At 36.4% G+C, this 124,207-nt stretch overlaps 4 protein-coding genes and 5 pseudogenes across 5 annotated transcripts; 6 read left to right on the top strand and 3 right to left on the bottom strand.

The window, feature by feature from the left end:
- The first annotated feature begins 2,546 nt into the window (after positions 1-2,546).
- On the top strand, positions 2,547-7,967 carry LOC120132338 (annotated as a pseudogene).
- Positions 7,968-10,836: 2,869 nt separating this feature from the next.
- On the top strand, positions 10,837-16,492 carry LOC120132739 (probable sucrose-phosphate synthase 1). 2 transcript variants are annotated; one of them, XM_039149433.1, is made up of 13 exons: positions 10,837-11,094; positions 11,261-11,350; positions 11,989-12,230; positions 12,414-12,477; positions 12,593-13,291; positions 13,433-13,546; positions 13,715-13,846; positions 13,946-14,122; positions 14,435-14,488; positions 14,575-14,637; positions 14,753-15,676; positions 15,807-15,934; positions 16,062-16,492. In XM_039149433.1, the coding sequence occupies exons 1-13, from the start codon at positions 10,912-10,914 to the stop codon at positions 16,333-16,335; spliced, it is 3,144 nt and encodes a 1,047-aa protein (XP_039005364.1). In that variant the 5' UTR covers positions 10,837-10,911; the 3' UTR covers positions 16,336-16,492. The 2 variants fall into 2 exon arrangements, with proteins under 2 accessions (XP_039005364.1, XP_039005372.1); XM_039149441.1 differs by having other exon boundaries at positions 15,807-15,896; positions 15,992-16,314.
- A 433-nt stretch (positions 16,493-16,925) lies between these two features.
- LOC120132729 lies at positions 16,926-24,063 on the bottom strand. The gene is made up of 10 exons (XM_039149427.1): positions 22,604-24,063; positions 21,568-22,041; positions 21,183-21,484; positions 20,049-20,774; positions 19,675-19,953; positions 19,311-19,472; positions 18,286-19,221; positions 17,973-18,188; positions 17,608-17,868; positions 16,926-17,456 (listed from the first exon to the last, which is right to left on the bottom strand). The coding sequence occupies exons 1-10, from the start codon at positions 23,991-23,993 to the stop codon at positions 17,103-17,105; spliced, it is 5,100 nt and encodes a 1,699-aa protein (XP_039005358.1). The 5' UTR covers positions 23,994-24,063; the 3' UTR covers positions 16,926-17,102.
- A 787-nt stretch (positions 24,064-24,850) lies between these two features.
- LOC120132630 (vesicle-associated membrane protein 711-like) lies at positions 24,851-27,208 on the bottom strand. Its single transcript, XM_039149359.1, has 4 exons — positions 26,665-27,208; positions 25,927-26,117; positions 25,404-25,567; positions 24,851-25,226 (listed from the first exon to the last, which is right to left on the bottom strand). Exons 1-4 carry the CDS (start codon positions 26,879-26,881, stop codon positions 25,136-25,138), a joined length of 663 nt encoding a protein of 220 aa, XP_039005290.1. The 5' UTR covers positions 26,882-27,208; the 3' UTR covers positions 24,851-25,135.
- Positions 27,209-37,642: 10,434 nt separating this feature from the next.
- LOC120132328 lies at positions 37,643-57,946 on the top strand (annotated as a pseudogene).
- A 10,371-nt stretch (positions 57,947-68,317) lies between these two features.
- On the top strand, positions 68,318-69,440 carry LOC120132317 (auxin-responsive protein IAA29-like). Its single transcript, XM_039149106.1, has 4 exons — positions 68,318-68,574; positions 68,650-68,897; positions 69,193-69,289; positions 69,377-69,440. Exons 1-4 carry the CDS (start codon positions 68,318-68,320, stop codon positions 69,438-69,440), a joined length of 666 nt encoding a protein of 221 aa, XP_039005037.1.
- A 19,141-nt stretch (positions 69,441-88,581) lies between these two features.
- On the top strand, positions 88,582-90,448 carry LOC120132619 (annotated as a pseudogene).
- A 25,344-nt stretch (positions 90,449-115,792) lies between these two features.
- LOC120132302 lies at positions 115,793-123,532 on the bottom strand (annotated as a pseudogene).
- An 81-nt stretch (positions 123,533-123,613) lies between these two features.
- The window catches only part of LOC120132291, a 3,441-nt pseudogene continuing 2,847 nt past the window's right edge, over positions 123,614-124,207 (top strand).

The following is a 124,207-nucleotide window of genomic DNA, read 5'->3' as shown; positions in this document are numbered from 1 at the left end:
TTACTTTTCAAAAATTGATTTGAGGTCAGGCTATTGGCAGATCAGAATTAAACCAGAAGACATCTACAAGACTGCTTTTCAAACACATCAAGGCCACTATGAATTTAAGGTAATGTCTTTTGGCCTTACTAATGCTCCTTCTACATTTCAGGCTCTTATGAATGAATTATTCAATTATTTCCTTTGAAAGTTTGTTTTAGTTTTCTTTGATGATATATTGGTCTACAGCAGTAGTATAAAAGACCATGTTGAACATTTACAGTTAGTTTTGGAAGTTTTGCAAATGAACCAATTATTTGCAAAACTCTCCAAGTGTTTTTTTGGTCAGACTAAGGTGGAGTACCTAGGCCATATTATATATGTTGCAGGGGTTTCTACAGACCCTAGTAAGGTGGAAGCTATGCATACTTGGCCCAAGCCTAAATCTCTTAAATCTCTTAGAGGATTTCTTGGGTTGACTGGATATTACAGAAGGTTTATAAGAAATTATGGCATTATTAGCAGACCATTGACACAGATGTTAAAGAATGATGGTTTTCAATGGACTTCTGATGCTTGTACTGCTTTTAAAGCTCTTAAAACAACTATGTGTTCTGCTCCAGTATTAGCTTTACCAGATTTTTCTAAGCCCTTTTATTTAGAAACAGATGATAGTTCTAGGGGTGTGGGGGCTGTTCTTTCACAAGATGGCAGGCCTATTACTTATTTGAGTAAAGCTTTGAGTCCTAGACATTCAGCATTATATATTTATGAAAGAGAATATCTTGCTATTCTCTTGGCTGTTTCTAAATGGAGATACTACTTGGAGAGTAAACCATTTGTGATTAAAACTGATCATGAGCCCTTAAAGTTTTTTCTGGAACAGAAACTAACTACTACTATTCAGAAGAAAGGGTTGACAAAACTATTGGGATTAGACTATACTATTTAGTATAGAAAGGAAAGTCAAATGTGGTTGTTGATGCTTTATCTAGGAGATGAGAGGATCAATCTCAGTATTTGGCAATGGGGGTGACAGTTTTGGTGCCTACTTGGGTTCAAAAAATTGAAGAAAGCTATCAAGGTGATTCTTTAGCTCATAATTGATTTCTATTCTGACTATTAATCCTTCTGCTGACAGTAAATGGAAATATTCTAAGGTTGTTCTTTGATATGATAGGAGAGTTTATATTGGGGCTACTGGAAGCCTTAGGGTAAAGATTATTCAAACACTACATGATTCTGCTCAGGGGGGACATTCTAGGACACAGGCTACATATTACAGAATCAGGTCAAACTTTTATTGGCCAAACCTAAAATCTATGGTTGCTACTTATGTGAGATGTTGTGAAGTTTGCCAGCAAACTAAGGTTGAACATGTAGCAAAACCCGGTTTGCTACAACCCCTGCCTGTTTTTAATCAAGCTTGGTAGATTATAACTATGGATTTCATTGAAGGGTTGCCTATTTCCTTTAAGAAAAACTGTATTTTGGTCATTGTGGATAAGTTTACAAAATACAATCATTTTCTGCCCCTATCACATCCTTATTCTGCAGTAGAGGTAGCTAAGCTCTACTTAGACAATGTCTATAAATTACATGGTCAACCTCAAATGGCTATCTCTGATAGAGACAAGACCTTTACTAGTTTGTTTTGGAAGGAATTGATGAAGCAATTGGGTACTAAGACCCTTTTCAACACTGCTTATCATCCTGAGACGGATGGACAAACAGAGAGGGTAAATCAATGCTTGGAGCAGTATTTAAGGGGTATTTGTTTATATCAACCTAGACAGTGGGCTAAATGGTTACCGCAGGCAGAGTGGTGGTACAACACCACTAACCATACTGCTTTAAAATTGACTCCATTTCAGGCTTTATATGGGTACAAACCACCTATTATGGTTTGGCCTATAGATACTACTCTATAGTCAGTCAGTGAAATCATGCATAGCAGAGAACATATGAGGCAATTGGTTAAATATCAGTTGGAATTAGCTAGCAACAGAATGAAGCAGCAAGCAGATAAAAGCATATCAGAAAGAGTTTTTACTGTTGGAGATTTGGTTTACCTCAAATTGCAGCCATATAGGAAGTCTTCAATTGCCCTGCGAAAATTTTTGAAATTGGCGGCTAAATACTTTGGCCCCTACAAGGTACTGGAAAAGATAGGGGAAGTCACTTATAGATTGGACTTACCAGCCTCATCGAGACTCCACCCAGTATTTCATGTCAGTCTCTTGAAGAAATTCATCGGAGACTCCTCACGTGCTGCAACAGATCCTCCTGCAATAGAAGATGATGGTCAGTTCCGAATCAAACCCTTAAAAGTTATTGGAAGACGAATCGTAAACAGAAATGGAAAACCAATCACTCAGCTTTTGGTTCGATGGAAAAATCTGGATGAAGCAAATGATAATTGGGAAGACTATTCGGTGTTACGAGGTCAGTTTCCTACATTTGATCCTTAAGGACAAGGCTCATCTCGTGGGGTGGGTATTGTTGTAGTTAGAGAAGAAAGGGAAGATCGAGGAAAGGAGAAGGATTCGAATGGACAGTAATTGGGTATGGAGGAGGAACGAGGGTTAGGAATTATGGAATGTGATTTGGGAATTGGAATGAAAGATGGAATTGAAGCACGAGGAGAAATGGGATTGTGGTTACATGGGGCGTTGAAGCAGGCCGAAGATGACCAAAGCAAAGTAGAGAAGCCCAATCCGAGTGTCCCAGTACCTGCAACAGCAAACAAATGTATAGATCAGTCTGTTATGCAGTTTGTTAGCATTGAATGCCAACTAGCATTCTTAGATTCTCTGTACCAGCTGTAACTAAATAAAACTGTTGTGTAATCAACAATTTTCCTTATACAATGAATAAATGACTGATTTCTTCTCTCAATTCTCTCATTCTTTTCTTAAACCTGGTTCTATTTCTTCTATTCCATAAGACATACCTACATAGATTTAGTACACCTCATTTGGCATCGAGAAGCAATAAGTCTCTTTGCTATGTAATCTGACAAACCTCAACTCATATTATTATCCTATCCAACTATTCCGCACATGATAAGACATCCCTAACTTCTGAAATATTGATGTTACGTAATTTGGAATTAATAAGAATATAGTTATGAAGATGACCGCCAACGTTGTTTATTCATTGTTTTGTTGATATTTGCTATAATCTTAAAGCATCTTGAGTAAATCTAAATTTTTCCTGTTTTTCTTGGACCAGTAAAATATACCCCTCAATGGCTCTGGCTACGAGATAAAGACACCCTAGCTTATTATTCTCATGCATGTCCTTATTTACAGTAGCAACCAAGCTCACTTTATGGAGGGTGAAAGCATGTGAGCTATCTTTGAGCGCTGGTTTGTTCGTCATAGAGTGGATTTCATCTTTACTGGTCCCGTTCATGCCTATGAAAGATCGGTATGTACATTCTTACCTTTTTATGTTGCTTTTGTACAACGAGAAGGATTAGAGTTGGACCATGAAACTGTTAGCATCATTATTTTACAAGTTTCTAATACAAGTAATAATGCATCTCATAAACAAGGGGCAGCCCCAGTTCCTCTCGGAAAACCTTCCTCTGATCATATGCTCTTGGTTGAAGAAGGAAAACGGAAAAATAAAAGACAAGACGGTCAGAATATTCATCATAAGCAAACCCATGAAGTTCGTAAAATTAACCATCTGTTGTGGTCTATAGTTACTGAAGAATCAACTTCGACCATGTGTAATTATTCTCCTGTTTTTTAGCTCAACAATTTCATCCTAAAGGTTCAGTATTCAATCAACCCTGCTGAGAACTACTTCTTGTCTCTAGAAACAGAGGAAATTACCTCATTTCTCTTCCTAATATCTAATTTGACACCCCAAAGACACTGCTTAATGTTCCATGGTTGGAAGGAATAAAAGCTAGAGAACAGAATTCCTGAAAAGCTTAGGAACCAAGTTCCTGCAAGACATCTGAACATATTGTTCTGCTAAGGTCCCAACAGTTGTTTTGGCTTGTGTCTTTTCAATTGTGCATCTGCATAGAACATTTTCTTTGGGGTGAAACTATAGATTATCTATAAAAACTGATGTTATCGATTTGCAGTATCACATCTCAAATATTCACTATAATTTATCAAGTGGCAATCGCTATCATGTGCCTGACAAATCAGCTCAAGTGTACTTAACAGTCGGAGATGGAGGAAATCAGGAAGGTCTTGCTGGAAGGTGAACAAACATAAATCTACGAATGTTTTTATTTTATGAAAACATCATTTGAAAGTATCAAGTTGTAATCCCGTGTTGAAAACTCTATACTGCACAGCTTAACCAAGGGAAAATAAGGTGAAAATAAGGGAAAATAAGTTGGCAACTACACCAGCTAGCAACATTCTATTCTCAATATTCACCCCGCTTTTCAACTCCTCCAAGCAAAAACAAACTAGACCTTCTGCAGCTGAATACTTTGCATGGATACCACATTAAGCTTCTATCGAAATTCCTGAAACCGAGTTGTAATCAATGGCTTGGTTAACACATCTGCAATATGATAGTGTGTTGGAACATAGTTGACAGTCAACTGTTTATCCATCACTTTTTCACGAACAAAGTGTACATCTAAGTTCACATACTTAACTTTAGCATGTAAAACAGGATTTGCAGCCATGGCAACAGTACTAGTGTTATAACACCATAACCACGTCTTTGTGAGCATTTGAATTGAACTCGGCACTAGGAAAAGGAACAACCCACTCAGTTTGTTTGATACCCTTATCAACACTTATGTGCACAGAAGATGAAAAAGGAAACACATTCTCATTGAATGTAACATGTCGAGATATATAGATACAACTTGTACTATCAAGACATTGGTACCCTTGATGTTGTGGTGAGTAACCAAGAAAAACACATGGTTTGGACCTGAAGTCAAACTTATGATGATTGAAAGGTCGAAGGCATGAAAAGCACTGACACCCAAAAACCCGCAAAACTGATAATTAGGGCCCTTAACATAAAGTTTTTCAAACGGTGAGATTCCCTCAAGCAAGTCTACAGGTAATCTATTGATTAAGTAAACAGCAGTAAGAACAACATATGACCAATATTTAAAGGAACTGGCGATTGTGCAAGAAGAGTTAAAGTTGTATCAATTATATGACGATGTTTACGCTCAACTACACCATTCTGCTGCGACGTGTGTGGACATGTAACTCTGTGTTTTATTCTTGCAGCTGCAAGACATTGTTCTAATCCTCGATACTCACCTCCACCATCAGTATGCAAGGCTACAATATTGGTTTTAAACTGATTCTTAACAAGAACATGAAACAAATTAAACGCTTGAGTAATATAGGATTTATTACGCAACAAATACACCCAAACGTTCCTGCTATACATGTCTACAAATGAAACATTGTATTGCCAGCCACCAGATTTAATCAGTGCTGGTCTCCACACATCAGTCTCAACAAGCTCAAACAACTGAGTGTAAACAGTAGCAGATTGCACAAACGGAAGTCTATGATTTTTTTCTAGTTAACATGCAATACATATCTCATTATTATTATCAATAATATTCTTTATATGAGATAACGTAGACAAAGTTTTTGCTGCCCCAAGCGTCTATGCCATAGCCAGTAGTCATTATTGAACTTAGTATTCTTTATCTCAGTAGAGGAAACAATAACATGATGGAGCATGACATTAGATCAAACAGTTCTATCAAAGCAATATAGATCATCCTCCAGTTTACCTTCCAATTGAATCATACCAATTCCTTCATCATTCACAAAACACTTATCTGAGTGAAATTCTAGATAGACATTGTTGTCTTGTGTAAACTTAGAAACAAATAATAAATTCCTAGTAATCTTTGGTACAGACAATACATTTTTAAGCTTTAAATCACATGTTTTAGCAGTCAAGGGCACATCACCTACATGTGAGATTGGTAAGGTAGAACCATCACCAAGATAAACCTTACCTTTACCAGAATATGACCCACTAGAGGATGCTCCAACTTTCTCATACGTCACATGATGCATAGCTCCTGAGTCAGGATACCATCTATCAGCAACAGAAAGTACACCTTTAACAATGAGCGAATTGGTTTGCACCGTATCAGCAGTGGCATCTTCATTAACAACTTCACCACCTGCAGATATACTCACAAATGGATTATAGCAAGATTCATTGGAATTAGAATCATATTTACACACATTAGCCTGCACTTCGTTGTTATTCCTAGATTGCCTAGATGTTATCCCCTTGTAGTTCTCATCAAAATGATGCCAACACCTATCCTCCAGATGGCCAATCTTTCCACATAATTAACACTGATATCGAGGTATGCCCTTATACTTATATTTATTCTGATTTTTCTCTCGATTGCCACTTGACCTATTGCTAGCATAATACTGATCACGACTGCCACCAATATTTCCTTCATTATGAAGATCATGCCTGGTTAGATTGATATTAACCGACGTCTTCATGAGATCACCAATCTGTGATTCAGCATCAATAAGAACAGAAGTGACAGTATCAAATGTGCATGGCTCACGACTTACAGTTATGGCAGCAACAAAAGGTTCAAAATCAACAGGAAGTCCATTAAGCAGTCTAACAATCTGATCAATCTCTAAAACCGGACTCCCACTCGTCGCAAGCAAGTCACAAATCTCCTTGATTTGTGTAGAAAACTCATGAACCGACAAATCTTCTTTTTTAAGAGACTGAAGCCTTCCATGCAAGCTCATAATCTTTTTAGTGGAGAGCTTTGAATACATGCTGAGGACTGTGTTCCAGATCCGAGTAGAGGTATGTGCTCCAACAAGTTGAGGTAGAATCGAAGAACTAATTGTTGAAAGAAGCCAAGACACTAAAGAACTATCATGCTTTTTGTTAATACGGTAAGTCGGATTCACCATTAACTCACTGGAATCATCTACCATAGTCTGAGGCGGAATCGGAAAAGACTTATCCAACAAATGCTCCAACTCATGTCCTTGAATCATAAGAAGTACTTGCTGCTTCCAAAGGAGAAAATTGTTGTCATCAAGCCAAACATTGACATATTTATTCATAAACGGCTTCTCCATCATTCGATTGTTGACCAAAACGACACTACTCTCTTCAGATGTAACCTCAACAGCAACAAACGAATCAGGCATAACGAGCAGAACAATGAAAACCGGAGAAAACCACCATGAAGTCCACTGGCAAACGAATCGTTAGACATCTGATACCATGTTGAAAACTCTATACTGAACAGCTTAACCAAGGGAAAATAAGGTGAAAAGAAAAGGAAGTGTAGGCTGTTAGATAATCTCAGCCCTTGACCAGAAAGGTCTTTTTATATAGCCAATAGCTTTTCTTTACGGGTTGACACTATAAGTTTAACTCAATAGAAAACTGGCTTAACCGAAAAACTAACCCTTAACAGAAACGGTTAGCAATTAACTACTCCAGCTGGCAACTACACCCGCTGGTAACACTATTCTCAATACCTCGTACTAAAGTGCTTATGCTAATCCATGTATTTATATTTCACCATTAGGTTTCAGGACCCACAACCAGAATATTCTGCATTCCGTGAAGCCATTTATGGTTATTCCGTGAACCCATGTCTTCTTAAACTGGCATCGAATGAGGACGCCGAAAAGGCTCATGCGGATTCCGTGATATTCCTCAATCAACATTGGTAAGTACTAGCTTTCTGTTTTGCTTTTCTTGTGGAAATAATAGTGTCCATAAGTATGTGTCCTTAATTCTTGCTCCAGTTATAACCAAATGGAGTCTTGTTATAGGGGAACCAATCTGAGGAGGAGGAGACTTAAGAATAATGAACATCAGGCCAGAGGAGAAATCAATTTCTGAAATCATTTCATTAAGCTTTGTTCATCTTCCATATCCATCTCATGGTATCGACATCGTCTACATATCCCTTTTCGGTCTCGACCCATGCAGTCGACATATACTTCAAGCAACGAGATGCAGTCTGAATGCCATCTGAGAGAACTTTTGTAATTTACAGAGTATTGTCTTAGTACATGGTTTGTACAAGGTTCGCCCCAAAAGATGTAGAGATCATATGTTAATTTTTTAAATGAGGCTCTTAAAAATATTTTATAATGAGACGAAATTGTAAAATATCAAAATTTATCATATTACGATTGTATCTTATAAAATTTTAAAAAAAAAACAAACATATGAAACTAAGACCATGTAACAAATCAACTCTATAATTGTGATATTTTATTTAAAAAATATCATCATTCGAATGCTCTTAAAATCAAAACCATGATATTTTTTAAAACGTAAGCCCCTAAATTTTGGGTCATTGCACTTCCAATGGACAGGCCTGGTTTGTATCATCATCTTTCTCAAATACGTTGTTACTCAGAAACGGTGTGTTGTATGTCATTTATTCAATATCCATAAAATAAAATTAATATGTAATTTCTACAACATTTGTTACAACAACAAAAACAAATTAATATGTAATTTCTACAACATTTGTTACAACAACAAAAACATTCTTTGTAGTTACACGAAATTGATTTATAATGAAATATTTCTTTTTTTAACTTAAATCCCATTAATGTTTGTTTTTTATTCTTTTTAGGTTTTCATTTTTTTAACTTAAATCCAATTAATTTTTTTTTATTCTTTTTAGGTTTTCATTTCAAAATTGAAAATGACAATCAAAATATTGGAAATGATAACAAAAATAGATATATATAATTTTAAAAATTCAAACTCAAATCCATAAATTTGTTTTAAAATTTATATTTTCATTAATTGTAATAAATTTAAAAATCTTATTTGAATTCATTTTTTTTATTAAACTAAGGTGATTACAAAGTAGTATTTAATTTAAATGCTCTCAAACATTTGACAATGAAAACTCAATTACCCAGTTGCAACCACTGAGGCTCGAACTTGTGATTTTTAAAAACATTAATGATTCTTTTAATTACTGAGGTAAGTTGATTCGTGCTTAAATTCAAATTATTTATTTAACTTGTATAGTGAATATTTGAATCTTTATTATCTCATTTCATAATTCACAAAGACAATACATACTCATATTTATTATCAACAAAAAATAATTTGAATAGTAAAAATGCTAGAATTAGCATCTACAACTACGAATAACCTCCCTCTAAAAACCGAATCTATGGATATTATTTTATTTACGGTCAATAAATTCTTATTATTTTTCACTGAAGGGACCATCATAAATCACTGACTAATATCACACATTTTAATGTCAAGTCTATGCAAACGAAAAAAATCCCCATCCCCACGTCCATAGGACACGACTTTTAAATCTGGTTTTCGGTTAAATGGTCCAATGTCTAATACATAATAGAGTTGAAAAAAGAAGCCTTCCCTTCATTGGCAAAGGCATCAAATCAAATCCTGTTCATTATGCATGCCCAATAACCCTACCTCGAAACTAACATTAACTCTCTCAATTCAATTTTTTCATTTATAATATTAAATTTTAAAAATTTAATATATTACAATTAACTAATAATCAAATAAACTTATACATATCATTACGTCTAATTATTTAATTCAATGGCCTAATTTGTTTTTACTCGCATGACCTATTAGACCAATTTTACCAGTATCAAACACCAGTGGGGAATGATGCCCATAAATGAAGCCACAATCCTATTTATAGCGTAATAGCTACGAAAAGAATATGAATTATAAAATTATATTAAATCATTGGCTAATTTGATCTCAAATTTCGAACCTATCTATTTAGGGCACTACATTCGCTTTCAATAATTCATAACGTACACTTGGCCTCACTTCTCTAGTGCTTGCTCCGCATCTTTCACTTTTATCTCGAATAAATACCTAACACTCGAAGGTGTCCAATATTATATATTAAAGTTGATCATAATAGATATATTTTTTATATCTTAAAGACGTCAAACAACCTTGAACTTAATATTTATTATCATTTTTTAAAAAAAATAGTTAAATTAGTAATTAATTAGCATGTAATAATAATATAATTACTAATCTTGAAGTATAGATGCTATATATTTCATTTGCATGTGAATTTTGGACAAGAAGTGATAGGTCGGTCCACTGAAGTTTGTAAACTAAAATCAAGATAATGATAAAGACATGCATATCCCATGTTTCTTTTATTGTCTTTTAGCATTACACATTTTTAATAATGTTAGGTATATGTTGATTTCTTTGCCGTGGGATTTTGGTACCTTCAATCTATTCCTTAAAGAAAAAAATCTCGAATTTTAGACATTTCAGGTTAGATTGAGTTTATTATTCCTACCATGCTCATATTTGAATGGGTTAATTACACTAAAGATTTTTAAAGTGCGAATTAATTTTTAAATTAATCTTAAAATTTCAATTCAATTCTTAATTTAAAATATTTTCCTAATCAAATCATTTCATCAATATGAAAATTAGCTTGAATATTATGTGGTTATTTCTTTAAACATGTACAAACTAATAAATATTTTTAAACACCTCAAATCTAAAACAAAAACGTTTAGATTCTGAATGATATAAGAGATGAAAATGAGGGATTACAAAAATTTATTAACCAAATAATCCCTTAACTATAACGGAGTAGAAGTTAAGGTCCTTTGTTGGCCAAAGAGATCAATATATGTCAAAGGGATTAAAACCAAATTCAGCAATAATATAGGGACTAAAACCATAACTAGACCAGATTAAATGCTATATCATCAGTAGGTGACACGTGTTGGTCTACCTTAACCAATAGATGGGCACACCCGTCCTCTTCATCGCTGTATATAAATTCAAAAGGCTTCACTCGAAAGTAACAAAAAAATAAAATCATAACCGTCTCAACAGGTTTAATAGATTTCACTCTTTTCTCATCCTTTTTCATAGCACGCAGAAGCAAAAAACAAGATGGCGGGAAACGATTGGATAAGCAGTTACCTGGAAGCGATCCTGGACGTTGGTCCGGGAATCGACGAAGCCAAATCGTCGTTTTTGCTAAGGGAGAGAGGTCATTTCAGTCCAACTCGCTACTTCGTGGAAGAGGTCATCACTGGTTACGATGAGTCCGATCTCCACCGTTCTTGGATTCGAGTATGATTTTCATTTCACTTCCTCCTAGGTTGTTCTTGCGCTTTCTTTCCTTTATAAACACAATACTACTCTTTTATCCTTCCCATCTCTCTGTTTTTTGAGTTTATTTTGAATTATGGACTCTTTTAACTGTTTGATTTTAAATATTATTGGCTATTCCGGCTAGGCGGCTGCGACGAGGGGTCCTAAGGAGAGGAACACGAGACTGGAGAATATGTGCTGGAGGATTTGGAATTTGGCTCGAAAGAAGAAGCAGGTTTTTGTCTTTTGGTGCTATTTTAGTTCGAACCTCGCATCTAACATAATTCAAATAGATAGATCAACAGTTCCAAGCTTTTGCATCTAGAAATCAAGAGAAAAACACCTACTTTTACTCTGCTCGATTTGGTGTTAAGTGGTTTGTAAGATAGAAGTGAAAGTTCGTTTTTCAACTTTTTATTTATTGTTTGTGAAATTTTCAACATTTTTTTGGTTAACGTTGATGACCTTAACAATAGCAATACAATAGTTCATAGTTGATTGTCTATGAGGATGAAGCAGTTAATATATTTGTTTTTCATTTGGCTCGGTGATTTTTAAGTTAAATACCAAATTGCTTTCGTGGCCAGCATGTATTGCCATTTCTCTTCCTTAAACTGCGCTATGAATTAAATTTTATTATATGAACTACGTACATTGATTAACTCATGCCAACGTGTTATTTTAGAACACGGGAATTGTTGTATTGATTATAAATTTTAGCTGCTTTACCTTGATGATTTGATTTGTAATGAACTTTTTATAGTGTACCACTATGTTCATTCGAATGTTAATTTGTTACTTTCAATTTTTTCACTTCAGATATGTTAGTTTTTTTTTTCTTCTCTTTTATATTTGGTTACTTTAACTTAATAGCTTGAGGGGGAGGAAGCTCAACGCAATGCTAAGCGTCGCCTTGAATGTGAAAGGGGCCGCAAAGAGGCAACTGCTGACATGTCTGAAGACCTTTCAGAAGGAGAGAAAGGAGAGTTTCCTGGTGATGTTTCATCTCATGGTGATAGTGTCCAAGGAAGAATGCATAGAATTGTTTCTGTTAATTTGATGGAGAACTTGGCCAATCAGCTCAAAGAAAGGAAGCTCTATATTGTGTTGATAAGGCATGACCTGCACTGCACTTCTGTATTAGCTGACGTTGTTCACTGATTCATATTTTAGATGTGTTCTTTATCTGTTATAGTGAGTAGTGATACAATTTAGATCGTACTTCTAGATAATAGCTCATTGTTTCTTAGACATTGATGATGTAATATAGTTCTTTCTAACCGGTGGTCTCTCTGCAGTCTTCATGGTTTGATAAGGGGTGAAAACATGGAGCTTGGTCGTGATTCTGATACAGGTGGTCAGGTAATTTCACCCATTTTTAAGTTGAGCGTGTTATGTTCTCATCTGATTCAAAGTATGGCCAATCATTCTAGAGGCTAGAGCACATTGGGAAAATTTGAGGTTGTATTGTACACAGGTTAAGTATGTAGTAGAACTTGCTAGGGCCTTGGGCACTATGCCAGGAGTATATCGGGTTGACTTGCTGACAAGACAAGTATCAGATCCAGATGTGGATTGGAGTTATGCTGAACCAACAGAGATGCTTTCTCCAAGAACTACAGAGAACTCGATACAGGAGCTTGGTGAGAGCAGCGGTGCTTATATTATTCGTATACCCTTTGGTCCAAAAGATAAATATATACCCAAAGAACTTCTTTGGCCTCATATTCCTGAGTTTGTTGATTACGCACTTAGTCACATTCGACAGATGTCCAAAGTTCTGGGTGAGCAAATTGGCGGTGGGCAGCCAGTCTGGCCTGTTGCTATTCATGGACATTATGCAGATGCGGGAGATTCTGCGGCCCTTCTATCTGGAGCTCTAAACGTGCCAATGATTTTTACCGGCCACTCACTTGGTAGGGATAAGCTAGAACAGATCTTGAAACAAGGTCGACAGTCGAGAGAAGAAATAAATACGACTTACAAAATCATGCGGAGGATAGAGGCTGAGGAGTTATCTCTTGATGCATCTGAAATTGTTATAACTAGCACCAGACAGGAGATAGAAGAACAGTGGCGCCTTTATGATGGCTTTGATCCAGTATTGGAGCGCAAACTTAGAGCAAGGATCAGAAGAGGTGTTAAATGTCATGGGAGGTTTATGCCCCGTATGGTTGTACGTATCAAGAAATCATTTTTGATTGGTTATTATTGCTAATAATACCGCTTTACACATGAAATATTTTACTGTTACTTTCATTCTTCTCTCTTCTATGCTTTATTTCCGTGTATCTTATGCTGCTAAAATCATATCTAGGTAATTCCTCCTGGGATGGAGTTTCATCACATTGTTCCTCATGATGAGGACATGGATGGAGATATGGAAAGAAATGAAGAAAATCCTACTCCTGACCCTCCTATTTGGTCTGAGGTTATAAATATATTCATTTATTTAACTTCTCCTTGATAATAGCGGGTTTGCTGCACTTCACTGACCTTTCTCTGCTCGTTATACTCTAATAATATTTTACTAACATATCGTTCTCGGAGCAGTACCTGATAATAATAATAACAACAACAATAATAATAATGTATGCAGGTAATGCGTTTCTTTACAAACCCTCGTAAACCGATGATTCTTGCCCTTGCTCGGCCAGACCCTAAGAAGAATATTACAACTTTAGTCAAAGCTTTTGGAGAGTGCCGACCTTTAAGGGAGCTCGCTAATCTGGTATGTACCTGGTCCTGAATTTGAACTGATGATGGTTGCAGTCTAATTTTCTTATAGATTAGTTGTATCCCAATTATCTCACTTCTCTGGCTGGTGCAGACATTAATAATGGGAAACCGTGAAAATATTGATGAAATGTCTGGCACCAATGCAACTGTGCTTCTCTCGATTCTTAAACTGATTGACAAATATGATTTGTATGGCCAAGTAGCATACCCTAAGCACCACAAGCAGTACGAAGTTCCTGACATTTACGGTCTAGCAGCAAAAACTAAGGTACACTTGGTGAACTAGTTCTCAATTTAAGAAATTATAGTATTCTTTATTTTTTAATAGAAAGAGTGGGTTTTGTTTTTAATTAGATGCACTATTTGACTTCTCGGTGATCGAATGGACTGTGTCATATTATTCTACTCGTAATATTTTTAGGTTTTGATTAAGTCAGTAAGTGATCCTTACTTTGCTCTTGCTTGTTGACTTCTCTTCTTTAGTGTTGGTGCAGAAAGTATTGAGGAGGGATCTTCAGCTAGTGAAAGCTTTTGCGTAAAATTTCTCTAATGTATATTTTGTTTTTTCTTTCTTTCTCAGGGTGTTTTTATTAATCCAGCTTTTATTGAGCCATTTGGGCTTACTTTAATCGAGGTGCTTAACTTGTCTGCCATTCCTGTAGTTTTTTCTGTTTCAGATTTTTGACATTTTAGAAGCTTCAACGTAATTTCTGTGAACAGGCAGCAGCATATGGCTTGCCTGTTGTCGCCACGAAAAATGGGGGTCCTGTTGACATTCACAAGGTTCGTTCATCATTGCTATTTTGCAGCTTAGAGAGATTTTCCCGCCTTTATATAGATATGGAGCAAGTTTAGTGTTATATACAATACTTATCGGTACTGAATAAATTCATTGCAGGTTCTCGACAATGGTGTACTAGTTGATCCCCATGATCAGCAGTCTATTGCTGATGCTCTTCTAAAACTTGTTTCAGATAAGCAATTGTGGGCGAGATGCCGACAGAATGGATTGAAAAATATTCATCAATTCTCTTGGCCAGAGCATTGTAAAACATATTTGTCCCGGATAGCCATGTGCAAGCCAAGGCAACCACAGTGGCAGAGAAGTGATCTGGGATTCGAAAATCCAGAACCGAACTCACCTGGTGATTCTTTGAGAGACATACATGATTTATCTTTAAACTTGAAGTTATCACTGGATGGTGAAAAGAGTGAAGGAACTGGAACTCTTGATAGTTACTTGGATTCCATTGATAGAAAAAGCAACATGGAGAATGCATATTTAAAGTCGTCGAAGGGTACTATCGGGGGTGCCGAAAAGGCAAGTTTAGTGGAGAAGGCAGAGCAAATTGTCAGTGGCAATAAGTGTCTAGCGATGAGGATGAGGAAATACATTTATGTGATAGCCGTTGATTGTGATTCAACCTCCGATATTCCTAGAATAATGAAGGCAGTTATGGATGTGGCAGGAAAAGAGAGTCTTGTTGGGTTCATATTATCGACATCCTTGTCCATATCTGAGGTACACTCTCTTCTTATCTCAGGAAGCATAAGCCCACTGGATTTCGATGCTTTTATATGTAACAGTGGTGGCGAATTGTACTACCCTTTGACTAGTTCGGAGGACAATACCGGACTTCCCTTCATGGTGGACACAGATTATCAATCGCACATTGAATATCGTTGGGGTGGAGAAGGTTTAAGGAAAACTTTGGTTCGATGGGCTACTTCTGTCAATGATAAAAACGGAGAGATTGTTTCCGAAGATGAATCTCGATCTACTGTCCATTGCTATGCATTCAATGTGAAGGAGCCTGAATTGGTAATCTATTTTCAATTCTCATGTTTCCGCACAACAACGACTGGATCAGCCTCGTTCTCTCTATTCTTCAGTTCTTTTGCTGTTTTAATTAACCCCGCAATTCTCCCCAAATGCTTGTTTCCATTCACAGGTTCCCCCGATTAAGGAGCTTCAAAAGTTGATAAGAATTCAGGCCCTTAGATGCAATGTTATCTACTGTCAAAACGGCTCCACATTAAATGTAATCCCCATTTTAGCTTCTCGAGCTCAAGCTTTAAGGTATTCCTGCTGATGTTCTTCATGTTTCTTCAATGTTGTTCGTTTCTTCTCGGTCAGGATATTTCATCGATCACGTTTCAGATAAATCATCAGGTATTGGCATATAATACGACTAGCTCTCCTTTAGGTACCTGTACATTCGTTGGGGCATGGAGTTATCAAACTCGGTCATCTTTGCTGGAGAATGCGGAGACACGGATTACGAAGCCCTGCTTGGAGGAGTCCATAAAACAGTCTTGTTGAAAGGAATCGGCAACACTGCTCTTAAGCTTCACTCCAGCAGAATCTACCCTCTAGAACATGTCCTTCCATCTGACAGTCCCAACATCCTCCTAGCTGAAGAATGCAGCACCAAGGATATAAGGTCATCGCTGCGGAAACTTGGGGTTATCGAGGACTAGCCGATCACTGCTAAACTTGGGGTTATCAAGGACTACCTGATCACTGCTACTCCCGGCTAGACTATAAAGGCTACAACTTAATATTGATAGTCATACATACATCACTTCCTTGTCTCCTTCACCATATAGCAAAGAAAATCAAATCCATTTTTTATTTCAAGGTCCAACATTGTTCCTACGGAATACAAATAAAGGATTTGTGAGTTGCATATCTTCACGCATTCACTTCGTATTGACTTTGTACGGATGGTGGTATTATATTATATCTTTCTTGCTATAATTTGAATTAATTACCAAATAATATCGAGTGGACTGTGATCTTTTAAATATATATACGAGTTTTGAAAAATTTTAAATTATATTTATCCTTCTGAATCGGATTGTATAAAAGAAGCTCTTAAAACACAAACTACTACTTTTGGTTAAGTTGTCCTTAAAACTTTTTTCGTCAAATTTTAGATAAAATTTAGATAAATGCGGGCTCAAAAGTGAGAATCATGATTAACAAAACTTTGGATAAAAGCCTAATCAACCTTTATAAAATTTGAAGCAAAGAGGGTGAAAAAAGCATATTTCCAACTGTTAGTCCCATAATGGGCTCCAACAGTTCTACCAGTTAAAAAAATTGCCAAAAAAATATAATTCAAAAAAGGGATATCTCCTCAAACGGTGATGTTCATAACCTCTATTTGGTGTTTGGGGGGGGGGGGGTTGTAGGTAAAGCTACTAAATGCACCGGCACAATGTAAAAAGGTGGCCCTAGAAACTCAACCATGATTGAACCAAGGTCCGACAGTCCCGTTCACATGCCCATTTCCATTTCCGTGGATTCCTACACTGTTATGGAGGAGGGAAGGTGGTGGATGTCCGACAGCCATTGGTGGTGGTGCTGTAGTGTATAACCCATGATTGTGTGGGATAGTATGGGAACTTGCAAGAGGAGTACCAGCCGGACTGCCTTTCCGTTGCTGGAGAGCATGGATTTGCCTCAGCCCTTCCTCGTGAATCCTCGACAATGTTTCCAATTCCTTCATCGACAAAGCTTCCAAACCAGCACCATAGAGAGGAGCGTGTCGTGACATTTCTTCTTGGAGCGAGGCCTCAAGTGTGTGCATATATTGCTGCAGAAGAAAACGCATAAATGGGAGGGACCACACAGCATTTTTTTTTATTCAAATTAGAACCCGAATCTCTGCTCATTGTCTTATCCAATAAACAGCTGAAATCTCCTAGAAATTCAACATAAAATATGGTGATGGTGAGGGGAAAAACCTGGCAGGCCTGCAACTTTGATTCCATGCCATCAATATATGCTTCACACCTGGCAATCTGCTCTTCCTTTTCCTGCTTTTCACCTTCAGTTTGGCCAACTGTTCGTGTCAATCTACGAATTTCATTCTCAAGAGATTGACAAATTTCTTCTCGGGTCACGTTCTCTGTGGCATACCGTTTTGATTCTTCACCAAATCTTTTCCGTGCAGCTTCAGCACTCTTCAATCTTTCGGCAAGAGTTTTCTTCTCCTTTACCACCCTCTATCACATACATACCTTCTTGTCAGATAAAGCAGTAAAGATAGCAGTCAAATGAATCACAAAGCAAAAGCAAAGATGCAACACATATTTATCATCCCAAGTACCTTCAATTCTTCACGTTTCTGAGACTTCAACTGGGAGACCTGTATGTCTGCATCGTGAAGACGATCCTGAAGTGCTTTCTTCTCAGCTCTGAGTTTTTTAATTTCATCATCCCTCTCAGAGCGAAGCCACTCAAGTTGGCTCTCAACCTCCTGTATTTGTTCAGAAAGTTCCTTCTTTTCCCGAGCAAATCGATCCATCTCAGCCCTCATTTCAGACTGTCAATTTATAAGACATGGTAACTTTAAGAACTCCCTGAAAAGAATAGAGATGGGAGAGCAATCGCAGAACGTACCATTAGTTAAAGCGGCATACCTTCAGACGATTATTCGTGGACTCAGATTCGCTTAATTTTAGGGATATAGTAGCTTTTTCCCTAACCATGTTTGAAATTTCAGTCTCGCTCTCTTCACGCATGCGGATATTTGCATCCTCACTAGCACATAACTGGTGCCAAAGGGCTGTTCGATCAACATTTGCAAGTTCAGAAACTTCTCGCATCATGCTTAGAACAGGTCTAACAATTTCTGACTCTTCAGAAACCAAAAGAACCAAAACATCAAAATCTATGTTCACTTTACAACTACTTTCTGTAGTGCTGGTAGCACAATCAACAAGTCTTTTCAGCATCCTCACTCGGGAGCACTCGTCAGCATACCACTTGAATAATATTGTATAAAGCATTTTCACAAAGTCCCTGACACGAAGATCTCTACAGAGTGCTAATGTCTCAGCAAGACTCAGAAGTGAAGAGAACTCATCCCGTTGAACCCTAAGCTGCTCACTGGCTTCTCCCTCGACTACAGCATCCCCCTGCTTAAAGCTTTCAGCAACATATCTGGCATTGACATTCGATCTCTGAGCTAGACGCATTTCCAAGATCATGGCTACACACTGAACCGAAATGGCACCTCGAGCCACAGCTCTCTCAAATGTTTGAGAAGCTTCAACAGCAAGGCAAGGTATGGATAGCATCTCAATCAGAATATAAATGTCAGAAAAATGATGACCAGAGCAAAAAGCCTGCTCATCCACCACATGCAATCTTTCACAAGTGGGTCGATTTTCACCAAACAAGAACCCACAACCCATTGCCGGGAGATTTCCATTGAAATCCTCATCACAATCTATATCTCTTAATATGGTCTCAGCAACATCTCCCCAACTATTTACAAGTTTACTTAAAAAATCAAGAACACAAGGAGACACCTCCTGTCCCAATTCTTTTAGCCTAACACGAACAGATCTAACCTGCAGAAGAGAACCAAAATAGTTATATATACTTCAGAAATTATGGTAATTTGTAGAATACAACAATGAAATGATAAAGATAAACATACTGCTTCAGGAAGATGTTGGCATTGTGATGCAGCTTTAAAGATGAAATCTATGGTTGCAGCCAGAAGCTCATCATTTGGACCTGTTAATAGCTCAAAAGATTGAAATAAGATGCGTTCCCAGACTTCGCTGCCACAATCCAGTTGACTGAGTGCTCCAAATACCTGAAATAGAAGAATCATTATTAGCAGATCGAAGATAAAGAAATGAACTTTATAATGAAAAAAACATATTTCAAAACAATAGTCCGTTTGAAATCTCACCCAAATGTTCAGAAACTGATTTCTCTTAAAGCACATCCTAATGGAACAGCCCACAAATACCATAACATAAAAGAAATTAAGTCCATTACAAAAACTCTCTTACAGGTATTCGCAATGCAGGCTCTGCATCTGGCTTTTGAAGTCGTTCAAGAAGCGCATAAGCAACCAGTGGATGCTCTGAATGCTCTACCAATTTAGGCACCAATGCAGCTAAGTCCGGTTGCAGATGCTTAGGAGCTTTATCCAAAACAAGAGAGATCTTCTGTGCAGAATGGGGCCTCCGCCTTGGCTCTGGACAGCCTTGTGGAGCAGCTCCATCTAGAGATCTCAAAGAGTTAACAATCAACCCTAAAAGCTCCTCAGATTGCTCGGGCCACTTGGTCTGGAAATTCAAGTTGTTCAGGAGTTGATTAATAATCATTGAACAAAAAAATTACATGATGACTATTCGAGTTCAACATCATTCACAAAACATACCTTTGCGTGAAGGGAGGAATTCTCAGAAGAAACCCCAGCAGAGGTTTCCGGTGGAGTAATAGGCCGTCTGAGAATGGGTTTTCCAGAGATATTAATCCCATTAACGTCAGAGCTTTGTACAGCAGAGGCAGTGATACCATCATCCACAAAAGAATCCAATCGTTCATACAAAGGAAAATGAGTAGATTCTGCACCTCCATTTTCCCTATCACAAACCAGTGAGCTAGCAGTTTCACTACCATCAGAAGAAGGTTTAGTGTTACATTCTGAAGAATCACCACGTGCAACTCTTTCAGAAGGGTGGCAACATTCAACCATTATATCCAAGAGTAGATCAATAATTGCCTGCTGCAAAACTTTGACTCCCATAAGCAAATTCATCAAACTTGGTGAAGATCCATCATTCTTGGAAGCCTTCTTTCCATCGCCATTACCAGAGAGCTTTGTTGGAAGCAGCAAACGCTTTACTTTAGCAGGGTCATCGAGGTAAACACGAAGTCCAGTCAGAAAACCAGTAATTGCCCCAGCATCCATCAGAAGTTTCTCTCGTAAAGTGACCTGTGGCTGTGATGGATTGTCTCCATATGTAATGTGAAATCCAGCTTGGGAAAGAAGGTTTCTAAAGATATCATCTTCATCCCCACTTATACCTTCACTGTCTTCAGAATCAATAGGTTCATCAGGATCAGTTGTTAAAGCATCCAGATCATCCTCAGAAGCCAAAACCTGTCAAATGTGGAGAAGAGCAAATATCAAAATGCTGAGCTAATTCATTCGAAACATAAAGAAAAAGATATTATGAGTAAATTTATTATATCCTTCATTAGTTCCTTCCTAATACCGTGAAAGTAGTCAGCATGAGAACAAACAAGAAAATAGCACAGCAAAGGGTGGTTCAGAAGAACCAAGCCAAATAAGTGGGGAAGGATCAAGTTTACACATCCTTCAGGTAAAGACAAAAGGTTCCAAATCCCAGTAGCAGGTAGAAAAAGGAAATCTTTTCTGTCCCATAAGTTATGTAAACAGAAAGCCCAAATAGACAAGCTCCAAATCTGAAAACTGAATATAAACAAAACTTGCCTATCCAGAAGAAAAAACAATGCATAAAATAGAAGATATCCAAAAGATACTAACCTCAAGATCTGAGAACTCAAACCAAGGGCAGCAATCCAATATTTCACAAACAAAAACAACGGTGTCACGTACAAGAAACCCTGCATCTGCTTCTAACATATCTGATACCTTCATGAACTGCAAAACAGAATTATTCCATGTCTTTGTACAAATAGAAGATTCCTTCCAGACAGTCTTGGCTGGATTTTTTTGATTCACTACAGCCATTTTGTATCTAACCCAAAAGTTTTTATCAGGATCACTACCAACAGATTGATCACTCTCCAGATATATACAAATGGTGTCAAAGGACTCATACACACCTGCATCACAAACAGCCAGTTAATCAAGAGAAACAACTAGAACAAAATGTTCAGTGGAGAACCGATTGGAGACAATCACCCACCAATTCGAAGCTCACATCCACCGGCTTCAAAAAATTTGCTAAACATTTTGCGGGTTTCCATTATTTCCTTGAAAGATAAGAAGTTCTCCACCTTCCATGTGAATGCACTTCTCTTTCCAACCGTTTCTATCTGAAGAGCAGTATTTGCTGACTCAGTATCTTGACCAGTGAAATCCTGCATTATTGATGTCTCTTTCAGAATAAGGACCTCCGCAGAAAATACAACAGTATCCTGAACAAGAAACCCAAAATCTTGATCAAATAAGCTGGTAAGCGTCACAAATTCACGCCAACCCCAGTCCTTTGCAGCTTTAGAGTAGCGGTTCTGAGATTCTTTTGTAACCGACTTCTCCTCCATCTTTTGGTTCACAACAGACAGTCGATGACTCACAAAACAGCTCCAGTCACTTGAAGTATTTCGCGAATCTGTTACCTCAAGAAACACAGAAAGGTGGCACGGTGGCTGGGACTGCCCTGATAGAATCAAGCCCATGGGAAACTTCAATCAGTACATGTTCCAAACACAATTTAGCAACAATCATCCCATGTCACCTTGTCACGGATGCAAGGATCATAAGACTTGTGACAAACCAGATTACAAAGGTAAAATACAGCTCTTCCTCCATAAATTCCCTTTTAATTTATTTTGAATCCACGGACCACATTAAACATGTATATAAAGTGACAAATAGCTTCACTACCGGTAGTGAGTGCTAAAAAATCTGTCACCGCTTCCCTAAAAGTGCCAGTAAAGCAAAAACCATTTTCAAGTCAATCATATATGAATCTAGACACAAAATATGGAAGCTTAAGCTAACCAATTAACATTATATTAAAAAAAATTTGTAGGGGGCGACAACAACAAGCATGTAACCATCTTTGTCGCTATCTACTTTAATATTTTATTTTAACCAAGAAAAAGAAAAAATGTCAACAAATACATCACTTTCTTTAACTAGACGTATTGGTCAGTTTGTACATAGAAAAGTGACAACAAAATCCATTTCATTAAATGGTTACAATGACTCTTGCATACCTCGAGGATAAACAATGAGACGACAATCCCGGTTTCCAATCTGAAATCTCCTGCTCTTGATGCAAAGACCTGTTATCTTCCTCTTCTTCAGAAGATCCTTTAACCTTGTAAAATTCTCAATCCTCCAAGTGAATTTTCCCATATGTCCATCAGATTTCCTTGCTCCATTACCAGTCCTACCTGCAACCAACCCTCCATTCTTGGAGAAACTACTATACTCCTTGGTCACGTGAAACGAGGTGCTAAATACAGCAGTATCATCCACCAAAAACCCTGCCTCTAGCCCAACAAAATCCGTCATCTTCATGTAGTCATTCCAACCCAAACTAGTATTATCCCCGCTCTTATTATCGGCTGCAAATCTCCCATATGAATCTCTGTGCATATGGTTCGACCCTGGTTTCTGATTCAGGACTGACATTCTAAACAAACACCAACAACTCCGATCAGAAATGACCGTTTTATCTGTATCCTTGCTCTCCAAACACAGAGACAAATATTCCTGCCCATTAACTGAGCTTTGATACACACTAATCCTCAAATTACACTCCCCAGCAGGGAAAACTGGGCTCATTATCTTCTGCGTCTTAATCATTTCCTTAAACAAACTAAAATTATGCACTTTCCAAGTGAATTTGCCACTCAAAACATCAAAAACGGGACTGGCAACAGCGGAATTCGAAACCATGGAAGACAATGAAGATTGAGCATCGTTGTTATCACGGGTAAAATTAACGGATTCATTCAAGATTATGATATCGGCAGTGATTAAAACGGCATCGTTGCTCAGTAGATAACCTAATTTGGAATCGAAGACAGTAGAAGAAGGTGTGAAATCGCACCAACCGTGAGATTTCTTCTTGCTCGAGAAACGATGCCACGAATCACGATGAATGGTCTTGGAATCGTCAGCTAGATTGACGATGGCTAACCGGTAGCTAGCGAAGCAATCCCATTTTGACGACGACGTGCCCCTCGGGTCCATGATTTGGAGATATATCGATATGTAGCCAGGCAAAGCCTGAGAGTCCCCTTTCGGATAAACCAATAAACGGCAATCGTAACCACCTACCTCAAAGTACTTGCTCCAAAGTGCCCTAGCTTTGACTCTCGGGAAATTATGAACCGTCCATCTACATACCGCCGAGTATTCACCTCGTCGATCGACGGTCACCGTTTCCTGCGCCGCCGCGCTTTCGTCCCTCGAGCCTACCCCAGCTAAATCATCCGCCGCCGATATCGACGCCAAGGTTTTGTTATTTCTATTGCTATTATTGTTGAGGTGGTGGTTTTCGGTTACAGATGATGAAGCGGCGGGCTGTGATTGGTCGGGTAAGCTGGGCATAGAGGAAGACGATGAGGAGACTGCCTCAGGTGAGCTCTGCTTCATTGCGTTCCCTCTCCTTTTTCTCTTTGTTGGCGATTTCCTTATTTAAATTATAATTTTTTATCCTCCCTCTCAAGCTCGATGGTTTAAATACTGGCCCGGAAAGAGGGGTGATGTAGACCGTGTTAGGAGGGGCAATGAGGGGTGCACGATACTTAACCATGTACCTGCATTTTCACCTATTACTCCACTTAGCTTTGGTGTGCTGCGTTTTTGTAAAATATCAGTGCAGTACTTCTTTTCTTCTGCCGTCTGATTTGTTCGAAGAATAAATCTGATTGGTCAGGAATGTGTGTGCACGTGTGTTTCCACATCTATTCACATAGTCGAGATTGATTCATGATTATATCTCCTCTCCATCGAGAGGTTGTATGGTAAGGAATCTACGAGGAGATTATAAATTTATTAAAAATTTAAGTTTATATTAATATTTGGATTTATATCACAAATAAGTAGATAAAATATATATATTTTTATCTAAACACTTAAATATATTTTTTAAAGTATATTGTTTTTATAAAAATAGTATATAAAGTAAATAGGTACCTAAAATATATTATATTCTTTATTTAAATACATAAAATATTTTTTAATTAATATCACGGTTTAATTTTAAGATCTAAGTATCTATTTTAACAAAATAACTTTAAGTAGTTATTTTTATCAAAAAAAATCAGATGTATTTTATTTACTTATAATAGTTACAAGAAAACTTAAAAATATTACTCAAACATGAAATCTTTTATATTTTTATAATCTTTTTGGTAGGTACAATTAAAGTTAATTTTATTTTCATCAAATGTTTTTTTTAGCAAGAAATACAAGATTTTTGTTGGAATTCCAAACTATGTTCATAATTCCATTGTTTGCAAATAACTTGAACCGTGTCGTGCTATGTTCATAATCGATATATCCGATGAATAACTCGACAGGTATAATGTCTTCAAGAGACAAACACCAACCAGTCCTAAATTTCACAAGAAACTATGGTCACACAGACAGCAGCATGAAAACTCTAGTTCTTTCACATTGAATAAACAGGTAGTATACAACTCACTGCAGGGGAAGTCGAAACAAAAGCATCACCAAGCCAAGAAAACAGGATTCCATGGTGACGGAGTTCTTCGAATCTCAAATTGCTGACCTCATTTTAGGCACGAAGGTAGCGTGATCCCGTAACAGACGAAAGCCAGCACGACATAAATGATAATTAGGAGGAGGATTATCAGAGTAACCCTGCAATGTGCAAAGCAAGAAAATGAGGGATAAGTTCATCTTTCCTAGTATCTATTGTACCTTAACGCTAACTGGGTTATTGGGAAATTATGATCTTCATAGTAAATTTCACTTTCTAATTCAATGCAGTGAATGTAACATACAAATAAGTGAGGTTTTAAAGTTCAGAGATCATACGTAAGCTTGACGTTTCTCCACCATACTGTGTTTCTAAAACGGCGAGTTTGCTTTCTGAAGCGAAAGGTATTTCCTTGCATGCTAGCAGTTTTGTCGACCAACAATTCCAAGCGGTCGCCTCTCTCTAAAACTTTGTCGATATTCTCTATCATAACGTTTCTCACCTATTTGAGTACAAGAAACAACTTGAAAAGTTCAGACCATGCTTGAAAAGGAAACGTGAAGAAAGAAAATAATTGAAATGCCATATGTAAAAAGGCCATAGCTGCAGCCTGCAACTAAAAGTAGGGATCCCCTTAAATATAACATGTTAAATTGTTGGCAATATAAGATTGATATTAGAAATTTTTAATGTGATGCCTGACAGCAAACTATTTCATTTTTAAAGGTGTTTAAAGGTGTAAGATCATCCTTATGCATTCAAATAGACACCATGATTAAGATGGTTGAATACGCTGATACGAATCTCGAAGAATTAGAATAAAAGAATTGATAACCTGAGACAGAGCCATTCAAAGCCTACCTGGCTCATTTCACCTTTTAGACGATTTATCCTATCGGCATTAGGGTCACTAGAGTAATATTCCATCTGCTGGCTCAAAACCCTTGAAAATTCATCATTCATGCCGTAAGGAAGGGCTGAAAATACTGCTCTTCCATATGTCCTCACAAATCTCTGGTGTATGTCTTCAAGAAATGCAAATGGAATTCTCCCTGCCAAAGATACAATAAACACATCCACCATTACTATCGTTTGAACCAAGTTACCAAAGAGCTCATAACAAAGAAGAGCTACAAACTTCCAATCTGAAAAATGAAAAATCAACAGAATGTTCTGAAGAACAATAATATCCCCACCTCCAGCTCATAAGCATAAATTAAAAGGTGGGTAATCCTTCAACAGAAGAAGATAACTGATAATTTCTCAGAAAAAAGTATCAAACGCTACAATTGACGAAAGGAAATGATCAGCAAAAAAAACATCCCTTGTACCATTTTGAACTTATGATCAAACTCTAGATTGTCAACCAATCATAGAACTTACAAACTTTCTTCTCAACCGCCTACCTTTATATCTAATCTCTCATTAGATTGAAAAGAATTCGAGAATACTTGAAAGAGCAATTGAAATTGAATTGTAATCCTATCGCGTCAATTAAATATAAGTTAAATTTCAGGGGGAGGGGGAAAGAAGAAAAAAAGCATATGCTTTACAAAAACTACATCTGAATTAAATAAAGGGAGAGCTAATTTAGCTTACTTCCAGCACTTTCATCGGCCATACAAAGAACGGTGAGTCCATCGGTGCGTTTGACATGGAAAATGAACCGATCCTGCGAATACGAAACGTGCGTGTCGTTGTCTCCTGGAATTTTCTCCAGAATCTGCTTGGCGATCGAGCTCGCGTTTGTCGACGCCGCCGTGAACTCCGCCAGAACCACCGATCCACGCGCAACGAGCGCGTACAGGATCGCCATCTAAACTCGAAAACCTGTCTCTCTCTCTCTCTCTCAATAGATCGCTTCGATAGATCAATCTGAAAAGACAGCAGCGCTAGAGTTTATATAAAATTAATTGATTTTGAGTGAGCCGGATGGGATAATGACAACTGTTATTTGACATTTTAGATCAAACGGAAAAATGATATAATTTAGATAAGAACATTGGAGTGGGCTCTTTGGTGTTTTCTCTTTGTTCTGTTTTTCTTTTAGTATAAAGAAGAAATGATGTGAGTTTGTTATTGTCCATACAGCTTGGAGATTCCCATTGCTCGATTACCGAGGTTTCAACCTATGAACTTTGCTTATATTCTTCCTGATCCCAACTCCCAAGCTTCAATCGAGAGTCAAGACTGGCTCGGCTTTGTAGGCACATGAGCAAATGATGGTTTAACTTTGAAACCCTTTAGTATGATTTTTTTTAAAGTACACAAATCATCCTCTAACTATAGGATTTCATTTTATTAGATTCCTCGACTATTAAAAGTTATAAAACAATCTTTTGATTATAGAGTGTTACTTTGGTGAGTCACTCGACTATTAAAATTTACAAAATTATCACTATGTTTCAAACTCGTTATTTTTCGTTAAAAAATTAATGGTATTTTGAGTTGAACTTTAACTTGCTAACTGCGATATGATAAAATTTTATCATAGAATCTCAAACAATTATCATGTCTCAGTCATCATGTTAACATCCAACAATCGCTAGTTTTTAATGAAAAAAGATGATTTTGGAACATAATGAATAGTCAGGTGATCATTTTTGTAACTTTTAATAGTCGATGGACTTAATAAAATAGTACCATATAGTCGAGGGACCATTTGTGTACTTTGTGCTATTTTTATGTGAATAGAAATAATCAATTTTATTAAAAAAAATATTTAAAATTATAATAATTTTTATAATCATAAATGTTAATATTTTTTTGAAAAGTTAAATTATTACATTACAATAACATTCTAAAGTACCACAGACTTAATACATTCGGGTTCATCATAATCAAATTAGTACGGATTGAGTCTCATAAAGCCCAATGAGCCAGTAAATGAGCCACTCGATTCGCCTCATGGTTAACATAGAAAAACTTGAGCTCTCGATTCTTAGTTAGCAAACTGCAAGCTTTATTGATCAGCAATCTGATGGTTGAAATGTCCTTACTTTGATTGGAAAGTCTGTTCATTATGGAAAATCGCTTCACCTTCGATAATTGCATCTATCAAGTCGTTCTCAATGGTGAACTTAATTCCTTGAGTGAAGGCTATCATTTCCTCTGTGAATAGAAGATCAATTTGATGGCACATACCTCCAAGGACCATTCCATTATGATCTCGGATGACAATTTTAATTGCGGTAGATGCATTTAATGTGAACACTCCATTAACATTTATCTTGACTGAGTTTGACTTAGGGTGACTCCAACGATAATAATTCATCGACCTCTATTGGTGTGGGAGAAAACTTTTATAGGAGTTGGCTTCATTAAGTTTTGTATAAAGCCCTCATACGGCTACTGCCACATCTCTATCTTATTGTAGCTCTTCATTTTGCAACCATTGTTCCTTCGATTTCATAGGTTCCAAAAAAGCACAATGAGCTTGGAGAGTCCCTCTAATATAATTGAGAAGCAATTCATTCCAGTCAGTCCTTACATGAATTTCCTTGCCAATTAATAATAGAGGTTTTGAGCCCTGAGATTTGTAGAATTGAGCGAGTCTTAAAACTCTCCTTTAAGGTATGAATCGTTGTTTCTATGTCACTACCACACATGGGGAATATCCACTCAACCAACCAAGCCTTCCTCATTTTTCCCTTGTAGGGATTGCCTCGTGACACACTGTCCAGTCGAAGATCCTAATTTTGGCAAAGTAGGTAGTTTGGTGAGTGTTTTCCATATTTTACCTTGTTCAGTTGGGAGACCCTTCCGCAAGAGAAACCAATTATACCCTGACTTCGTTGAGTAGCATCCTTTGTTGTGATGACTCCAAATCAACATGTCTTTTGGTGTAGGGGCAATAAAAGTTCCCAAGACTTTGTTCGCATCCTCGTGGGTGAGTACTTGTTGAATCTTTGCTTCATCTTATCTTGAGGCATTTGGAATTATTAAGTCAATACATTTAAAAGGGGAATCCACACTATCTTGATAAGATCAGGTCCAATTGATCGGGAAGGCATCCCATCACTTATCTAGGAACATTCTAGTTTCTCCCTGAAAACTAATTCTCTAAAAAAGTCATCTTTCAAGGATTCTTTTGCTGTGAAGTGACTAGACCAGATGTAGAAGACTCTACCTCCTAGTTTGGCATCCATAAAAGAGATTTTAGGAAAATACTTTGCTTTGAAAACTTTAAAAGCAATGGAGTTTTGGGCTTGAATGAATCTCCAGACTTTGTTCCCAAGCAAAGCAATGTTAAACAACTAGAGGTCTCTGAATCCTAATCCTCACGGTCGTTTTGTTCTGTAAACTTTTTCCCACACAACCATGGCCAATCCCCTCGCATCTTACTTTTTCGACCACCAAAATGACTTAATTTGGACAGTAATGTCATCGATTATGCATTCTAGAAAAAAAAATAACATGACATCACGTATGTGGGGAGGGCTTGTGGAATTGATTTGAGGAAAATTTCTCTACCACCAAATGAAAGTAGTTTTTTAGTCCAGCCTTGAATTCTTTTAGCCATTTTGTCTTTAACAAAGCTAAAAGTGGAAATATTTCCTTTCCCCACAACAAGCGGAAGACAAAGATATGATCCTGGATCTTCTTTTTTCTCAACATCAAAAACTTGTCTAATGCTCCTCTGGTGATCAAGATAAGTGTTAGTGCTAAAGTAAATACTGGATTTGACATAGTTAACTTTCTGCCCAAAAGATTGCTCATAAACCTAGAGAATATCTTTCACCCTTTGTGCTCTCGTCAACAAGTTCTTGAAGAACAACAAACTGTCATCAGCATAAAGAAGATGAGTAGTTCGAGGGTCGCGCATGCTTGTTTTCATCCCTTTAATGAGCCCTTTCTGTTGTGCATTGAGAAGAAGTACAAAGAGGCCCTACACACAAAAAAGAAACAAATATGATGAAAGAGGATCTCCTTAACAGAGTCATATTTCCGGAATGATTCAATTTGACAGTTGACCATTGATTCTAATTTGATAACAGACCAAGGTGATACATCTCTTAATCAGTGCGAAAAAGTCTTCATTGAAGCCATTTGGTCCATAACCTTAAGAACAAAGTTTCATTTCATCCTATCATACGTTTTTTTTTATATCTAATTTAAGGGCATTCCCTTTGTTAGGGTCGTTTTTAGAGCTTTTAAGGTAGTGAAGTAATTCATGTACAACTAGAAAATTGTAGGAGATTCTCCTACCGGGAACGAAAGCATATTTGTAACACCCTAAACCCGATTGGGCCTAAAGTTCCACATTGGGCTACCAAGGCAACCCTTGATTTTCAAAACCTTTTCGTTCTTTTTTGAAAATGTACTCAATGGTATCATAATTAAACATAAATAACTATTATAAAAACATTTTACAAAACGAAGCTCTATGACACAAGTTTAAATCAAAATATTACAACTTTTTGAATACAATAATAAGGGTCCTATGAATACACATGCCCATTAAAGCTATAGTATAGTACTCTGAAGAGGGGTGCTGGAAGTCCTGCCATGACGGTGCTCCTCGAACTGCCTAATCTACAAACCTACCAATGGAAAACATCCGAAGTCTAAGCTTACAAAGCTCAGCAGTATAATAACTAATCTAGAGCAATATAAGAATTCATAAACATAAGCATGCTGAAGATTGAGTACTAAACAGTAGATACATGCATGATCTAGATCAAGTACTACCTACTCAAGGGTTTACAATTCTATCGCTGAAGTAGGGGTCTTATATTTTCCTTAATCATCTGCTAAGGGTCTAGCCATGAGAACACCTCTAAAAATCTTTAACCCCAATAACTGTAACTACTACGCATTATCTAAATGCGACATTAAGACTCATGTGAATTATCTGAATGCAAACCTAATTATACTGTGTATTATCTAAATGCAACACTAACTCTACTATGGTAGTATCTGGTATCACATAGCATCAGATACTAATCTACTGAAAGAGAGTATCAGTATCACATAGTATCGGTAAAGTCCTCTCTAATCTATTGGATGATCACTGGTATCACATAGTATCCGATAGAACATCGAGAAGGAATCCTGGTATCACATAACATCGGATATTCCCACTCAACAAAAGCATTGACTTGGTATCACACAACATCAAGCCAAACTTTTCTGATAACTGGGGTACTGGACTGATGCAACAAGGTGTGTATATCTAAGGCCCAAAAGCCACACAACACCAATACCATTAACCCACTCCTTACGAGTGTCAAGCCTTGTGACCTAGCTAGCTTTTGATGTACCTCGCGCACTGATAATGCCCCACTAGGGCAACTAAGGTAACCTAGCTACACCCTAGCTTAGCTAGACTCACTAAAGTGAGTCTGTCCTCTCACTAGTTGTTATCTCGTTCGTTCTCTCATCTAAAACGTTAGGCAAAGGCTTAATAGTCTACTACTGTTGTTATTTATTAAGCTACTTTATGTTGGTCGTTCATTACTCAAGGGTGTTTGAGTCATTCTCTACCTCTAGCCAAGTTTCTACTTGTATCTAGATTTTTACGACGATTTCTGTGGTTTGCGTTCACTAGCTGTACTATTCACTAGCCCGATAACTGACTCGAGTTCAACTATGAGTAGCGACGCTCTAGTCACTCTTCATATTTTTTTCCTTAAATTCACCCTCGAGTTAAAGAGACGATTGTATGTCCATCAATCGCTAATATTCTCGAAGTATATGATTCATATATTTCGTAGTCTTATTAATTCATCATACCGCTTGTCAGGATGTCCTCTATAATGATCTTTCGTTCTTAGTTACTTACTTTGAAGCCCATAAGGGTAATTTGGTAATTTTAGTCCCTAAGGGAATTTTAGTCATTCTCTCATACCCTAGATAGATGCCCGAACTAAAACGATATTAAACTTCTTACTCGTGAGTGTATTTGACATCTTGAAGTCACTTAACCAAAATATGAGGAAAGAGGATCTCCTTGACAGAATCATATTTCCAGAATGATGCAATTTGACAGTTGACCATTGATTCTAATTTGATAGACCAAGGTGATACATCTCTTAATCAGTGCGAAAAAGTCTTCATTGAAGCCGATTTGGTCCATAACCTTAAGAACAAAGTTTCATTTCATCATATCATACGTTTTTTCATATCTAATTTAAGGGCATTCCCTTTGTTAGGGTCGTTTTTAGAGCTTTTAAGGTAGTGAAACAATTCATGTACAACTAGAAAATTGTAGGAGATTCTCCTACCGAGAACGAAAGCATATTTTAACACCCTAAACCCGATTGAGCCTAAAGTTCCACATTGGGCTACCAAGGCAACCCCTGATTTTCAAAACATTTTTGTTCTTTTTTGAAAATGTACTCAATGGTATCATAATTAAACATAAATAACTATTATAAAAACATTTTACAAAATGAAGCTCTATGAGACAAGTTTAAATCAAAATATTACAACTTTTTGAATACAATAATAATGGTCCTATGAATACACATGCCCACTAAAGCTATAGTATAGTACTCTGAAGAGGGGTGCTGGAAGTCCTGCCATGACGGTGCTCCTCGAACTGCCTAATCTACAAACCTACCAATGGAAAACATCCGAAGGCTAAGCTTACAAAGCTCAGCAGTATAATAACTAATCTAGAGCAATATAAGAATTCATAAACATAAGCATGCTGAAGATTGAGTACTAAACAGTAGATACATGCATGATCTAGATCAAGTACTACCTACTCAAGGGTTTATAATTCTATCACTGAAGTAGGGGTCTCATATTTTCTTTAATCATCTACTAAGGGTCTAACCATGAGAAAACCTCTAAAAATATTTAACCCCAATAACTGTAACTACTACGCATTATCTAAATGCGATATTAAGACTCATGTGCATTATCTGAAATCAAACCTAATTGTATTGTGTATTATCTAAATGCAACACTAACTCTACTATGGTAGTATCTGGTATCACATAGCATCAAATACTAATCTACTGAAAGAGAGTATCAGTATCACATAGTATCGGTAAAGTCCTCTCTAATCTATTGGATGATCACCTGGTATCACATAGTATCAGATAGAACATCGAGAAGGAATCCTGGTATCACATAACATCGGATATTCCCACTCAACAAAAGCATTGACTTGGTATCACACAACATCAAGCCAAGCTTTTCTGATAACTGGGGTACTGGATTAATGCAACAAGGCGTGTATATCTAAGGCCCAAAAGCCACACAACACCAATACCGTTAACCCACTCCTTGCGAGTGTCAAGCCTTGTGACCTAGCTAGCTTTTGATGTACCTCGCGCACTGATAATGCCCCACTAGGGAAACTAAGGTAACCTAACTACACCCTAGCTTAGCTAGACTCACTAAAGTGAGTCTGTCCTCTCACTAACTGTTATCTTGTTCGTTCTCTCATCTAAAACGTTAGGCAAAGGCTTAATAGTCTACTACTGTTGTTATTTATTAAGCTACTTTATGTTGGTCGTTCATTACTCAAGGGCGTTTGAGTTATTCTCTACCTCTAGCTAAGTTTCTAATTGTATCGAGATTTTTACGATGATTTTGTGGTTTACGTTCACTAGCTGTACTATTCACTAGCCTGATAACTGACTCGAGTTCAACTCTGAGTAGCGACGCTCTAGTCGCTCTTCCTATTTTTTCCTTAAATTCACCCTCGAGTTAAAGAGATGATTGTATGTCCACCAATCGCTAATATTCTCAAAGTATATGATTCATATATTTAGTAGTCTTATTAATTCATCATACCGCTTGTCAGGATGTCCTCTATAATGATATTTCGTTCTTAGTTACTTACTTTGAAGCCCATAAGGGTAATTTGATAATTTTAGTCCCTAAGGGAATTTTAGTCATTCTTTCGTACCCGAGATAGATGCCCGAACTAAAACGATATTAAACTTCTCACTCGTGAGTGTATTTGACATCTTGAAGTCACATAACCACTTTGGGCATTGATACAAGCCTTTAGTATGGATACTCATTTTTTCGGTATGTAGACCAATTTTTCATTATAGAGACTAGTCCTTTGGTATGGAGACCGAGCAGTCTTGATACCAAGCATCCGATATCGATACTACAACCCTCAGTATTGATACCAAGGAGTTAATATCGATACTACTTCCCTTAGTATCGATACTCTCAGCCAAAAACCCTAATTGTTTGCCCTGATTCAACCAATATCGATATTGTTCATCTCAGTATCGATACTTGAACTCTGGAATGTGTATTTTGGGTTTGGGAAACACCCAAAAATCATCCTAAAGGTCATGGCTTGGTTTTTAATCTTGTTTTGAATGTTTAATAAGTTGTTTTGGGTCTAAGGTTTCATAAAAATGCATTAATAATACCTAAAATATGTTTTGATCATAACATCAACTATAAACCCTAAAATGCTTAAATACTCAAATCTTAGCAAATACTTGAAATTTATGAAATCTTAATACTCCAAAGGATTTGAAATACACTACCTTGATTCTAGAATCTCAAAATGAAACTCCTTGCTTAGCCAAGATTCTTCCTTGATATTTTGGATGAAACCCACATATTTTCTATAGCTATAAAGAATCTCAAGACCTTGATTCAATAAAACGAAGCTGCTGGTGGGATTTATAATGAAAATAAAGCTTGAAATGGGTTTAAAAAAACTTACCTTAACTTATCCTTGAAGAGGAAGAGAATAAGAAGAAAAATGAAAGAGAATGAAGAGGAAGGGGAAAAAACATTTCCAAAGCATATATAAAGACCCCCAAAATATCTTCCATTTCCAAAAATGGTTTAATTACTCTTTTGGTTCCTCAACATTTTTTCTTAATTCAAAACCCCCTTTTATGGTACATTAGGCCCAAAACTAACTCAATTAAACACAACAACTTAAATTGGAATTTTTATGGGGTTCACTTACCTCCTAGGTAACCCCAAAACTACTAGCTCAGAATTAACACAATTAGACATTACAGGATTTAGACAGTTAATAATATCTTTAGACACTACTTTATAGATAACAGAGCACATACTAATTGGTCTAAAGTTTTTCATAGAGTCATGGTTATTAATCTTAGGTATGAGAGTGATGATTATTCTATTAACATTTTCAAAGCAAGCTTGCCCATTAAGTAGACCAACATAAAAACTAATAAGATCATTACCAACCAAATCCCAAAATGATCTAAAGAAGTAATCAAAAAGGCCATCAATACATGGGCTTTAATGGGGTTGATTTGGGAGAAGGTTTGGAGGACCTCTTCGACAGTGAACTCTCGACAAAGCATAGAGTTATCTTCTGGAGATTCCATTATAGAAGAGTATAAGAGAGAAGAGAAGAACTATGTGGCCACCTCAAGGATCTCTTGTGGTTGGTCAACCCAATGGTCATCAATGTCTTTCAGCCCTACGATCTAGTTATTTTTTCCTCTTGCTAGCCCTAGCTTAGAAGAATGAGGACTTTCTGTCTCTTTCCTTGAGCTATACCACTCTAGATCTCTGACTCCAGTAGGCCTCGTCTTTGTCTATAATATGTTTAGGTTTTCCTCTAGTTTGAATGGGCTTCCCTATTGTGTTATCAGTGATTGGGTTCATTTTGAGTTGTTCAATTGTTGCCTTGAGAATAATTTCTTCATTCTTTTGCCTTGGTCCTCCTCATTCTTTGCTAATGTCTAAGATGAGAGCCTATCACTTGAATTTTGTCCAGTGTAGTTCCAGAAGAACCAACCCAAGCATCTCTAACGACTTTTTTGCATTGATTCTCCTTAGCCCAACAAGTATTAAATTTGAAATAGTACTCACACAAGACTTGAGGTGAATCTGTTGATAGACCCATAAAGTCAACTAAAATGGCCGCATGATAAAAACATATAGTTAGCTCAGTAGAAACTCTGCAATCATTGAAAATATGAATCCATTTCAGGGAACAACAAATCTATCAATTCTCTCCAGGATATGGTTCCTAGCTTGCCTACCAAAGGTCCAAGTGAACCAACCTACTTATGGTTTATGATTCCACAAATTAGAAGATTGGATACCCAGTCTGAAGTTGTTCATATCGACCCTTGGTCTTCATCTTCCCCATGCCTTCTTATTTTGGGTGTATAATCTCATTGAAGTCCCCCTACAATCCGCGGTAATTGCGATGGTCAAGTAAGTCTATTCAGGAGGTCCCAATTTTCTTTTTTCCTGGTGCTTGTGCACCAACCATAAAAGCCAGTGAAATAGAAATAGAGGTTATTCAAAGACACATCGATATCAATATGAGAATTAGACTACCCGAGAAAATTCATATTCATTTCATCATTTTAAAATAAAAGCAATCCAATACAATGATCCGATTTTTTGACATCAAAACACACTTTCATTCCAATCATAGTCTTAATTCTTTTGGCTTTGTTCTTACTAAGTCTAGACTCGCAATCGAAGATGAGCTTTGGACTCTTTTTTGAAATGATTATTTTAAGCTATTAAACTGTTATTGGGTTTCCAAGCCCATGATAGTTGATCGTGTGTAAATGTGTATGTTATGGCAAGCAAATATGTGCAAGTATACACAATCGATACATGTAATATAGTAGTAAGTAAGTTATTGTCTCTACAGGGATTGGGAGGAAATTTTAAAGATCGCTATAGCTAGAACTAGGTGTCACTAACTAGTCCTACGCTTCTTGTCTAATGGAATTCACAAAGAAAAAAAATAAGCAGTGGCAAATGGTATGAACAGATGGAAAAAATATGTCGAGACAAGAAAAGTATGATGTGAAGTGAGTAGAAAAGTTTTTTCATGGAAAGAAAAATATGCACGAGTAAACATATAAAAGTTGCTAAGACTAAAAATATTTGAGTTTCGAATATATACTGAAAACCTCACACAATCAGACTTCTAACGGAGCACTTGGGCTGGATTTGATACGACGATAAATTATTCTATATATATAATGATCTTAGTATGCTATGCCTATGCTGCCCGACATGATTTAATGTAGTACTCCAAGAGTATCTCTAATACGAAACCTGATAAACTATTGCTACGGCAATACTACTCAGCGTTAACTACAACCATTGGTTTGTCAAACTATTGCAACTACAATACTCCTCAGCGTAAATAGTAGCACTAGCCTATCTACTTTAGCATTTATACCTCTTAGTCAAATGAATCCCTCTCCTTATCTCTAAAGTAGATTAAAACCTCACCATCCCAGACCAGTTCCCTTGTTCACGTAGATCCAACCTAACTCTTTCGAATATTAGGTTTCAACTCCTAGAAAAAATGGCAATCTTTTAAAAGCTCTTACAAATAGGAATGTTTTGCCAAGGCACCAGACAATATTTCAAAAGCTATTACAATGTCAAGGTAAAATATAAAAATAGTGAACAAAACAACATTTAACAAAAGCATACTTAATCATTCATTAATAGTAAAATAAAGTATCATCCAAGCATTTCCAACACCAAATAAAACAGTTCATGGTGTGGTTAATGTCATCCTAAAAATATTCAATAAATACAAGCCCTTAAAAGATAAAAAATGAAGAAGAATAAGAAGAAAAACTCCCATAACAGAGCTCTATCGTGACATCATACCACCACCATGACTGCTTTAGCGCACCAGCCCCTTTTAAGGGCATGGCCTCTGCTCCGGCGAAGCCTGGCTATGGAGGACACCAAGGATGGGGGAGAGTGGAACGGTGGAAAAGAAGAAGTTGCAACCGCCTTTCTCAAAACCTTTGTGGTAGGGTATCTGTATCTCTTTTTTAGAGAGTATAATGTGATATTTATAGTGGAAATTTCTAGGGTTTAATTGATGTGATCACGCCTACCTTGGATCTAGAAGTTATGCCTCAAGGACTCATTACTAGATCAAGGGCCAAACAATTCAGGGAAGTACTCTTAACTAAGTGTCTTGAAGTTTTTAATTCATTTGACAACTTAACATCATCCAATGTTAAGTTATATAATGCTTTAATAGCTAAAGAATAACTTAGCATGCACACATCTTTACAATTGATGCACATTGTTATTTAAGTATGTTAAGCATGTTAGAATAGTATTGCATTCATATTAAGCATGATTCATTATATTTATGAAATGACAACATGCTTATCATTCATTTGTTAGCTTGTGTGCATTCATTTTAGCTCTTAGACCTTATACATTAGCTTATATATATTATATGATTATATACTTAGCTCATGTCATGCATTTATAGCTCACAAGATCATGATCATGCAAGGCAGCAAGGTAATTAGCTCATACAAGCTCAATGTCATTGAATTACCTTGTTTTCTTTGCACATGTAGGTACATTGGAGCATGGCACACATTGGGATAGCTTGGTGGAGTATTTGGAAGCCATATGCAACTCACAATCAGCTCACAAACATCATGGCAGCTCATGTAACACTATAGAAAGCTCAACTCAGCTGGAGGAACTCAAGGCTAGCTAATCTCAGCTAGTTGGACTATTTGAAGATAAGTTGCTAAAAGTGACATCAATTGTAGCTGATTGTAGCTGAACGTGCTGCTATGAAGCTTGGGAGGTCACGACTAAGGAGATCATTTACCACCAGCCTTTACATTGCTAGCTAGTTAGGCACATGCAAGCTAAAAGGTAGCTCAACTCACACCCAAGACTTCTGCCCATTCATGGTCTTCATCCTATGCATAAGGTTGCACCACAAGCATCCTAGAGAGCCATGTGCATGCCTTGTGATCAGTCATGCCATGCGCTATGCGTGTAACTCCATTTAGGTGCCAAGATGAATGGGAATCTCACCATTCAGCCAAACATCATTCTCATCCAAATTGGCGCCAACTTGAAGGGATTCAAGTGCTATTCGACCATAAGACATGCCCCTCCATTCCAATCGAACCGGAACCTATATTTTTCATGTTATTTATTAATTAATTATGTCATTATAAAAGGGACACAATGGCTGGCCGAACCACCATGTACCCATTCGGCCAAGTCCCTTCAAAAACTATAAATAGGCTAGTCCTATTTCATTTGTACACGCCTTTCAATATAAGTGAGATTATTCTCTTTGCTTAAGTCCTTGTGACTTTTATCGACTTATCAAGTAATTTATTTACTTGTGGCATCAACCCCTTCTTCCGTTAATACTTGTGGTTCTTATCTCTCTATAGATAGTGGGTCCAAGTCCTTGTTACCACCCTTAGAAAGGATTTGTAAGGCTGGGTCTTTGCGCTCTATAGTACTGGTTCTTTGTTGGTCATTTCTAAGATACTATCCTCACCAACTTTCCATTGTTTCATCACCCAACCCATAGCCAAACCAACATACTTCCACTACCATTTCTCATAACATAAAAAGCCCACATTTCACCTTTACATCTACCACCAAACCATCTATTTGAGCTATTCACTTATGCATGTTGTTTTGCTTCCTTCCTAGATCCACAATCAATTAAAAGGTAGGAGTACCTTACATCAAGCGGTATTCAGAGCTTTGGTGGAAGAAGCAATGTTCAACAACAATAAAAACAAAATACAAAAAGAAATATAAGTGAAGTGCAAACAAAAAAATAAAAATTCAGCAAAGGAATTGCAAGCACTCAAAAAAAGAAAACAAAAAGAAGAAAAAGAAAAGAAAAGCAAGAAAAGTTGAAAGCATGCAACAACAATTCTCATCACCAAGCCATTCAAGTAAGCCTTTAAAATTGATTGTGGTGATAGAAGGTTGTGAAGTGACTTTGTGTAAGTAACCCTTTATTCTCTTCTTTCTATTTCTAAGCCATCTTTTCATTATATTTTTCTTTCCATTCCTACTAACCTTTTTGCAGTCGACGCACAATAAGTTAACTTTACTTGGTACAGTTTTGAGTAAAGTTACTTAGAACTTGAGATAAAGAGAATTGAGAGGAAAAAGGATTGAGCGTGTGAGATCAGAAGAGGACTAGTAAAAGCCTTGAAGTCTTAGAGTGCAAACATGAGTGGATTGAGTGACATTCAAGTTTCATTGGAGTGATCTCGTGAGGCTTCGTGAGAGCATTAATTGGTAAGGTCCTATACACATTTCCTTTTTCTTATTTTCTAACATGTCTCTTCCATCTAACATCTTTGTAGTTAAAAGGACTTTGAACATTCAAAGTCAAGAAGATGAACAAAGAGAGAATATCTTCCATACAAAATGTCACATGGGAGATAAAGTTTGTGTGGTGATCATTGATGGAGGAAATTGTACAAATGTAGAAAGTACTCACATGGTGGAAAAGTTGGGTCTAAAGACTTCCAAGCATCCTCATCCTTACAAACTTCAGTGACTCAATGATGTGGGGGAAGCAAAGGTAACCAAACAAGTTGTTGTTCATTTCTCCATTGGAAGATACAAGGATGAAGTTCTTTGTGATGTGGTGCCCATGATCTCAAGTCACATTATATTAGGACAACCTTGGCAATTGGACAAGAAGGCTACTCATGATGGATTTTCCAATGAGTATTCCTTTCAACATCAAGGAAGGAAAAATCATATTGGCACCTATGCTTCCAAGTCAAGGCCATGAATGTCAAGTGACCCTTAAGTCACGCATAGAAGAATGGGAGAAGGAAAAGAAGATCAAAGAAATTCACACTCAGAAAATGAACATTTATACCAACAGAGGAGATGTTCGAAAACATTTATCAACAAAGAAAGCTATACTTATACTTATGTATAAGGAAAGTTTTCTACTTACTAACCCTCCTGAAGGCTTGCCTTCTTCTGTCTCTAATCCATTGCAGGAATTTAAAGACATGTTCCCTGACAAAATTTCATATGGAGTACCACCAAATCGAGGAATTGAACATCAAATTGATTTCATTCCCGGAGCCACCATTCCCAATAGACTAGCGTATAGAAGTAATCCCGAAGAAACCAATGAATTACAAAAGTAAGTCAAAGAACTACTAGACAAAGGATACATTCGGGAGAGCTTAAGTCCTTGTGTTGTACCAGTTTTGTTGGTGCCAAAGAAAGATGAAACTTGGAGAATGTGTGTGGATTGTAGGGTTGTAAACCATATCACTATCAAATATAGGCACCCTATACCTCGATTGGATCATATGCTTGATGAACTTAGTGGAGCCAGCATCTTCTCCAAAATTGACTTGAAAAGTGGCTACCATCAGATTAAAATAAAGGAAGATGACAAGTGGAAAACTGTATTCAAGACTAAACAAGGTTTGTATGAGTGGTTAGTCATGACTTTTGGCTTAACTAATGCCCCTAGCACCTTTATACATATGATGAACCATGTCCCTCGGTCTTATATTTGTAAGTTTTGTGTTGTTTATTTTGATGACATCTTGATATACAGTAAGTCCCTAAACGAGCATGTTGAACATTTAAGATATATTCTTAGCACTTTGAGAGAAGAGCACTTATACGCTAATCTCAAGAAGTGTGCTTTTTGTACTGACCAAGTTACCTTCTTAGGCTTCATTGTAAGTTCACAGGGACTAACGGTGAATCCATAGAAGATTAAGACAATACAAGAATGGCCAAAACCTATCAATGTTAGTCAAGTTCGGAGTTTCCTTGGATTGGCCAGTTTTTACAAGAGATTTGTACCAAACTTTAGTTCTATTGCCGCCCCCTTAACAGGGATTATTAGGAAGAATTCAAACTTCTGTTGGGGCAAATAACAAGATATAGCATTCAACGAACTCAAAGATTATTTGACAAAGGCACCACTATTAGCCTTGCCAAACTTTGAAAAGACATTTGAAGTTGAATGTGATGCCTCCGGAATTGGAATTGGTGCTATTTTGAGCCAAGAAGGAAGGCCAATTGCTTACTTTAGTGATAAACTAAATGGTACAATCTTGAACTATCCAACATATGACAAAGATATGTATGCACTCATTCGGGCATTGGAGACTTGGCAGCACTACTTGTTACCAAGGGAATTTGTTATACACACTGACCATGAAGCCTTAAACCATATCAAAGGACAACACAAACTTAACAAGAGACATGCCAAATGGGTCGAATTCCTTGAGTTTTTTCCCTATGTCATCCACTATAAGAAAGGAAAAGATAACATTGTGGCAGATGCTCTTTCACGCATGTATGTTTTACTTAACACTTTGGATTCTAAACTCCTTGGTTTTTCATTCATTTTATGCTATTGACTTGGACTTTGGAGAAAAGTATAAGTTATGTGAAACTGGTGCTCATGACAAATACTACCAGTATGATGGATATCTTTTCAAGGAAGGAAGACTTTGTATCCCACAAGGTTCTATGAGAGAAGTATTAACCAAAGAAGCACATGAAGGGGACTTATGGGACATTTTGGCGTTGAAAAGACATTTAGCATCTTGAAAGAACACTTCTTTTGGCTAAAAAAATGAAAAAGTATGTTGAAAATGTATGTGAAAGGTGTTTAGTGTGTAAAAAGGTGAAATCAAGAGTTATGCCTCTCGGGACTTCGCCATTGCCTCTCGGGATGGATTGGAGTCAGCCACCTCGTAAATGGGTAAGCTTTCCCACAATTTCATCTCTTTTTTATTTGATTTCATTTGAAATTAACTTGGAATTCGAATTAGCGCTTAGCTTTTCTGGCGATAGAAGAGGTTAGTTCATAAATTTCTAGAATTTTGAACCATAATTAATATTTAGAGTTAGTTTTAAGGTGGATCCAGACCAAAAGAAAAGCAGACTGTTGATTTTGCTATGACGAGATTGGACTTTATTGCTAGATTGTTTCAGTAACTTATGTTGTTGTCTTAATCTTTATTGAAAAGACAGCGAATTTATTGCTATCACGTTATCAGTTTATTTTTTGTCATTGCATTATCAGTTTTTAAATGTACTAATCTAGTCAATTTAGAATTATGGATTTGTTTCCCATGTCTACGTAAGACCGCATGAGCTGGTTTTAAGCGTTTACAGAGTTGCCATGGTTTTTAACTATGTTGCACTTATATGGATACGGGACGGGAAACGATAATTTTTAAAATTATAAGATACGGACACGGAAATAGTACGACATATAAAATAATTTTAAAATTAAATATATATAAAAAATCATAAATAAAGTCAAATATTAAGACTAAAACAACAATATTAAGTTTAGAACAATAAAATCCATAAACAAACCACAATATTAAAATATCAAATTTCAAGATTCAAACCACAATAAATAAATGTTAGTTGTGAATAGGTGGTCTCTCATTACAAAAAGCTTTTATTATCATATATAAGCATTTTCCATTTGGCAGGCAATAGATTTCTGCCTTGCATCGCCAAAAAAAAAAAGCAAACCACACTAGAGAAGAGCTAAACTTAGACAAGAACCACACCCCGACTATTAACAGCATGAAGAACAGAATAAATTTGTGGCACAAGGAACTTATTTTTTAGCTTCTCATTTTAGCAGAACAATCATAATTAGGTAATTCTGGCCATCAAACTTATTTGTTCGAGAATAGACACCTTGATTGACTGTCCGGATAACAAATAACACATTAGAATATAGCACATAAAACAAGTAGCAAAAAGCAATGAAGAATTTACTACTGGTACATTTCAGAGCAATTCAAACCAAGCAAACCTATCAAAACAGATGCTGAACATCTATAGGTAATAATGTTGACGTGAAAGCTAGCAGTATCATATCAAAGTTCAGAATTAGTTACCCGATTGGTTGTAAAATTGCCTGAATTAGGTTTAGTGGTTAGGAAATGAGTTAGTATTTTATGATTCAAAACCAAAAACTAATTTTGATACCAGTAAGACTAAGATGAGCATGAAACTTACAAGTTCATTAACTATCTATCAAGCAAAGTTTTTGAAGATGATGGTAATAAAGAGAATAAACAACAACGACAACAGTAATGAATGAAAGGTTGTGAGCATTGATGGTGACCCAAAAAAAGGGAGATAAACTGTGAGCTGAACTTGACAATAATAGAATGGAAAAGTGCAGGATGAAAGGATTATGCTCGAGACAGTTTATGGTTTGATTCATTAAGAGCTAGCAAAATTCCATTCATGAAACACTTGAGCATGTTTTTTATCATCAATTTCAGATAAAAACAAGATGAGAGAAGCACAAATAGAGCAAAGAAAACTTTAAATTGCAAAGGATATTCGGTAATGAAAATAAATTGAAAAGGGAAGAGAAAACAAATTGAAAAACGTAGAGAAATTGGAGAACTTACATAGCCAACTGAAACTTTGAAACCTGGAATTCTTCACTTCAGCAGCACAAATTTAGTGCCGAGAGTTAAGAGACGATGAGAGTCGAGAGAAGAAATAGAGAATTGAGAAGCTGTGAAATTAGGTTATGCGATGGGGATTTTTTTAAATGTAAAATGACAAAAAGCTCCTGGGAACGCATGTGAAAGTCCCCAGCCGTCCCCGAAACGTCCTCAGCTATCGGTGAAACGTCCCCGCCTCCGTTTAGTCGTACCCTGCCACCGTGGCACGTCCCCGGTACGTACCGCAGCCGCCCCCGTGTTGTCCCCGTGCCGGGGACGTATCAGGTACTTGAAACGGCACACCGATGGCGTCCCCGTGCTTCCTAGGTTTTTAAATATTTGCAGCTGAAATTTAGTAGTAATTTTAATTAAGGACGGTCATAGGAGAACTCTATCAAGAATATAGACACTTTAAAGTAAGGGCTGAGTAATAATTTAATCTTGACATGGATTTTCGTTTTGGAGACCATATTTTTCTTTTAACATAGAAAGGAATGGATTTTGATGTCCTTCGTTCATGTTCTGATTGTTTAGTACTTATGATTGAATTTTATTTTTGGCGCTTATTTGATATATAATAAGTTCATCCCTTGATATCAAACGTCGTATCCTTGGGCACTTACTCAGCGCTGGATGAGTCAAAACTCATGAATGGATAATTGTTTTTCTTAAAAAAAGAAAAAACCTTTCAAGTTTTGAATCTGTATGATATTTATGTTTTCCTACTGAAATAAACTTAGCATTGATTGGAGATTTTACTTGACAAATATCTGTTGGAACCAAAAAGTGAATGTCAAAACTGAATGATCATTCTTAGGTTTTATTTAGACAACTAAATAAAGCTGCTTTTTTTTTTTGCAGAGAAAGTGTTCACTGGAGGAGTGGATGACAAAGCTGTTGTCTGACATTGACTTGTCCAGAAGTGTCACAGTGGCATCCTTTCTTGAACTAGAAGCTGCCGCGAGGTCTTGTATGTGCAATTCTGCATGATTAATGGAACTTTAAGATTTAGTTATATTATCTTGTAAAGTTTAGCTGTAAAAATGGATGTCTAATAGATCCCAAAGTTATAGGTTGTATAATTGACCATATATGTGTGTATAGATATATATTAGAGAAAATAACTTCAGTGACCAAAAATACCTTATAATATACGATTTTAACCAACTTTTTTTGGATTCGCCAAAATGACCAACTAAATCGCAATGTGATCGATAATTCGCAACGCGATCTCCGGTATCGCAAATCAATTTCCAGATTCGCAACGCGATTCTGACTATCGCATTGCGATTTCCCAAATTCGCGTTGCGATTTTCCTAATTCGCAATGCGAATACGTAAATCGCATTGCGAGTTTCCTAATTCGCAATGCGATTTACATAGCGCCATTTGTATTAACGCGTATTTTTTTTTCAAATTCCAAACACGAATTTCTTAATATATCAGAAACTGAACCGTCCACAGTATATCCCGTAATCGCAACTCATAACCTAAAACCTAAAATCACAACTCAGTCCAATCTCCATCTCTCACTCTCTACGGCGAAATCCGTCCCCATCTCCGAAGATTTCCGTCCCTATCGCCGGCGAAATCCCTCACAACCATTCACGGTCAGAAATCCCTCACAATCATTCAGAAATGGAAAATCAACCTCCGATGGTTAGTTTTTTTAATTATTTTTATTTTGAAAATTTTGCATTATTTTAGGTTTTTCATATTGAAATTGATGATAAGTTTACTGGTAATTTCAATAATAGATTAACCATTTCACTTAGATTTCTTATTAAATTCATTCGATTGCTGCCAATACTGCTAAACTGTTTAGTCTTTAACCCTGTGAAGTTAGTATTTGTCTTTGTTTTGTCTTTTGGTTGAAGTAATGCAGAAGAAGAATAGTTTCTAAACTTAAAATCGCAACATGAAAATGAAAATCGCAACACGAAAATGACTATCGCAATGAGAGAAATGAAAATCGCAACGAGAGAATCGCAACGCGAAATGAAAATCGCAACGAGATAATCCCAACGCGAAACCAAAATCGCATTACGATTTTAATTTCGCGTTGCGATTCTCTCGTTGCGATTTTCATTCTCTCGTTGCGATTTTCATTTCAACCAAAAGACAAAACAATGTTGCAAATTTTAGTTTCAAGAATAAACTACTATTTATGTTTATTGTTTTTGGTATATCTTCACAGTGTAGTTTTTGGTATATCTAACTTGGTATGTTTATTGTTTTTGTAGAAATTTTTTTCGGCTTCATTGACATTAAGGAATAAAGTTAGCCTAGCCACTACAATTGCTTCGAAGCTTTCACCTGCACAAAGAAAATTGTTTGAGGAAACCTGCTTCGGGTCATGGCTGAGAGTACAGCATCCGGGTGGAGATGCTAATTTGACCCATTTGTGGCTTCAGACCATGACTAGCGATCTACCCAACAGTATACAACGTGGTGAGGAAGAGATATGGTTTCATTTTCCACCGGCGTATACTTGTTTTGGGCGGAAGGAGTTCTAGTTAATCACTGGTCTACGATTCGGACACGATGATGTAGGCCGGTACACTCGTCATATCACCCGCCCATCATGGTTATCCAGGGTTTTTCCTGATGAGTCAATAGAGAAGCCGAACTTACACGTCGATGACCTGAAGAAATTGTTTAATAAGAAAGATGGTTTTACTCGGGATGAATGACGTCGATGTTGTCCGAGTATGCCTTCTACTACTTTTGTATGCCGGCTTTTTAGGCAGAGAGGCCAGACAACCTATTCCTCAGGAGCTAATATTATTGGTAGAGGACCTAAATGCATGGAATCTGTTTCCGTGGGGTTCGTATATATGGAAAGCTACCTGGACTAAGTTGTCGTTTGCCTTTGATGACCGCAAAAGTTTGCGTGGCGATGGGTCGAAATACACTTTGTCAGGCTTTGTTTGGGCCTTTAAGGTAAGAATTTCTATATAATATTTTCAAAATTATAATTAATTATTTAACAATTACTAATGTTTGTTATTATATTGTTTGTAGATTTGGATATTCGAGGCTTTCCCCAGCATGCGGACATATGCATTAAAAACTTCAAATGATATTCCTAGGGCTATTTCCTGGAAGAGGAAACGTTGTTGGATTGGGAAGACTTAATACCATATGCGACAATAAATAATGTAAGTTAACACAAATACTATCATATATAAACAAGTTATTAATAGTAGACGTTTAACTTTGTTTGAGTTTTTATATTTTTAGGAGGCTAACACTCCATTAATGAGACTGACACTCACGGAGGCTGAGCTTGCCACTGATTGGTGGCAAGCTAGTCAGCGTTTTCTTAATGGCACGAATGATGAGCAGCTTCCACTTCCTCCACTTCGAGAGCCATCACCTCACCCAGAGCCATCACCTGATCGACCCGACTATACACCTCTACAACGAGAGCCATCACCTATCCCGTCACATCATCGAGCCTCTTCTCCACCATCACCTCATGATAGGTGACCGGAAAAGATGCCATGACTTCTATCTCCCTGTTCTCTACCTCCACGGGATGAGTCAAGGGAGTTACGTGATGAGGTCAATGCCTTGCATGAGGAGATCGGTACTCTACGCGATAACGATGGTGCATGGCGTGTGGAGGTGTTACTTTACGTGGTGAGGTTGCCGCTCTACGTGAGATGGTAGTATTGTTGCAGAATGAGGTTCATACTCTACGCAACGAGGTAAGTTTAAGATTTTTCATATTTAACTTGATGATAAATTTACTCGTAATTTCACTTAGATTAACCATTTCACTTAGATTGCTTAGTAAATTTATTCGGTTGCTGCCAATACTGCTAAACTGTTTATTAACACTGTGAAGTTAGTATTTATCTTTTGTTTTGTCTTTTGGTTGAAGTAAATTTATTCGGTTGCTGCCAATTCTGCTAAACTGTGTATTCTTTAACATTGTGAAGTTAGTATTTGTCTTTGTTTTGTCTTTTCGTTGAAAGTAAATTTTTCGGTTGCTGCCAATTCTGCTAAATTGTGTGTTCTTTAACACTGTGAAGTTAGTATTTGTCTTTGTCTTGTCTTTTGGTTGAAAGTAAATTTGTTCGTTTGCTGCCAATTCTGCTAAACTGTATATTCTTTAATACTCTGAAGTTAGTATTTGTCTTTGTTTTGTCTTTTGGTTGAAGTAATGCAATCCATTCAAGTTTCAATTTGCAGAAGAAGAAGAAATAGTTTATTCTTGAAACTATATTTTAGCAACACTGTTTTGTCTTTTGGTTGAAATGAAAATCGCAACGAGAGAATGAAAATCGCAACGCGAAACGAAAATTGCAACGAGAGAATCGCAACGCGAAACCAAAAATCGCAACGCGAAACCAAAAATCGCAACGCGAATCGCAACGCGAAACCAAAAATCGCAACGCGAAACTATAATCGCGTTGCGATTATCATTTCGCATTGCGATTCTCTCGTTGCGATTTTCATTTCACGTAGCGATTCTCTCGTTGCGATTTTCGTTTCGCATTGCGATTTTCATTCTCTCTTTGCGATTTTCATTTCGCGTTGCGATAGTCATTTTTCACGTTGCGATTTTAAGTTCCAGAAACTATTCTTCTTCTGCAAATTGAAACTTGAATGAATTGCATTACTTCAACCAATAGACAAAGACAAATACTAAGTTGACAGTGTTGCAAGTTTGAAACATATTTGCCTTTGTTATCTGATGCATTTTGTGAACTATGATAGAATAATGACTTGGGTGAATTCAATGCAAGTTTGAAACATATTTGTCTTTGTTTTCACAGTTTAAATATCATGTCTGTTTATTCACTGATTTTTGTATTTAATTATTTAGCGGCCCGATAAGGTGGATGCTTTACGTTGGGTTTTTCTTGCACGACAGAGTTCACGTATCAGACGGCGTGCACGTGCTATTAAGTCTCCGTACACCCCAATAGTGCGAAGACACCGCAAGAAGAAGCTCGACTCGTCTGTCATCCCTCAAGAGTCCACTCCTATCGTTGAAGAGGCCCCTATCATTCCTCGAGAGTCCCCTCCCACCGTTCAAGAGGCCACTGTCATCGTTGAAGAGGTCCCTCCCACCATTCAAGAGCCCGATTCACATGGCGTCATATGTAAGATTCTTGAGAAACCCTCTGACGTGCCGGACATGATGGATGAGAGTTGGCTCTCGTATGAGTTATCGGCCAGTACCATTCCGGTATCTGAAGTGGAGAGGAGACAACTACCGGATACAATTCTGGATAACACCCTTTGGGCTAAGACCGCAGTTGATTTTTATCTACATGAGCGGAGCCAGGGGTGTTTCACTGACATATGCAAGCTCAACGATGATATCTATTTGTTGCTTGATCGGTCTTGGTGGGGCGTATTATTAGGGGTCGAAGACAATGGCTATTTCGATGAGGGGTAAGTCTTATATTTTTCTTATATTTCAATTTGATTATTTTTTTAAAATTTATATAAGTTACTAATATATGTCTTTTTTTGTAAAACAGCGTATCGATGTGTGGGTGTCACGTCTTCTAATAATTAGGAAACTTAAGGAAAATAAAAGAAATACACGATATACAATTATGCCGACGTCTTTTAACGCCGTTCACTTGAAGAATCAACGAGATGAATCATTTGCGTTGGGCAATGGACAAGCTAAACTTTATCCTGCATGGTGGGAGGTCGATAAGGTTAGTATTTATTTTAGATTGAGTTTAAAGATATTCATAAATAAGTGCACAAATGAATGAATTATTACTTATGATTGCAGGTGTTTATCCCTGTTTTGGAACGTAAACATTGGCTTCTCGTCGAGCTTCAGCTCCCATCCCTTAAGGCAATAGTATATGACAACATGATAAATTACATATCATTGGCTGATTTAAGAGATATTATTAAGGGATGGAGCTCTCATTTGGCTAAATTCTTGGATGCGATAAATTATTGGACTCGTTCTGGAAACAAGAAGCCAAAGAAGCTCAATATTACAGTTAGCAGAGACGAGACCGCACCACAACAAACGAAAGGATCCAAAGGGGATTGTGGTCCTCTCGTATGCTTGGCGTTGGAGTGTTTGATCACAGGAAGTATAAAGTATCTACCTCCCACCGATAGAGATATAGCTACAGTAGGCTTGTGGTTTTGGCATTATATGGCTAGATCGATATATACGAGACGCTGCCTACCTACATCCGCGTTATAAAAATGTCCATAAACAATTGGTAAGTTTATAGTCTTTTGGTTTGAAAATGTTTGGTTAAGTATCTAGAATTCAATAATTTGCTGTTTGTAGGTTTTAGATGTGTAGAAAGTGTTGTTTGAGCAAATGTTTGGTTTCTGCAGGTTAATCTCAGAAGTGAGCTGCGTGAAAATGATGTATGGCTGCAAAAGTTGATTCAATAGTAGATGAGGAAATAAGAATTATTGCTTATTTTTTGATTGTTTAATTGATTTGTAAAAGATGATTTGTAAAAGTTGATTTGTTTAATTGATGTGAACATAATTCTTATTTGTGCTTGTTTAATTGATTGAAATGTAATGGTTGATTTTGTTGATTTCAATCTGCATTATGTTGAAGGCAAAAATGACTATCGCAATGCGAAATGAAATTCACAACGAGAGAATCGCAACGCGAAATGAAAATCGCAACGACAAAATCGCAACGCGAAACTATAATCGCAACGCGAAACTAAATTTGCGTTGCGATTTTCATTTCGCTTTGCGATTCCCTCGTTGCGATTCTCTCGTTGCGATTTTCATTTCGCATTGCGATTCTCTCGTTGCGATTTTCATTTCGCATTGCGATAGTCATTTCCGCGTTGCGATAGACATTAAGATGATTGCGAACGTCATTTCCGTGTTACGATAGTCAAATGAATGCCTAATAAGTGATAACAACTGAACAGATCATAGCAATTTTCAAACTCAAGTTACTAATACATGCTAACTGAAAATGTTAAAAGTTCACACATAAAATCCACATAATAAAACGTTTGCATTTAAAAATCTTACTAAGTTAACAGTCCCAAAAGGTGAAGCCGGTTGTGATTGGGATTTTAAAGATGATTGCGATTTTGATTGCCTTTTGCCTGACACCATATGAGCTTTGGATTTTGATGAGGATCCATATTTTGGTAGAGGAAAAGATGATTGTGATGGCACTGGTGATCCACATGTCAACCTTGTATGACCACTTTCCTTGCACCGACTACATGTCGATCTCTTCTTCTCTTCACCCTTAGACGGTATACGATCGTGGTTTTTTGGTCGGCCAGGTAGCCTTCTGTCCATGGCTGGTGGTAAAACTGTTTGTAAGTCATCTGGTATGTCCCACTCAGAAGGATGTGGAATAGGGTAGACAATGTCGCCATAAGTCTGTCGATATACTTCTGTAGTGTAGCAATCCATAGCGTATGTGCTTGAATCATCTTGGTTTAGATGAAGAGAAACTTTTATAACATGGCCACACGGATAACCAAAATGTTTGCCATTTCATACAACTACATGTCTTTGCATTTAGATCGACAAGCCCATTTAAGTTATTATCCAGTACTTCAAACAAAGTGTTTGAACATGGTTCAACTCTCCATGACGTTGACTTCACAACACGTGTCGTTATCTTTTTTTCTGTCCATGGTGTAACACGATGTTCCAATGTTCCTGTAAATTTAAATAAATAATACTTAGTAAAATATATGATAAGTTACGAATTTAAAGAAATAATACCTGCATGGTTTCTTTTCTTATAGTACCACTGTTGAATAGAGGCTCGAAAAAACTCCATTAACATAGTAATGGGTAATTTCTGGGAATGACGACTTAGAGCGTTGATTGATTCTGCAATATTAGACGTCATGAAACCATATCTTGCTCCAAGTTGATGTACTCTTGACCATCTTTCAAACCCGACATCTTCTAGTGTTTGAGCACACTGAGGCAAAACACGTCTTAAACAGTTTATATGCTTATTAAAATCCACTTCCCGATAAGCTTTTACAGTCTTCCAGTATGTCCATTTGTGATTTTTTATACCAGCAAACCTTGATTTTAGATTTCTATACAAATGAACACCACAAAGTCCATGAAAAGCATCTGGGAAACACCTTCTAACAGCGTTGTCAATTGAGTTTGCCCTATCGAATATGATTGTCAGATTGCTAATAGGACCTATGCAATCCCTAAGATGCCCCATAAACCATGTCCATGAATCAAAGGTTTCAGATTTTCCAACCCCGTAAGCTATTGGCAGTATCCCATTGTTAGCATCCATGGCTACTGCTAATAAGTTTACTCCAAGGTATCGATCTTTTAAATGTGCTCCGTCAACTATAATAACTGGGCGCATACAATTAATAAACGAACGAATCTACAAAATCATATACACAAGAAATATAATCATTTAAATGTGAAATGCATGTAACTAACAAAAATGAGTCAACAAAATTATATTGATTTACTAACCGCAACACCAATGGCGGTAAACAGCAACTCAAAGCGTCCATCTCTATCTGTTTTGATATGAGTTACCGACCTAGGATTTTTCAGCTTTAAATTGTGACAATAAGCCGGCAGTTGGGCAAACGATGCTTCTGGCGACCCCCTCAACAATTCCAAGGCATAACATTTGGCTCTCCAAGCTTGAGAATATGAGATACTAATCTTGAACCGAGCATTCATGTCAGTCATAATTTCATGTCCCCGATATACCCTACCATTCAAAAACATTAACTCAGCCAGAAAACCACCCAACACCTTTTTGTTTGCCTGTCTATGGTGAGGAAAAACTTGGGTTCTTGAACATGTATGTTTATCAATAAAAGTCCTAACTTGAAACATTTCACAATCTTTTATCCTCTTTGTAATCATACGCCACATACAGTTTTTGTCAATCATACACCTTGTTTCGAAACGATCTTTGCTTGATTTGTTAACTTTTAGTTGATAGCCATCTTCCACACATTTCGTATACAAAGCTATATTCAAGTCTTCCTTTGTATCAAAACAATCATCTTTCTTGATACGAATAATTTTTGTATGACAATCAACTGCTATCTTTACCAACTCTTCTTCCGGTATCTGAAGTAATTCTGGCATATTCCTGTTATACTCCCGTGGCATTTTCTTCGGGGACTTTTCTTTGGGGATTTCTTCTTCTTCTTTTTCTTCTTCAGTGTTATATGAATTACAGAATGGATGTTTAACATGTTCATTTATAGTCGTAACTTCCTCCTCATTATCATCAACAACATCTTCCTCGGCAACGGCTGTTTCATCATCAAAATTCGGGTATTGACCAATATCAAAATCATTACACGCAGGGTCTGTTTCTTCTTCTGAAAAATCATCAAAATCCGAGTATTGACCAAGATCAAAGTCTGGGTATTGACCAAGATCAAATTTCGAATACTGACTAGTACTCACAATTTTTTTTGTTGGCTCATCATCGTCTAACTGGTCAATACGAAAACCGGAATTTGGTGCTGAAAGTTGATTGGGATTTGGATTAGGGAAAGGTTGTGGGTTTTGAGATTGTGTTTGGTATTGGAAATGTGGTGAAACAATATTTGCTTGGTGATGAAATTGTGGTGGAACCATTAAATTTTGAGCACCATAAACTGGGGTTGAAAAACTTAGTTGATTACTACCTGCTACTGACCTAACTTCACTACTTCTAGGTTCAACAACATACAATGTAACATCATCACTTGAAACACTAATGTAAGCAATGAATCGTTCAATATCTTCATTGTCGGTTAACAAATAAACTTTACCATTTCTCTAATAAGATAGCCTAAATCCACTTAGGGGCTCTAAATTCAATTTATTTGCAACACGTAACATTAGAGTTTCATAAGTTAACTTTTTTAATGACAGTTTTAGTTGAAGATTCATGGGTAAAGGCATATATTGTAAAACACCATGAACATTCTCCCATGACCCTCCAAAACACAAATCTATCCAAACATGATCAACATTAGATGATTTCATTATTGTAAATTAATTTACTAAACAAACGAGCTGCGAAACTAAAACCTGTTGCCGGATGGGGAAAGATGTCGTTGGATATAGGAACGGATGTCGTCGGAGAGAGTGATAGATGGAGATGGAATGAGTTACGATTTAGGGATTTAGGTTATGAGTTGCTACTGCTGCGTAGTTATATACCCAAAACATTTGTGTTGCGAAATTAAAACCTGTTGCGAATTCAGAAATCGAGTTGCGAATTTGAAATTCAGTATTGCGATAGTCAGAATCTCGTTGCGATTTTCCTAATTCGCATTGCGATTTACGTAATCGCATTGCGATTTAGGAAAATCGCAACGCGAATTTGGGAAATCGCAATGCGATAGTCAGAATCGCGTTGCGAATCTGGAAACTGATTTGCGATACCGGAGATCGCGTTGCGAATTATCGATCGCATTGCGATTTAGTTGGTCATTTTGGCAAATCCAAAAAAAGTTGGTTAAAATCGTATATTATAAGACATTTTTGGTCACTGAGGTTATTTTCTCTATATATTATCCATTATTAAGATTAGTTTCATCATTAACTTGGAGTTTTGACATTTCTTATTCTTTCCAGCATTTCAAGAAGTAAATGATTGCTCATCCGAAGCTAATACCGTGGGAAATAGCACAATTTCGTCAAATAATGTTCCTCCCAATTCAAGTATATCTCATTTTGCTGGCAGTTCGTCAATCACATCAGATTATGGTAGTGATACTGCTTATGAGACATCTGAGCCTGGGACACCTAGATTAGGGAGAGATGACGGTTCTGAAATTGGTTCGGGAGATCTGACACTGGATGAAGATTTAACAGTTTCAATAGAAAAACTTGTGAAGTATGGTATGTCCAATATTAATGAGGGACTATTCATGGGACAAGCAATTTTGGAGCAGCTAGATGATTTTCCTAGGCATAAATCACGCGCCATACACATGAATAATACTTTGGGGAAAGACATCTATAATGGAAATGGGTCCAGAGCTTCATCTATTGCTGGTAATGGATTGGAACTCTTTTCCGAGATAGAGCCAGCTAAGGTGGCTGGTCATGCTCGGAGGTTATCAACTGAAAGTGTTGGAAGTGACGTAAATTCTTTGAGAGGTAGTGACATGTCGATTTCTGGGATTCCAAATGATGACCTTCCTGGAACTGCTGAAATATTAAATACCACGGGAACCCTTGGAAACTCTGATCCTCGGTCTTCTGGAGATAGACAAATAGTTCTTCCATTGGACCAGCGTCATAAGATAAACAGGGTTCTTCTAACCATGCAGAGGAGATTAGTCACTGCAAAAACTGACATGGAGGATCTTATAGCCAGATTAAATCAAGAAATAGCAGTCAAAGGTTATCTTACGACAAAGGTGTGTATATCCATTCTGAGATAAATTTTGACAGTTGTCATAATTTGAATTGTTTGGTATCATTACAATTGAGATATTATCAGTATTCAGGGATTTTGGCAGCTATAGCTCATACTTGTGAAGTTAATTGCTTATATGTCACAATATTGTTTTCCCTTTATTTTAATAATATCCTTTGTTTGATCAGCATTCGGATGTATCAACCGGTATTTCATTTTCTTGTTTTCCTCTTCTGTGTCGAATATTATATCTTTCAATTCATTTTCTAATGCGTTTTATCTTTGGGTGCTTAATATCCCACTAGAGGTGGAATGAGATTTAGTCATAGTAAAATATTAGCAATTTTGAGGTTGAATTGAAATAACAAATTGAAGATGCTCAGGTTAAGTATTTGGAAGTGGAACTTGAAAACACCAAACAAAAAAGTAAAGAAAACTTGCAGCAAGCTATCCTGATTGAAAGAGAAAGGTCTACTCAAATGCAGTGGGAAATGGAAGACCTTCGGCGGAAATCATTGGAAATGGAATTGAAGTTGCATCCTAAATGGGTAATGCATTTCAACCCCGTTTTATTCTTTAAATTTATTTGCCTTTGTTACTGTCATATGCTTGCAGTGTGCACGTGAATGATATGTAAGTTTCTTGTTGTTTGATTTTTTTTATATAAAATTCTAACGCTCTCCCTCTCACATACCGCAGAAGATGGGGCCAAAACTAACTTTTGGCTGGGAACACTAAAGAACCTGGTTATTGAAGTTGTATTCAATGTTACGTGATTTTTTTCTTTTGAAAAATTATCCACTACTGCTTTCTCTTGGACAAACACCACAAACGTTGTCCGTTACCATTCAAACATACTTGTACTGTTTAGCCATCACTAATAGACACTAAAACATGAGACAGGATGAGAAGCAAATGACAGAGGCAACCAACCAATCTGTTGCTGAGGAAAAAGATGCAATGTTGCAAGAATTAAATCTACTAGGGAGCAGTTGAATGATATATCAAAGCGATATGAAGAACTAGAAGCAAAATCAAAAGCAGATGTTAAAGTTCTAGTTAAAGAGGTCAAGTCTCTCAGGAAATCCCAAAAAGAACTGAAGCAAGAGGTTGGTCAATCACTGTCAGAAAAATCTGAAGCTGAGGTAACTGTCTGTACTGAAGTATTTGTTGTCGTTAAGTTTCTTCTTTAGGCATTCAGCCAAAATAAAAGAAACAGGAAACCATTAATATCTGTTGAAAAACTTCATTAAGTATTCTAGAGATATTAGGTGTAGTGAGAGCAAATCATTGCTCCAAGTTTTCTTGCTTTGAGACGTAATCTTCTGAATTTTGCAGGCACAACTAGAACAGGAAAGGCAAAAAATTAGGCATGTAAGAAATGCAAGAGAAAAACTGATCAATAATTGCCGGCTTCTTCACAACAGGCTTCTTGAATGCAGTGTGAATATTTCTACGGATGAAGATTTAATCAAAGAGTCTTCCTCCATTGAAGAAGCATTGGTTTTGTTGACTACTTCGGATGATAAAATCACTCTCCTACTGGCTGAGGTATCTTGCTTTTCTGGCTAGTCAATACTGTTCAACTAATGTCCCTTTGATGGCCTTTTAATATTTATTGGGAAATATTTAGATAGACAACAAAAGTGAGTTTTGGCCATTTTTGTTCCCAATTGATATTCTTCAATGCTGACCGGAATATGTAGACTTTCACCATCATGGGTAAAACACATAAATAAGTTTGCTACTTATGTGCCCTTTATCTCCCATCCACTCCCCGCCCTCCATGAATGGACACCAAGCCCATCCACTTACCCTGAAATTTTAAAATTATCATATATTTTAGATTTTTTCTATGTATTTCTATTGAAAATCAGTTTCCCCCACCCCTCTAAAATTTATAAGTTTAAGTTTGCCCTTGGAATTTTAAAAGTTCAAGTTCACGCCCCCAACATAGAATCCTATGTTCGTCCCTGCCGCTCGGCCCCTCGAATTTTATTTGTTTAATATCATTTTCTGTGGGTTTTATGCAAATTGTTAATGTTAGTTTCGATTCTTTTATTGCCTGGCCTTCCTTATCTTTCTCACTAACTAAATTCTTACCTTGAAAAAAATCTGATCAGGTTAAACAGTTAGCCAAGAGAGAAGGCAGTGATATCAATAGCCAATATTACACCCAATATGACACTGAAACAGATGATGAGTTAAGGAAGATCATAGAAGACATCTTCACCGAGAACGCGAAATTAAGAAAGCAGGTGAATGCTCATCTACAGCGTAGACTTGAATGTGATATCATGTCAAAGAATAATGATAAGGAATAAACCGAGTCTGGAGATAGATAAAATGGGGTTAGAATATGACAAGGTAACCCACAATCTCCATTACAGTTCCCAGAAATGAATCACATTAAATTTTGGGGTTACAATTATACCAGTAATGCAGAGAAGAAGATGACCTTTTTTTTAACACTGCTGTATTATGTATTTTTAATCATTTGAATAACAAGAAAAATGAAAGCATAAAGCTCAAGAGTTTGATGTGTTTCCTGTTTTCAATGTGGCTGGGTTTGATCTTGTTACCTGTCTGACAGTCCAATTAGTTTTGAACCGGATTATTACGGTTAGATTCAAGTTTTAAAATTTTAGGATCATCTAGAATTTCAAAAAGGATTAAGACTTAGAAGTCCATTTCTACTGTTTTTATAGGGAAATTGATATGAATCGGTATCATCAACATAGACAGCTGAGCCACTGTTGCTTAGAGTTAGAATTTTCCATACTTATTTTTTATAAAAAAATTTTAAAATTTTAGACTCCATTTTTAAATTTTAGATTTAGATCCGTCACTAACTCGATCAATTATAAAAGGGATAATGGAAAGAAATAATTGATGGAGAGGAGGGTCTGAGTCACAATGTAGCACATTGGATGCTGCAAAGGTCGTAGCTACACTTGAATGAAGCCAGCCGGCCAGCAGCAACTAAACGGTCCCAATGGATAAGGGTAGCACCAAACCGTTAACAAAGGAAATACAGTAACGCACCCTTGAAGTAATGTGAGCCCCATGTATACCCTTTTAAAAAAAGGTAAAGTATAGTAATGGTCACTGAATATTTCTGAAGCTTGCATTTAGGTCCCCCAACTTTTAAAACTTGTAATACAGTCCCCTAATATTTATTCCGTTTGCAATACAGTCCCCCAACTTAAACTACCGTTAGAAATTAGGATAAATTATATAAAAGGTTATTGAACTTTTCAGATACTTGAATTTAGGTCCCCCAACTTTTAAAATTTGCAAAACAATCCTCAATTTCATTCTAAACCCCAATTTCCAAAGTAATTCAATTTCATTCTAAACCCTAAATTCCAAAATAATTCAATTAAATTCAATTATGTTAGATTTATTATTATTTAATTTCATCTTATTTCATGTGATACGTATTTTATATAATATAATAGTATAATTCTTATTTGTTGAAGAAATTTTATAATTAAAAAAAGTAGTTAGGATATAGAAGAGGTTTAAAATAATTCAAATTTTAAATTTATAAAATGTTATTTTGACATATAAATAAAAGTGTAAACTACTAGGTTGACAACTTAACTATCTAGCCCTTTTTACTTTTGTCATCGATCTTTTAAATTTATCAATCATACAACATAATTATTTAACTGTTTCAACTAAGCACTAGTCGTTACCAATTGATACAAATGATGAAGTGGCAGTTAAAAGGAATTGACATTATTATACATTCAGTCTTTATTATTTATATAATCAATTTGGTCCTAAATTAAATAGAATTTAATAAATTAATCATTTAATTAAGATATGACATGTGTTAGCACATGATCATGACACGTGTCATTGGTGACACATGTCACCACCTAATTATTTATATATGCTATCAATTTGGTCCTAAATTAAATAAAATTTAATAAATTAATTATTTAACCAGGATCTGACATGTGTTAACACATTATCATGATATATGTTATTGGTGACACATGTCACCACCTAATTAGAAGAAAATTAAGTTACAAAGAAGTAAAATTTGGGACTTGGGCAAACTCAAATCTGAGTCACGCAAATGAAAGATACAGGGTGGAGCCACTAAGCTAACACCATCGTTTGTGTTAAGAGATATACAATAATACATATACTAATAGTATGACCAATGCCAGAAAAAAAAAGAATATAATGGAAAATGGAAATAATGAGATTTGAACTTCGGCAAAAAATTTGAAAGCAATAAATGATGGAAAATATTATATTTTTTACAATAAAATATTATATTTGATAAATTGTTTGATAGATTTAATATATTTTTTAAATATTAGTTGATACAATATTTTAAAAGAATAAATTTAAGATTTATATATTTTTAAACTAAATTTAATAATTATATTTTTCATATTTATAATTCATGATTATATATATAATCTTAAGTTGAGTATTTCTACTATAATTAATAATTTTAATTTCTTATTAAAAATAAAATATTCAAAAAATATAAATGATTCATACATTAATATATGAATATATTTTTTTATTTATACATCTAAATATAAATATACATTTATATAAATATATTTTTATTCGTATATTGAAATATTTTTATTAAAATATAAACATATTTTAAATACTAGTTTATACAAGAAAAATAAAATATATCAAAAATATAAATGATACATACATTTAAATATAAATTGAATCATTTATATTTTCTATACATCTATATTTAATAAGAAAATAAAATTATTGGGGGACTGTTTTACAAGTTTTAAAAGTTGGGGACCTAAATTCAAGTGCCTGAAAAGTTCAATGACCGTTTATATAATTTACCCTAAATTTCTAAGTGATTTAAGTTGGGGACCATATTGCAAACGGAATAAATGTTGGGGGACTGTATTGCAATTTTTAAAAGTTGAGGGACCTAAATGCAAACTTCAAAAATATTCAGTGACCATTACTATACTTTACCCTAAAAAAATTATAATTCAAACAATTATAATCAGTGTTGAAATTAAAGTTACGACAGGAGGGATCAAGACCTCGAAAATTTATGTAAATTATAAATCGAATCAAGGTCTCTTCTAATGTTTTAGGTTTAATTATTTGTTTACCAGTTAATACTCTTAGCTTTGAAGTTGTTAAATCAAGCATTGGTTTTTCAGTTTTTGGGTCAAATTGCTTTATAGGCGCCTCTTAGTTTTAAAGCTAGGCAAACAAAGTCATGTTTTTTCAATTTGAATACTTTTTAAATTAAGTGATCGTGACACTTTCTAAACTTTAAACTTAATAATTAGACTATGATCCTTATTTTATTACTGCTAATATTTGTTCTCTAAAGTTTTACTCCGACTTCGTGTTGAGTTAATCGATCGATGAATCGGCCAAGAGGGGGTGAATTGGCAATAAAAATTTCCGTGGAAGCTTTTGCAGAAAATTGAAAATATTTGCACAACGATTTAGAGTGGTTCGACTTTCTCAACCAAAGTCTACGTCCACTACCTTAGCTATTCACACTAAGGATTTTCCAACAAATTCACTAATTTGTTCTTTCTTTTGAGGACAAAGAGTAACCTTACAACTCCCTCAAGAATTAAACCCCAAATTCTTGAGAACACTCTCTCCCAAAGAGAAGAATACAAATTTCACAAACTTACAGAAAAACCTCACTAGGCAAGATGTTTGCACAATTCTAGAACAAAGAAATAACACTCAAAGATGAATACAATTGAGCACAAATGATATTCTTGAAAGTAAAATGAAATTGAATGAAAAATAGGCTTGAAATGATCAAACTTGAGGTTTGATGCTTTCTCTTTGATTCTCTAGCTTCTATTCTTAATTGTTGTTGATCAATGACTTCAGAACTTGTTTAAATACACCTTGGATTAATTCTGAATGTTGGGGATCATTGATGAAGTCAATAGAGCCGTTGTTGAATGTTTTCCACTTAAAAAATCAGTTGTGTATTGATACACTCTCAAGTGTATTGACACACTCAGTGTAAAATTCAAATATTTTGACCGTTGGTTGACCTAATGTATCGGTACATCCCAGGTGTATCGGTACACTAATTACATTCGATGTTTCTCAGAGCCAGGAGTGTATCGGTACATCATCTATGTATTGGTACACTAATTACATTCGATGTAGGGGGTGTATCGGTACATACAAGAATGTATCGGTACATCCATCTGTAAAAATTGTTTTTGGCCCAATTAAGGTTCGAAATACTTTTTAAAATTGTTTTCAAAAATATTTTAAGACTAAAACACAATTTTACACTTAAGTAAGGATAAAATTGACATTTAAAACTTGGACTAATATTTTTGATATTCAAATAATTTAATCGAATTAAAATTGAATAAAATCTTAAAATTCAATAGTACATTATTTGTTATATCGAAACATCAAAATGTTTTCAACAATTTCACCCTTTTTGATATAACAAAACTTTTAAGTAATTTTAAGATTTTCTTTGAAAATCATTTTTTTGAAATCAATTTTGAAAATTTCTCCCCCTTACTTTATTCTCCCTTTTTTGTTAAATCAAAAAGATTCTATGAAAAAATTTAAATAAGGTTTTAAAGAAAATAGTCATTTGATTTATAAAGATTAGTCATTTGACTTATAAAGATATAACTTAAGCTGCTAAGATCACAATCAAGAGAAAGATTAGCCATTAGTCCTTAATATCAATATTCATATTCAAATGTGTAATGGTAATTGGTCATATTCAACTAAGATGTAAATGATGCAAAAATCAATGAAATTAATATAAACATGAAGTTCAAATTTAAATATTCAAACCATTCAAAAACATCCAATAAAAAAAATCTAAAACATTCAAAATGCTTTAACAATAAGTTCTAATTCAATCCAAGAAAATTAAGCAAGAATGGTCTAATCATCCATAGGTGGATCGGGAGGAGGAAAATGTGCTCACATAGCAGCCATATCGAGTGTAAGCGCATTGAATCATTCGTTCATAGCTTCGTTATTTGCTCGTATCTCCCGTTGAATTTCCAATTGTTAAGCCCCCATAGCAGTTAATTGGGACTCTATGATGCAAACATCAGATCAAATGTCTCCAAAAATGATTTAAAGTATGGAGGCATTTGATCCTCTTGCTGGACCGACTCGTCCTCGGGTACGTGATCATCGATATCTCGTATAAGTTCTTTAAGCTGAGATCATCATCAGCTGCCGGTGCTGGTGGTGCTCGTGAAGAACTAGCACCGGGTGTTTTCTCGGTTGATCGAACCCATCGATCCTTTTCCCCGGACCATCCCGATTTCTTTAAGGTTGTGAAATTTATTGGGTTTTTAAGATGGATGACTACATCAAGTTGAACCCTAAGATTGGATTTGATAAAAAAATACTCAAAGACAACGTAAATTAAGGTTTCTATATATTTAGACTGGACATTGTTTACGGTTTGTACTAGCTCACCAAAAATGATTTATGGCAAATTTATTTTCTTTTTATGTTGGATACAATGTATCCACCATAAATCTTAAACTCTAAGGGTGGAGTACCTACATCCGGATGGTCTAAACCACCAAGAGATTATCAAATGAAGAAAACGCATGTGATAAGTTAACAAGGTACTTGCACTAGCCTTAGCTTTATAACGTGTGGCCACAATTTCTTTTTCGTTATCTAAACCCTCGTTATCTAGACCAAAGGTGTTAGCGATTGTGTTGGAGTCAATATAAATGAATTAACCTAAGAGACAAGATTGAATCCCTACGGTGGCAGTTTGAGACTGAACGAGTTTATCAAATTTCCAAGATTTAAGGTAGAAAGATATTGAAATTTCATATCAACCATAACTTGGATTGAGGGGATACGCTCTTCCCGATTTTATATGACTCGAATGAGTTAACAACCTATGGTAGAGATCTTCTCGACGACCAGGTTGGTTAAAACAAGAATTAAGGATAGTCATATCGGGAACGTTTGGGTTTGGATTTTGAGGTGGAATAGGAGGTCGATTTTGAATTTGGTTTGATGACCGACTAGACGAAGTCCTAGGGCGTTTGGAATGAGACATGGTTTTTAATCGGAATGGGATAAAAGAATACCTGCAATTTGAAAATATATGTATGGAATAATATCAATTCCCAAAACTCAATAAGAGTCTGCAATATTCAAGGTTCGCTAAAAATATCCTAACAGGCAATTTTTGAAACCAATATTGAAACCAATTAATGTTTGAAAAATCATATTATGTATAATTTTCATGAAAACAACATAATTAAATAAAAAATAATTTTAAAAACAATACATTTTTTTATTTCGAAAATTTTAAAAAATTTGAAAAATATTGTGTTTTTGATGAAATTAGTTGTAGAATCTAGTTTAGAATCATAATATGAACAATGCCCGATATCTAATTCAACCTAGAACTAATCAAAACTAGTTCTAAGTTTAAAATCAATAAAATAGAGGTTTTTGAAATATTACCTTGAAAATTTGGATTGAGTGAGAATGTGATATTGTTTGCACGAATTTAATGAATGTAGCAGGATTGTACGTTGAAAACTAGTTGAATTCTGAATTGATTTCGTTGATTTTTGAGTAAGATGGAGATCTTGGTAAAAGGGGTTCAAACGGCTGAGTGTTTAGAGTGTTTAGGTTTTGATAAAAATGAAGTTTTTTGGGATTTAAACCCAAAACCCAAAGGGTATACCGGTACACTCCTGAGTGTATCGATACACAACGAGGATGTATCGATACATAGGTATCGATACACTATTGCACAAAAATTTCAAAAACTATTTTTAAACACTTAGAATGCTAAATTAATTAGCTCTAGTGGTTTGACAACTCATATCACGAAAATTAACTATGTTCAATCAATCAAATCTATTTTATTTGAACATATTATTAATTTTCACTAAAGATCACAAACTCCCCCTAACTATTAGCAAAGAATGCAATAAAAAATTGTTATTTTTATAAGCATTTTTCAATTCTAATTAAGAGTGCTAAAATTATTTTAAACACTAAGTCAAGGTAGGTTAGTTAAACCTAATTCTCTCCTAAGTGTCCAAAATCTTTCTTTATCTAAAGGTTTTGTAAAAATATCCGCTAATTGGTGCAAAGTATCAACAAATTCTAGAACTATATCTCCTTTAGTGACATGATCTCTAATGAAATGATGTCTAATTTCAATGTGCTTAGTTCTAGAGTATTGATGGGATTTTTAGTGAGACAAATAGCACTAGTATTGTCACACTTGATAGGTATGGTACCAACTTCAATTTCATAATAAAAAAGTTGTTGTTTCATCCATAAAACTGTGCGCAACAGCTACTGGCTGAAATATATTCCGCTTCAATGGTAGATAATGCAATACAATTTTGTTTATTTGAAAACCATGAAATCAACATATTTCCTAGGAATTGACAAATACCGGGGGTGCTTTTCCTATCTATTTTGCATCATCCATAATCTGCATCAGAGAAGGCATGCAAGCTAAAGCTAGAGTCTCTAGGATACCAAAGTCCTAAACTAGGAGTGTCTTTAAAGTATCTAAAGATTCTCTTAATGGCTTTTAGATGCAATTCTTTAGGACATGATTGAAATCTAGCACATAAGAAAACACTAAACATAGTGTCCGGTCTACTTGCGGTTAGATAAAGCAAAGAACCAATCATAAACCTATAAAGTTTAATATCTACATATTTACCTCCTTCATCTTTGTCAAGCTTTGTAGATGAGCTCATTGGAGTGGTTTGGGGTTTTTCATCTTCCAATCCAAACTTTTTGAGCATATCCTTGACGTATTTTGTTTGATTGATGAAGATTCCATCTTTTCTTTGCTTGATTTGGAGTCCCAAGAAAAATGAGAGCTCCCCCATCATGCTCATCTCGAATTCACTCTGCATTAGCTTAGAAATATTATTGGCAAAGAGCATCATTAGTAGAACCAAATATTATATCATCAACATAATTTTGAACTACTAATAAATCTTTACCTTTTCTCTTTAAAAACAATGTAGTGTCAACCTTCCCTTTTGAAAAACCTTTTTCTATTAAAAAGTTTGACAAATTTTCATACCAAGCTCTAGGAGCTTGTTTTAAACCATATAAAGTTTTGTCAATTTAAAAACATGATCTGTAAATTTTGAACAAAATACTTTAAATTTTGCAAGTGAAGTTGCAATCTATTGAAAAAACTTGTTATCATCTTTTCCATGGAGGGAAAGGGGTTTCTGCTAGATTGTTGTCATCAATTGAGGATGCCTTGATCCCTTGAAAAGGGACCTCTTTAAGTCATAAAGATAAATGAATGCTGAATGGGTGGGAGCTTGCCCCTTGCAGGTCAACTTTCTATAGTCGAAATCTGAACAGATTTAGTTAATGTCATAATTTTTGTAAGGTATGGCTCATAAATATACCGGTAAAGAGGACAGGGGATGGAGCGGAGTGAGCGAAGCGAACATCAATTGTCCTTACAAAGAAAGTCTCGTACAGGGTTAATTTTGTAATTATGTACCAGGGTTTTCTATTATAAATAGATATGTAACCTAAACCTATGAGAATTGAATAAAATTTTCTAGCGCCGCCTAGGCACCGAGGACGTAAGCACATTGCCGAACCTCGTTAAAATTCTTGTGTTCTTTCGTTTACTTTGCCCGATTTATCAACATTTTTTAGAGAAATTATAAATTTAATCATATTTAATCACGTAATATTTTCGGGAATCGGGGTTGTATATAAATAAGATGGAGATAGTATGACAATGTTATAAGTTGAGAGTGGGTTCCAGCACACGAGCATGATGATGATCCCATCAAGATTGAAGATGGACCATGATGGGACTGAACATGAGCAGCTCCGATAGGTGGTTTGAAAATAGAACCAGGCTTGTCGAGCCCCATGCCGTCCATCTTTCAATGTTCCCCAAACAAAGCAACCCTACCGCCAATTCAATGCCATCAAACACCCATACATACGGATAATTTGTTCGGATAACTTCTTCATTTCCTCTCTCCTATCACTGTCTCGCTTGAATTTTACATCAAATTATCACGAATTCGATCCTTTTGATTATATACATAGATCGGATAAGTAATTAGAGTATATTTATCCAAGAAAGCAGCACACAAGCTGCTACAATCAAGAACACCCCGTACACGGGAACCCCGGCCTAAATAATCCCCCAACCAACGCACAAATATACATTAGTCCTATACTCCTGTCTATGCACGGTTTATACAGCTTTATAAGAACAACTTCTTTAATACAATCGACAATTTTATCAATAGAACGATTTACATCCTTAAACAATCTACGATTGCGTTCCTCCCAAATGTAATACACAAACGCAGTCCAAGCCAACTTGAAAATTAAAACGATAAGCAATCCTCCCCTCATATTATCAACCGCCCGTAACAGGTTATGCCCCAACTCATAACCTTATAATTCAATCTGCAACTCCACATAACCTACAACACTTCATTAGTAACAATGCAAATCCAGCCAACCTATTTTTGGCAGATAGCCTATCCAAAACAGCCATCCACGCAATGACGGAAAACTTAGGTACGTGCGAAGGAAACCGGGTAAGTTTCTGCCATCTTACCTTTCTCCATTTTCACCTAATCCTATCCCAAATCCAACTACAATTACCAAGGGACCAATTTGTACCAGCAACAAACAGATACCTTGCTTCAATCTCTTTGAGTTGCTTGGCTGAAGGAACTATTGTGATTTTGATCATTTTAATTTTCATTTTTTGGATTTGAATCGCCTTAATTCAGATTTATTTTTAATTTTGATATTATATTATTAACTTTAATGATCAAGTCTTATAGAATTAAATTCAAATTAATTCCATAAAATTTTTAATTTTAGGTTAAAGTTGATAGATCTACATCCAACGAATTCCTTCTCGTTGGTGGTTAAGTTAATTTCCCCTCTCCCTCCCATTATTGATCTACTATTGTAGAAGGAAGCTCCGATAAAAGGAATCAATGCTATTTGAGTGGAAGAAAAGTATCAAGGAAGAAGATGGAGAGAATTCCCCATTATCAAGGATGTTGTTTGAAACCGGAGAGTTCATGCATCGTGTTGTGTTTTAGGGATGTTTGTCCACAGCTTGGTGCGTGTCTGGAATTTCAGACAAGCTTGAAAAAGGAAAATCTAGACTCCATGCAATAGGTGGAGTTGGACCAAAAGACAGGGTGAAACTTCAATAAGCGGGGTTAATTTAAGTAATAAGCAGCTTTTGATATACTTAAAAAGATTTTAATAAGCATCTTTTGATATTACTTAAAAAGATTTTGATTTCGATACATAAAATTTCTGTCGCGAGATTCACCCATCAAAATTAGGTCTGCAACTTGAGTTGGTCTGCAACTTGAGTTGGTCCGAATTAGTTAAAATGAAACCTTGAGAATTAGAAGAACAATAGGAAAAAAAAACTTGGAGTTAGGCTGGGGTGGGCGGTTCGGGCAAGTTGCAGTGTCCTTTTCTTACCTGTCCGGATCATTGTCAAGCCTTTTCCCGACCCAGCCCCCCCATTGCTGTCCATAACTCCTCTCCCATATATGCACACACTTCACCAGCTTCAACCAGAACCTACATTCCCTCCAAACCCCATCTCTCGGTTCTACTTATTTCTTCACATTATCTTGTGTCTAACAGTGTTAGTTTGCACTTCAGTTTCAATGTCTGATGTGGAGCTTCAACTGTGTCTTGCTCTCCCCGCTCCGAACAACCACCATGGACTCCACCACCTTAAACGAACGAGCTGTTTAGGAGACAAAGGTTACGGTGTTAAAAACAAACGTGGTTCCGAGCAGACATCTGGAAACTTGAATAATCATGAGTGTAACGCAATTCCTTTACTTCTTTGGAGTGACCATCCAAACAAGGAAGATGCTGAACACAAGGATAAAAAGAAAAGAACATTCGCCATTGATGAGTAAGTTCTCTTCATTTGATCCATATTTAGTTTTATCATTGAATATTGACAAGTACCTGATCTTGAATAAAGCAGTATGAATGGTGCAGAAGATCATGTTGTGGGATGGCCGCCCATCAAGTTATGGAGGAAGAGAACATTGCATCATCATCACCACCACCATCAGCTTAAAAAAGCTGCACAAATTGGAAATGGAAATCATGGTAGATCCATTTATGTCAAGGTGAAGGTGGAAGGGGTGCCAATAGCAAGAAAGATTGACCTGAGGCATTACCATTCTTATCACGAGCTTACCAATTCATTAATCGCCATGTTCACCCAAAGTAAGTAATCGTATATAATAAGCAAAGTCACTTAAAATTACCCAAAAACCCAAACAATAAGTAGCAAATCACGAGAACGTTGGATGGGTGTACATGGCAACCTATGCTGTTCGTTAGATGCTGTCACGTCGTAGGTCGCCTGGATTGCATGGCGACCTACGGCCATTACTGTAGAATTTACCCTTCATCTGAGCACTGCATTATCTCATAAACTAAAAACTTCGAGAGCATTATCTCGTTAATTTTGTCATATTTAAGGTTACTTTTTCTCTTTCCGGGGACTGTTTTTGAACAGATAAAACACGTGGTGAAGATGATTACAATACACGTTATACTCTCACTTACCAGTACAATGAAGGGGATTGGTTGATTGCAGGAGATATTCCATGGCAGTACGTATATTTTTTCCACCCAGTAAAACATGGATTAAAGACTGTTAAAATATTAAATCCTCATCGTTTTTACTGTTGGCTTTGCAGAAGTTTTGTTAGGAGTGTGCAGCGGCTAAAGATACTAATAACTGGGGTTGAAACCATGCAGTAACTTGTTGTAAAAGCTGTACAATCAAATCCGGAACTGTTTATGTAAGAGCCTGGCAAGAACAAGATGTGTGAAGCATAAATATAATTTATTACCATTAGCTTGTTAATTTCATGTTCTCTGCCTGATTACCATATGGAGTTGGATTTTATTTTGATAAGAACCCTATCACATTCATATATATATATATATTTCTTAAATTAAGCGGCTTGTGTTAGTTGAATTGTGGTTGAACACTTGACTTTCCCGACAACATTTATGAAATTTGGTCATGCTTTAAATCTGATTATTGAGCCTTTAAATATCAATCGTAAAAGTTTGGCTCACCTAATATTTTGGAATTTAAGCTGAAGTATTCACAAGCAAGAAAAATAGTTTCAATTAAAAAAATTTCTTAATTAGGGACTTAAATTATCAAATAAAATATTTACATTATTATATGTAATTATTTTGAATATCTATCTCTACAGTTTATATTGATGTAACACAATAAAAATATCACATAACACCATAAAATTAATCATAATTTGAACGTTTAAAATAGAATTTTAAAAGAATCCATCAAATGATTTTTTTGAATAATAAAGAGGCTAGAGCCTTTACATTAGAGAGATACTAGTCCTGTGGTGGGGTGGACTGAGAATATCTCGGCTAAGAATGTTGTGAAGAGCAGTTGGAGCTGACTGGAAGATGCCTATTGAGCCATCATTGTTGACATCAGTTTTGGCTAGGTAAATCGGCAGCAAAGTTCGCTTCACGCTTTATCAATTTGAATTCTAATAACCTGTTCTTGGAGGTGAATTGGTTAATCATGCGAATCAGAGAAATTGGGGAGCTCGAAAGGTAGAGGAAGTGATGAGGTGGAAAGCCACAAAACTATCAGTTTGACATTGAACCTTATTATAACCATAATTTCAAGCGAGTTTAAGGCCTTCATAGATACCCCAAAGTTCAGCTTGAAGAATGGTGGAGCGACCAATGTATTTGTTGAATCGTACTAACCATGTGCCTTCGTAGTTTCGAATAATTCCACCAGCAGTGCTAAGAGAGGAGCGAGAATTTACAGCGCCATCAGTGTTAAGAGAAATCCAATCGTTGGGAATGGGCGTCCATTGCACAGCTTCGAGATGACGAGAGCGATAGGCAGTTTGGGGAGGGGCTTTAGCATAATAATTAGCCCAGGAAATGCTATTGTTGAAAGTATCAGCATTTGAATTACCTTCTCCATTGGAGTTTCAACGTTTATAGATCTACCAGATAAGAGAGAAGAATACAATACTCCAAGGAATATACGTACCTGGGAAGAGGTCGAGTTGAGCCAATGTTGGATAGGATCCATTATCAAGGGGGAGGGTGAAAAATTGGTAGAATGCTGGTTTGAGATGACAAAATCCCATAGGTGCTTGGACTCGTTGCAATCCCGAAGGATATGCAACGTTAATTCTTCACAGGAGCCACAAATAACACAAGATGGGTCGTTTGTGAGGTTTCCCTTCCATATGTTAACATTGGTGAGGATTCGATCATGGAGCGAAGCCAGATGAAACGTTTTATACGTTCAGGAGCTTGAAGTTTCCAGACCAAATTCCAATCACTACTTTTGGGAGACCAATTGGGATTTGAAATTTGGATATAGGTTTATTTAATTGAAAATTCTCCATTTTTATCATGATTCAAATGAAGATATCATGGCCTGTATTAAGAGCAGGTGATGTGATCCTGTCTAGCACCAACTTTCTTCATGACATACTCACATCATTAAAGATCCATCAAGTTCAATCTAAGGGAGTTCTACCTTACTTTATCTTAAATTTACTCATTTATGCACTATGCATTATTGTGAGCATACATTTGCATATTAGAATATACTTAAATTATCAAAACATGTGCATTTATTCATTACGTCATATGGTTTGCATCATTGATTGATATTCAAGCATATAATCTATAGCTATAATAATAATATTCATTATCATATTATGCATGAGTTATTATTATAACCTATAGTACACATCTTTATCATATACACATTAATATAGTTCATTTACTTAACTTATTTTCTATGTTATGAGTGTAGGTACATTCGACCATAACTTGGGAGCTATCTTGGAGCTAAATGATGAAAGCAACAACAAGGAAACTTACATGGGGACGTTTAGGAGAGCATAAGGAACATTTGGTGAAAGGTTATCCAGAGACCCGTGAGCTCATAGCTGGATTGAGCTGAAGATTTAACCTACAAGATGACTTCAATTCAGCTGGGGAACTGCACCATCATCATCACCACTTAGGAAACTTCAAATATGTCTTAAGTCAAATTTTGTGCAATCGTACCTTTTCGTGAATAGTTACCACCTTAAGAGATACCTTTTCACAAGGAGCTTCCATAATGTTCATCATTCTATAACTCACTTATGGCCAGCTCACCTCCATCTCATTCACCTTAGAACTAGCTCAAAAATGAAAGGTTACATTTTCAAACATTGTGACCTTTCATGAATGATGCTGCCCATGAAGATGCCCTTTCATCAAGGAGCATGTTGGTGAAGAGATTACACCCATTGGAGGCCTAAATCACCAAGGGACGTGAGAAAAACTACATGCATATTCGGCCACACCCACATGCCTTGCACATGAGAGCTTTGGCGCCAATTTGAGGAGACACAACACCATTCGGCCAAAGGAGATGTCTTTGGCGCTAAGATGAACAAGCATGACACATTCGGCCAAGGGAGATGTATCTTCATCCTAGTCGAACCAATATGTCTCATTTGAAGAGGTAGCCAAACCATCACCAAGCCAAGGGACCATCACCAACACCATCTTCCATCAAGGCCACCAACATCTTCATTATAATTCCGCATCCATCTCTTTCTTATTTTATTTCATTAATTATTTTCTTATCCATATCTATTTCCATTTCTAATTCCATCTTTTTCTTATCTTTGTTGAAGCCATACTTATAACTCAAGGACATCAGTACTTGTCATTCCTAGATCGAGACAACAATAAGGCTATCTACTCACTTCATTGAAGAGTGTAGATTCAACCTACATCAAGCGGTATTCAGAGCATAGTTTGATTGAAACAAAAGTTTCATTGGTGTGCAACAACAAAAGCAAAAAAAAAGTTCAAAAATGAAATCAAAATCTCATACAACAATAAAAGGAGTTTAAAAAAAAGAAAAAAATTTCAATCAAAAAGAAAAGAAAAGCCAAGGAAAAGTGCTCTACCATTACAAGTACATCAAGGAGGCATATCTACGCTATATAAGATAACCTTATTGTTTCTTGTGAAAGGGTGCAATAAGTGTTGTTTCTTGGGTTGTAAGTCACCTCTTCCTTTCTTTACTTTCATTTTCCTTGTCTTCAACCTTTTCTTTCTTTTTATTACCTTGAATCATTTCTTCTTTTCCTTTCCTTGAATCATTTCTTCTACCTTTTCATTTCTTCTTTTCCTTTCTACCATAACCTATTTTGCAGCCGACACACACAAGAAGAGAAATAACTTGTTCTAATCTTGAGTAAGTTCTACAAAGGACTTAGTATCGAGTGGAAAAAGGCTTATTGAGTGAGTGAGATCAGAAGGGGAATAGTAAAAGCCAAATCATATTTTCGAGAGTAAACACGAGTGTTGAGTGAAGTGATATTATCTTTTCTTTGGAGTGAAGCTTGTGAGGTTTTGTGAGTGTGTTGGTAAGGTTTACTTTGTTTTATTTGTTTACTAACTATGTCTCAAGTTTCAAGACAAATTTTGGTCGTGAAAAGAGCTTTAAATATTCAATCTATGGAGGATAATCAAAGAGAGAACATTTTTCACACTTATTGTCATGTAAACAACAAGGTTTGTTTCATGATTATCGATGGGGGAAGTTGTACCAATGTTGCAAGCACTTTAATGGTGGCCAAACTCGAAATCAAGACAACTAAACATCCCACACCATACAAGTTACAATGGCTAAATGATGAGGGAGAAGTCAAGGTCAAAGCAGTCACCATTTCATTTTCAATTGGGAAATACCAAGACCAAGTTCTTTGTGATGTTGTTCCAATGAATGCTTTCAATTTACTCATAGGAAGGCCTTGGCAATTTGATAAAAAGGTTGTTCATGATGGTTTCACAAACCGATATTCTTTCTTTCACAATGAAAGGAAATTCATCTTGACTCCACTTTCACCAAACCGAGTGAATGAAGATCAAAATCATTTGAAAATGAGCATTGAAGCAATGAAAGAGCAACTTAAAGACAAGCAACTTGAATAAGACGTTGGAGTTAAAAATGAGAGAGTTGAAAAGGATGAATTTGGAGATAAACAGGAGAATAAACAACATATTTTAACTAACCTTGCTCTTTCATCTATTCTTCCTATTGTTTTGCATGATAATGCAAGAGATGTATCTTTTAGAGGAGATGATTAAAGAATCATAACTTTTGGAGGACTAAAATATGTGACCTTTGAAGAACCAATAGGCATGAATCTTAATGTTTCAAAGGTTATACCATTTGAAATTCCAAAAGAAGTGTCACTTGAAGTGTCAAGAGTTGTGTTCGTTAATATTCCAAGTACATTGCCAATCCTGAAAAGAATTCAACAACCAACTCCTATTAAACATCCACCTTGGTTTGATACTTCCATTTATTTTGTTTATAATTTTTCATATTCTAACTTTGATTTAATTTGCAGGAATTCAATTCATATACATGGTGTTATCCTACCAAACGTTGATGGCAAGATCCTTTCTAATTATGAGATTGATTTGTGCATTGAACTAAACCATTTCAAGAGTATAATGCGAGCATTGTACTCAAGAGCTATCATTTGGAAAGTAGCATCAAGCATGAAGGAAACTATTTAGAAAACAAGGGCTTAATTCATCTAACTGCTTGATACGAGAATGCTTGTTGTCAAGAAGCAAGATTGAGGACAATTATTCTAACCTTGAAAATACAGAATTTTACTTTGATTTACAGGACAATTCAAAGGACACAACTTGTCAAGGGAAAGAGCCAAGAGGCCTGATTCATAAAGGCTTAAAGGATGTGACTCTTCAAGAACCTAAGGTTGTGACTCTTCAATCAAAGGACATGATCCTTGGAGGACCAAAGAATGTGTCTTTTAAAGTGCCAAAAGTTATGAACGTTCAAAGCAACATCTCTTGTGATTCAAAAGACATCACTCTTGGCCATCCAAAAGATGACAAGGAGGTTCAAGAAAAATCAACAACGATTGAATGGAAAGACACTAAGGAAAAGTTACCTTTCGATTTGAGGACAAATTTCCTAAAAGAAGGGGAAGAGGATGTGATCATGTCTAGGACCAAATTTATTCATGACATACTCACATCATTAAAGATCCATCAAGTTCAATCTAAGGGAGTTCTACCTTACTTTATCTTAAATTTACTCATTTATGCACTATGTATTATTATGAGCATACATTTGCATATTAAACTATACTTCAAATATCAAAACATGTGCATTCATTCATTATGTCATATGGTTTGCATCATTGATTGATATTCAAGCATATAATCTATAGTTATAATATTAATATTCATTATTATATGATGCATGAGTTATTATTATAACCTATAGTACATATCTTTATATTATACATATTAATATAGTTCATGTACTTAACTTATATCCTATGTTATGAGTGTAGGTACATTCGGCCACAACTTGGGAGCTATCTTGGAGTTAAATTATGAAAGAAACAACAAGGAAACTTACATGGGGACGTTTAGGAGAGCATAAGGAACATTTGGTAAAAATTTATCCGGAGACTTCGTGAACTCATAGTTGGATTGAGCTGAAGATTTGAGCTACAAGATGACTTCAATTCAGCTGGGGAGCTGCACCATCATTATCACCAGTTAGGACACTTCAAATATGTCCTAAGTCAAATTTTGTAAAATCGTACATTTTCGTGAATAGTTGTCACCTCAAGAGGTACATTTTCAGAAGGAGCTGCCATAATGTTCATCATTCTATAACTCACCTATGGCCAGCTCACCTCCAGTTCATTCACCTTAGAACTAACTCAAACATGAAAGGTTACCTATTCAAACATTGTGACCTTTCATGAATGATGATGCCCATGAAGATGCCCTTTCATCAAGGAGCATGTTGGTGAAGAGATTACACCCATTGGAGGCCTAAATCACCAAGGGACATGAGACAAAGCTACATGCCTATTCGGCCACATCCATATGCCTTGCACATGAGAGCTTTGGTGCCAATTTGAGGAGACACAATACCATTCGGCCAAAGGAGATGTCTTTGGCGCCAAGATGAACAAGCATGACACCATTCGACCAAGGGAGATGTATCTTCATCCTAGTCGAACCAACATGTCTCCTTTGAAGAGGTAGTCGAACCATCACCAAGCCAAGGGACTCATTCTTTCATCTCAAGCATTATGTACTTTTAATAGAGACATATATCTAGCCGAAACCTTATGTGACTATTCAGCCAAGCCCTCTCATTTCCTATAAATTGAGAGGCTTTCCATCATTTGTAATCATCTCATTTCATAATATAAACAAATCTTTGTGAGTTAATTCTCTCTTCAAAGTTCTTTGTGGACTTTATCGATTAAGCAAGTATATTTCTTATACTTGTGGTGTCATTCCTTCACCTTGATTCATAAATTCCTAAATTTTATATCTAGTGGGTTGAAGACACTATCACCACCCCTCAAGCAAGTTTGTGAAGATCGGGATTGTGCTTTCTAGCATAGTTTCTTCTTTGGCGTGTTTGAGATACAACATCACCACCATCTTCCATTTCAACATCAACACCATCTTCCATCAAGGCCACCAACATCTTCATTATAATTCCGCATCCATCTCTTTTTTATTTTATTTCATTAATTATTTTTTTATCCATATCTATTTCCATTTCTAATTCCATCTTTTTCTTATCTTTGTTGCAACCATACTTATAACTCAAGGACATCAGTACTTGTCATTCCTAGATAGGGATAACAATAAGGTTATCTACTCACTTTCATTGAAGAGTGTAGATTCAGCCTACATCAGCAGGAGGAGGGATACTTTGTATGTGTTGAACTGCTTCAGGCACAAGAAGTTGATTAAGAAGAGACAAGTTCCAAAAGCATTCTGAAGGGTAACGTCATGGACCATGAGATCTTCATTGACAATTGCCCTGTTTGATCAAAAATTAGAAAGAGAGGGAAGCCCCGTGATCCATTTATTGTACCAGAAGTGAACTGAAAAACCATAGCGATGTTATGGTTACCCAAATCCTTCACTTCGAGGCCACCATGAGATTTTGGTTGGGTGAGGGTGTTCCAGTTAACTAACAGGATCCCATAAGTTTGAAGGGAGTTTCCCCAGATAAAGTGACGAATAGTTTTTTCAATATCATTACATATCCGAGAACGGAGATGACAAGATTGCATAAAATAAGTCGGTATTGCTAAGAGAACTGAGTTGGCCAAGCAGAAACGACCAGCAAAGGAGAGGGTACGACAGTCTGGCCCTCAAGTTTCTTACGGATTTTTTCGAGAATGAAATTATATAGATCGCTCGAGGCCTTTTTGTGCATGACTGGAATGCCAAGGTAACTTCCCATATCCTTAGTTTTTGTATTTCAATATGAGCGCAAATATCAGCTGCTAAATTATCATCAGTGTTCAAAAAAAAGAAAACCTTCGATTTGGCTTTATTAACACGGTGACTTGGTCTTTTGTAGCTTTGGCATATAAAATGAGATCATCGGAAAAAAACAAGTGAGATAAGGGAGGACCACCACGAGCACGTTGGAAAGAATCCAACATTTCTCTTCTACTACTTTAGTGATTAAATGTCCGAGTCTTTCCATGGTAAGGACGAAGAGATAGGGGGACAATGGATCTCCCTGTCTAACTTCTTTGGAAGGTTTAAAAGACGGTTTGAGGACACCATTAAGATGAACTTTCATGGAGGAAGAAGAAAGACAGTCGAAAAAATTTTAATAAAGGGGCGGAAACTTATCCTCAGTGAGAGAATTAACAATGAATTCCCAACGAAGACGATCGAATGTTTTTTCAAGGTTTATTTTAACGGCCATCCATCCATTCTTCCCTTTTTTAAACTTCATAGAATGTATAACTTCTTGATTTATGATCGTGTTTTCTGATATATTACGAGCGGCAATGAAGCTCATCTAATTAGGTGCAATAAGACGCGGCATGATATTCTTGAGGCATCTTACTAAAATTTTAGTAAGAAGTTTATAAAGAACCGAACAAAGGCTTATGGGGAGAAAATCCTTAAAACTTGAAGGGCTTTGAACTTTGGGTAAGAACCAAGATCGTAGTATTGAGATTAGGATCAAGAGCCGAGCCAGAAAAGATGCTAGGAATCATGTTACAAATAGAATCACCCATTATGTTCCAATTGTGTTGAAAACGTTGAGCATGAAGTACATCCTCTTCGGGAGACTTAAGTGGGGACATTGCAAAAAGAGCCTCTCGTATTTCTGGGGGTTTGGGAATGTGATCAAGAGTCTTCATTTCATCTTCAGGGATATGGGGCACAAGCCATGCAAGAGAGAAGCAGTGAATGAAATGTTGTTGAGACTAAATACGTCTTGGAAAAAAAGCAATTGCCTCCAAATGTAGAGGTCAATATCATCACACCAGTCACCCGAAGAGACTTTGAGAGAAATAATTTTGTTAAGGCGTTTATTCATGGTTGCTTTTTTATGGAAATAGGAGGTGTTACGATCACCAAAGTTGATCCAATCCAAGCATGACTTTTGCTTCCAAAGAAGCTCTTCTTGGTCAAGAGTTTGCACAAGTTCAAGTTGAAGGCTGGAGTCCAAATAAAGTAAAAAAGAAGAACGATGCTGATCAAGGTAGCGTTGGACTCCTCTTAGCCGAGCCATGAGAGATTTTTTCCGATTAGTGAGAGAACCAAAGACCAAGTGATTCCAGTCATTAGTTGCAATATTAAACTTGATAATGGCCTCGTGTAAAGTAAGAGAGTTATCCCAATTATCTTGAACAAGACGGTTAAAATCAGGATGGAGCAGCCAACCAGAGAAGAAATGAAATTGTTTTTCCTTGGTTCGACGAGCAAGAGAAGAATTAGTGAGAAGAATTGGCCGATGATCTGATTTCATGCGGAACAGATACTGAACCGATGAGTTCAAAAAAGCTTCAAGCCAATAAACGTTGCATAAGCAACGGTCTAAATGAACTGCACAAAGACCTCTATACCAGGTGAAGTCGGGGCCATGGTACCCGATATCATGTAGGCCAATAGAAAAAATAGTGTCGATGAAGCCTTGGTCTAGTTTGCTAAAGATGGAATAGCCTTTGCGGTATTCTGTTGAGAGAGTGGCATTAAAATCACCTAAGATAGCACAAGGTTCTCCGATGAGTTTCCCCATCTTTTCAAGGTAGAGCCAAAGATGCTTCCTCTTCGACAAGTTTGGGCTGGCATAAACGAAGGTGAAGATAGAGGATATTCTACCAAGCTTCGAGTAAACTTTGCAGTGGATGAATTGAAAGTGATTGAGCAGGATGCCGATATGAACATTGTCATTCCAACACAGCCAAATACCACCAGAGAATCCCATGGCTTCAACACGAAAAGAGTAGGGAAAAGGGAGAGAAACAATGACTCTATCGGCATTATGAGAGCTAATACGGGTTTGAACAAACCCCATAATGTCAGGTTTATTTTCACGGATATATTCATGAGTAGAGCGAAGAAAGGCGTAGTTTCCGCAGCCTTGAGCATTCTATATGAAGACTTAATATTTATGGATTTACAAATAGGAAGAGAGAGAGCAACGAGTCTGAAGAATCATTCTTGCATGGCCGAAGGGCCACTTTTAGAAGATTGTCTCGTGACGGCATGTATAGGAATATCTGGATGAAATTATCAGGGTGTGTCACTCCTTGGTGTTTTGAAGAGTCAAGATTTGATCATCTCAGTGGAATATCATTATGAGCAAGGCCTTGGATGTGTTTGTATGAGCACGTAAACCCTGCATAAACAACCTATTAGTGGATAAAATAGGAATCTAGGATTCGGGGTTAAGAATACCTGTTTTTTTGGGCGCTAAATTAACCCCCGTTGATTTCTTGCTTTGGGAAATAACATTTTTCCTTTGTCTTTGCATAATCAAAGCAGGTTTCTTTGAGACAGGATCTTCATGATTAAAGGGTTGAATCTCACAGGAAATCATTGGGTCTATAATTTTGGTATTGGGATTAATGGTTTTTAGAGAATATTCTATAATGGTCTCGGATCTTGTCGAGTCCTCATAGATAGGATTGGCGTGATTAGTGGCCATGATATTTTCTTTCTCTGGTTTAGTTTTGGAAGATTGAGGCCGGGGATTACGCTTTCAATTCTCAACGATCATCCAAGGACCGAAGGGATCAGTTAGAGGTTTTCAGTCGGGGTTGGATCAGAAGACGGTTGTTGAGCATCGGATTCAATTGGTGCTTCAGCGGGGGGTTGAGCTTTAGGACAGTTTGTCAGGAGATGGCCATAGAAACCATAGTTGAAACAGACTGTTGGAAGAGATTTGTATTCGATAATCTGCATTCTACCATTGATGATGAGTTTAGAGACCAGAAGCTTGCACAGGTTGATGTTGATCGCCATACGAGCGAATTTTCCACGATAGTCGTTATCTATTTGATAGTCAATCTTGACGACTGAACCGATTTCGTTCCCAATGGCTTCGATAAAGCTTCTTTTGTAAAGTGTGACAGGAAGCCCCGGTAAACGGATCCAAGCCATGAGGCATTGAGGATGAAACTGTGAGGGTTGAAAATCAATTGACCAAGGTTCAACGGTCAAGTAATGTCCAAAGATTTGCCAATGTCCTTCTGTGAGAACTTTGAGGTAGTCGTCTTTATCACTGAACTTAACCAAAAAGAAATCATTTTATATATCCATCAGTTTAATGGGGTGAGAAGGCTTCCAAAGATTGTATATACGGTTTTGAAGAGTGTAATATCCTATTCGCCGACCATGGATTTTGATCACGAGCACCAGATCCATGCTTTTGATCGCCAAAGATTGGACACGTTCAGAAAAATCAACGGTGGTAATACCATTTGAACAGCCAATGTCTATATCATCTTCAAGAATATTGATATCATCGTCATCTAGATCTACTTCTTTGTCAACTGAATGGTCGTTAGGATTACCTGTGAGCATGTCTCTATAGGAAATGGTTGGCGGAGAGTTTGGGGAACGAGAATCGCAGTCCATCTGAGAAGGGCGTCAGAGTGGGGAAGGACAGAGGAGTCAGGGGCTCTCTTCCCGCCGGCGTTTTTTTTTTTTGGAGTCTTGGATCAGAGGGGTTCAGAGAGCTTTCCATGAAATTCACCTCCTAAAAACCCTCCCATTACTTTCTTTAAATAAAAAAATAGAATTTTTGGACAACATTATTTCCTTACTTTATAAACAAGATGAATGATTAATTTTTTATTTAGATTTAATTTTTAAGTGAATTTGAAATTTAGATTGGTTTTGTTTGAATTAAATTATTTTATGTAATTTTAAATTGTTTATTTATATAGATGGGGTTTGGAGACAGTGGGCGTAGCATCTTAATTTATCAGTTATGTTGTGTAAGTACCACCATACGGATTCTGACAAGCTAACAAAATTTCTCAAAAAGGAAAAGTAAAAATAGCTTAATCATATTACTTTAAAGTAAATCTATGTATCCTTCAAAAAGATGAAGTAAATCTATGCAATAAAAATGTCAGTATCACCGTAACCCGTACGGGTACTATCGCAAAGCAAAACTGCAAAATCATTTTTTACTTCAAACTCAACAAAACAAGGCAACTTCCATTTTCGGACATAACCAAACAGCAAGCACACGCCCCTCAGACACACTCGCTAAAAGTAAAACATGTTAAAAATAATAGCCCAAGAAATACTGAAAATGCTTTATTCACATATCTGTATAAACTTACATATCAATGCATTTATACAATGGTTAGACAACTAACAGACTTACAAACTAACAATAACCAACTAACTAACTTTCTAACTATACTAACAAAATAACTACCTACAACTGTTTTCTACACTCCCCCCTCAAGTTGAGGGATTAAAATATTTTTCATCCCCAGCTTGCCCACTAAATGATTGTGTTGTTGTATCCCAAGTGCTTTGGTTAAAATATTAGCAAGCTTTTCTACATAAGGTATATACTTAGCCTTGATTATTCCTTCTTGAATCTTTTCTCTAACAAAATAGTAGTTTATATCAATGTGCTTGGTCTTTTCATGAAACACTGGATTTACTGAAATTTGCAAAGTTGCTTTAATATCATTGTACAGCCTTGCTAGTCGCGTAACATCAGTTTGTAACTCCTACAAAATACCATTCAACCATACTATTTCAGCTGCAACAACTTTCATGCTTCGATATTCAGCTTCTGCTGAGGATCTTGCTACTGTATTCTGTTTTTTTGATTTCCAGGATACTAATTTTATACAAAAACCAGTAACTGATTTACGTGACGTAGGGCATGAAACCCAATCTGAATCATAATATGCTATCAGCTGGATATTGCTTGCTTTCTTTAACAATATCCCCTGTCCTAGTTCCTTCTTCAAATACTTAACAATTTTTAATGTTACAAATGCTTCTAAATGTGTTGTAACACCCCTAACTCATACCCGACCCGGATACAAATCCGAAGTGTCACATTGACTTTTCAAAACATGCATATTTATAAAAACTATAGAAAATTTAAACTTTCATTAACATAAAATTTATATTTTACATGATTAAGTCCAAAATGATACAAAATTGATCAGATCATTTGTAAATTACATTTTTCTACATGCCAACACTTTTACTACAACAAAATATATATTGTGAATTTACTTTGATCTGATCTTCGAGTGGACGTATGTTGTCTCGCTGATCCTAATCATGATCGTCTCGCTTCTCAGTACCTACGTGTAAAACACTTACACGATAAGTCATAGACTTAATGAGGCATAACCATATAGTAATGCATTTCCTATAAATATAAACATTCAATCTAACTATCCAAATACAATTATCTTATCATCTCATAAATCAATAATGCTATATATGAATCGGTGTAAACAATAACAACATGTTAATATACAATCATGTGAATACTCATTATATCTTTTGCAAGCCCATGTACATTACTGAGAACTCAAGGTATATGAGTACTTTGAGGTTGTGTACACATATGCTATCACCACAGCTCGTATAAAATTCCACTGAGTGGCATGTGAAATCTAGCTCTCATATCACATAACACAGGCACTATCATTATGTTGCATATATTCATGTATTCATATCATTTCTCTTATAATCACATATTCATTCTCTTCTGTAACATGCCACATGTATGTGTAAACATCTATCTCATATCATATCACATATATTATTTACGTGTATACACATGAATCAAATAGCATGTATGAAATCATATAAGCATATATAACTCATGCATGTGTATATAGTGATTATAACATATACATGTCCATGACTATTGTACCATGAAAACTAATATAGGAAATAGACTTATCACAAGTCTTGTTTCCATTGACTAAACCTATAGTATGCACTCACCTTGGCCTCACTTGATATCAATTACTTCTATGATTTGATTTCTCTTCTTGATCGATTCTAACTTTTCGGTCATTCCGGATCTTGCTTGTGCTCGATATCTACAAAATCATACATTCCAATTATTATAATTTTTATCCTTAATTTCTTAAGCTAAAAAAAGATTTAATTTTCTTTTCCAATTGAAGTAGTATCGGTACCCCCCATATAGGGTATCGATACTTCTTTAGATGTGGTATCGATACCAATCTGGGTATCGGTACTCATTTTGCATTCGGTGTTTTTATTTCAAGCACGGTACCAATAATGTCCTTATGGTATCGGTACCCTTGGTATCGATACTACCTTCCAGGTATCGATACCCTATAAATGCCTTTGTTAATTTCAGACTTATGGTATCGATATTGTTCGAATAGTATCGATACCCCTATACCAAATATCCATATTTTACTCTTGAAGTATCAGTACTGGATGAAGCAGTACCGATAGTTAAGCCCAGATTTTCCCATTTCAACTCGAAAATTTACTCATTTCAGCTCAAATACTTCATGTCTTAATCCCTTTCTTACACATAACTCAAGTACACATATTTAAACCAATTTATATTCATTCAACACATCTTTAACCTCAAAATCCCATCCTCCATATATAAATCAAGAATCACACCAAATTTTTAACATGTTCTAATATTAATTCTATCAATTCATATCTCTTAATTTAACTATTGACAAGTCAAATTTAGTTTCGAATTCCACTTATCAACTCTTTGTTAAAATTTCCTTTAAAGACTCCTTATCTTTAATCTCTCCTAACTCCTTCATTCTTTGATTTAAAGTTAACTTAAGCTTTCCTTAAGCTTAAGTATCATCTAAGGATCATAAAACACTCTTAAATTCAACAAATAATCAACTAACAATAAAACTCACCTTTGCTCTTAAGGTTCACAGCTGAAGAAGATGAAGAAGAGAGTTCTTTGGAAAACTTTCCCTTAATCCTCCATTTCCCACATGTATATAACATAACCAATACTAATATTTAATTCATTAAATGATTAAATGACCATTTTTGCCCTTCCATTCATCCTTCTTTGATATTTAGTCCTATACAAAATTTTAATATAAATCCCTGAACTATTCAATTTATCTACTTTAGCCAATCAATCATGAATTCTTTCAATTTAGTCACTAACCTGGTGTTGAGGATGTTACATGTGTTTGCTTTGGTTGTTGCATAAACTGACTGAGATGATGAACTGCAAATGTAATATCTGGATGAGTATATGTTAAGTATATTAATATTCCAATCAACCTTTGAAATGTTGATTTTTCTTCAACCAATACTTCATCTTCTATTTGCTGCAAGTGTTCATCATATTCTGCGGAGGTAAGTTTCAAATTCTTCTCTAAAGGGGTCAAAGCTGGTTTAACTCCCTCAAGACTAATCTCCTTTAACAACTCTAAAGCATATTTCCTCTGGTTTAGCACAATTCCTTCTTCTGGCCTCAAAACCTCAAGCCCCAAGAAATATTTCAAATTTCCTAGATCTTTCATATTAAAATTACAATTTAGCATATCTTTCAACTAATTAATCAAAGCTAAATCATTACCAGTTAATAGGAGATCATCTACATAAATAATCATCACCACTAATCTTACACCTTTATTCTTTGTAAACATTGAATAATCAAACTTACTATGCTGATAACCTACAACTACAAATGCTTCAGTAAGCTTCAAATTCCACTGTCGTTAAGCTTGTTTCAAACCATATAGATATTTTCACTTCCTATATATCATATTCTCGCCCTGGCTGTAAAATCCTTCAAGCAACTTCATGTATATCTCCTCAAAGAGATCGCCTTGAAGAAAAACATTATGAACATCCATTTGAAAAAAAAGGCCAGTCATTCATAGCAGCAAAAGCAAGAACAGTCCTGATAGTGACTAATTTTGCTATAGGAGAGAATGTTTCAACAAAATCGACACCCTCCTTTTTATTATAACCTTTAACAACAATTTGTGCTTTAAAACGCTCAATTGTACCATCAACTCTATATTTGACACAAAATGCCTATTTACAACCAATGGGAGTCACTCCTTGAGGCAAAGACACTACAAACCAAGGACCATTGTTTTCTAAGGCTTGAATTTCCTCTTGCATGGCTTTAATCCAAACCGAGTTTGAAATGGCTTCAAAATAAGATTGTGGTTCAACAATGGATGAAGTAATAGCAATAAAATGTTGAGTATGAATAGGTAAATGATCATAAGAAACATTATGAATAAGAGGGTACTTACAAGTGGAAAAGAAGAAGAATACTGATTGGAACATACATAATCTTGGAGCCATGTTGGAGGTCTAGATGATCGAGAAGACTTACGCAAAGGAACAAGAGAAGAATCTGATGATTCAGGTAAAGCTGGTGACAAAGAATTACCAGGATATATAGAATGTTGAGACAAAACCAAGAAATCAGAATCATCCTTATAAGACTGAGCAGGGAAAATAGAATTAGATTTTTGAAGGAAACCAAAAGGAAAACAGATTCGTGAAAAACAACATCACGATTGACAAAGAAAACCCTTTTTGAAGATCAAATAAAAGGTAGCCTTTTTGAGTGAATGAGTGGCCAAGAAACACAGAAGGAATAGATCTTGAACCAAATTTATCAGTTAAATGTGTCTGAGTAGAATAAGTAAGACACCCAAATACACGAATATAAGACAAGTAAGAAGACGTTTTATACAACAATTCAAAATGAGTAAGCCAAGATAAAACAGAGGAAGATAATCTATTTATCAAATAGCATGCAGTAAGAACACACTCACCCCAAAATTTCAAATGAACTTTAGAATGAAAATGCAAGGCACGAGCAACCTCAAGTAAATGCCTATGCTTACACTCAACTACCCCATTTTACTAAGGAGTACGAACACAACTAGATTGGTTAATTATGCCAAAAAAGGAAAACAAATGAGAACATATTGAATTGAAAAATTCTGACCCATTGTCACTGCGAATTATCTTAACAGAAGTAGAGAACTGATTTTGAATCATCAGAAAAAAAAACTTTTAAATGAATGACTACATCACTTTTGAGTCGTAACAGAAACACTCAAGTCATACGGCTAAAATTATCAACAATAGTAAGAAAGTAACGATGTCCACTATGAGTAGAAACTCCATAGGGACCCCAAAGATCAATGTGAATTAAGTGAAAAGGATATGGCAATCGTGATTATCGAGCCATAGGACAAACAGAACAGAGTTGCACATCACTAGGATTAAATTTAATAGACTGAAGAATAGGCAATTTGTGTATTTTTATTATGGCAGCATGCCCAAGTCTAGCATGCCAGAGTTCAGTAACAGTATGAGAATGATGATCAACATGTTTACAAACAAAGGAATTTGAAAAAGAAGAAGCAACAAGAGGAGATAAATTGAAACCCAAGGACGCGCACAAGAAGACTCGAGCAAGTAAAGACCTCCATGTTCCTTACCAATCCCCTTGATCTTTCCACTGGAGATGTCCTGCAAGATACAAAATGCAGGATAAAACAAAATAACATAGTAAAGCTTATTGGTCAGTTTAGTGATAGACAAAAGGTTATTTTTGAATTCAGGGACGAATAAAACATTATGAATAATGTGATCATTACTAAGAATATGAGAACCAATATAAGTGATGAGGGCTTTTTTACCATTGAGTAGATGAACAAATTTATTTTTGGAAGCACATGCAATAGGATTTGTCAAGCAAGAGAATTCAAAGGTAATATGATCAATAGCACCAGTGTCCAAGATCCAATTTACAGAAGAAACAGTACCTGAAGTTTGTCCCACAAGATTAACAGAAGACTCAGAGGAAGGAGCTTGGTGCAACAAATTCAGAATTTGATTATACTGTTCTTGAGTAAAAACTGGGGCATATGATACATGAGTAGAAACAGGAGCTGAAGTAACAGAATCTTCAAGTTGAATAATAAGAGCATCTTGAGCATCCTTTTTTGGATTGAATTTGAAGTCAGCAGGAAACCGTTCAATCTATAACATTGATCATTCTTGTGATCTTTAACCTTACAATAGTCACTAGTGCCATTGAATCGGAGTCGACCCATACTGCCAGGAGATGCAGAAGAATTAGAGTAAAAAATAGTAGAGTCATTAATCGAGGGCATACCAGTGGAATGAGATCGTTGAGACTCCTTTTGAACCAACATCGAGTAAGCCTGATTAATAGACGGTAACGGTTGTATCAGAAGAATTTAACTACGCACAGCAGAATACGATTCATTTAATCCCATCAAGAACTGAAAAAGACATTGTTGAAGAGAATTAGTAGTATTTTACTGAGCATTAGCACAATCAAACGAAGGAAGAGGCACTAAATTACCATATTCATCCCAGAGAAGCATCAATTTGGTAAACTAGGACGAAATTGAGGAATCCCCTTGAGCAAGGGTTGCAATCTCACGGTGTAGAAAATAAACAAGAAAACCATCAACTTTATCAAAATGCTCTTTCAAATCAGACCACACAAGAGCATCACTAGAAGAAAAAACAATACCAGTTGAAAGATCCTTGCTAACAGAATTAATCAACCAAGAAAGCATAATCGCGTTGCACCGATCCCATTGCGGTTGAAGCTGCTCCGCAAAATCAGACCGATGACAAACCCCATCAATAAACCTTAATTTATTCTTCGCAATGAGAGAAATACGCATAGACCTACTCCAAATGATGTAATCATGAACGCCGGTGAGCTGGTGACAAATAAGAACAGCACCCGGTGTATCAGACGGATGCAAATATAATGGATCCGTGAAATCAATCTTCGAAACATCTTGTGGAGGCATTTCAAAGAGGAAATGAAGCAGAATAAAAAAATCACAAAGAAATAGATACAAGGATTGAGAAATTTTCACGGTGAAGATAGCCAAAAACAGAAACGAGAATGAAGAAGATGGACTAGTGAAAAATAAGCCCAATAACCCAAGAGCCCAAAGATGTACCTGATACCATGTTAAAAATAATAGCCCAAGAAATACTAAAAATGATTTATTCACATATCTGTATAAACTTACATACCAATGTATTTATACAATAGTTAGATAACTAACAGACTTACAAACTAACAATAACCAACTAACTTTCTAATTATACTAACAAAATAACTACCTACAACTGTTTTCTACAAAATACCTGCCGTTTACCCCGTCCCACCCCATTTTCCCTCATTTTCTTTCCAATTCCCTTTTCCCTCCTCTGTCGCCCCCGCCGCCGTCTCATCAAGTCTACTTCTTCCTCGTTACTCAGTTAGTTGGTCGTTCTTCAAAAGTTAATGAATCAGCACTTTTGGACTGCTTCGTTGCCTTAGGCTGTAAAACTCGAAGGTGAGTAAAAGTAAGACTTTTATATTTGGATTGCATTACTGGCTTAATTTAGTTAGCTAATTAAATTTATTGGATTTCTAATTTTGAAACGAATATTTAAACTTAAGGACGTGTATTTTGGTTAAAATCAAAGGCCGGAGATGGCGCCGAGCACTTTACGGAAAGCGATTGGGGCTGTCAAGGACCAAACGAGCATAGGAATAGCTAAAGTAGCGAGCAACATTGCGTCGAAACTCGAGGTAGCTATCGTGCACGAGACACGACGATAACCCCGCGGACGAGAAATACGTACGCTAAATCCTCATTTTGACCTCCTACTCCGGTGGGTACGTCCGCGCGTGCATTTGCGCTATGCCTAAACGGTTGGGGAAGACACATGACTGTATCGTGGTGCTTGTTCATAGGCTGATGAACGATGGAGGTCCGATTTTTCTAGAAGAGATCTTGTATGCTACAAGGAAAGGTATGAGGTTGTTGAATATGTCGAATTTTAGAGACGAGGCACATTCGAGTTCATGGGATCACTCTGCTTTTGTTCGAGCCTATGCTATATATTTGGATCAAAGACTTGAATCGATGTTTTTCCATCAGAAAAGAGGCGGGCAGTGAGGGAAGTAGTCATAGAAACCGTAATGATCGATACGGTGGAGTAAGATATATTTTCCGGTCACTGTCACCGAGACCAAACAAATATGATTACGGAGATTTCAAAGGTGACAATGGATATGGAGCCTATGGGATGCCTAGGAGAACAAGATCATATGGTGATATGAATAAGACAATAGGGGGAGAGATGCGAGGGAGGAGAAGGAAACAATGACCCCATTGAGGGAAATGAACGCCGAGATGATATTCGGTAAAATGGGATCGTTTCTTGTATGCTTTGTATTCTGTTGTGAAAGAGAGTTTTCAATTTTATGTTGATATTTGTGAGGTTTTAGCTGTGTTGCTTGATAGGTTTTTCAATATGGAGTACCCACATAAAAGTGTCCGCCTCATATACAAGTGTTGCAAAGAAGATCGATGAGTTGATTGCATTTTACAATTGGTGCAAGGAAATGAGCATGGCCAGATCATCGGAGTATCCCGATGTGCGGAGGATTACGAGTAAGTTGTTGGACACATTGGAAGTGTATGTGACGGGTGGAGCTGAGATGCCCAAAAGTCCAGAGATGAATTAGATTCCTCCTCCACCGAAAGAGGTTGAGCCCGAACCAGATATGAATGAAATAAAGGCACTACCCCTGCCGGAGAATCACACTCCGCCGCCTTCGCCACCACCACCAGATCCCGAGCCTGTTAAACCCCAAGAGTAATTAGTGAACTTGAGGGATGACGTTGTCAACGCGGATGATCAGGGGAACAAATTAGCCTTGGTTTTATATAATGGTCCTTCAGCTAACAGTGAGAATGGATCATGGGATGCTTTCCCATCAAATGGCCAACCCGAAGTGACATCGGCTTGGCAAACTCCGGCTGCCGACCCGGGGAAGGCAGATTGGGAATTGGCTTTGGTCGAGTCAGCTAGTAATTTGCTGAGGCAAAAGGCTTCTTTGGGCGGTGGGCTCGATCCATTGTTATTGAATGTCATGTACGATCAAGGAACGGTAATGCATCATGTTAGTATTCCTCAGTTGAGTGCGGGTAGTGCCAGTAGAGTGGCATTGTTGGGGCCAGGGAAGAGCACGGCACAAGTTTTAGCTTTTCCGGAACCAGATGGAACGGTTCAGAATGTCAATCAAGACCCTTTTGCAGCATCTTTTAGCATTCCACCACCTTCATATGTGCAAATGTCCGACATGGAGAAGAAACAACATTTTTGTTGCCCAGGAACTACAGGTTTGGCAGCAATATGCAAGGGATGGAATGCAAGGTCAAACTAGTTTGGCAAAGATTAGCCACCCCGGATCGAATTACGGACCTGGGCTGATGCCGGTGATGCCTTACGGAATACCACCGGTCAAGGGGATGGGGCCAACGGCGGATTATTACTACACTCCTTACTAATTTCATAAACATATAAACAATCGAGTTTTCATTGCCCACCTTCCGTATTATCTTTACAAATTTTCTTACTGATTGCTGAGACCTTCTTGATCCAAATTTGTACGTCTCTTTGTGCTTTTGTAATATCAGAATATTACATTCTTATATCTATCGTTTGATCATCTTCTTCAATGGTAATTAAAACTCATTAAAATGTCGAGTTTTAACATCTCACGCCAGTTAAGTGGCGAACCGACAATAAAAATGATGTGTTCCGACAATAAAAATGATGTGTTCTTTGCGTAGTTCTTAAAGAAGCCATGTTCTATAACACTATTCAGCTCTGGTGTTTCTTCCAACATCATTTACATGACAAGCTATGCCTATGCTGGTGGAACTCTGTGTTAGGTTTACTGATGAGATGGCTTACCATATCGGTCGCTATCAGTTCAATGCTTCATCGTCTAATTTTTTATGCACCTATTTAATTGAAACTTCAAGTTGACAGAGAAATCTTGATTGATTTAATAGTAGGAACAAAATAAGCCATGTTAATTTCTCACAATTTTCTATTAACAGTCGTCCACTATTTCATGAATAGTATATGGTTAGTTTAAACAAGTCTCTATAACAGAAGGATTAAATTAATACAATATTTATAATAGGGGATCTGACAGTTACTTTAACCCAAAGTAGAGTCCATATATGCTTGAGGATGAAAGCAACATTCCCATACATCAAACCCATTATTGAATACGCCAAATTAATAGGCTTTAAAACCAATGGAAAACTTTTGAAGCCCGCAACCCAAACTAAGTGCATGTTTTTTGCTTCCTTTCAAGCTATATTTACATGCTATGTCTAGAAGTTTGTTTTTTTTTTGTACAACTGATCGCTTGTAAATGTATATGCTAAGGCAAGAAATTCTGTGCAAGTATACATAATCAATTCAAGTAATACAGGGTAAGTGAGTATCGTCTCCTCATTGATTGGTTTATAAATTTAATTTCACCACAACTAGAACGAGTGTCACAAACTAATTCCTACTAGGTTGTCAACTTAAAATCTACTAGTAATAAAACAAAGAAGTGATATAATGATTGCAGAAAAGATTGATTGAGGCAAAATAAATATGCTGAATATTGGAATAAAATAAAACAAGTGTTGATTTAAATATAATGCAAACAACCTAACATACTCAAACTTCTCACAGAGCACTTATGATAAACTTTTGTATTGGCAACAATTATTCTAAGTCTAGAATGAATTCTTATGACTTGCTTAAGTTGCCCGACAGAATTATTAGGTATTCTTAGATGGTTGCTATGGCAATACTCCTCAACGTTAACTACAACCCCTGGTTTGTCATACTGTTGTCGTAGCAATACCTCTCAGCGTGAACTATAGGTGTTGTTTATCCTACTCTAGCATTTATCCCTTTTAGTCGATTGAAACTCTCTCCTTATCTCTAAGGTAAACAATTTAGAACTTCACTATCCTAGATTCATTTCATTGCTCACGTGGATCTATCTTAGTTCTCTCGGATCTAAAATCACTATCTAGACAAAAGGAGATCTCTCGATGCTCTTACATTGTCAAGACATGTTTTACCATAACCCCAGGCGATCTCTCGACGCTCTTACAGTGTTAAGGCAAAATATTCAAACAATGAACAAAATAGTCATGAGCAAAAACATAATTCATCATTCATTAAACATAAAGTAATTGTTTAGGCAAAACAAAGTTTAACACCAAGTAAGACAGTCATGGTGCTATCAAAAATCATCCAAGTTCAACGTTTAATACAACCCCAAACATATAAAGAGATTAAGAACAAAGGAATAACGACTCCCAAAAACTGGGGGCTCTGTCGCGACAATTCTGATCAGCACCGCGCCTGCATTGGTGATCAGCCTCTCTAGAGACCTGATCACCACTCTACTACAGCCTGGTTATAGAGGACACCAAGGAAGGTTGGTTGGTAAACGGTGATAAAGCACTGCAGTTGCTCGCTCATGCCTTGGGTAAAGCTCTTCTCTCTTCTTCCTTGCCTCCCCCTTTTGGCGGCTACGGCTGGTTATTTATAAGGAAGGATCTCCTAGGGCTTTTGCATAATTTGAAGATTCCTTAAATAACCGTTGTTATATTTCCCAGGCTTAAAAAGGAAAAGCGGTTGGTGGCTGTCAAAATGTTTAAGGCTTCTTGCACGTGAAGTAGGTCATCTAGTTGGTGTGTGACATAGGCAGTTTCGTCATACCCACTTCATACTCTTCAGATAAACCTTGTCTCGGTGAGATAAATATGCTCCTCATGTTCTTATCAGTTCCACTGGCCCTTGCAATTTACGTTGTCACGACTGAAATGTTATTCCTCTATAAGTTTCCTGTACAAACACAACCCAAGCAAACCCTTTCTCATCAACATCATTGGTTAAACCAAATAAATATTGCCGAAGCAAAACTTATCCACCACAAGCTAACATAACCTATATGCAACTAAATGCAACTAAAATGTTGTGCATACTTTGTTTAGACGAGCAATAACTTAAGTGAAAAGACTAGAAATTGAGTCTTTTTACGGAGTTATCACATCCCCAAACTTAAGCTACTACTTATCCTCAAGCAATGTATAATAGCTAGAAGAAAATTAAAATTGGCATGGCAAAGAAGTGTTAAGAAAATCATATGATTTGAGATTTCATCCCTCAGGAAAAACATAGTTTGCCTCAACATGTTCGACAGTCATATCAGTCAAGTCTCTTCCCTAGTCAGGATTCTTTGCTATTGTGTGTGCGTGATTGTAGCCAGTCTATGCATAAAGGTAATTAGAAAACTTAAAGTAAGCACTTCTGGATTGTCAAGGCATCAAATTATTTATCAATCTTAGTTTATACTCCTAGTTATTTATCAACTTTTTATCTTTCTCTTTTTATAGGGGAGTCAGCTCATCACACCTACCGTTCTACACTCTAGGTGAAAGGGAGCATACCTTTCACCCCCAAGTAGTCGGGTATAGTCATTCTGTGACTACTTTCATTCACTCATATACCCTGGCAACTCTTAATTTCTTATGGAGTTTTTCTATTTATGCCTTTGCATAGAGGATGTCCCTTTTTATTTATCAAGTTTTAAACACTATGGAGTTTTACCTTACCCTTAAAATATTTTTGAAGTCCCGGCAAGAAGAAAGTTCTTTCCTAAAAATTTACAGATTACCTTAAGTAGGGACAACCTACAATTTTGTTTATAAAATTTTCAAAGAATAAGGCCTAGGATTGGTTCTCTTCCTTAGACAGTCTTATAATAAGTTGGCCTATGCAATCAAATTATACATTCATCATTGGGCATCCCTAATTCATTCCTAACAATAATCTTAACCTGCTTATTTCATAACAACCAAAATTTTCAACCAATTATCATCAATTGCTATTTAACAAAGTATGGCAGAATATGACACAATACCTCCCCCAAACTTGAGGGATGCATTATCCTCAATGCATGAGAACTAAAACAACATGATTCTATATGAAAATGCGAAAGAAATAAAAAAATAAACTATTGTAAACTTACTGTGGTGGGGTGTCTTGACTGGACGCCCTTGTTCGGCGTCATTTAGAAGGAGAGGGACTCTCGGATCCTGAGTCTACTGTTGCTATCGTCGAGGGTGACGGCTGATGTATACGGCCTTCCATTCGCTTTTAGCACTTCTTGCTGGTCGAGGCTTGTGCTGGAGTTGGTTGTTCGACAGTAGGAGTCGGTTGTGCTGGAACTGGAGCTGGACTTTGAGTTGTTGCTGGTACTAGCATTGCTTGACGGACCGGGAACTGAATAGGATCATGCTCGGGTTGTTTCGGGGCTGGTATAAAAGCTTCATCGGAGAAGAAGTTGAGTAGGATATCTTGACTTCTCTCAGAGGTCGAGAAAGATGAGGAGCTGAGGAACTCTTCTGTGTCGTCTTGGCCTTCCTCTAGTACGGGCTAGACATAGGTTGCCAGTGGTGGCACGTCTGTGGGTACTCTTGGGTAAACCTATGGAGGGGCATTTGATGTTGAGGCGTGGAATGTGCTGTCGCCAGCATTGTATTTGAGGATGACACTAGGGAAGGGCGGTAGATTGACGGTTGTGTTTGGTAGCAACTCTTTGAAGAAGGTGTTAAGATGCGCGTCTCTTGCCTTGACATACTCGAAATAGATCTCCATGTGATCCTCTAGGTTCCCTATCTTCTCACGCGTTTCTCACGTGTACGTAACCACTGCGGCCATTCTGGCATCAGCTCAGGTACCTATTTCTTGGTGATTCCCTCTTTGGATTTAATGAAGTCCTCAAAAGGCTCATCGGGGACCTTCTTTTTCCTGCACAATGCGGTTATCAAGTTAGGAAGCAACAAATTACCCCTGTTCTTTTTTGCGCACTCGTGGATTTGCTCGAAGATGAGTTTGCCAACATCAATCTTCCTCCCGTATATTATTGAGTGTAAGAGCATCAATCTTTTCATGAGCACGGTTGTGTTGTGAGAAGTTGGCATAAGCTTGCCCTTGAGAAAATGGTTCCACAACTTCACGATCAGTTTTTGGGCTCGACGATCAACTCTCTTCCTCATTGGGGCATTCCCTTCAAACATGCCCACCCAAAGCAAAGATCTTCAAGAACTCCACTGTATATTTCCTGGTCTGTCTCATCTACGAATCTCTTTTGTCGCTCCTCTACTTTCCCCAACTTGAAGTATATATTGAGTGCTGAAGGGGAAAATCGAATGAGCTTCCCTCGGATGTATACCGTGTGGTTGGCTGGGTCTTCGAGGTGGGTGTAGAACTCCCTTACCATCGCTGGTACTACAACTTTGGGATGGCGAGCAAACTTCTCCCAGTTGTGTTTCTTTATCATGTCCATCACCTCTAGTCCAAACGGCTCTTCATCCTCTGCTGGAAAGACGAACCCATCTTCCAAATACACTTGTCATTTTTGGAGGATTTTAAAGCATGCTTTAGCCTTGGCTATTTGGAAACACTCAAAGTTCGGTGTTAGGGCTGGGGTTTTCCTTGATCTGGCCATTGTACTTGGTTGGTGTATTGAAATCAGTGGCGGCGATGGGGAGTTTTTGTTGAAAGAAAGAAAAAGTTTCTTGCTTGGTAGAGAGTGAGTGAGGTACATGAAGAAGAAGGAGTTGGGTGGGTCTTTTTGGAAAGTAATGGGTAGTTTCGGGGTAATTTTGTCTTTGAACGAGGGGAAAAGATTTTTGTATTGAATGAGAAATATATTATTGGACGTAAAGTGGGGGACAAGATTGTTTCCTTCATTAATTCTACCGCCTAAACCTTTTACCCTAGGGTTTCCTTTCTTTTTCATGCATGTTCTAACTCCCCATGATGTCACGTGTGCTTTGTATGCCTACAATAAATAAAGAAATAAAATAAAACGGATAAGAAAATAACTTAATTTATTTATGTACAGAATTCAAATTTTCGTTGCCTAGGCAACGAATTTTGTTCAAGTAAATAAGGCAAACTCTTGGGCATCAAATACCAACGATGCCGGTTTGTCGCGCATGACTGGGGCTCATTTGTATTCTTTTAGCCTCTGCCCATTCACCTTGAAGATGGAACCATCGTTTTGGTTCTGAATTTCGATTGCTCCATTGTCATGGACTTGGTGTACGATGAATGGTCCTGACCATCGTGATTTTAACTTGCCTGGAAATAGCTTAAGACGTGAATTGTAGAGACGTGAATTGTAGAGCAGTACTAGTTGTCCAGAATAAAATTGTCATGGCAATATTCTACTGTCATGCCATCGTTTTTTTTTTCTCCTTGTATAGGTGGGCATTCTCGTATGCGTGTGCTTTGAATTCATCCATCTCGTTCACTTCCGAGAGTCTTCTTTCTCCAGCAAGCTGAGCATCCATGTTTAACTTTTTGATAGCCCAGTAGACTTTATGTTCTAGTTCAGCAGGCATATGACATTCTTTTTCGTAGATCAATTTAATGGGGACATTCTCAGCGGTGTCTTGAATGATGTGCGATAAGCCTATAGTGCTTCATCTAGCTTCGGGGACCAGTCCTTTCAACTTGGGTTGACTATCTTCTCAAGGATCTGTTTGATTTCTCGATTAGACACTTCGGCTTGACCATTAGTCTGAGGGTGGTATGCCATAGCGATCCTATGTAGCACTCTATATCGTTTCAGTGCCTTGGCAATCAGTTTGTTGTCAAAATGTGTGCCTTCATCGCTAATGATAGCTCGTGGTGTTCCAAATCGTGTGAATATATTTTTTGTAAAACTTTTAACACCATCTTGGAATCATTTTTAGGTGTTGCGATGGTTTCAACCCATTTAAATACATAATCCACTTCTAAGAGAATGTACAGATCTCCAAATGATATGGGAAAAAGTCTCATGAAGTCGATTCCCCATACGTTGAAGAGTTCAATCTCCAGAATATTTTTCCATGGCAACTCATGTCATTTTGATATGTTCCCTGTTCGTTGGCTTCTATCACATGACTTATAGAATTCATGATCATCTTCGAACAAGGTTGGCTAATTTAATCCAGACTGAAGCACTTTCGTTGTTGTTCTCATTCGACCAAAATGTCCTCCATACGATGAAGAGTGACATTGGATATCTTTCTGCTCTTCTCTTAGAACGCATATTTGGATTATTTGGTCCCCACATTTCCTTAATAGAAACGGTTCATCCCATTAGTAATGTCGTACATCATGTCGAAACTTCTTTCAGCCCTGGCTAGATAAATCAGGAGGAACAATACCACTAACAAAAAAGTTAACTATGTCAGCATACCACGGCACAGCCGTGAAAAATAATATTTTATCATCAGGGAAATCCTCTTGAATTTCTGTTATGTCAGGGCAATCAAATTTGTTATCTAGCCTAGACAAATGGTCTGCTACTTGATTTTCTGTACCATTCCTATCCTTTATCTCTAAATCAAACTCTTGTAGTAATAATATCCATCGAATTATCCTAGGCTTTGCATCTTTTCTATTGATTAGATATTTAATAGCAGAGTGATTTGTATGCACAATTACTTTAGTGCCTATTAGATATTGCCTAAACTTATCAAATGCAAATACTACAGCTAAGAGTTCTTTTTCAGTGGTGGTATAGTTTACTTGTGCATCATTAAGAGTACGACTCACATAGTAGATAACATGAAAGATTTTACTTTTTCGTTGCCCTAGCACTGCTCCGACTACATAGTCACTAGCGTCGCACATGAGCTCAAAAGGTTCGTTCAAGTCCGGTGGGATAACGATTGGTGCTGTCGAAAGCTTATTCTTCAAATCTGTAAAGGCATTCAAACAATCATTAGTAAATTCAAATGGATGATTTTGTTAAAGCAAAAAACACAAGGGTTTAGAGATTTGAGAAAAATCTTTTATTAACCGCCTGTAGAAGCCTGCATGTCCAAGGAAACTGCGTACACCTCTCACGTTGGTGGGTAGGGGAAGGTTTGCAATCACGTCCACCTTGGCTTTATTGACTTCAATGCCTCGGCATGAAATTTTATGACCCAACATTGTTCATTCGGTCACCATAAAATGGCATTTCTCCCAATTTAGTACTAGGTTGGCTTTGTTACATCGTTTCAGTACCTTGAATAGATTTTTGAGACATCGGTCAAAATCATCACCCGAGATGGAGAAGTCATCCAAAAATATTTCCATACATTCTTCCACCATATCTGAAAATATTGCCACCATGCATCTTTGGAAGGTAGATGGAGCGTTACAGAACCCAAACGGTATTCGTCTAAATACATAGGTACCATATGAGCATGTGAAAGTGGTTTTCTTTTGATCCTCCAGTGTTATGGCTATTTGATTATATCATGAGTATCCGTCAAGAAAACAATAAAATGTTTTTCCCGCTAACCTATCAAGCATATGGTCTATAAAAGGGATGGGAAAATGGTATTTCTTTGTGGCCTTATTAAGATTTCTGTAATCCATGCATATGCTCTAGCCCATGACTGTTCTAATGGTGAGGAGTTCATCATGTTCGATTTTAACCACGGTTACTCCACCCTTCTTTGGCACACATTGCATCGGACTGACCTATGAAATATCAGATATAGGATAAATTACTCCCCCATCTAGCCATTTTATAATCTCCTTCATGACTACCTTCTTCATGATTGGATTAAGTCTTCTTTAGGGTTCTACCGAAGTACTATGGCTATCTTCTAGATTGATCTTGTGCATGCATATAGTCAGACTAATTCCCTTCAAGCCTGCCACTATTCATCCGAGAGCCTTTCTGTGTTGTGACAAAACATTCAACAAGTTATTCTCCTGTTCAGAGGTTAGGTTAGTAGAAATTATTACTGGTAAAGTTTCATCATCTCCTAGAAATGCATACTTCAAGTGTGATGGCAAAGTTTTAAGTTCCAACTTCGGTGCATGTTGTAAGGAAGACTCTTGAGTCTTAACTTCATCATAATCTAAGGTTCAAATTTCATACCTGATTTATTCTGAATAAGTCTAGATTGATCCTTTGTCTTTCCTCCATATCCTGTATTAGTGTCGTTTTCATGGCACTCATTGGTCAGATTTATGTTGTCAGTGCCATAATTTTCAGAATCGTCTTCTGAACATAATTCGCATGGGCCAAAAGTGTCTTGTTCGTACATCTCTGTTGTAGGGTCATTGTACAAAGCGTTGTATTTGTCAAGCTTTAAAGATTCACCTCGTCTAAGGATTATTTTTTCCTCTACTTCTCTAATGCATTGGCAATCCTCTGAATCGTCCACATATTTTATGGAGTTGAATACATTGATGGTGACTCTTTGCTCTCCTACTCGCATTGTGAACTCTCCCTTTTCACAATCTATTAGGATTCTCCCAGTAGCTAAGAAAGGTCGTTCCAAAATTATCGGGGAGTTTTCATCGACTTCACAATATAAGATGAGAAAATCAACTAGAAATACGAATTTGTTCACCTTTACTATGACGTCTTTTATTCTGCCTTCGGCCAGCACATATGATCGATCGGCCAGCTGTAGGATGACTGAGGTTGGACAGGCGTGATACCCTTCTAGTTTCATAAATATGGGCGTTGGTATCAAGTTTACACTTGATCCCAAATCAACAAGAGCTCGTCCTATGAATTCATTACCAATTGAGCATGGTATTATAAAACTGCCAGTGTCTTTTTGTTTTGGTGGGAGTTTGCTTATTGCCGAACAGATTTATGTTGCCGTGGTAACACGTTTTACCTTCCGTTTCTTTGTAACAACGTCCTTAAGAAACTTGGCATAAGAAGGCATTTGCTCGATGGCTTCAAGTAAGGGCACATTGATACACAACTGATCCAGAGCATCAACGAATTTCTTGAATTGGATGTCATCATCATGCTTCTTCAACCGTTGAGGGAACGGTGGTAGAGGTCTCACATTGTCTACTGTTGTTGCTGAAGAATCTCTGGCCTTGGCCACGAATTTCTTATTGTTTGAGCGATGTTTTTTTGAACATTCATTCTTTTCCTTCTCTTTAGGTGCTTCTTCTTGTTCAACATTTTCAGCTCAATCCTCTGGTTGTGTTATGCCATGGCGAGGACTGTTCAGGTGTTCTCCCCCAAGCTTGTCATCTTCGTTGACATGTTTTCCACTCCTTAGTGTAAGTACACTGCATTGCTCATTCCCATGATATTTAGTGATCTCCGTATCACTAGGGAGATTTCCTTGTGGGAGAGAATATAATGTCGTAGCAATTTATCCCATTTGATTCTCCAATGCTCTTAGAGATGAACTATGGCTTTGCAAAAGTGTTGTTTGGGTTTGTAACAAATTTCCTTGATTTTTAATTGTCGCAGAATATTCGTACATCAAGGTCTTTGTGGAGGCCATGAAATCTTTCGTCGAGGACATAAATTCCTGCAATGATAACTCCAAGGAATTAGTATTAGAGGAATAAGCTATACCTTTATTGTTTTCCAAGGCTGCTGATGATATTGATTCTGAAAGTGTTTATGGTCAGAATTATTTTGTTGTGGCCTGTAATTTGCTGCTTGATTGTTGTTGTTTCCTTGATTACTACATCAGAAATTTGGGTGTTTTCTCCAACCAGGATTGTACATGTTTGAATAAGGGTTATTATTGCTCCGATTGTAGTTGCCCACAAAATTGGTTGACTCATGGTTTTCTAGACATTCACTCTCATGATGGTTGCCATGAAAAAATATGCACACGTTGTTGGTCACCTTGACTTCTCTTACCTCATTAGGACATTGCAAATTTTTTAACATATTAGTTATGGCAGAAAGTTGAGCAGCTACTGAATCCTTACCCTCTATTTAATATACTCTAGATGTTTTTCTGCGTGTTCCCAATCTTGTATTTGGGAATTGATAATCATTATTTGATATCCTGTCATTTGTCCAGTAAGGTGCCATTTGCTGAGGCATCTAGCATCATTCGAGTCGATACATTGACTCCGTTGTAAAATATCACCACTTGCTTCCAATCATGAAATCCATGGTTAACACATTTGTGAAATGCGCTTTTGTACTTATCCCAACATTCTTACATTGATTCATCATCTCCTTGGTGAAAACTTGCAATGTCATTGTGAAGTTGTGTATTAATATTGGGCTCGAAGTAATAAACTCTTGCATAAGTCTGCCTATGAATTTATTGAGCCGAAAGGAACTCCGCTAAGCCAAGCTCTTGCTCTATCGCGTAGGGAGTAAGGGAAAAGTTTTAATTTAAGCACATCTTCATGTACTCCTTGTTGTCGAAATGAGTCGCATACTTCAAGGAAAGCACGAACATGCTGTTGAGCATCCTCATTAGGTGAACCACTAAATTGGCCAATAGAGTTTAGCATATTAAACATCACCGATTTAAGTTCGAAATGAGTTACTTGTATTTCAGGTGCCACTAGGTTTGGATTGAGGTATAGTGAATTGGGTTCAAATGATAGCGTATCGCTTTTGGCCTTGCAACTTGAAGATTAATAGATGCATCAGGTCCTAGATCTCCCATGTTGTCTTCTATTTGAAGTTGGTTTAAATGTTCTCTAGTTCTTTAGGCACACAACCTAAGTCTGAATGATTTCTCAACTTCAGGGTCAAATGGTTCCAAAGGTTTACCAGCAGATCTCAAGACATGCAATAATAAAAACCTACAAAAGAAAATAATAAACTACGTTAGACTAGATATAAGGTGACAAGAAAAACTTGTTATGGCGAATAAAAACTTTGTCAGTTGCCAATCCCCGACAATGGCGCCAAAAACTTGATCGCTTGTAAATGTATATGCTAAGGAAAGAAATTATGTGCAAGTATACACAATCGATTCAATTAATATAGGGTAAGTGAGTATCGTCTCCTCAGGGATTGGTTCAGAAATTTAATTTCACCATAACAAGAACTAGTGTCACAAACTAATTCCTACTAGGTTATCAACTTAAAATATACTTGTAATAAAACAAAGAAGTGATATAATGATTGCAGAAAAGATTGGTCGAGGCAAAATAAATATGCAGAATATTGAAATAAAATAAAACAAGTGTTGATTTAAATATAATGCAAACAACCTCACATACTCAGACTTCTCACAGAGCACTTATGCTAAACTTTTGTATTGGCAACAATTATTTTAAGTCTAGAATGAATTATTATGACTTGCTTAAGTTGCCCGACAGGATTACTAGGTATTCTTAGATAGTTTCTATGGCAATACTCCTCAGCGTTAACTACAACCCTTGGTTTGTCAGACTGTTGTCGTAGCAATACCTCTCAGCGCGAACTATAGGCGTTGTATATCCTAATCTAGCATTTATCCCTTTTAGTTGCTTGAAACTCGCTCCTTATCTCTATGGTAAACAAGTTAGAACTTCATCATCCCGGATTTATTCCATTGCTCACATGGATCTATCTTAATTCTCTTGAATCTAAGAATCACTATCTAAACAAAAGGCGATCTCTCGATACCCTTACATTACCAAGACATGTTTTACCAAAACCCCAGGCAATCTCTCGATGCTCTTACAGTGTTAAGGCAAAATATTAAAACAATGAATAAAAAAGTCGTGAGCAAAAACATAATTCATCATTCATTAAACATAAAGTAATTGTTTAGGCAAAACAAAGTTTAACACCAAGTAAGATAGTCATGGTGCTATCAAAAATCATCCAAGTTCAACGTTTAATACAACCCCAAACATATAAAGAGATTAAGAACAAAGGAAGAACGACTCTAAAAAACAGGGGCTCTATCACGACAATTCGTATAAGCACCGCGCCTGCCTTGGTGATCAGCCTCTCTCGAGATCTGCTCACCGCTCTGCTACTGCCTGGTTATGAAAGACACCAAGGAAGGTTGGTTGGTAAACGATGAGAAAGCACTGCAATTGCTCGCTCACGCCTTGGCTAAAGCTTTTCTCTCTTCTTCCTTGCCTCCCCCTTTTGGCGGCTACGACTGGTTATTTATAAGGAATGATCTCCTAGGGCTTTTTCATAATTTGGAGATTCCTTAAATAACCGTTTTTATATTTCCCAGGCTTAAAAAGAAAAGGCGGTTGGCGGTTGGCGGCTGGCAGAATGTTTAAGGCATGCTGCACGTGAAGTAGTTTATCCAGATGGCGTGTGACATATGCAGTTTTATCATACCCGCTTCAGACTCTTCAGATAAACCTTGCCTCGGTGAGATAAATATGCTCCTCACATTCTTATCAGTACCACTGGCCCTTGCAATTTATGTTGTCACGACTGAAATGTTCTTCTTCTGTAAGTTTCCTGCACAAACACAACCCAAGCAAACCTTTTCTCCTTAGCAGCATCAGTTAAACCAAATAAATCTTGCCAAAGAAAAACTTATCCACCACAAGCTAACATAACCTATATGCAACTAAATGCAACTAAAATGATGTGCACACTTTGTTTAGACGAGCAATAACTTAAGTGAAAAGACTAGAAATTGAGTCTTTTTACGGAGTTATCAACAACTAAAGAGAGAGGGTTTGATAATATTTTATTATAATCCATCTTTCCATATGTCATTAAAGATGTCGTAACCGTACTTCGGGCAGGCCCGAAATCAGGTTCTAACTTAATTTCGATTTGATGGAGCCACTACCGATTATTTAAAATTAGGTTGATCGGATATCTTAATTTACCATTTTTTTATGATCTGCATTTTTACCATAATTGAATCGGATTTGAGATTCGATTACAGTCAGGGAAGGATTAACATCCTTGAATTGCCCTTTCGGTACCAATTTAATTTCTCTGTTGTCTTAATGGCAAAAATTAAAAGTCAAATTAAAATGTAAAAGTTCGATCATAATTACTTAAAATTGAAGGATTTAAAATTGACCTAAAAATATAAATCAAATTAATGTTAAATATAAAAAAATAAAAAAAAATAGAAAATAAATAATATGTATATATTTCGAAAAATATGTTTTCCAAAAATCATTTTTAAAAACTATATATGTTTTCAAAAATTGTTTTCTAAAAACTATATGTTTTTCAAAAATATATTCAAAAACTATACTTTATTATTATATATACTAAATAAGCCCCAGACGAAAATGAGTGACTACAGTTGCCCCTCTTTGCCCATTATTGTATAACGAAAATAGGGCAAAGACAAAAAGACATAAATTTTCGTTTGGTGCTCATGGACTTGAAAACAAGCATGTTCCTGTGAGGGTTGTCAATCTCATAGTTTAAAATCCGACTCAATGTTGCTGTCGAATCTTTTATCAACTATCCTCCGCTATGGAGTTGAGATTCGTCTTCAAAAAAATAGAAGACGACTCCTTGTTGTTGAGGCTTATTGTGGGTGACTCATTCGTCATAAAGTTGAGTGAATCTTGAGATATCTTTGAACATAATATCCTTTATCATGAATTTGAAATCGTGGTTGACCCTTTTTTCATAAAGTTAAGTCAGTCGAGCGTGATATCCTTCGCTGTGAAGTTGAAATCTAGCTCGATGCTTGGAGTAGGCAGTAAGTTCTCGCCATCTTCTTCTACGCAATACCCTTGTTCGTGAAGTTGGAATTTGACTAGATGACCTTAATTGAGAGATAGCTCTTCGTCATTGAGTTGAACTATGTTGTAGATGACTCATTCGCCGTGAAGTTGAGTATATCTTGAGTATCCAGGGCACGATATCCTTCATCGTAAAATTGAAATCATGGGTGAAGTTGAATCAATCTTGGATGTTTCGAGTTTGATATCCTTCGCTGTGAAGTTGAAATCTAGTTCAAAATTTGTACTGGAAAGTGACTTTTTGTTGCCAAATCGTAGTTAACCTTGGTTTTCTTCTAGCTTAAAGACTTTGGTTTAAAATTCAACTGAAAAGTAGTTTCTCGCTACTACCATGTGGTTTATACGCCCTCGAGCTGAATGAAATTGAACTCAAAAGTTTTTGTTGACAGATAACTTTTCTCGAGTATGCTGTAAATTAGGCTGGAAGATAGTTCATTGTTGCTAAATCGCAACCAACATAAGTCTTCTTCTTGACTTAAAGACCTCGGTTTAAACTTCAACCGGAAAATAGTTCATTGCTGCTACCATGCGTTTGATACGCCCTCGAGCTGAATGGAATCGAACTTGAAAGTTTTCGTTGACATACATCTTTTCTCGACTTAAGTTATGTTGTAAATTAGGGGGAGATAGTTCCATGTTGCTAAATCGCAGTCAACCTAGGTCTTCTTCTTGACTTAAATACCTCGGTTTAAACTTCAACCGAAAAGTAGTTCCTCGCTGCTACCATGCGATTGATACGCGTTTAAGCTAAATGGAATCGAACTCGAAAGTTTTCGTTGACAAATAACCCTTCTCTCCTTGAGTTATGTTGTAAATTAGGTTGTGAGATAGTTCCTTATTGCTAAATCATAGCCAACATAGGTCTTCTTCTCGACTTAAAGACCTTGATTTAAACTTCAACCAAAAAGTAGTTCATCGCTGCTACCATGCGGTTGATACACCCTCGAGCTGAATGAAATCAAACTCGAAAGTTTTCGTTGACATATAACCCTTCTTGCCTTGAGCTATGCTATAAATTCGGCTGGGAGATAGTTCATTGTTTCTAAATCGCAGCCAACCTAGGTCTTCTTCTTGACTTAAAGACCTCTGTTTAAAATTCAACCGGAAAGTAGTTCCTCGTTGCTAGCATACGGTTGATACGCCCTCGAGCTGAATGGAATCAAACTCGAAAGTTTTTATTGACAAATATTTTTTCTCGCCTTGAGCTATGTTGTGAACGGTTTTTTTAAGTGAAGGATGGCTCCCTTTCGCGGGTCTAAGCTGGTCATAATTCTTTAGATGGCTCCCCTTCACGGGAAAGCCAAGTGGTATATTCTTCAGGTGGTTCCTCTTCGTGGTTCTGAACCAGGTGAGATGATCTTTGGATGACTCCCCATCATGGGAAAACCATGTGAGATGTTCATTGAGTGACTCCTCTTTTCGAGAAAGCCAAGTGAGATAGTTTGTCAGCTGGATATCATCCATCGTGGAGTTGAAATCTGGCTTGAAAACTTTAACTAGAAACTAGCCACTTGCCGTTGAGTTAAGCTAAATTGAATCTGTTCTAAATTAACTCTCGAACCCATCTGAATTGGCTCTCAAACCCGATTTGAAGTAGATTCTAAGATTTGTCGATCTTTCTATAGGTCAAGTTGGTTGAGGTGTAACTCCTTGCCACTGAGTTAAGCAACCACCGTCGATTTTTTTGAAGATGCTTTTGAATTGAGTATCTTTTGTCGTGAAGTTGAAACTTAACTCTAAAGCTACAAAAATTATGTATGCAGAAAATGATAAATGTGATGCTCTTAAGTATGTCTAAGATGTATGCACAATGAATTAGTTCTTGTTTTATTTCTTGGACAGAGTCTCATTCTTTGTCTACTGGTCTTGTCCTTGGAATCGATCATGCCCCAGCACTAACGGCTTCATGGAAAATATCTGACATTTTCTCATTTGTTTACACAATCCAGTAATCTTGCACTCTTGATTGTATGGATCAATTTTAATTTGGAGATTCTTAATCGTTCTTTTAGCCTTTGTTTACTCGAGGGGGTAACTAAAACTGGTTGAATCAATATCGTGGTTGACACATCAATATTTAGTGAAAGGCTTCCTTACATGGCTTGGAAGCTCCAACAACCTCTACAGCCAAGGCTACCTCCTATAGTATCTGTAAAATTATTCTGATTGTCATGGAAAAATACTGGCGAACAAGAAGGCATGCTGCCTTGAAATTATATGAAGCACCCTTATTGCTTCTTGTACTTATAGAGTACTTTGAATTTCTTGCATGGGAAACTTGGCAACAATGCTTATCTTTAGTCGTTGAGTTATAAGTGTCTCTCTTTATTCCTTTCATGCTCATTTGGGTTGTCATTATCATCAGGGCTTGCATTCCCGTTGTTTCTTTTTGATATGGCATCCTCAAGTACAACAATAAACTCATCCTTCAGGAGGGACCCGATAGTGAGTGAATTTCTCGTCATTATAGGTTAAACGTTTTCCAGCCGATTCATTATTGTAGGTCTCTTACACCTTACTGAACCACCATCTTAATAGTAAAGAGAGACACTGTGCTGAATGAAGCAATCATCTGTATTTCTCATACTCACTTTGAAATGATTAGTTAGAATGGTTATTTTTCTATCCCTTTGATCACGTCTGCCATGGATCGTAACGCTACCTTCTTCTTCGCAATGACATTGCTCTTATTTTGATAGAAATCACACCAGGAGGCATGGATGGTGGAATGAGAAGAGATTGGAAACCTAGATATGCCTCATACCATTTCAGGCCTTTTCAAATGAATTTTTAAAAAAAAAATATTTCTTGTTTGAGATATATCTATTTTTAAAAAAAAAGTTTGGTATAAAAAATGATGTCAGAGCAATTGAAGCAAAATATAAGTTCACTGAATATCAAATAAATGAATCACACAAGTTTATTTAAAAAATTATAGCCCTTTGACAAGTGTCAAGATCCAAGGGTGATATGGGAAGGCAATGAGATTTGGTTTTGATTTTCATGATTTTGAATTGGTGCACTCCACTGCAAGGCCCTTTAGAGAGCATTTCTATTTCAGTTCTCAGGAATCTTCCATTTGTTCAAGTTTCATAGACTCCTTAAGCAAAGATAGCGCATAAATATCGATCTAAAATCAAAACCCCTGAGTGATTTTGTGTATTCAACTATAACAGATGTTTCCTGACTCCCTTAGTCCACCTTTCATCGAAATTTAATTTCAAATACATGTTTATTTCAACCCTTATCACCTTTTTAAAAATTATACTTTATTAAACTTGATGTTCTCGCTTTAGATTTTGCTGGGAGATTCATCTCGACACTTAGAGACTAGTGTCATGATCTGAATGTACTCGTATTCATAAAGTTAGGGAAATTAATATTGTCCATTACTTTAGCGGAATACCCTTAATTAAAGGATTCAAGTGTCAAAAAGTCTTCGACTTGACAAACTCAAACGAAACTTACTTTATAAAGCTCAGATATTACCTTCATGGCTACTTCAGACATTACCTCCGAAGATTTATAGCCTACTACTTTCAGCGGAGTGCCCTCAGCATTGTTAAAATTATCATTCATTAATATCACATTAATTTTATCGATTTTGAGATTTTCTAAGTTTGTCAGGAAGAATCTGTTATAGTCTGAGTGTCAGTGAAAATCAGAAAATTTCATCTTTAGAGCTCAAATCCTAAACAACTGATCGAAGCCAAATTTTTCTATTCCACCATTCCATTTTTGAAAATTGTATATCGGCGCGGAATTTCCTTAACATACATGCAAGCTAACTGGTCTAGCAATAAGATGCATCGGAGATGCCCCATCTTGTTTACTTCCATACTTGTACGCGCGAGAAAACATTTTTATTTTTCGGGTAAAAGATATGAATCTTATTTTTTAAAAGGAATTTGATCTTGACATATGTCAAAAGGCTATAACCTCATTTCTCAAAATGTGCATTTCATTATACTTGATATTCACTGAATTACAAACAATTCTCTATAACGCAAAGAAATGTCATTTAAAAAAATTCAGGCATATAAAAGATAAAGTCAAATAAGACATTATTTCATAGGCAACACAACTATGTGGTAATAGTGATTATCTCTTATTGTCTCGTCCCAAGATGTCACATTCCTCGATTACGGTATTCACTTTTCAGATGCATCTCCAGTTCCACAAACATCCATTTCTGGAGTGTCATTGTTTTCTTCGTAAAATTTCAACTCTTTTCTATCTATCATTAGCTGGATCAAGACTCTAAATTTGACACATTATTGTATGTCATGTATTTCCTCATTGTGATAACAATAATGACTGCCACCTTTGCAATATGATGTGCTAGGATGTGGTGCAAGAAACCCCGCATTTATTATTTGCCTCCATACCCAAGTCGGATGTGACTTTACTTCAGAAACTCTGGTTTTGACTTTCTTACCCTTCTCTTCAGTGATTGCATTACCCCATTTCTGAATTGTTGAAATTAATTCAATTTCTGTTGCGCATTCTTTGGACAATCCTATTAAAGGTGAGACAGTTTTCAATAGCATGCCCCGGGAAACCACCATGATACTCACAATGCGCATTTTCGTCATACCACTTGGGGTATAGGGGCTTTAGTGGTTCTGCTGGGTATGGTGACACCACATGCGTGTCAAAATATTATTTATAGAGTTCCTTGTATGTCATGGGAATCGGCTTGAAGTACTCCTTTTCCCTCATTGGTTCCCTCGCATCTTGTCTAGAAGTACTTGATGGTACTAATGGTACAACTGCAGTTGGTTTTGACATAGAAATCGTAGTACCTTTGCTGGTGTTAAAAGTGTTGATGTTATTGATCTCTCATTCTTTCTTCTTCATGGGAGGTCTCCTGCTTGATTCATCTCCATCTATATTTCCTTGTTTAATGGTCATCTCGATCGTCTCTCCGACCATAATTAGATCAGAGAAATTCCCAAATGTAATTGCGACCAGATGTTCGAAAGAAGAAGCCTTCAAAGTATGTACGAAAAGCTTCCATATTTCTTTTTCATCCAAAGGAAGAAGAACCTACACAACTAAATCTCTCCATCGATGTGCATATCGTCTGAAGCTTTCGTTATGTTTCTTCTCCATACTTTGCATCATGACACGATCTGGCCTCATAACGTTTATATGTTTGTATTGTTCTAAGAAAGACTTGGCGAGATCTTTCCATGTTCTGATGTGTGAATGATTCAACTGATTATACCACCGAATGGCTGAACCCAACAGGCTCTCCTGGAAGCAGTGAATTAGGATCTGGTCATTTCCATATATCTTATCATTTTTCGGCAGAACATGGAAATGTGAGCTGAAGGGTAACTGTTCACATCATATTTCTCAAAATCTGGGACTTTGAATTTAGGAGGAATAACTAGATTTGGGACTAAGCTTAGCTCCATAACATCAACTCCGTAATAATTATCTTCTCCCTTAACGGTCTTCATTTGATCTTCTAACAACTTAATTTCTCCTCCATCTTCTTTTCTTTATTTCTTCATAAAAACGGAATGTGATAATCATCCAGATTGTTTTGAGGGTTAGTTACAGAAGTTTGTGCTTTTGCAGCCGATGAAGCTTGTGCTTTTGTAGCAGATGAAGCGTGTGCTTTTGCAGCATATGAGTCATCTTGAAGTCCCGATAAGATTTTAAGTGAAATAATCAGCTATGGGGTAGGTGGTATAGTCACCCTTTCATATGCCCCCTACCACAGGATTCATTAGATTTAGGCCAGATAGCCTTGCAACAATCTGATCAACTAAAGACTCTTGGTTCTTAGTGATGGAATCCAAGGTATTTTGTTGATTTTGACTTATTTTCTCTTCCAGTTCCTTCTGTAACCTTAGCATGTTTTCTTCAAGATGAACAATATTAGTTTCCATTTTCTTTTTCTTTGAACGCGTATTGTGAGCATGGGGTGTGTACAATGCTTAAGGTGGTACGTCCAGTGTTTGTTCTTTTTTTGATGAGACATTTTTTGTTAGTTAATGTGAATATAAAGAAATGAAAAGAAAAAAATACAAAATATGCAAGAATGCATGGTGCATGAAGTTTCGAGGCACTGATCCAAAAATATGTATGTTATTATAAATAATCTTTATGGGACAAAAGTGTTATTTCTAAGAGATCAAAACAACTCAAAGGTACATTCTAACTAAGTTCTCTAGACCCAGGACGGCTTCTAATAGGTTGACAAGTCTTCTTGTTTCATCTGTTACTGGCTGAATACCTATTTGAACCACCCCGACTTCTCTCGCCAAACCGTGCAAGTGGCGTGCTATTTTTTGTACCTGCTCTAAGAAATCTTGAATAACTGCATCTCTAGCTTTCACCTCTTACTGAACTTGTTCCCAACGGAAACACCATTGAAGTCTTCCATCGAAAGGGACTATTTGAAGCTCATTTGCTTATTTCTTAAATTTATCCACAATGACCTCCAACTCAACTATGGTTTTGCCATCGTGTTCTTGTTGTCTTTAAAGAGACCTCTCCAGATCAGCTACATTGGTCTTCAACCATTTGATTTGGTGTTGGCTTTCTAACAAACTTCTTTGGGAAGTCTTTAACTGCTCTTTCAGTGTCTCTCTTTCATCTTGTCCTTTTAACTTCCTTTTCAGGCTGCTGGCTTCACCTTTCTAGTATTTGGAAGATCTTTCAGACTGGAATTGTTCTGAACTTGCTCCTGATTCCCTTTTCTCAAATCTTCCAACTCAAAGCAGACTTTCTTCTATTCCTTTTCTAGCATGTCTGCTCGATCCTTTTGAGTATCGACATCTAATTTCTATTGGAATCTTTCGACTTCTAGTTTCTTTATTTTTTATTTCAACCTTTCTTTTTCAACTTCGAATTCATTCTTTGTTATCTCTAATTCAGAAGGAATAGGTTTAAGATGCTCCTCCATGATCTGAGTATCCTCATGATCTGGTATGGGAACGGTGTCATTCTTTCTTAACTTCCTCCATTCTATATAATCTGGAGTAAGCATGTCTTTAACAGCTATGAAATCTGTACGAAATATTTTCTTCCATGACTCAACTATATCTTTGACCTTGTTTTTGTAGTTATCCTCCTGGTATACAAACTTTGATCCATATATCACTTGTGTAACTGGGAAAAACTGTCGTACCCCATACTGTCGAAGTGTCAAAAGTGAAGAATAGCCAACTCATCCCCATAACCCAAGTAACATTATAATTCCTTAATCTCTACATCGATAAAGGAGGTCACTATGAGACAACCAATGGGCCCTCCATACAATATCCTTATCTTGAAGGTGCATGAATACATTTAACCATTTCTCATTCAGAATACCTTTTCGGCACTTTTACGTAATAAATTCCTCCAAAGAAAAGTAAGTGGTGCCGAATCGGCGATAAGAAATCCCATTAGTCTTCCAGAAATGACTATTGATCCACACCTGAAGAAATTGTGTACACCCTATAAATCGTCCTCCACCAGTCCTTTTGCAATGGTTTAGTGAACGAAAAGTTTCGGCTAAGATTGTTGGCGTAGGGTTAACTCGCTTAGGTAGTTACTAGAACAGCTCCATCAGAGCTGCCTCGATATATCCCAAAGTTTTTAGAAAGATAACCAATCCATAGATGCCCAGTGCAAAAAGGTCAATCACCTTCCATTCAACAGGATGATTATTCATTAATTGCTTGATATGAGTCCAAGTAATTCCTTCTTATTTGCCTTTGTGCTGAATTCGGTTAGTTACCCACTTTTCATCTACCCTTGTGGCCTTTGCCAACCCATTCTTGAAAGGCTGACTTTTGATATATTGGTGTAGACTGGTCCATTCTGACTCCTTCACAATGCAATAGAGTAGTGTATTCCTCAATTTGGGCACCATGTCTTCTTGGTTGAATGTAAAGCAGCTATAACCCAGATTTTAAAATTGCACTAAGGCTTGAATCAAATATTCATCAATCTTAACATAGAGCATATGTGCAATATCACCATACTGCTGGCATAATCTTTGTCTAAGGCTGACAGAAGTATAACCAACCAGATCTGACACATAGTTACTTTGTAGAATGTCCCCATTTTCCTTTTGAGTCTTCTCTAACCATAGCTGGACCTCTGCATTTTTCACCTCTTGCATTACAATCCCTTTGTCCGTTAATGCAAATTATTTGAATTTTAACGAACATTTTTTTGTGGATCAACACCTCTTTAAATGATGCAAATGATAAGAATGAAAAAAAGGAACAAAAATGAAAGAAAACAAATTAGTAAAATAAAAAATAATGATCAAAATGATAATAAAAATATAGAATTCCTACCCCACATGATATCTACCCTACATGTTTTTTCTTCCTACTCGAACATGATTTCTATCCCGCATGTTAATTTTGCACAAATCCTAATCGCATTATTTCTAATTCGCATGCCTCGAGAAAAATAAAGCAAGAAATAACTCAAACAACCTAGGTTTTGAAATGGAGTTTCAGGGGCTCTAATTCCTTGCAGCATCCCGATTTAAGTTCTAACAAAAAGGTACTCGAGTTCTCCTTGTCGGTGCCTCCTTGGGCTTGCCAGACCCTCAATCATAAGCCCATTACAAGCTTATATGGACCGAGTTAAACTCGAGAGAATACATTCTCTTATGTCTGTACGGAGAATAAGGTGTCGCTTTCACCTTCACTTAAAAGGTTTTGAGCTCGGGTATAGAGCCTGAGATAAATTTTTGAAAAGCTGAAACCATTAAAAAAAACATCAGTACTCCTATTTATTTGAAAAAAATAATCAAAGGTAAATAATAAGGATCGAAAAGATAAATTTAAATTTAAACTTACAATTTTCGTTCAAGAAGACAACCGGGAATTAATTTTAGCCTTACTCGCTTACATGTCCCTAGTGAAGTCGCCAAACTGTCGTAATCGTCCTTCAGGTGGGCCTGGAATCGGGTTCTCACTTAATTTTGATTTGATGAGCCGCACCGATCATTTAAAATTAGGTTGATCAGATACCTTACTTTACCATTTTTTACCTGATCTACATTTTTACTAGAATTGAATCGGATTCGGGAGTCGATTACAGTCAAATAAGGATTAGCACCCTTGTACTGCTCTTTCGGTACAAATTTAATTTCTCGGTTGTCTTAACGATGAAAATTAAAAGTCAAATTAAAATTTAAAAGTTCGATCCGAATTACTTACCATTGAAGGATTTAAAATTGACTTAAAAATATAAATCAAATTAATGTTAATATATAAAAAATGAAATAAAAAAAATGAAAATGAAAATAATAAATATGTATATAATTTTGAAAAATATATTTTTAAAAACTATATGTTTTCCAAAAAAAATCATTTTAAAAGCTATATATGTTTTCAAAAACCGCTTTCTAAAAACTATATGTTTTTCAAAAATATCTTCAAAAACTATACTATATTATTATATATACTAAATAAACCTCGGAAGAAAATGAGTTATTACAAAAGATTAAATAGGATTAATAAAATTAAAGTTTATTTGAACCCAAATTAACAGGCATTTTAATCATAATTAATTTCTTGATGTAAAACTTTGATATTTAAAATTTGTAACGTTATAATTAGACCAGACTGTTAAAATCAAAGTTTTGATGGCAGATTTCTTCAAAAAAAATCATCAACTGTTATTGTTAATTATCAACCGAATACTTAAGAGTACTCAAAAGAATTTTAACCTCTTTAACGATACTTTTTAACATGCTGGTTTATTGTAAATATAACTTATGATATGTCACATCATCTCAAATTTAGGTTTATATTTGAGAGAATATAATAATCTAAAATTATTTTTATATTTTTAAAAAGTGAAAAAATAATTTTTATATACTTTATTTTATAATAAACCATCGTAATCGTAATGTTATAAATTCTAAGATTTTATAATTATATTTTATTATAAAAAATTTAAAACTCACTTATCCAAAAAGAATTAAAACTCGTTTTAAAAATGTATCACATTAATTTTTTTTTTAAGAAAATTGTATATTAGTCGGCTGTCGCCATTTTTGATGGTGGGGGCGGGGGACTGACAGCAGTAATTTTCTGTTGAAAGAAAGTGAGTTGGAAATAGATTTGAAAGCCGCTACTATAAAGTACCTTCTGCCCTTCACAAATTAGATTCCAGCCAAACAAACAATAAAAAAAATCATTTTCCCTTTTATTTTCTATTTTTATTTGTTGTTCCTGCTTAGTCTTTTGTCTTCACTGTTCGCCTCACTATCTTCCTTCTCAGATCCTTTCGATTTCATTCGCTAATCTCTCTAATTCAACTTCTCCTCGGCTTCATGAGGTTTTGATTTGTCGCACGCTTCACGAGTTAAGGAAGCAAATAAGTGAAACCGCATTTCCCCCCTCAAATAGTTGTTTGTTTGGTTGCTGAGAAAGATTGACGATTTCATGGTTGAGTTTTGGTAAGAGTAGATCAATGTGAAAGGAAATGAGCTAATTGTTTAGTGTTGCTGAAGATCTATGTTCTCATTGGATTTTTGCTCTACTTAAATCATCGGTTTTGTGAGAATGCAGCCATGGAGGCTGAGAGTGATAGAAGGTTGTGTTGAGTTAGCAACTGAAGAAGGGGACGGTAAGAGAGAGAGATGATAGAATAAGCTTTTTATTGAATAGTGAAAAAATACTCAGCTTACAAACTAATACAAGTATGGCTTATATATCCCAAGTAACCAACAACCATAACAAACTAATAACAAACTAATAACAACTAATAACAAGCTAATAACAAACCATAACAAACTATTAACACTCTAACATTCACTCTACTTTTCCACCTTTTAATTTTCTTCAAAATGAACTTGCTATTAGAGAGTTGATCAAACAAAGAATGCAAACTTAATAAGTTGGAATTCAATTGTCTTGCTTTCTCGATGAACAATTTCCCAGACAAATTCTCTTTCACCTAAAAAATATTCTTTCTTCAACTTTCCTCGCCTTTTCTTCTTCTTTTCAAGAGTTGTTTTTCATCTTCACTGTTCTTCCTCTTCACTTATTGGGACTTTCTTTTTGTTGGAGCAAGGCGGTTAAGCTACGAGCTCTCAGATGCAATCTGAAGCCTCTCTTGGGCAAGAAAACATCCTATTTTGTCTGGTTAAGGAAGGTAAGGCCGTTAAACTCTTAACCCTCCCCAGAGATTTTCTTCTATGGTAACTTGGTTGTTAAGCCTCAAAGTTCCATGTCAAACTTTGGAGAAGAAGTAACAAGTGATGAAAGATACTCTATGAACACCTTAAAGTTGTTGTATGATTGGAGAACCGAATGGAAAAAATGCATAACCATCAAACAGTAGATGCACCAACTGAACCACTCATGGTCACCTTAGAAACCATCAATAATTTGTAGCAGCAAGATCACAATACGAACGAATAACACGAGCAATAGTGAACCGAACCACCAAATATTAACTAAAACAACATCTAACTGTTCCCCTGTATCCAAATTAATTGCGAGTGATCCTCTACTGGCTCTGATACCATTCCAACCCCTCTGATGTTACTCCTCTGCATTTCTTCACCTTCACTTTGATAAAATTCGGGACCACTAGCAAGGGCTTCCATTCCATGGTCTGAAACAGGGCAACTCTTAATACAAAGCTTCTTCAAAGCTATACATGTAGCAGCAATTCATGAAATCTCTGCATCACCCACCGTATCACTACCGCATAAAGCTAACTGTTCCAAGTTCTGACAATTTCAAGCTAACATTCCCAAAACTTATATTCGTCGAATTAACACAATAAGAACTATTCTTGTAAATTAAGGCATGAGTTTGCAACAACAATTAAACCTTGGTCACCTATTCAATTGGCCTTCCATCCATCAATGTGCAGCTTCCTTAACAATTTACATTTCCCAGCAACAGCTCCAAGTCCAGCGTTCGTACACTCTGGAGCCTTAACGAGGTGAAGGAATTCTAGGTTGGAACAGTTGGATAAGGCCTCGAGACAAATGTCGCTTATTTGAATACGTCCATATGGATCTCTACGATACCCGTGACCCGATCAACTATAAGAGGGAAAAGCTTATCCCAATCACCAGAGCATCTAAAAAGTTTTAAGGATTTCAGATTCTTAGCACCAATAATAAGCGGACCAAAGCACTGTCCATTATAAAGCTCTTTCATGAAAATTGTTTTCAACGCTGCCGCCGCCACCTCTGGCCCTATCGACTCAGCTCCAGCTCCGTCTATGATGCCGCGAAGTCGTTTCACGAAGAGTTCCTCGAGAGCTGGACAGTGGTCGTGTAACACCCCCAACCCGTATCCGACCCGAATACGAGTCCGAAGTGTCACATTGACCTTTTAAACATTTATTCGTATAAAATAGTGGGTAATTTAAAAACTTTGATAACATTAAATTATTTCAAAACGTTTACAACAGATATCAGAGTTCATACCATTTAATATCTTTAGACTACATGCCAACTACACTCTGTAAACAGTACATACATTTTCTGATCTGACATTTGGTAAGGAAAACTGACCTGTCTTGCTCCGCATTACTCTTTCCTCTTCTCGAAACCTACGTGTGAAACAATCACACGCTAAGTCGAAGACTTAGTGAGGCCAAACGACTTATAATGCACTTCATAACATATCAATACATGCATGTTCTGTTCTATCATGTTATACCAATTCCATGCATTCTTCGTATCATATAAAATCATATCAGATTAATTACAGTAAATACATACAGACATAATTCATCATTAACCAGTTTATCATGTAATCACATACTTTTATTGTTAACCTTTTCAATCAAACACTATACACACACAACATCATATGGTTCACGTAACACATTTCAAACCATTATAAACCCATCGTATACATATCACATTCAGTATGCTTGTTAATCACTTTATTAGCCCATGTACACTAGTGAGAACTATGGTATGTGAGTACTTGAGGTTGTGCACACATATGCTGTCACACCAGCTCGATCAATGTCCCGAAGGACCAGTCCATAGATTCCGAAGAACCTAGGTAATCAGTCCATATGTCCCGAAGGACATAGGTAAACAGCCCATATGTTCCGAAGAACATAGGTAAACATCCATATGTCCCGAGAACATAGTAAACCTCGACCCTTGGCATGCCAACTATACCCTAGCTCTCATATCACATAACAGGGCATTATCATTTATACCAGTTCACATTACTTATTCATATTCTTCTCTTATAACCACATATCTTCTTTTCAGTCACGTATCACATGTACGTGTAATCATTGATCTCATAACCCATGTTCCTTCTTTTCTGTTACATACCACATGTATGTGTAAACATATCTAATATCTATGTTGCATGCAATCACATAGATCTTATCTCATAACATATACTTGTAGTCACATAGCTTCTTTTCATATAGGATCACATAGTTCATATCTTATACTTTGTTTTCTCATGTTCACATATATCATGTCATATGGCTCTATCTTTCTCATGCAGTCACATAGTTCAGTTTCACATATGTTCATATATATACATTACATAGCACATACTTCTCATAACATTACATTCAAAAGCATGTTAACACATATAATCATGCATACATACAATTCATGTCATTCATATACGTATAATCATATATTCATGCATTCTAACAGAGGAAATAGACTTGTCGCAAGTCTTGTTTCCATTTAGCACCATAAACTAATTAATATGCACTCACCTGGCCTCACTAGTCAATTCCAATCTCTTATCTTTCCCTTGATCGATCTTACTTGCCAAACGTTCCGGAATTGCTTTATGCGTAGAATCATAAATGTACATTCGAGACCATCATTATACCTACACCTTGTAATTGAATACTAGCAACTTAAACTAACTTATTAAACCCATATTCCCAATTTTCCTTTAGGGGGAATCGGTTCCCCCCTATGGGGGTATCGGTTCCCCCATGACATACTGGAAATTCTTGTTCGTTTGAAGGGGTATCGGTTCCCCTTGAATGGGTACCGATTCCCCTTGCCCAGAAATCATATTTTCAACCCGAAAATTACTTCATTTCCTCTCAAACACTTCATATATCATCCCCTTTCATTCTTAACTCTAGTACATATACTTAAACCAATCTATTCATTTATTTCATCTTAAACCTCAAAATCCTATATTCCTACGAGATTCAAAAATCATACCAAATTTTCAATGTGTTCTAATTCCAATTCTAACACTTATACTTCTTAATTAGATGATGACAAGTCAAATTCATCCTTAGAATTTCAAAAACCTTTCTATATCAAAACTTCATTTCTAATCTCTTAATAGAAATCCCTTTCTAATTCTCCCTTCTTGATGTTTTAAGTTTATACAAGCTTTCCTTAAGCTTATATAACCCCCAAAGATTCAAAACCAACTTATAAATTCCAGAAATTAACAGTTAAAATCAAACTTACCTTTAAGTGGGGCTACGAGAAGAAGAAGAAAAGAGCAAGAAGAAGGCTTCCAGAACTCTCCAAACCCACGTATATCACCTGTATTTAAAGGAAAATACAAAATATCCTTTAATCTGAAAAGACTAATTTACCCTTTAATATCCATCTATGCTATTCAATCCTCATCAAAATTCTTACTTAAATCCCAACACTTTTAACTATTTCAAATTGAGCACACAGTTTCCAAAATTTACATTTTAGTCACTGATCCGGCTTTGGGATGTTACAAATCTCCCCTCCTTATAAGAAAATTCGCCTCGAATTTCACTGACATCTTAGTAAGAACATATCTTGTAATGTTTTATGTTGCTTCCCTGACTTATTCTTTCTTGTCATCATGAGAAACTTACTTTTCAATCCTTAAGTTCCAACTATCTTTTTTCGTTATACATTCCTCTTCTGTTGCTTATCATATAACCAATAGCATCAGTTCTTATCACTCAAAATCCTTAATCAATCAAATTCTTTATCAAATCTTTAATTACCTTATAACCATACCAAACTTGTATTTCGTCATCATTTGACCAAAACACAACTTTAAATCTTTTCAATGTGATTAAACATATACTTTAAGGAGTCAAACAATATTTCACATCACCTTGCACACTTGTCTTATTTCTATATCAAAATTGTCCTCTGTACTTCCATATTCATCGTATCTGATCCTTTAAATCAATCCCTTTCATTTCTTATACTTGTATTTTCCTTCCTGAAGGTTCCATGCAAATACTTATCTCTGTTTCTACTTATAGCTATTGCTCAGAATACAATTATATTCAAATTCATATCATAATCAATTAACTCAACTTTATCTTTCCTCCAATCTTATAACTCTAGCACCTTTACTCTGACAGCTAGATAAACTTTGGTTCAGTCTAGGGCAAGCCCTCTTATACCAATCATATACATTCTTTCCAATCTAAATTATCTTAACATTCGCTTACTCAACTTATCAATTTCACCTCTATTCATACATCCTGAAATTTCTTTTACTCAAACTCAACATTCTGACTTCCTGTGTCCTATAATCTGATCATCAATATACTATTCTCAAACTCTTCTTATCAATCCTCAGCTTTACTTAATTTACAAATTCTTACTTCCTTTTCCTTTACTATACCACATACTATGATCCAAATATGCAACTGTATCCAGATCCATTACGGATTGGTTCTCATATCCTGACAATATCTTATAATCTTATAAATCCAGTACATTTTTATCACATACTCTAGTTAGCCATACTAACTCTTTCATCTTAACTGCAAACCCTTATCATAAGCATACTCTTGTTTATGTGCAATATATCACTTCGTTTCAACTCATCAAACGAAAATTTTATCATTATTCAGATATGATTTCAGCTTTTTGAAATCAACTTTTGATCTTAAGGGCATTTCCTGAGGTGTCCGCTCTTCATCCTGCCTGGCCAGGGCAAGTGAATAGCTATCACAATCAGGAATATCACCTTCACTTACTTCGAAATTATCACGATCAGATTTCTACTGTATTAAACTATTCTTATTCTATTAGCAAGACAACATCCTTACACAATCAGATCAGAAATTTTCAATCTATGTTGGCATGTACACCTTTTTTTTTGACATTGGACTTCGGTTTATGCCGAGAATCGGCCAAACCTTAGCTGATACCATTAAATGTAACACCCCAACCCGTATCCGACCGAATACGAGTCCGAAGTGTCACATCCCCAACCCGTATCCGACCCGAATACGAGTCCGAAGTGTCACATTGACCTTTAAACATTTATTCGTATAAAATAGTGGGTAATTTAAAAACTTTGATAACATTAATTATTTCAAAACGTTTACAACAGATATAGTTCATACCATTTGATATCTTTAGACTACATGCCAACTACACTCTGTAAACAGTACATACATTTTGATCTGACATTTGGTAAGGAAAACGGACCTGTCTTGCTCCGCATTACTCTTTCCTATTCTCGAAACCTACGTGTGAAACATCACACGCTAAGTCGAAGACTTAGTGAGGCATAACGACTTATAATGCACTTCATAACATATATCATATGCATGTTCTGTTCTATCATGTTATACCAATTCCATGCATTCTCGTATCATATAAAATCATATCAGATTAATTACAGTAAATACATACAGACACATAATTCATCATTAACATTTATCATGTAATCACATACTTTTATTGTTAACCTTTTCAATCAAACTATACACACACAACATCATATGGTTCACGTAACACATTTCAAACCACTTATAACCCATCGTATACATCACATTCAGTATGCTTGTTTAATCACTTTATTAGCCCATGTACACTAGTGAGAACTTAAGGTATGTGAGTACATTGAGGTTGTGCACACATATGCTGTCACCACAGCTCGATCAATGTCCCGAAGGACCAGTCCATAGATTCCGAAGAACCTAGGTAATCAGTCCATATGTCCCGAAGGACATAGGTAAACAGTCCATATGTTCCGAAGAACATAGGTAAACAGTCCATATGTCCCGAAGAACATAGGTAAACCCTCGACCCTTGGCATGCCAACTATACCCCTAGCTCTCATATCACATAACATGGGCATTATCATTTATAACAGTTCACATTACTTATTCATATTCTTTCTCTTATAACCACATATCTTTTCTTTTCAGTCACGTATCACATGTACGTGTAATCATTGATCTCATAACCACATGTTCCTTCTTTTCTGTTACATACCACATGTATGTGTAAACATATATCTAATATCATATGTTGCATGCAATCACATAGATCTTATCTCATAACATATACTTGTAGTCACATAGCTTCTTTCATATTCTCATAGGATCACATAGTTCATATCTTATACTTTGTTTTCTCATGTTCATATATCATGTCATATGGCTCATATCTTTCTCATGCAGTCACATAGTTCAGTTTCACATATGTTCATATATAACATTACATAGCACATACTTCTCATAACATTACATTCAAAAGCATGTTAACACATAATCATGCATACATACAATTCATGTCATTCATATACGGATAATCATATATTCATGCATTCTAACAGAGGAAATAGACTTGTCGCAAGTCTTGTTTCCATTTAGCACCATAAACTAATTAATAGCACTCACCTGGGCTAGTCAATTCCATCTCTTATCTTTCCCTTGATCGATCTTACTTGCCAAACGTTCCGGAATTGCTTTATGCGTAGAATCTACATAAATGTACATTTCGAGACCATCATTAGATACCTACACCTTGTAATTGAATACCAGCAACTTAAACTAACTTATTAAACCCATATTCCCAATTTTCCTTTAGGGGGAATCGGTTCCCCCCCTATGGGGGTATCGGTTCCCCCATGACATACTGGAAATTCTTGTTCGTTTGAAGGGGTATCGGTTCCCCTTGAATGGGTACCGATTCCCCTTGCCCAGAAATCATATTTTCAACCCGAAAATTACTTCATTTCCTCTCAAACACTTCATATATCATCCCCTTTTCATTCTTAACTCTAGTACACATACTTAAACCAATCTATATTCATTTATTTCATCTTAAACCTCAAAATCCTATTTTCCATACGAGATTCAAAAATCATACCAAATTTTCAATGTGTTCTAATTCCCAATTCTAACACTTTATACTTCTTAATTAGATTGATGACAAGTCAAATTCATCCTTAGAATTTCAAAAACCTTTCTATATCAAAACTTCATTTCTAATCTCTTAATAGAAATCCCTTTCTAATTCTCCCTTCTTGATGTTTTAAGTTTATACAAGCTTTCCTTAAGCTTATATAACCCCCAAAGATTCAAAACCAACTTATAAATTCCAGAAATTAACAGTTAAAAATCAAACTTACCTTTAAGCTGGGGCTACGAGAAGAAGAAGAAAAGAGCAAGAAGAAGGCTTCCAGAACTCTCCCAAAACCCACGTATATCACCTGTATTTAAAGGAAAATACAAAATATCCTTTAATCTGAAAAGACTAATTTACCCCTTTAATTATCCATCTATGCTATTCAATCCATCATCAAAATTCTTTACTTAAATCCCAACACTTTTAACTTATTTCAAAATTGAGCACACAGTTTCCAAAATTTACATTTTAGTCACTGATCCGGCTTTTGGGGATGTTACAGGTCGAGCATGGCGTTCATGCTTTTAGCTCTGAAAGTGCAAGATCCACACAAAAGCTTCTTTAGGCCCCTACAGTTCTTAGAGAAAGCCGACATTCCGGCATCGGTCAAATCACTCCAAGTTCAGAGCTTAAGGCGAGTCAAGTTCTGGCAGCGCTCCGAGATTAGAACAAGCGCTTCATCCGCGATGCTAATAGAACTACGGTCACATTTCAGGGCCAGTTTCGTGACAGCATCAAAGCGAGAGAAGATGAAAGGAATCAAATGTTGCAGATCTGACTGGGCGTTGAGGGAAAGTCGGTGACGGCTCTGTCCTTCAGTCCTCAACCACCGCCGGCAAACAAGAGAGCAACGTTTCTGGTTACCGGGGCTAAGAAACTGGAAAATGCAAGCCAAACACTCGTCATGCATAACTGAGTTGAAATCAGATAATCCATCCATACTACTTCGGTCAAGCTCTTCAGCTTCCTCAGATTGCATCGGAGAGAAAACAATAACAAAAACAAACGCAAGCGGAATAAAGATGGCCGCAAGATCATCGGTGAATAATACCATGTGAGAATGCAGCCATGGAGGCTGAGAGTGATAGAAGGCTGTGTTGAGTTAGCAACTGAAGAAGGGGACGGTAAGAGAGAGAGATGATAGAATAAGCTTTTTATTGAATAGTGAAAAAATACTCAGCTTACAAACTAATACAAGTATGGCTTATATATCCCAAGTAACCAACAACCATAACAAACTAATAACAAACTAATAACAACTAATAACAAGCTAATAACAAACCATAACAAACTATTAACACTCTAACAGGTTTTCACTCGGTTTTTTTGGCTGATTTGATAGTGTTTTTCAATTAAGCTACTCCTTGCGTTTTTAGTTAGATTTTTTTTGTTTATTGTTGGTACGCGTACGCTAGTATAAGATCTAATTTAGTGTTGCTAGTTCATTTTCTTCCTGCACAAATTACGTCATCAATGAATGTCATAGAGGCTAGATGCGACTAATATTTTTTTTTTTTTTTGCAAATTGACCTGTTATTTATATCCTTTGAGGTTTTAACTTGTAAGAGATGAACGTGGATAGACGGAGATATTTGAACTTAGTCAATATAGTTTGTAGTTCTGTGAAGGTTGAGAAAATTTTAATGAGTGAAAG

Source organism: Hibiscus syriacus, unplaced genomic scaffold (genome assembly GCF_006381635.1).
Source record: "Hibiscus syriacus cultivar Baekdansim isolate YM2019G1 unplaced genomic scaffold, ASM638163v2 tig00001728_pilon, whole genome shotgun sequence".
NCBI classification, from domain to species: Eukaryota; Viridiplantae; Streptophyta; class Magnoliopsida; order Malvales; family Malvaceae; genus Hibiscus; species Hibiscus syriacus.
Note: the sequence above shows the minus strand (reverse complement) of the source record. Positions and strands in the feature narration are given on the sequence as shown.

What these genes read in the sequence shown, in the direction of transcription:
- LOC120132317 (XM_039149106.1), top strand. Translation starts at nt 68,318, where the DNA reads ATGTCTGATGTGGAGCTTCAACTGTGTCTTGCTCTCCCCGCTCCGAAC. An exon ending in AATCGCCATGTTCACCCAAA is followed by an intron (nt 68,898 to 69,192) that starts GTAAGTAATCGT and finishes GTTTTTGAACAG; the next exon opens with ATAAAACACGTGGTGAAGAT. An exon ending in GCAGGAGATATTCCATGGCA is followed by an intron (nt 69,290 to 69,376) that starts GTACGTATATTT and finishes TTGGCTTTGCAG; the next exon opens with AAGTTTTGTTAGGAGTGTGC.
- LOC120132729 (XM_039149427.1), bottom strand. Translation starts at nt 23,993, where the DNA reads ATGAAGCAGAGCTCACCTGAGGCAGTCTCCTCATCGTCTTCCTCTATG. An exon ending in GCCAACATCTTCCTGAAGCA is followed by an intron (nt 19,222 to 19,310) that starts GTATGTTTATCT and finishes TCTCTTCTGCAG; the next exon opens with GTTAGATCTGTTCGTGTTAG. An exon ending in CAAAGTTGCAGGCCTGCCAG is followed by an intron (nt 17,457 to 17,607) that starts GTTTTTCCCCTC and finishes TTTCTTCTGCAG; the next exon opens with CAATATATGCACACACTTGA.
- LOC120132739 (XM_039149433.1), top strand. Translation starts at nt 10,912, where the DNA reads ATGGCGGGAAACGATTGGATAAGCAGTTACCTGGAAGCGATCCTGGAC. An exon ending in CTCTATATTGTGTTGATAAG is followed by an intron (nt 12,231 to 12,413) that starts GCATGACCTGCA and finishes GTCTCTCTGCAG; the next exon opens with TCTTCATGGTTTGATAAGGG. An exon ending in GTCTAGCAGCAAAAACTAAG is followed by an intron (nt 14,123 to 14,434) that starts GTACACTTGGTG and finishes TTTCTTTCTCAG; the next exon opens with GGTGTTTTTATTAATCCAGC.
- LOC120132630 (XM_039149359.1), bottom strand. Translation starts at nt 26,881, where the DNA reads ATGGCGATCCTGTACGCGCTCGTTGCGCGTGGATCGGTGGTTCTGGCG. An exon ending in GGCCGATGAAAGTGCTGGAA is followed by an intron (nt 26,118 to 26,664) that starts GTAAGCTAAATT and finishes TATCTTTGGCAG; the next exon opens with GGAGAATTCCATTTGCATTT. An exon ending in TGGAGAAACGTCAAGCTTAC is followed by an intron (nt 25,227 to 25,403) that starts GTATGATCTCTG and finishes TGCACATTGCAG; the next exon opens with GGTTACTCTGATAATCCTCC.